General features: G+C 33.1%; 2 protein-coding genes, 1 non-coding gene and 1 pseudogene across 4 annotated transcripts; 2 read left to right on the top strand and 2 right to left on the bottom strand.

The window, feature by feature from the left end:
- The first annotated feature begins 27,579 nt into the window (after nucleotides 1-27,579).
- LOC139887218 (small nucleolar RNA R71) lies at nucleotides 27,580-27,686 on the top strand. The gene has a single exon (XR_011773057.1). It is a non-coding gene; the product is annotated as a small nucleolar RNA R71 (small nucleolar RNA).
- Nucleotides 27,687-72,502: 44,816 nt separating this feature from the next.
- LOC139871895 (probable UDP-arabinose 4-epimerase 2) lies at nucleotides 72,503-77,099 on the top strand. Of its 2 annotated transcripts, none has more exons than XM_071859650.1 (10): nucleotides 72,503-72,608; nucleotides 73,444-73,513; nucleotides 73,779-73,903; nucleotides 74,099-74,212; nucleotides 74,536-74,643; nucleotides 74,749-74,840; nucleotides 75,149-75,290; nucleotides 75,385-75,479; nucleotides 76,079-76,208; nucleotides 76,379-77,099. In XM_071859650.1, the coding sequence occupies exons 2-10, from the start codon at nucleotides 73,465-73,467 to the stop codon at nucleotides 76,760-76,762; spliced, it is 1,239 nt and encodes a 412-aa protein (XP_071715751.1). In that variant the 5' UTR covers nucleotides 72,503-72,608; nucleotides 73,444-73,464; the 3' UTR covers nucleotides 76,763-77,099. The 2 variants fall into 2 exon arrangements, with proteins under 2 accessions (XP_071715751.1, XP_071715759.1); XM_071859658.1 differs by lacking the exon at nucleotides 72,503-72,608 and adding an exon at nucleotides 72,643-72,752.
- Nucleotides 77,100-77,642: 543 nt separating this feature from the next.
- Nucleotides 77,643-82,873, bottom strand: LOC139871887 (coatomer subunit epsilon-1-like). The gene is made up of 7 exons (XM_071859639.1): nucleotides 82,628-82,873; nucleotides 82,444-82,533; nucleotides 81,582-81,733; nucleotides 80,230-80,365; nucleotides 79,992-80,147; nucleotides 79,354-79,433; nucleotides 77,643-77,956 (listed from the first exon to the last, which is right to left on the bottom strand). Exons 1-7 carry the CDS (start codon nucleotides 82,790-82,792, stop codon nucleotides 77,863-77,865), a joined length of 873 nt encoding a protein of 290 aa, XP_071715740.1. The 5' UTR covers nucleotides 82,793-82,873; the 3' UTR covers nucleotides 77,643-77,862.
- Nucleotides 82,874-83,282: 409 nt separating this feature from the next.
- Nucleotides 83,283-130,265, bottom strand: LOC139901812 (large ribosomal subunit protein uL16-like; annotated as a pseudogene).
- Nucleotides 130,266-144,179: the final 13,914 nt, after the last annotated feature.

Genomic DNA, 144,179 nt, shown 5'->3' with positions numbered 1-144,179 from the left:
CATGACTGAAATATAATTAACCCATTATTATGTTAGAAGCCCACATACAACTCATTTTAATAACAATTCGGTTTAGATTTGGAGCCCAATTAGTAACACATTCCATTTCACAACTTGATCAACCTAGGATTCGTATTTAAATCAATTTGAGTTGTTGTACATAAATCCAAGGAACACGTCCTTATCCAGTCCCCCTTTCCATTCTTCTTCTACTCTTATCAAGCAATTATCAATTATTTTATTTATTAACTTCTTCATTCACGCGTGTTAACAGAAATAGAAGTTGTAGGAGCTGGGATATATATACAAGATTAAAGAGGCAGTAGTTTGATTGGGTTATTATGGGTTTCGAATATCATATAAAAATAAAATCATAGATGTAGTAGCTGCAGCAGCGTAACAGTTTTATCATGGTTACGCAGTGGTGTTTGCATTGGTTTTATTTTAAGAGAGAGAGAAGAGAGAGATGGTGGAGATAGGGTTGTGGTGGCGATTTGCACAAGATAAAAGGGAAGATTGAAGGTGCAGGTGGTGTTTGGTTTGATGATAATCAACGACGTTTGTAATGAATGAACTATAAGCAAATATGAGTGATGTGTTTCACGGTTTCAAAAACAAAATATACGATCATGGCGGTTTTGAATGGTTTCCTGGCCGAACAGTGATATCACACGAAGGTGGTGGTAGTGGTTTGCTTGTGGGTATTTGGTTTGATATTATTATGAAGTAGAAACAGGAAACAATCTGTAATTGTTCGTTAGCTATATTGGTTTGAGTGTGGATGTTCATGATGGTGTGTGTTGAAATGTCCCGTTCTTATTGATTAAAAACGTTCCATATTAATTGATTTCATTGCGAGGTTTGACCTCTATATGAGACGTTTTTTAAAGACTGCATTCATTTTTAAAACAAACCATAACCTTTATTTCATAAATAAAGGTTTAAAAAGCTTTACGTAGATTATCAAATAATGATAATCTAAAATATCCTGTTTACACACGACCATTACATAATGGTTTACAATACAAATATGTTACATCGAAATCAGTTTCTTGAATGCAGTTTTTACACAATATCATACAAACATGGACTCCAAATCTTGTCCTTATTTTAGTATGCAACAGCGGAAGCTCTTAGTATTCACCTGAGAATAAACATGCTTTAAACGTCAACAAAAATGTTGGTGAGTTATAGGTTTAACCTATATATATCAAATCGTAACAATAGACCACAAGATTTCATATTTCAATACACATCCCATACATAGAGATAAAAATCATTCATATGGTGAACACCTGGTAACCGACATTAACAAGATGCATATATAAGAATATCCCCATCATTCCGGGACACCCTTCGGATATGATATAAATTTCGAAGTACTAAAGCATCCGGTACTTTGGATGGGGCTTGTTGAGCCCGATAGATCTATCTTTAGGATTCGCGTCAATTAGGGTGTCTGTTCCCTAATTCTTAGATTACCAGACTTAAAAAAAAGGGCATATTCGATTTCAATAATTCAACCATAAAATGTAGTTTCACGTACATATGTCTATTTTGTAAATCATTTATAAAACCTGCATGTATTCTCATCCCAAAAATATTAGATTTTAAAAGTGGGACTATAACTCACTTTCACAGATTTTTACTTCATCGGGAAGTAAGACTTGGCCACTGGTTGATTCACGAACCTATAACATATATATCAAAGTATGTTCAAAATATATTTACAACACTTTTAATACATTTTGATGTTTTAAGTTTATTAAGTCAGCTGTCCTCGTTAGTAACCTACAACTAGTTGTCCAAAGTTAGATGTACAGAAATAAATTGATAAATATTATCTTGAATCAATCCACGACCCAGTGTATACGTATCTCAGTATTGATCACAACTCAAACTATATATATTTTGAAATCAACCTCAACCCTGTATAGCTAACTCCAACATTCACATATAGAGTGTCTATGGTTGTTCCGAAATATATATAGATGTGCCGGCATGATAGGTCGAAACATTGTATACGTGTCTATGGTATCTCAAGATTACATAATATACAATACAAGTTGATTAAGTTATGGTTGGAATAGATTTGTTACCAATTTTCACGTAGCTAAAATGAGAAAAATTATCCAATCTTGTTTTACCCATAACTTCTTCATTTTAAATCCGTTTTGAGTGAATCAAATTGCTATGGTTTCATATTTAACTCTATTTTATGAATCTAAACAGAAAAAGTATAGTTTTATAGTCAGAAAATAAGTTACAAGTCGTTTTTGTAAAGGTAGTCATTTCAGTCGAAAGAACGACGTCTAGATGACCATTTTAGAAAACATACTTCCACTTTGAGTTTAACCATAATTTTTGGATATAGTTTCATGTTCATAATAAAAATCATTTTCCCAGAATAACAACTTTTAAATCAAAGTTTATCATAGTTTTTAATTAACTAACCCAAAACAGCCCGCGGTGTTACTACGACGGCGTAAATCCGGTTTTACGGTGTTTTTCGTGTTTCCAGATTTTAAATCATTAAGTTAGCATATCATATAGATATAGAACATGTGTTTAGTTGATTTTAAAAGTCAAGTTAGAAGGATTAAGTTTTATTTGCAAACAAGTTTAGAATTAACTAAACTATGTTCTAGTGATTACAAGTTTAAACTTTCGAATAAGATAGCTTTATATGTATGAATCGAATGATGTTATGAACATCATTACTACCTCAAGTTCCTTGGATAAACCTACTGGAAATGAGAAAAATAGATCTAGCTTCAAAGGATCCTTGGATGGCTTGAAAGTTCTTGAAGCAGAATCATGACACGAAAACAATTTCAAGTAAGATTTCCACTCGAAATAAGATTGTTATAGTTATAGAAATTGAATTAAAGTTTGAATATGATTATTACATTGTATTAGAAAGATAACCTACTGTAAGTAACAAAGGTTTCTTGATCTTGGATGATTACTTGGAATGGATTTAGAAAACTTGGAAGTAAACTTGCAATCTTGGAAGTATTCTTGATTTTATGAAACTAGAACTTTTGGAATTTATGAAGAACACTTAGAACTTGAAGATAGAACTTGAGAGAGATCAATTAGATGAAGAAAATTGAAGAATGAAAGTGTTTGTAGGTGTTTTTGGTCGTTGGTGTATGGATTAGATATAAAGGATATGTAATTTTGTTTTCATGTAAATAAGTCATGAATGATTACTCATATTTTTGTAATTTTATGAGATATTTCATGCTAGTTGCCAAATGATGGTTCCCACATGTGTTAGGTGACTCACATGGGCTGCTAAGATCTGATCATTGTAGTGTATATACCAATAGTACATACATCTAAAAGCTGTGTATTGTACGAGTACGAATACGGGTGCATACGAGTAGAATTGTTGATGAAACTGAACGAGGATGTAATTGTAAGCATTTTTGTTAAGTAGAAGTATTTTGATAAGTGTCTTGAAGTCTTTCAAAAGTGTATGAATACATATTAAAACACTACATGTATATACATTTTAACTGAGTCGTTAAGTCATCGTTAGTCGTTACATGTAAGTGTTGTTTTGAAACCTTTAGGTTAACGATCTTGTTAAATGTTGTTAACCCAATGTTTATAATATCAAAAGAGATTTTAAATTATTATATTATCATGATATTATGACGTACGAATATCTCTTAATATGATTTATATACATTAAATGTCGTTACAACGATAATCGTTACATATATGTCTCGTTTCAAAATCATTAAGTTAGTAGTCTTGTTTTTACATATGTAGTTCATTGTTAATATACTTAATGATATGTTTACTTATCATAATATCATGTTAACTATATATATAACCATATATATGTCATCATATAGTTTTTACAAGTTTTAACGTTCGTGAATCACCGGTCAACTTGGGTGGTCAATTGTCTATATGAAACCTATTTCAATTAATCAAGTATTAACAAGTTTGATTGCTTAACATGTTGGAAACACTTAATCATGTAAATAACAATTTCATTTAATATATATAAACATGGAAAAGTTCGGGTCACTACAGTACCTACCCGTTAAATAAATTTCGTCCCGAAATTTTAAGCAGTTGGAGGTGTTGACGTATCTTCTGGAAATAAGTGCGGGTATTTCTTCTTTATCTGATCTTCTAGTTCCCAGGTGAACTCGGGTCCTCTACGAGCATTCCATCGAACCTTAACAATTGGTATCTTGTTTTGCTTAAGTCTTTTAACCTCACGATCCATTATTTCGACGGGTTCTTCGATGAATTGAAGTTTTTCGTTGATTTGGATTTCATCTAAAGGAATAGTGAGATCTTCTTTAGCAAAACATTTCTTCAAATTCGAGACGTGGAAAGTGTTATGTACAGCCGCGAGTTGTTGAGGTAACTCAAGTCGGTAAGCTACTGGTCCGACACGATCAATAATCTTGAATGGTCCAATATACCTTGGATTTAATTTCCCTCATTTACCAAATTGAACAACGCCTTTCCAAGGTGCAACTTTAAGCATGACCATCTCTCCAATTTCAAATTCTATATCTTTTCTTTTAATGTCAGCGTAGCTCTTTTGTCGACTTTGGGCGGTTTTCAACCGTTGTTGAATTTGGATGATCTTCTCGGTAGTTTCTTGTATTATCTCCGGACCCGTAATCTGTCTATCCCCCACTTCACTCCAACAAATCGGAGACCTGCACTTTCTACCATAAAGTGCTTCAAACGGCGCCATCTCAATACTTGAATGGTAGCTGTTGTTGTAGGAAAATTCTGCTAACGGTAGATGTCGATCCCAACTGTTTTCGAAATCAATAACACATGCTCGTAGCATGTCTTCAAGCATTTGTATCGTCCTTTCGCTCTGCCCATCAGTTTGTGGATGATAGGCAGTACTCATGTCTAGACGAGTTCCTAATGCTTGCTGTAATGTCTGCCAGAATCTTGAAATAAATCTGCCATCCCTATCAGAGATAATAGAGATTGGTATTCCATGTCTGGGGACTACTTCCTTCAAATACAGTCGTGCTAACTTCTCCATCTTGTCATCTTCTCTTATTGGCAGGAATTGTGCTGATTTGGTGAGACGATCAACTATTACCCAAATAGTATCAAAACCACTTGCAGTTCTTGGCAATTTAGTGATGAAATCCATGGTAATGTTTTCCCATTTCTATTCTGGGATTTCGGATTGTTGAAGTAGACCTGATGGTTTTTGATGCTCAGCTTTGACCTTAGAACACGTCAAACATTCTCCTACGTATTTAGCAACATCGGCTTTCATACCCGACCACCAAAAATGTTTCTTGAGATCCTTGTACATCTTCCCCGTTCCAGGATGTATTGAGTATCTGGTTTTATGAGTTTCTAAGTACCATTTCTCTCATATCTCCAAATTTTGGTACCCAAATCCTTTTAGCCCTATACCGGGTTCCGTCTTCCCGAATATTAAGATGCTTCTCCGATCCTTTGGGTATTTCATCCTTTAAATTTCCCTCTTTTAAAACTCCTTGTTGCGCCTCCTTTATTTGAGTAGTAAGGTTATTGTGAATCATTATATTCATAGTTTTACTCGAATGGGTTCTCTGTCCTTTCTGCTCAAGGCGTCGGCTACCACATTTGCCTTCCCCGGGTGGTAACGAATCTCAAAGTCATAATCATTCAACAATTCAATCCACCTACGCTGCCTCATATTCAGTTGTTTCTGATTAAATATGTGGTGAAGACTTTTGTGGTCGGTATATATAATACTTTTGACCCCATATAAGTAGTGCCTCCAAGTCTTTAATGCAAAAACAACCGCGCCTAATTCCAAATCATGCGTCGTATAATTTTGCTCGTGAATCTTCAATTGTCTAGACGCATAAGCAATCACCTTCGTCCGTTGCATTAATACACAACCGAGACCTTGCTTTGATGCATCACAATAAATCACAAAATCATCATTCCCTTCAGGCAATGACAATATAGGTGTAGTAGTTAGCTTTTTCTTCAATAATTGAAACGCCTTCTCTTGTTCATCCTTCCATTCAAATTTTTTCCCTTTATGCGTTAATGCAGTCAAGGGTTTTGCTATTTTGGAGAAATCTTGGATGAATCTTCTGTAGTAACCAGCCAATCCTAAAAATTGACGTATATGCTTCGGAGTTTTTGGGGTTTCCCACTTTTCAACGGTTTCGATCATTGCCGGGTCCACCTGGATACCTTCTTTATTCACTATGTGACCGATGAATTGAACTTCTTCCAACCAAAATGCACACTTTGAAAACTTAGCGTACAGTTTTTCTTTCCTCAATACTTCTAGCACTTTTCTCAAATGTTCTTCGTGCTCTTGATCATTCTTTGAGTAAATAAGTATGTCATCGATGAAAACAATGACAAACTTGTCAAGATATGGCCCACACACTCGGTTCATAAGGTCCATGAACACAGCTGGTGTGTTAGTCAATCCAAACGGCATAACCATAAAACTCGTAATGACCATAACGCGTCCTAAAAGCAGTTTTTGGAATATCATCCTCCTTTACTCGCATTTGATGATATCCAGAACGTAAATCGATCTTCGAATAAACCGTCGAGCCTTGTAGTTGATCAAATAAGTCGTCAATTCTCGGCAGTGGATAACGGTTTTTGATGGTAAGTTTGTTCAACTCTCTGTAGTCAATACACAACCTAAATGTACCATCCTTCTTCTTGACAAACAAAACAGGAGCTCCCCATGGTGATGTGCTTGGTCGAATGAAATCACATTCTAATAGTTCTTGCAGTTGGCTTTGCAGTTCTTTCATCCCGCTGGGTGCGAGTCTATAAGGAGCACGAGCTATTGGTGCAGCTCCTGGTACAAGATCTATTTGAAATTCAATAGATCGATGTGGAGGTAGTCCCGGTAATTCTTTCGGAAATACATCGGGAAATTCTTTTGCGACGGGAACATCATTGATGCTCTTTTCTTCAGTTTGTACTTTCTCGACGTGTGCTAGAACAACATAGCAACCTTTTCTTATTAGTTTTTGTGCCTTCAAATTACTAATAAGATGTAGCTTCATGTTGCCCTTTTCTCCGTACACCATTAAGGGTTCTCCTTCTTCTCGTACAATGCGAATTGCATTTTTATAACATACGATCTCTGCTTTCACCTTCTTCAGCCAGTCCATGCCAACTATTACATCAAAACTCCCTAACTCTACTGGTATCAAATCAATCTTAAATATTTCGCTACCCAGTTTAATTTCTAGATTCCGGCATATATTATCTGCTGAAATTAATTTACCGTTTGCTAATTCGAGTAAAAATTTACTATCCAACGGTGTCAATGGACAATTTAATTTAGCACAAAAATCTCTACTCATATAGCTTCTATCCGTACCCGAATCAAATAAAACGTAAGCAGATTTATTGTCAATAAGAAACGTACCCGTAACAAGCTCCAGGTCTTCCTGTGCCTCTGCAGCATTAATATTGAAAAACTCTTCCGCGGCCTTGTCCATTCGTGTTCTCCTGGTTCGGGTAATTTCTAATAATGTGGCCCGGTTTTCCACATTTATAACAAACTACATTGGCATAAATTGCTCCGACACTACTTGCTCCGCCATTACTCGTTCCGACACCATTTGTTCCTTTCATTCTGTTAACCCCTGGTCCGTAGACCTCACACTTCACCGCGCTATGACCATTTCTTTTACACTTGTTGCAAAATTTGGTGCATAACCCCGAGTGATACTTTTCACACCTTTGGCATAGCTGCTTCTGATTGTTGTTGTTGTTGCGGTTGTTATTGTTGTTGGGATGATTGTTGTAGTTGCCGTTGTTGTTGGGCCGTTTGTTGTAGTTGCGATTGATGTTGCGATTGTTAGGATAATTGTTGCGATTATTATTGTAATTGTTGTTGTTGTTGTATTGGTGATTCTTATCACCGTTTTCCTCCCACTTTCTTTTGACTTGCTTCACATTGGCCTCTTCAGCCGTCTGTTCTTTAATTCTTTCCTCAATCTGGTTCACTAGTTTGTGAGCCATTCTACATGCCTGTTGTATGGAGGCGGGCTCGTGTGAACTTATATCTTCTTGGATTCTTTCCGGTAATCCTTTCATAAACGCGTCGATCTTCTCTTCCTCATCTTCGAACGCTCCCGGACACAATAGGCACAATTCTGTGAATCGTCTTTCGTACGTGGTAATATCAAATCCTTGGGTTCGTAACCCTCTAAGTTTTGTCTTGAGCTTATTGACCTCGGTTCTGGGATGGTACTTCTCGTTCATCAAGTGCTTGAATGCTGACCACGGTAGTGCGTACGCATCATCTTGTCCCACTTGCTCTAGATAGGTATTCCACCATGTTAACGCAGAACCTGTGAAGGTATGCGTAGCGTACTTCACTTTGTCCTCTTCAGTACACTTACTTATGGCAAACACCGATTCGACCTTCTCGGTCCACCGTTTCAATCCGATCGGTCCTTCGGTTCCATCAAATTCTAAAGGTTTGCAGGCAGTGAATTCTTTGTACGTGCATCCTACACGATTTCCTGTACTTCTAGATCCAAGGTTATTGTTGGTATGTAGCGCAGCCTGTACTGCGGCTATGTTTGAAGCTAGAAAAGTACGGAATTCCTCTTCATTCATATTCACGGTGTGTCGAGTAGTCGGTGCCATTTCCTTCAAAATAGTTAAATGGAACAAGTTAATCATATAGAATATTAAGAGTAGTTAATAGTATTTCGTAGCATAATATGAACTCATTTATAAAAGCTTTTTCTTCATATTAGCGTTTTATAAGTTTAAATTCGGGTAGTACCTACCCGTTAAGTTCATACTTAGTAGCTAATATACAATTCAACTACTACAATTCTATATGAAAAACTGATTATAATAATATTTCGCGTTCAAACTTTTATACAATATTTTACAAACTTACAATACCGCTTATTTTACATAAAGCATGAAATATAGCACACAATAACTTTGATACAAGATAGTTGTGAAGATAATTCTAGCTAGTACACAAGTCGTTCAGCAAAGGCAATAAAGACACGTAATTCATACGTCCAGAAACAAGTCATGCATTCTGGTTTTACCAGGACTACTTCCCATCCTTGGTCTTTTGGAACATAACCGTTATGGCCGTTGATAAGACAACGTGTTGTAACGTCGTCAAAGGGACGAGGGTTATGTAATGACCAACAGTCTCGTAATAACCTAAAAACCTCATTTCTTACCCCAATTACCGACTCCGTCACTTGTGGGAACGTTTTGTTTAATAGTTGTAGCCCGATGTTCTTTTTCTCACTTTGGTGAGAAGCGAACATTACTAACCCGTAAGCATAGCATGCTTCTTTATGTTGTATGTTAGCCGCTTTTTCTAAATCATGAAGTCCTATATTCGGATACATTGAGTCAAAATAATTTCTTAACCCGTTGTGTAAAATAGCATTTGGGTTCCCCGCAATATATGCGTCAAAGTAAACACATCGTAACTTATGGGTTTCCCAATGTGATATCCCCCATCTTTCAAACGAAAGTCTCTTATAAACCAAGACATTCTTGGAACGTTCTTCGAATGTCTTACAAACTGATTTCGCCGTAAATAGTTGTGCCGAAGAATTCTGACCGACTCTAGACAAGATTTCATCAATCATGTCTCCAGGTAGGTCTCTTAAAATATTGGGTTGTCTATCCATTTTGTGTTTTTATACTGTAAAATAGACAAGAGTTAGATTCATAAAAAAAAAATACTTATTAATACAAGCAATTTTTATATATATCATAAAGCATAAGCACACTATATTACATATATTACACCACACGAATACAACTATCTTATTCCGACTTGCTCGTTTCTTCTTCTTCGGTTTTGGTTCGTTTTGCCAAGTTTCTAGGGATATATGATGTTCCCCTAATACGAGCTGTCGTTTTCCACAACGGTTTAGAAAAACCTGGTGGTTTAGAGGTTTCTAGGTCATTGTTACAACTTAAGGGCTTCGGGGGTTGACGATACATATAAAGTTCATCGGGGTTGGAATTAGATTTCTCTATTTTTATGCCCTGTCTCTTATTATTTTCTTTTGCCTTTTTAAATTCAGTTGGGGTAATTTCTATAACATCATCGGAATTCTCGTCGGAATCCGATTCATCGGAGAATTGGTAATCCTCCCAATATTTTGCTTCCTTGGTGGAAACACCATTGACCATAATTAACCTTGGTCGGTTGGTTGAGGATTTTCTTTTACTTAACCGTTTTATTATTTCCCCCACCAGTTCTATTTCCTCCTCCGGTTCCTCCTCTTCCGGTTCTGATTCTTCTTCCGGTTCTGATTCTTCTTCCGGTTCTTCTTCGGGAACTTGTGAATCAGTCCAATATATATTCGACTCTTCGTTATTATTAGGTGAGTCAATGGGATTTGTGCTAGAGGTAGACATCTATCACACAATATCAAACATGTTAAGAGATTAATATATCACATAATATATACATGTTAATAATATATAGTTTCCAACAAAAATGTTAAGCAATCATTTTTAAAGAAAACACGGTCGAAGTCCAGACTCACTAATGCATCCTAACAAACTCGATAAGAAACACTAATGCAAATTTTCTGGTTCTCTAAGACCAATGCTCGGATACCAACTGAAATGTCCCGTTCTTATTGATTAAAAACGTTCTATATTAATTGATTTCGTTGCGAGGTTTGACCTCTATATGAGACGTTTTTTAAAGACTGCATTCATTTTTAAAACAAACCATAACCTTTATTTCATAAATAAAGGTTTAAAAAGCTTTACGTAGATTATCAAATAATGATAATCTAAAATATCCTGTTTACACACGACCATTACATAATGGTTTACAATACAAATATGTTACATCGAAATCAGTTTCTTGAATGCAGTTTTTACACAATATCATACAAACATGGACTCCAAATCTTGTCCTTATTTTAGTATGCAACAGCGGAAGCTCTTAGTATTCACCTGAGAATAAACATGCTTTAAATGTCAACAAAAATGTTGGTGAGTTATAGGTTTAACCTATATATATCAAATCGTAACAATAGACCACAAGATTTCATATTTCAATACACATCCCATACATAGAGATAAAAATCATTCATATGGTGAATACCTGGTAACCGACATTAACAAGATGCATATATAAGAATATCCCCATCATTCCGGGACACCCTTCGGATATGATATAAATTTCGAAGTACTAAAGCATCCGGTACTTTGGATGGGGCTTGTTGCGCCCGATAGATCTATCTTTAGGATTCGCGTCAATTAGGGTGTATGTTCCCTAATTCTTAGATTACCAGACTTAAAAAAAAGGGCATATTCGATTTCGATAATTCAACCATAGAATGTAGTTTCACGTACTTGTGTCTAATTTGTAAATCATTTATAAAACCTGCATGTATTCTCATCCCAAAAATATTAGATTTTAAAAGTGGGACTATAACTCACTTTCACAGATTTTTACTTCGTCGGGAAGTAAGACTTGTCCACTGGTTGATTCACGAACCTATAATAATATATACATATATATCAAAGTATGTTCAAAATATATTTACAACACTTTTAATACATTTTGATGTTTTAAGTTTATTAAGTCAGCTGTCCTCGTTAGTAACCTACAACTAGTTGTCCACAGTTAGATGTACAGAAATAAATCGATAAATATTATCTTGAATCAATCCACGACCCAGTGTATACGTATCTCAGTATTGATCACAACTCAAACTATATATATTTTGGAATCAACCTCAACCCTGTATAGCTAACTCCAACATTCACATATAGAGTGTCTATGGTTGTTCCGAAATATATATAGATGCGTCAACATGATAGGTCGAAACATTATATACGTGTCTATGGTATCTCAAGATTACATAATATACAATACAAGTTGATTAAGTTATGGTTGGAATAGATTTGTTACCAATTTTCACGTAGCTAAAATGAGAAAAATTATCCAATCTTGTTTTACCCATAACTTCTTCATTTTAAATCCGTTTTGAGTGAATCAAATTGCTATGGTTTCATATTGAACTCTATTTTATGAATCTAAACAGAAAAATTATAGGTTTATAGTCGGAAAAATAAGTTACAAGTCATTTTTGTAAAGGTAGTCATTTCAGTCGAAAGAACGACGTCTAGATGACCATTTTAGAAAACATACTTCCACTTTGAGTTTAACCATAATTTTTGGATATAGTTTCATGTTCATAATAAAAATCATTTTCCCAGAATAACAACTTTTAAATCAAAGTTTATCATAGTTTTTAACTAACTAACCCAAAACAGCCCGCGGTGTTACTACGACGGCGTAAATCCGGTTTTACGGTGTTTTTCGTGTTTCCAGATTTTAAATCATTAAGTTAGCATATCATATAGATATAGAACATGTGTTTAGTTGATTTTAAAAGTTAAGTTAGAAGGATTAACTGTTATTTGCGAACAAGTTTAGAATTAACTAAACTATGTTCTAGTGATTACAAGTTTAAACCTTCGAATAAGATAGCTTTATATGTATGAATCGAATGATGTTATGAACATCATTACTACCTCAAGTTCCTTGGATAAACCTACTGGAAATGAGAAAAATAGATCTAGCTTTAATGGATCCTTGGATGGCTTGAAAGTTCTTGAAGCAGAATCATGACACAAAAACAATTTCAAGTAAGATTTCCACTCGAAATAAGATTGTTATAGTTATAGAAATTGAATTAAAGTTTGAATATGATTATTACCTTGTATTAGAAAGATAACCTACTGTAAGTAACAAAGGTTTCTTGATCTTGGATGATTACTTGGAATGGATTTAGAAAACTTGGAAATAAACTTGCAATCTTGGAAGTATTCTTGATTTTATGAAACTAGAACTTTTGGAATTTATGAAGAACACTTAGAACTTGAAGATAGAACTTGAGAGAGATTAATTAGATGAAGAAAATTGAAGAATGAAAGTGTTTGTAGGTGTTTTTGGTCGTTGGTGTATGGATTAGATATAAAGGATATGTAATTTTGTTTTCATGTAAATAAGTGATGAATGATTACTCATATTTTTGAAATTTTATGAGATATTTCATGCTAGTTGCCAAATTATGATTCCCACATGTGTTAGGTGACTCACATGGGCTGCTAAGAGCTGATCATTGGAGTATATATACCAATAGTACATACATCTAAAAGCTGTGTATTGTACGAGTACGAATACGGGTGCATACGAGTAGAATTGTTGATGAAACTGAACGAGGATGTAATTGTAAGCATTTTTGTTAAGTAGAAGTATTTTGATAAGTGTCTTGAAGTCTTTCAAAAGTGTATGAATACATATTAAAACACTACATGTATATACATTTTAACTGAGTCGTTAAGTCATCGTTAGTCGTTACATGTAAGTGTTGTTTTGAAACCTTTAGGTTAACGATCTTGTTAAATGTTGTTAACCCAATGTTTATAATATCAAAAGATATTTTAAATTATTATATTATCATGATATTATGACGTACGAATATCTCTTAATATGATTTATATACATTAAATGTCGTTACAACGATAATCGTTACATATATGTCTCGTTTCAAAATCATTAAGTTAGTAGTCTTGTTTTTACATATGTAGTTCATTGTTAATATACTTAATGATATGTTTACTTATCATAATAGTATGTTAACTATATATATAACCATATATATGTCATCATATAGTTTTTACAAGTTTTAACGTTCGTAAATCACCGGTCAACTTGGGTGGTCAATTGTCTATATGAAACCTATTTCAATTAATCAAGTCTTAACAAGTTTGATTGATTAACATGTTGGAAACACTTAATCATGTAAATAACAATTTCATTTAATATATATAAACATGGAAAAGTTCGGGTCACTACATGTGTTAACCAAAATAGAAGAGGAAAGGAAAAAATAATAATAAAAATTAAAATATAGTTGATGGTGGCGTGTGAGAGGTGCTCCAGTGGTGGTTGGCAGAGGTTGGGGGTGGCGTAAAAGTGGTGGTGATGTTGTGTTTTATCAAGGTTATCAAAGAAGAAGGTGATTGTGAAGTTGAGGTGAGTGGAGGATGGTTGTGCAAGGTTTGTTTCCCAGCTGCAATGGTAGCAACAAGAGTGGCGTTTGAGGGTTTCGATGTGGTGATGGTTGTGAGGGTGTCATGGTGGTAACAGGAAGTAACCCGAAGCAAAAGTGGTGGCATCAATGGTGATGATCAATATAGAATAGAAACGAAAAAGTATCATGGTTCGGTTTGATGATGGAAGTGGCGGGTTTAGGGAGAGTGGTGAGTTTAGGGAGGATGATAGTTGTTATTGTTATGATTAGTGTGGCTCTTGGTGATGAAGTGTGGAGATGATCATATTAGTGTATGTGTGTATGTGTGATTATGCTTATGTATCTGTATGTAGTGCATATGTATATATATAAATGGATACATAGAAATGAATCAAACATTTAACACTTTATTAAACATGAAAGCAACCACTATCTTATAATTTTGTGCCGACACTATTAAGCTTTTTAAATTATGGACTGGTAGCTCGTACTCCGTTGTTAATCAGTGGCGAATAAAAGTCTTCGGAAAAATCCCATATTTTTAAATTAACTATATTTATTTATTTTGGTCATTATGGTATAAAATTCGGTCATTAACTATTAAATAAAAATTACATTAATTATTCACTCCCAACCCTAAGTAAAATTTAAAAAGTTTTAAAATTTATCAGATAACTTCTAAATATATTATTAATAAGCCTATAATTTATAAAACTCATTTTCGGATAACCGTTTATTTTAAAATCACAAAAGTTCCTTTTTAACTCGTTTACTATCAATCGAATGACAATTGAGCGTTACCTTTGTTTACTAAATAACTTCGAAGTTACAAAATATATATATTATATATACTTTATTTATATATAGATACTTTTTATATATTATTATTCTTTTTACAAACTTATTTATAACAATTATAATATATACTATTTCATATTATTATATACAAATATATATATATATATATATATATATATATATATATATATATATATATATATATATATATATATATATATATATATATATATATATATATATATATATTTAAGTAGATGCATATCCATTTACAAGTAATCGTATCATGAGTCGTCGGGAATAGTCAAAGGTTAAATGAATTCATGAAAACAGTTCAAAAATTTTGAGACTCAGTTTAACAGACTTTGCTTATCATATCGAAACCATATAGAGATTAAGTTTAAATTTGGTCGGAAATTTCCGGGTCATGACATGGCCGATCAACACTTTATAGCTGATTCACAATATGACCTTGCGAGTTGCGAACCATGTGAGTCTTTGCGAATCGACCAACAACTGGGATTTTATGTTTGTCTTTTGTTTTATATATCATATTTTTATTGAATTTACAAACAATGTTGGATTGATTTGAAAGGTTCGCTATTCGATTGTAAAATCAATATTATTTATATTTTTGATAAAAATGTGATATGTAAAACAGAAAACAAAACATAAAATTCAATAAGTTGTTGATTGATTCGCAAGACTTGAAAGGTTCACAAGGTCATCTTGTTAATTAGCTATCCAAGGTTGATCAGCCATCACAAAGTCACAAAGACAATTTGCGATCTTGCTAAACAACATTTATCAGTCATAATCTATAAATGATAGGTCGTGACCTTACATTTATCAATCATGACCATTAAATATTATTTTGCAAGATCGCTAACTGTCTTTGTGACTTGTGAGGACTTTTTTGTGAATTTTTTTATTTAAGGGTGAATCGTTATAGTTTGTTGAAACTTAGCGTTTTCATTATTGACCTTATTCTTGTGTTTAGATGTTTGTGATTTAAAGTGTGTATACAATAACTTAATTACCTATTTTCCGATCAACTTTAATGTGAAGAGTCCATGGTAAAAACATGCACCATCAAAGATGAAGGGTTATGATTTGCTTCATGCACTTTCACCCATTTGTTTTTGCTTCCCCATTGATCGTGTGCGTTGTGTGTGTATGTATATCTCTGTATGTGTTTGTGTTTGTGTGTGTGCGTACGCGCACATACGCGCATGGTATGTGTAAAATTTATTATTTCTTTTACGAAAAAATAAAAATAATTTGGTGCGCTCTTCCTAAGAGTCACTATCAAAACAATCTAAATGCGATACTTTAGAGTTTTATACCGTTGTTTTACAAATTACTTCCCGCACCTCCATAAACGTCATGTAACTGATGTTGAACTTAGACGCTCAACGCCAATAACGACTTGTAATAAATGGTCTTAGACCACTCACATGTATGACATAACTTTATTCTATAACTGATTGTCACCTCAGCGTCAAATCGGCACTTCCTTTGATAATAAAGAAATATTGATTAAATGTCATCAATGACACTTTTCATCCCTATTAAATATACTTTTAGATGGAGTAATTTAAAACATTTATTTTATTAGAACTAAAATGCTTTCATTACTAAAAAATAAAAAGTTAAATTTTATATTAAACTAAAAATTGAACAATACAATAATAATTAAAGTATGACTAAATTAAAAACACAGAATTAACTAAATAGTATAATTATTCTTCGTCGGATTCCTCGAGATCTTTGGCAAACTTTTTATTGAGTTTTGCCCTCTGCCTCATGACCATTATACGGTGAGGGGCAAGTCAATTAACACCGACTTAGATAGAAGTTTTAAACCCTCTAACATTGTAAGAGTAAAGGTTTCCTCGTATAGCTTATCCATTGTTTGCCTCGTAGCTTTCGCGGAATCAACAATTTTTTTGTTGGGTTTCGCCTGAAGACAACCGGGACGTCATAGTGGGTCTTGACTATATAGAGGCGTGAATTGACTCGCGGGTGGGATGCCTGTCGGGTTTGGATCAGCCTCTATCATATCGATATGATTCAAGTACTTTTTCCTCGATTGTCTTTCTTTTGTTAGCCGAGACACCTTCAACAACTAAAACTTAGGACGATCTTTTAAAATGGGCCACACATTCTCATATACAAATGGTCGCTTGATTTGTTGCTTGAAGTTCGTTTGTGCCGCAGTCATAATTACCGTGTTTGACATCCCGCTCGGCTAGTGTGTTTAAAGTTTGGAGTAATACCCAATAAATAATTTAATGTCTTTTCACAGTTTATTCCACCTCCCGTTTATTTGATCGGGTCGATGGGGCTCACTTACCAACGCATTGTACTCTTTTTGAACCAAGCCCAGAAGAGTCCCTCGACTGTCCGGTTCCCACAATCAGATTTTAGAAACATGTAACCAACATTCGGCCAAAATGCGACTCTTCACATCTATTATGACCCAACCCGTCATTATACCGACCAAATATTTTTTTATATATCAACGATAATATTAATAACAACGACACAACCATTATGTTTTCAAAACACTTCCAATACACTCACGTGATTAAACAACTTTAAAATGTTACGTACGATATGATACCGAATACTATTTAACTGATACCGAATCCTGTGTTACAGTAAACCAATCTATCTCAACTGACTTCTATAGTACCGAGTGACTAAGATCATCATCATCTCTCTCCAAAAACACGTGATCTAGTCTCTTCTCTCTCCTATAGACATACATACTGTACATTGACCAAAAACAAAAATACCGAATCATATTCATCACAAGAATACAGTGTCTTCATCAACAACAAAACATCATCGATCTTAATTTCTCTATTATATCATCATCACCGATCTATCATCACCTTCATATATACATCGATTATTTCTTCATCGATCATTATCTATAGATTATCGAGCATAATACTTCAATTATTTGATCTCTGGTTTGATTTAGCATGTTATAGATCAAATTGATTGCTTATTTGAGCTCGTGATCAAGCACTTGACCTTCGTTGATCATAAATTCAAGTGAAGATTCCTTAAACCGAATCAGATATTCAAAGTCAAACCTCAAAGAACAATAGTCAACATTTTGATTCACTCGAATTATGATGTTTCTAGTCTAATTGATACTTGTCGAGTGTTTGCTAGATAATTTCGAGCATGATTCGTGTTGAAAGTGTCATCTAAAACAGCCTAAATCTCAAATCTAGATTTGTTGTTCATCCTCACAAAAGCTACTGTTGATGGACGATTTTGCACCAATTTGTTATTGTTGGCCTTAATTATTTGATGATATATCTTAATCGCTACTTTTATGATATATTCTAATCGGTTTCAAGGTTCAATTTTAACTGATTGACGAATTGAATTTTGGTGTTCATCCTCTTGAAGAACACATTCGGTATTTACATTGAAACTGTTGGATACTCGGTATAACATTTAGTATTGCATCTAAATCTGCATCGGTAAAGAGAACTCGATATAAGCTTCGGACTTATTCGGTTACCGGATCTCACATTCGGGTCATTTAATCAGTTATTGGATTCTGTTCCTAATTCGGTTACCGGATCTCACATTCGGTAACAGTTGAATCAAAGGAGTGTAATATTGGGCCAATTAATTGATTCCTTGCTTAGTGGACTTACCGAATCTGAAAAGCCCAATTACCGATTTTACTTGAGCCCAAGGTTACTTCAGGAGACATTTTACACAATTAGTCCCTGAAAGTTTCAGGATCTTTACAACAGAAGTCCCTTACCAAATCTGAGGACTTATTTGACACTTTTAGTCCCTGACAGGATTCAGAATTTACAAGGACAGTCCATTACCGAATCTGAACTAACGAAGACTTAACGAAAGTTAACAAAACGTTCAAAAACAAAATTTGATTCACCAGAATCATATTTTGAGGGGGAGAAAAGGCGATAATACTTGATATTATTCAACGTTTCGTGATGATGACACCTGATTTCATTGTGAGATTCAATCATCGAGACAAGAGATGTTCTTGTTATTACAACACTCCCAAAAAATGTGCTTTTATCAGATTTGTGGAAGCGACAAAAGCTACAAACCATCATCTGTTGAAGTGACTGCACATTATGAATATGGTTGTTCATGCCACAACAGAAGTGAACCTTCCAATTGTATCTTTGTACAACACAAACTTCATCAACAACTTCAAACAGAACTTCAACATATGCGAGAACAAGAAGTTCAAACGACATCTTCAGAGATTTACAAGGTGCAAGCTCAAATCAATAAATTGGAATCTCAAGTTGCATACAGTAAATCAGAGTCTAAAATGCTTCAAAAGCAAGTGACTACTCTTCAGAGTAACTTAGAGAGTCAAGCAAAGACTTACAAAGAAAAAGATGAGAGTAATGCTCACATCATTCAGGATCTTCGTTCACAGGTTGTTGAAAAACTAATACTTTCCAAGGAACGTGAGCTTGATTCAAAGATCATCACTCAACTTCGCAATGATCTTTATCATTCTCGGATTCAAAATCAAACACTAACTCGTGACTTTGAGAAACGCATTTCTGAGTTACAAAAGGAGGTAGATGTTAAATCAATACCAATTCCGAAACCCAAAATGGTGTCACTAGGAGTTAATACTGATCCGATATCAGTAGCGGAGAAATCAACGACGACATTCTAGATTTTCCTCAAACGATTGACAAGAAGGTCATCAAGACGGAATCAACTACTCCTACAGTTTATAAACCCATGACAACATTTTTCTCAAGCAAAAAGATTTATTCCGGTTATGAAGCAAACGTGAATCATCCATTTCTGAAAACCACATACGGAGAGAATGGAGAAATTACGGGTTATCGCGATCAATATGGTTGGTTTCCACACAAAACCAAGAAGTCATCCATAGGTCCGAGAAAAACCCCTCGCACTAAAGTTGATCTTGTTTCTCAAACCTCAAAGCTTCAGTTTCCGAAACAAGTATCAATCAAAGTTGGCACCACACCCATTTTCGCAACAACTACAACCAAATACTCTTTTCAAGAGTTGCTCAAGTTTAAGCCAACATCCGTGAATATGGCTAAAACTTCATTCCCTTCAATTACACCGGAACTATTCTCAAAAGCTAAACCAAATGTCCCGACAAAGTAGAGTGAAGAATCTATAGATGCAATTGATAATACCTACCAGTGGTATTTCAAACAAAGATGATTTAACTTCACTACGGTTTCCATATACTTCTGTATGGGACCCGGTCTTCAAAGAGATGTTAAACATCATACCTTGACTGACGTAACTTGTCAAGGGGGAGAAAGTGTTCTTACTTCCAGGGAGCACCGGTTATTCTTTCCAGGGGAAGTAAACACATGCTTACCACGATTCCTGACTCTGATACCTTGATTAAGTTTCCGCATTAGTCAAGGGGGAGCTATGCATGAAGATTTAATACCGGTTATCTTTGCGTAGGCTCTGATACCCTTTCCCTCTCAGATCAAAATATGCTTAAGGGTTAATCACATTTTGAGGGGGATATATAAAGGAAAGTACGAGGTCTTCACCAAATTGCAAATTCAAAGAAGATTCTCAAGAAGTCCGTTGAAGTTCCAAGAATTCAAGAAATTCAAGTTCGTCAACAACGGCTACATACATGAATCGAAGACTAGACTTGTAGTTTTAGATTTTTTGTATGTAATTTGTAAGGTTGCTAAATTTTTGCACACAATCAATGCAAAGGGGGAGATTATTAGAACTCCGAGAATTGCATAGATTGTGTGCTAAGCCTTAGAATGGTGGGATATTGAAGAGGGCTATAATTATCCCACAAGGCAACCTTAGATGCGAGCCATCATACATAGCCAAAGCACCTAAGTGAGTTCAAGAGAGTTGTGGAATTAGTCAATATTGTATATTTGACTAATTCTCTCAATATTCATATCAATATACACGGTATTCATACGTAATCGGACCTAACAAATACCAAAAGACATTTTCGACCCAAAGCATTTGAATTCCAAACCAAAGACCGAGCATGGTGATTGGGAATGCACTGCTCAATCCTTAGTAAAATCCAAAAGCAAAGTCTTCTAAAGCATCACACGGTAGTCCACTAATACCCGTACTTACCCCTGCCGCCTCCACCTTGCGAATCTATAAAAAAAATATAAACAACGAGAGGGTAAGCTATAAAGCTTAGTGAATATAAATATACTATATCCATACATATGCATAAAATGATTACGTATCACCAACACACGTAATAAACACATACTGATGTTGAAGCGGTGGTATATGAAATACTATTAATTTTAATACGAAATACGGTACAAATTGCACAAGTTTTTATTATTTATAGATGGGATATACCTAAACTCTGCTACAATACTATAGGCAGTGTACCTAATCGTAGAGTAGTATAGTTTTTAGTAAGTCCGGTTCGTTCCACAGGGAGCTAGTTGATTACGTACTATATTTTTAAACAACTATATTTATGCAAATATATATATATATATATATATATATATATATATATATATATATATATACACACACACACACACATACATACATACATATAAGTGTTATTATAATTATTATAAAAGGGGGGTTTTACCGTTTAATGACCGGTTTGTTGATTTTAAGTCAAGCGTAAATATAAATGATGATAATTAAAAATAACAATATTTAAAATGCGTACAAATAAATAACAGTATTAAAATGACGTTAAATAAAATTGCGATAATTAAAATTGCGATAAATAAAATGACAATAAATAAAAGTGCTAGGAAATATGAAATTAAATAATTATGCTTATTTAAACTTTCGTAATCATGATGCTTGACGTTTTGATTTTAATTTATTACTCTGGGTTAATTGTCCTTTGTCCTGGATTGTTTGATACGTCTATCTGGTTTTTGTCCATAATAGGTCATCGGTCATAATTATAAAGTGCGAGTGTCCTCGTCAAATTAACCTTATACCCGAAGTCAAATATTCCAACTAACTAGGGATTTAAACTGTAACAAGGTTTTAATACTTTGTTAATAATTACACCAAGTTATCACTGTATGTAATCCAATGTTTTAATACTTTGTTAACAGTTACACCAATTACCATTGTATGTAATCCACCCCTATTTTAATTAGTCCATGATATATAAATTCATCCACTTGATCAGAATGAATAATCAATTACCCAACCCAATTGATTAATTAAGTGATTGTAAAAGATTCCGTATAAACGTCACTAAATAGGATAACTACAATCATTATTAATTATTAGATTAAATAATTTGAGAATAGGCTTAACAGACTCCAATGAGTTGTCACTCTATTAGACAATTACCCCCATCCATTAATAGTCAATAGTCCAATTTCCACAGGTGTCGGTCTTCTGTCCAAACCCTAATTATGGTCCAAAGTTCAATAACTCCGTCTTAATATTTAGTCTAACATCACGATTACTTCGACTTAAATAAGCATAATAATAACTTAGTTACGAGACATTAATTTAAAAAGGTTGAACATAACTTACAATGATTATTTATCGCGTAGCGTTACACGGACAGAGTTTCGACTTAAAAATCGTAAAACATTTCCTACAATAACCCAATTATTATTAATCCTAAATTAAACTTAATATTATAAATATAAATATAAATATTGTTCTTACAGAAGAAAGAAAAGAGGTGAAGGGTGTGTGAATTGGTGGTATTTGGTGTCTCCGTGAATTCCATTTTATAGGCAAAGTGAATTACTGTAGCAAGGTGGAAAATTAGCTAGAAAGGTAGCTAATGATAATTCAATTCACTGAATTGAATTATTGATTGAAATATTTTCACTTATGATCCTTAAACTATGCTTAATTATCAACTTTTTATTATTTATTATTATTCTTATTATGAATTATTTATATATTATATTATATTCTTGTGCATAGTTAACTTATAATTTTAGCTCCGTTGACTTGCGCGTTGATGCTCGGTTTATGTCTCGGTTCCGGATTTTCCAACATCTTTTCGTATCCTTTGCAATCTTGTACTTTACGTTCCGCGGCTTGTATTCTTGTCAATTTTTAGATGTTATTCATCAATAAATAGTACCACTTGGATTGTAACTTGTACGCTTGAGCGTTCTGGTTATTTGCGTCTTCAAATCGTCGTTTCTGTCTTCCGTCTTCACATTTTATTATTTAAACGATATCACTTGGAAATAGAACAATTGCAACTAAAAGCTTATCTTTCTGGAATGGTAATGCTATGAAATATGTGTTCGTTTTTAGCATTATCAAATATTCCCACACTTGAGCGTTGCTTGTCCTCAAGCAATATAGAACTTGAAATATAACATTACTCGAATCACTTCTTTATTCTTCACACTTTATACATAAGTGATTTTGATACAGTGGTATAAACAATGATAGTACATTGTGGTTTACAGTCCCACATGACTATGAAAATTTGGATCCTTAAAGAAATTTGATCTTTATGAAAACATTTGATCTTTTGAAAATTCATTCTTGCTTTTACCCTAGATAAGTTTTCCGGAATAACCCTTCATCAGTGTTTGCAAAATGTTTTTGTGGGTTGTGTGGGTTTCAGATTTTAAAATTCTAGCTCAAAACTTGCAATTTTGTGTCACCCACTTGCTAACCTTGTATTAGGAAAGCACACGTCCAGTTTACTTGCTCCGTATATTAGCTTTCAGTAAACTACCGTCTGATTGTAAAGGAAAGCGTTGAACAAGTAACTGTTGAGGCGATGTCTAATGACATGCAGATAATCATGGTCCATAATCATGTCGGATGCAATTACTATCCTTTGTAGGAGAAATAGTAAAGATCACCCTATAATTTTTCGGTCTGGCACAAGGTCCTATCTTCGACCATGCTATGCAACCACCATTCTTATGTTTGACACCTAATTTGGTTCAGATGACCTAATGAATTTCGGTGAGTTCTCAGGATTTTACGTTCAATGGTAATGAACGCATTGAAAATAGGTTTTCAGAAAACAAATCGGTTTTATTTTTGATCAAAATATTTTCTCGTTCATGCTCGAGTTTAGATATCATTGAATTCCATGAGTTTGTAAATCTCAATCTTTAAGGTCAATCTCAAGGATTGAGTAATATCAGTCATAAAAGCTGATTTTTAACCTTTAAGGAGATTATCCTTTCCGAGAGTCTGATACATTAGTCTTATCAAGATAATTTACACAGCGCCCTCCCCATTTTACGAGACATATCCTCTCATGGTTAGGATAAGTCTGACCACATGGCGACCATGTTTGATGCTGAGGTCCGTGGATTTCCAGCTGATTTTCGAGAAAACTTTTCATGGTTTTTCGTAGACTCTACAACTGGTCTGGATGACAACTTCTTGACCTAAATCAATAAGCGCATTTCTTTTTCGAAAGACTTTACATCCTTTTAATGATGGAATTGATTCATCGTGTAGATCTATCCTTTCTTTCAAATGTATTACAATAAACCGGGTAAAACTGATTAGGTTAGTCCAAAACAAAAGTACCTGCAATAATCTGTACAAAAATATGTGATATATATTTTAAATAACTTGGTAAATTCTTCCCACACTTAGCTTTTATTTATTTATTTCTTTGCCTTTTTATTCTCTTCTATTCTATTTTAAATGAATTCAAGCGTTTTGGGTTGTTTCTCAATTTATGTCCTTTCCGAGGTAACAATAATTTCGATATTAACACTTAGTTTTATCGTTCATAAATATGTATAAACATGATTTTGAATTCATTTAGTTGAAAATTTTTTAAATTTTCACAAAATTTTGCAATTAAACCAAGTGTATAAATTAAATGTTTAAACCGAAAGAATTTAATCCCTTCCCACACTTAAGATCTTGCAATGCCCTCATTTGCAAAAAATCAGTAAAAATTTAAATTCATGAGGGTGTTAGCGTAAGAAGATGATTAAAAATAACAAGTTTTCAAACATATTGTTTGTTTGAATGATAAATGGTGCACAACATTTGTTCATTCCTGCAGTTGTTATTTCACATTTGTTTTGCGTCTTGTCGTCAAAATCAGTATCTTTTGCTGAACTTAATGCCAGTCTTAAAAAATGCGCTGTTTTACCCTGTTTTATACATGAGATAAACTACAAACATATATACATATTTTTGAAGTTGGGTATATTACCCCACATTCATATAATATTTTTGGCATACTTTAGATCAATAATATTAAAATAATGATAACAAAATTTTTCGTCCCATCCTTGGGTAAAACAATTTCGGTTCCACGACCTAGTTTTTAACTCACGACGAATTTTAGAAATGATTTTTTAAACTTAATGAAATAAAGTAAATTTTGTTTTTAAAATCACACAAAACTTAATTTTAAAATGCATATTAATTTCATATAAAATTTAAATTTTAAAATTTAAAATAATATAATTATATATTAATTTAGAAAACAAGGTAGAAAAAAAACTTTTTGGTCTTTTCTGAGTTCTTTTCTCACTTGGTCATATTTGCCTCTTATCTCTGACACCAGTTCACTCGTAAAGGTGTTATTATTGCGTTTAGTAATCATAGCATGTACTAATAGACCATGGTTGAAATCAAAGGAATTCTTCATCTTGTAAAACCTAAAAAAAAATTCAGAATGGGAGGAGAAGACTTGTTCTTTAGTGTCTGCTAGGGAAAGACCAATCGGATTCCATTCTTGAAAACTACACAAGAACAGAATATCTAACTCTAGACAGCATTATTTCTTAAAACATTTGAATCTCCCCACACTCAGTCAGCTGTGGTGTCGAAATTGCGATTAACTTCATCGTCAATTTCTCTTGGACCATAATCAACTTACATATCTATGACTTTTGCTTCAAGCCATTGGTCGGCTTCCTTTGTAACATTCACAAATTCAACTAGTTTCGCCTTTTCTTTAGGCGACAGATTGGATACTAACCGGTTACATAACTTAAAGTTCCCCTTAATCCTAGCATCGTGAACCCGTTTATAAAGTTTCTTCATTGAACTGTTAATAACGGGGTCATTTAATTTCGTATCAATAATGAGGTTCTTTGTTATTATGTCATCATTAGGTGTTACTTCATATTCCCTACACTTAGACGTTTTATTATTGCTAAGCACTACCGTTAGAGTTGGTAAAACAATATGGTTCTCACCGATCGTTTTTATTGGTTCAACGGTTTTAGTTGGTGGAGATTTAGACTTTCGAATCACAAAGGTGATTGAATTGTCACCTTCACTAAGTGTCATTCTACCATCTTTTACATCAATTAACGCCCCTGTGGACGCTAAGAATGGTCGACCTAAAATTAGAGGAATATTTGAGTCTTCTTCTATGTCAATGACAATAAATTCGACTAAAAAGGTTAAATTACCCACTTGAACGGGTAGGTTGTCAGCAATTCCAAATGGCTGCCTAATGGTTTGGTCAAAGAGTCGAACACTCATTTTCGTTGGACTTAACTCACCTACACCTAATCTCTTATATAATGAAAGAGGCATAACACTCACACTTGCACCTAAATCTGCTAGTGCATCATACATGACACAATCACTAAGTAGACAAGGAACAATAAATTCACCCGGATCACCCAACTTGGGTGGAAGTTTCGATGGAACTGTCTTCACCGAGTTTATTTTTACGGTTTTTGTTTCTTGCACTTTCTTATTCTTCTTCCTCCTTCCAAAGGTATCACAAACTTTATTACCTATTACTTGCTCATACTCAACTCTTTTTATTGGAAACGGGATGGGTGGTCTGTATGGTGCAACCACGGGCTTTACATACTCGGGTGGTGGTGGTGGTGTAACTTCTTCGTCGTTACTCCCATCTAAAAGCTTCCCATCTTCTGATGCTAGTTTTTCAGAATTCGTTGAAACCATGTTAACATTCTCATTCCGAGGATTTACTTCAGTATTACTCGGTAGCTTTCCTTGTCTTCTCTCACTCATCATGCTTGCCAGAGTACCTATTTGTTTTTCTAAATTCAAAATGGAAGCTTGTTGAGTTCTAAATAACTGATCAAACCGCTCATTCATTTGGGTTTGAGATGCAATAAATTGTATTTGAGATTCAACTAGCTTTAATACCATTTCTTCTAGATTTAACTTTTTCTCTTCGGTTTGTTGTGGTGGTTTATATAGGCCAGATCTTTGTTGATTGAAAGTGTTGTTTTGAGTTGGTTGGTTATTCGGACCTTGTTGGTTATACGAGTTATTGTTGGGCCCATTTGGATTGTAAAGAATGTTTTGATTTCGATTGAAGTTTGGCCTTGGCGGTTGATAATTATTTTGATAATTATTTCCCGGCCTTTGATTCATGTAGGAAACATTTTCTCGTTGTTCCATGGTTTGTTCAATGTCACAATCTTTCGTTAAGTGTGGTCCACCGCATTGCTCATAATTGATTCGTATTGCATGAATATCTTTAGTCATCTTTTCCATTCGTCTCTCGAAAGCATCTATTTTTGCGGAAACAGAATCAAAGTCATGGCTATAATCGGCTCTAGCTGCTTTAGATGAATGAAAAATATCTTTTTCTTGGTGCCACTCATGCTAGTGAAGGCCGTATTATCAATTATATTTTGAGCTTCGGTTGCGGTATTTTCCATAATGGAACCACCAGCTGCTGTGTCGATGTCTTTTCCTGTGGTGACGTCGACACCTTTGTAAAAGATGCACTATTTGAAAAGTATCTAAACCGTGTTGAGGACATCCTCTCAACATCCTTTCGAATCTTGTCTACGCCTCATATAACATTTCATTTGGATTTTGCACGAACGTGGCAATTTCTCCTTGAAGTCTCACGGCTTTAGATGCCGGAAAGAATCTTTGAAGAAATTTTTCAACTAAAACATCCCATGTGTCAATCGCTCCTTCAGGTAACGATTCTAACCAATCTTTGGCTTCTCCCTTTAAAGTCCAGGGAAATAACATAAGATAAATTATTTCATCCTCAACTTCTCGGATTTTAAATAGATTACAAATCCTATTAAAAGTTCGAAGATGTTCGTTTGGATCTTCTTTTGTTGTACCACCAAATTGGCACTGATTAGTGACCATGTGTAGGATTTGTCCTTTGATTTCAAAATCTGGCGCATTAACATCTGGCTGATTAATGGCGTGACCTTGGCCCGTGCGTGTGGCTCTCATTCGGTCTTCCATACTTTGAGGTTCCGTTTCTTCCATATCGTAAATAGTTGAGTCCGAATCACTATATAGTTCTGGATGATGATTGGTGGTTCAGGGGGAATGATTAGTGGTTCAGGATCTTGGAATTGTCCTTGAATATCCTCCGGGTCCTGAATTGTGAAGTCGAGTTCAAAAAATGGATTATCGGAAATTTGAATTGAAGTACTTGTTCGACTTCATGATGATTCTAAAGAAAAATCAACGGCGACAATATTGGCTAGATGTCTTGATCAGGTTACAGGTGGTGAACGTTTCGCACGGTGCATTCACTAAGTAACTTATTAGTTATAAATACTAAAAATTATTATACAAGTTATATTAATAGATTTTTCTAATTTTGCCCACGTTTCGAATAGCCAAAAGATGTAGCAGGTAGCCAGGATCCTTTAAATCGTAAAATCCACAACTCGCTACTAACAAATCTAACTATTACTACGAACCAGAAAATTGGTGTCTATCAATTTAATCGCTTACAATAATTTTTATTCGATATCTAAAGTTTTTTTTTTTTTACAATTATTACAAAAACAATATATTTTTACAAAATTAGAAATAAAAATTATATATTTTTACACAAATATATATTACAAAAATATAGTGTTTTTCAAAAAGTGTCCCTGACAGCGGCGCCAAAAACTTGATGTTGAATCGGTGGTATATGAAATACTATTAATTTTAATACGAAATACGGTACAAATTACACAAGTTTTTATTATTTATAGATGGGATATACCTAAACTCTGCTACAATACTATAGGCGGTATACCTAATCGTAGAGTAGTATAGTTTTTAGTAGGTCCGGTTCGTTCCACAGGGAGCTAGTTGATTACGTACTATATTTTTAAACAACTATATTTATACAAATATATATATATACATACATACATATATATATATATATATATATATATATATATATATATATATATATATATATATATATATATATATATATATATATATATATATACACACACACATACATATAAGTGTTATTGTTATTATAAAAGGGGAGTTTTACCGTTTAATGACCGGTTTGTCGATTTTAAGTCAAGCGTAAATATAAATGATGATAATTAAAATAACAATATTTAAAATGCATAAAACTAAATAACAGTATTTAAATGACGTTAAATAAATTTGCAATAATTAAAATTGTGATAAATAAAATGACAATAAATAAAAGTGCTAGGAGATATGAAATAAAATAATTATGCTTATTAAACTTCCGTAATCATGATGTTTGACGTTTTGATTTTAATTTATTACCCTAGGTTAATTGTCCTTTGTCCTGGATTGTTTGATACGTCTATCTGGTTTTTGTCCATAATAGGTCATCGGTCATAATTATAAAGTGCGAGTGTCCTCGTCAAATTAACCTTATACCCGAAGTCAAATATTCCAACTAACTAGGGATTTAAACTGTAACAAGGTTTTAATACTTTGTTAATAATTACACCAAGTTATCACTGTATCTAATCCAAGGTTTTAATACTTTGTTAACAGTTACACCAATTACCATTGTATGTAATCCACCCCTATTTTAATTAGTCCATGATATATTAATTCATCCACTTGATCAGAATGAATAATCAATTACCCAACCCAATTGATTAATTAAATGATTGTAAAAGATTCCGTATAAACGTTACTAAATAGGACAACTATAATCATTATTAATTATTAGATTAAATAATTTGAGAATAGGCTTAACAGACTCCAATGATGTGAAGACCAGAAAATTTTTGATCAAATTTAAACTTAATCTTTATATGGTTTCGACACGATAAGCAAAGTCTGTTAAACTAAATCTCAAAAATTTTGAACTGTTTCAGATATCTATTTGACCTTCGACTAGTTCCGACGATTCACGAACAACAATTGGTAAATAAATATAAATATATATTTGTATATTTTAATTTGAAAACATTAATAAAAATATTATATGATTTAATTGTTTGAAATAATATATATATATATATATATATATATATATATATATATATATATATATATATATAAATATATATAATGAATTAAATAACAAGTTTAGGTAATATAAATTAATAGTTAATATGTATGAAATATCAATTGTTGTCGTTTACCGTAATTATTGTTAACATTGTTTGTAAGTTATTAGTTCTTTATTATGAATATATGAATAGTTAATAATTGACTTATGTAATGTAGTACATAAAGTTACATCAAAAATGTCATTTCGTCTGAAATTTGCAACGCATATAGTGTAAGTATTTGCTTGTGAATTTTGATATTATTGTTATGTGAAACTTATCAATTGTGATTAGTTAAAAGTATTAAGGTTGTGTCTTGCATAATTATAGAACGATATTTCGGTGAGGTATGCTAGTTATTTATATGATTTGTGATTTGTATTTAAGAAAGAGAAATCACAAAATTCAAACAACAACAAACCATGTGGTGATAGGGGATAAACAAGAGACGGTTAAATCACCCCTTTCCTTTTCGGTTTGCTTGTGCCATCACAGCTCGGCAAATCCCACTATCTTGTATCTTATATACAAATTCATTTCATGCAAAATAGAATATATCAATATAAAAACATACCCAATTACGTGGACAATTCCACTACTTTTGTCAATTGGTTTTTTTTAAGAAAGTGGTTAACACCTATTGCCATCACCATCGAACATCTACAATAATCTATTTTTTTTACACAGTTGTTTACTACTCAATATCACTACTCCGTATTATTTTATTTTACATCCATAACTCATATGTATGTCCCTTTGTTATGTTGACTATAACAAACCAATAATGTTTACTACTGTTATTGATATTATAGATGTGTGATATATTCATGTATCATCCAAAAACACTCAGTATCATCACCTTTCATATTCTCTCCTCAAACATTACTACTACTGTAGATTTTGATTCGATCAACACCTTTGTTTATCACTACTGCTTGAGATCTACTTCTGCTCACCATCAAACATTATCAACCATCAACCTTGATCACCTCGCCACCCCAATAATCACCATCACACGTTTTTTCTTTGGTCTCCTGTTTTCAGTCGTGGGTTACACAGACCATCACCACCAACGAGAGCTAACTGCTTCTCTTCTTTTTATTCTATCACCATCATCACACGAACCATTGAAAACCCACAGCTGCAATTATTCTGTTTCTACTTCGTGCTTCTCACCATCGTTGCTTATTCACTGTTGTTATCTTGGCTACTGTACCTGCAATGAAACCATCCAACCATCACTTGAAAACTGCCAAGAACTGCTGCTTTGCTGCTCGTTTATTACCTACTACTGCCCGCTTTTATTTTCTATTTCAGTCAAGCAAAAAGAAACTGGAACCCATTGTTGCTACCACCATGATCACCAACCCACCAAACTGAACCATAACAACTGCCTACTTCTATTTTCCTGTTTCATATACACACAAACCCATTTTAACACTTCTAAGATACGAACGGCTTACCTCTTTGAAGGAATGAATGCCGCTTTCTCAGGGTCAAGCATCACAACCACATCTCTGGCACTTCATATATCATCTCTACGATTATCACCTATACGGACTGCATCCTCAGGTCCTACTTCTGATAATTTGCACGCTTTTATAAAAATTGTAGGAATTGGTTTCTTAGCTGCAATCAAATCAACCCAGGTCATTGTAACTATGTATATATATACACACACTCACACCAACATCAAAATAATTCGTATATTATTGAAATCTGTTACTACTATCAATTTATTTTCTGCCCAACGAAGTAAGACATCAACCAAAAATTTGCAAAACCATCCTCACTATAACCGTAATACCAAAGACTAGTAAAACTTGCTATATATATATATATATATATATATATATATATATATATATATATATATATATATATATATATATATATTTTTATAACCATTCAAACCTAGGATCCATGAATACTGCTATTTGACTCTACTATATTTCGATCACACACAAACAAATTTGAATATGTCGAGTAATTTCCTTAATTTTTTTTTTTTTACTATCCTCTAGTACCCAAATCAAACCCCCCCCCCCCCCACCACCAAAAGAACACCATTTACTATTACAGATGTTTGATATAACAACCCTCACTTTTCCACTTCTAATTTGACTATCATACCCCTAGGGTTTCTTTGCATCTTTATGTGTATTAATGTCTAGTGTTGTTCTTCGAGCTTAATTAATACGATATAATTAAAGTCTATATTAATCGTAATATACTATAATTGATATTAACGTGTAATAATAATTGTGGCACAATTATAAAATATAAAACTATAATGTAAAACTATAAACTAATTAAATGATTAATTAATATAATTATTGAATTAAATGATATAATATTTATATATTTATTACTAATTGGATAAATAAATAAATAAATAAATAAGAGAGATAATAACAAATTTAAATAAAATCTAGAAACTTCTAAAATATTAGATAAGATTTTATTTTTATTTTATTATAACCAAAATATTTAAATTAAATATATTAAATTCAGATTTAATTAATTAATTAAGATAATGCTAAATTTAAATAGAATTCTAATACCTTTTTCTCCAAGAAACTTTTCCCCTATAAATACACATTAAAAACTCTCATTTTTTTTATAAAAATTTCTGAAAACTCTCCCAAGCCTTGAAAATATTTGAGGTACTTTTTCTCTCTTTTTCTTTTATTTTTTTTCTTTCGATATATGCATATATGTACAAAAATTTAATAAAATAGCTATAAACTATTAGAATTTGTAAAAACAATTTTCCCAGGTTCTATTAATGTTATAAAGATGGTATAAGACAAAAATATTATTTTTATGATGTATTACATATTTATTTTAATTATATCTATCGGCTACAGTTTATATAAACTAAAATTAATAAAAAATAGCAAACGAATTCAAAAAGTGAAACAAAAATTTTTGTAACTTCTTTTGAATGTATAAAGAGTTTTGGAATCAAAAACTTAATTTATTTGCTGTTCTAAATAATTATTACATATTTAGTATTGAAAACAATATACATATATGTAAAATATAGTAATAATTCGTATAAAAATAAAAGAACAGTAGGTTTTGCATTAAAAATACTTAGAACAGTTAAGGTATGTATAAAAATAAATTTTGGAAGTTTTGGTGTATTATTATTAATTATATTCGAATTATATGGTTAAACAATGCAAAATTCGTAATAAATATTTAAAACAGAAAATAAAATATATATATAATTTTCCTGAGTTTATAAAATATATAGAAACCTGTAAAAAAATATAAAAATTAATATATAGGTCGAATTAGTATTTATGCCATATTTAAACTCTTATTACATACTTACCAAAAATAAATACAAGATATATACTAAATAAATATAGGATAAGGATAAATAATTTTTATAAATTTTTATAAAGTTATACTAATTATATAAGGTCTATAAAATTTATATTTTAATTATTTAATAATTATTTGATTAATCGTGAATTTTGTGTAATATATATATATATATATATATATATATATATATATATATATATATATATATATATATATATATATATATATATATATATGTATATATGTATAAAAGATGTATGTATAAGTATTATATATAATAAATAATTAATATATCAAAGGTATATAATTAATAATAAACATTGTTATGATATATTAAACGATAATAACTTAATAAACCTAAAATTATATATACTTAATATAATATAACTATTAGTGTATGATAAGTAATACAAGTAATTAAATACTTAAGTTATTATTATACTATAATATTGTAAAAAAATAATATTATACTAATTTAAAAACTTATAGTATAATATAAAATAATTAAATTGTATTACATTAATGAATATAATATAACTTATATAATAACATATAATATAATCTAAATAAGGTTAATCAAGATAAGGTATGACTTATGCGAACTTCACCGCTACTCACGGTCGTAAGTGAATGATGTCTAGGTTGCCATTTATGGGGATAGCTTGTGGATCTCGAATGCCATGACTTAGATTATGGTCAAGAGTCCTGGGTCCTCGGTTACATCTGGTCATTCCTGACTTATTTGATAGCAACGAAGTTTGAGTAAAGTTGTACAACGTCTTGCTAAAGATTATAACCCGAACTTTCTATAATTGGAAAGTTACTATAAGTGGAAGTTTTTCATAAATAGTAACCTTCCGAAAATGGAAATTCTTTTATAAAACCAACACTATTACTATAGTTACTATATTAGTACACAAGTTGTCTGTTAGGCAATATCTGATCATACGTTCTATCTCTAGGTTGAGATCTCGATCACGTTCTTCCGTTCAGTTCATTCTTTTGTGGAATAACTCTTCTGTGCTAGCAAGGTGAACTTCATAGCCCCTCTTTTTACTATTTCTTAACTGTTTTTATAACTTTGGGGTGAGACACATGCTTGCTTTTAAACTATTTTACGCTTAGACACAAGTACTCAAACTTTATTTTGATTAGTTCAAACTGTGCTAACATGCTTTGATTCATGCTAAATCCCTACCATGATATCGTTAATTGCTACGTATAAAGGCAAGCTTAGTTATTGTGAATAGCGCTATGGAGAGTGACGTCTCTATTCGGATGACCATTGGTCAATGGATACATAATAATGATACACGATACGAACGTGATGTGTTTAGGGTAACTTATGGTTATTATCAATATCATATACACCAGCACTACTACCGAAATGATTAAACTTTATAATTAAATCTTGTGGTCTAAAACCTTGGTTATTATTGATAAACCTATGTTGTTCACTCAACCATTTTTGGTTGACACTTTAAGCATGTTTTGTCTCAGGTGAAGATTGCTAAAGATTAGTTGCTATTTGGACTTTGCTGCTTTTGGAGTCCGCATTTATACATTCATATTATTGCATTAAAACATTCATTGTAATGACATAATACTTTCCGCTGCTTTAATACATTGGTTATCAATTAAAACGTCTCATATAGAGTCGTTCTCGTTTATACATACTTGTGTTGTGATATTGTGAAGTCATATTTCCCCGGCCCTATTTGGGGGTATGACAGAGTGGTATCAGAGCTAGGTTGTTATAGAGAACCAGGATTTCATTTTATGTGTGCCTATTGTGTTAGTTAGGTGCCTTAGCAATCTTTAGGACTATAGCCTTTCCTGCCTTAGTTTTAAGAGCTTTCTTTATACTGCCATTTCATCTTACCTCCTGCCTTTTTCTCTTCTGATATTTTGTATCCTTTCCTAAGGATATCAAGCCAAACCCTATCATCTTTCCGGATCCCGACTCTAAAGGATCGGTTAGTATGTGATTGTTATCATATCCGTAAATACCTTATGACTTGACTTCGCCATTGTGATTCAAAGTATTCTTTGACTCACGCGAAGGGATGTCACTCATGACTCAACATTCCCACGTCAACTATCTAAGTTTGATCACATATCCTGACCTTATGGAGTGACCTTGGAATGGAAATATGAATTAGTGAAATATAATGACACCCGGCCAACGTGATTATATTACGGTAATTCATAAAGATATTCCAATATCATAACATATGGAATAGGAAGTGAATCAAAGAAAATTTTCAAACTATTATTCAAAAATCTCAATGTTATTACATGAAGGGTAATTATCATCTGATTTATAGATATACGAAGAGATCGTTATGATCAAACTATATATCTCATACCCATGAGTAGATTAACAAATTCTCCTATGTCATAAACGCTGTAAAGTTTTGCATTCTTTCTTTCTTTAAAAAAAAAAAAACTTATCTCTTTATCTTTGACGCTTAATTATCACATCCCCGCTGGAAGGAAGGATGCCTGTTCTTAAGTGACCTGAAGTGACACCCCCGTAATTCCTTCGAAGCATGCCTCCTGTTATCCGCAATTACGCTCCTAGTGTAGATATTCATAAACCCATTAGGAAACCCGTCGAAGATAAGCGACAACCACTCGCAAGATTTTCATTTGAATATTCAAACGAAGATATTATAAACACCACCTTCACTATCACGTTCTCATACTCTACCATTCATATCTCATTTGTCAGCAACAGCTTCACACATGAACATTTTGAATTCCAAGAACATATGCCCTAATAATAGTCAACAACCGCATTTAAATATAATAGATTTCATTACCACACAACATTTTTGCTTAAAAATAGCCCGAAATTTTCAAAATACCTTCACCCGATCTTCATTGATCTGTTTCCAACTCGTAACCTCCGAAATATGAAAAATTCTGTTACCAGAATTTTACACACACTATTTTACTGTTCGATCCTCTCAAAATATTTATGAAATTTACTACCATTCGTGCGAATTTTATAAATCGTATAAGTTTATATACTAAAGTAAATAAAATTTACCTTTACTTATTTTGACTAGTACATATAAAATTATACTCTCACTTTTTCAATCAATTCTTTTATTCAAAAGATATTTTACATGTTGTACATAACTCTAGTTTTACTAAGAACTTCGCTTCCTTTTTAAATTGTCGCCTTAAATGACTCGAACTTCTATAAAATCTTCATCACTTGTTTATATAAAAATTTTCGTATTATTCTACACCACATAGTAATCACAATTCCTCTTGCCATTCGAAACTTACCATTGAGTTCATCATTCAAAACTCTATGTTCTCAGTAACTTTTCCCTTTGTAAGGTTGACCGTTGAGAAATTTTACTTCTGATATCTCACGGCTAAACCACAACAACCTCGTAAAACATCAATTCTATGATTTAATATCTTTTTGACACAAGAAAGTATTTTTCGTAGATTTCCTCACCTGTTGGAAATAATTTTTATAGCCAATGATTCACATTGATTCTTATCCGCACTTAAACACATAAGTGAATGATAGATCGACTCGCCATCTGAGCGAGAACGTCTTTCTCATTAAGAAATCACACTTTTCGTGCGGTTTCCTTTCAGAAATATAGTTTATGATCCTCGCTATCCTCTCTAAAGGATTTACCTTAAACGATTATGGTGTTTATGTGTTTACACTAAACATTTCTTCCTCACTAGTTACAACTAGATGTGATTCTAAATAAATTTCGACCTCTGTTTCAACATATAGTTAAAATCATGATCATAAGGTGCTTTTCGCAAGGATAAGTTCGTATGTATTATAATATGTTGAACGATATCTTTCATTAATCAGTCGTACCATTCTGTGGGCATTATAAGTTTCTTGTCATGCCTTTTGTGTTAACCAATGCTCCTGCTGTATTCATGGATCTTATGAACCATGCATGCAAACCTTATCTTGATAAATTTGTGAGCGTCTTCATTGACGACATCTTAAACTATTCCAAGAGCATGAGCAACATCTGCGATTGATTCTAGAGCTCTTAAAGAAGGAACGACTGTATGCCAAGTTCTTCCAAGTGTAAACTTTGGCTGCAAACCGTACAATTTCTTGAACACGTAGTTGATAGTGAAGGAATACATGTCGATCCTATAAAAATCACCACTACTCAGAAATTTTTCAAGAACTAGTCATGGATGAAGTCCATAGGGCTAGATATTCTAATCACCTACCCTCTTTTAGCTGAAATTTCATACAATATCAGCTCTCACTCAAGTAGATCTCCACTTAATTAAGTGTAAACTTTGCTTTAACAAAACGTTGACCGAATGCTAATTTTTAGTCAACACTTCCTGTTAAACAAAAGTTCATACATTTCACATCTCGAATCTTAAAAAGTGTCTTGTTGACGACATACTCGTTATTCCCTTGAATGATCTTCGCATTAACTTCACTTCATCGAAAAACCTATAGAAGTTATGGATCGTGAGGTTAAACATTTGAAACAAAGCTCTATTCCTATTGTTAAGATCCGTTGGAATTCACGAAGAGGCCTCGGGTATACCTGGGAACGTGAAGACTAGATGAATCGGAAATATCCACATCTATTCTCAACCGTTGATGCATCCGAGAAGTCTTCCTGAAACTTCGGGACGAAGTTTAAATTAACGGGGAGATACTATAACAACCCTCACTTTTCCACTTCTAATTTGACTATCATACCCCTAGGGTTTCTTTGCATCTTTATGTGTATTAATGTCTAGTGTTGTTCTTCGAGCTTAATTAATACGATATAATTAAAGTCTATATTAATCGTAATATACTATAATTGATATTAACGTGTAATAAATAATTGTGGCACAATTATAAAATATAAAACTATAATGTAAAACTATAAACTAATTAAATGATTAATTAATATAATTATTGAATTAAATGATATAATATTTATATATTTATTAATAATTGAATAAATAAATAAATAAATAAGAGAGATAATAACATATTTAAATAAAATCTAGAAACTTCTAAAATATTAGATAAGATTTTATTTTTATTTTATTATAACCAAAATATTTAAATTAAATATATTAAATTCGGATTCAATTAATTAATTAAGATAATGCTAAATTTAAATAGAATTCTAATACCTTTTTCTCCAAGAAACTTTTCCCCTATAAATACACATTAAAAACCCTCATTTTTTTTATAAAAATTTCTGGAAACTCTCCCAAGCCTTGAAAATATTTGAGGTACTTTTTCTCTCTTTTTCTTTTATGTTTTTTCTTTCGATATATGCATATATGTACAAAAATTTAATAAAATAGCTATAAACTATTAGAATTTGTAAAAACAATTTTCCCAGGTTCTATTAATGTTATAAAGATGGTATAAGTCAAAAATATTATTTTTATGATGTATTACATATTTATTTTAATTATATCTATCGGCTACGGTTTATATAAACTAAAATTAATAAAAAATAGCAAACGAATTCAAAAAGTGAAACAAAAATTTTCATAACTTCTTTTGAATGTATAAAGAGTTTTGGAATCGAAAACTTAATTTATTTGCTGTTCTAAATAAATATTACATATTTAGTATTAAAAACAATATACATATATGTAAAATATAGTAATAATTTGTATAAAAATAAAAGAACAGTAGGTTTTGCATTAAAAATACTTAAAACAGTTAAGGTATGTATAAAAATAAATTTTGGAAGTTTTGGTGTATTATTATTAATTATATTCGAATTATATGGTTAAACAATGCAAAATTTGTAATAAATATTTAAAACAGAAAATAAAATATATATATAATTTTCCTGAGTTTATAAAATATATAGAAACCTGAAAAAAATATAAAAATTAATATATAGGTCGAATTAGTATTTATGCCATATTTAAACTCTTATTACATACTTACCAAAAATAAATACAAGATATATACTAAATAAATATAGGATAAGGATAAATAATTTTTATAAATTTTTATAAAGTTATACTAATTATATAAGGTCTATAAAATTTATATTTTAATTATTTAATAATTATTTGATTAATTGTGAATTTTGTGTAATATATATATATATATATATATATATATATATATATATATATATATATATATATATATATATATATATATATATATATATATATATATGTATAAAAGATGTATGTATAAGTATTATATATAATAAATAATTAATATATCAAAGGTATATAATTAATAATAAACATTGTTATGATATATTAAACGATAATAACTTAATAAACCTAAAATTATATATACTTAATATAATATAACTATTAGTGTATGATATGTAATACAAGTAATTAAATACTTAAGTTATTATTATACTATAATATTGTAAAAGAATAATATTATACTAATTTAAAAACTTATAGTATAATATAAAATAATTAAATTGTATTAAATTAATGAATATAATATAACTTATATAATAACATATAATATAATCTAAATAAGGTTAATCAAGATAAGGTATGACTTATGCGAACTTCACCGCTACTCACGGTCGTAAGTGAATGATGTCTAGGTTGCCATTTATGGGGATAGCTTATGGATCTCGAATGCCATGACTTAGATTATGGTCAAGAGTCCTGGGTCCTCGGTTACATCTGGTCATTCCTGACTTATTTGATAGCAACGAAGTTTGAGTAAAGTTGTACAACGTCTTGCTAAAGATTATAACCCGAACTTTCTATAATTGGAAAGTTACTATAAGTGGAAGTTTTTCATAAATAGTAACCTTCCGAAAATGGAAATTCTTTTATAAAACCAACACTATTACTATAGTTACTATATTAGTACACAAGTTGTCTGTTAGGCAATATCTGATCATACGTTCTATCTCTAGGTTGAGATCTCGATCATGTTCTTCCGTTCAGTTCATTCTTTTGTGGAGTAACTCTTCTGTGCTACCAAGGTGAACTTCATAGCCCCTCTTTTTACTATTTCTTAACTGTTTTTATAACTTTGGGGTGAGACACATGCTTGCTTTTAAACTGTTTTACGCTTAGACACGAGTACTCAAACTTTATTTTGATTAGTTCAAACTGTGCTAACAAGTTTTGATTCATGCTAAATCCCTACCATGATATTAATTGCTACATATAAAGGCAAGCTTAGTTATTGTGAATAGCGCTATGGAGAGTGACGTCTCTATCCGGATGACCGTTGGTCAATGGATACATAATAATGATACACGACACGAACGTGATGTGTTTAGGGTAACTTATGGTTAGTATCGGTATCATATACACCAGCACTACTATCGAAATGATTAAACTTTATAATTAAATCTTTTGGTCTAAAACCTTGGTTATTATTGATAAACCTATGCTGTTCACTCAACCATTTTTGGTTGACACTTTAAGCATGTTTTGTCTCAGGTGAAGATTGCTAAAGATTAGTTGCTATTTGGACTTTGCTGCTTTTAGAGTCCGCATTTATACATTCATATTATTGCATTAAAACATTCATTGTAATGACATAATACTTTCCGCTGCTTTAATACATTGGTTATCAATTAAAACGTCTCATATAGAGTCGTTCTCGTTTATACATACTTGTGTTGTGATATTGTGAAGTCATATTTCCCCGGCCCTATTTGGGGGTATGACAGAGTGGTATCAGAGCCAGGTTGTTATAGAGAACCAGGATTGCATTTTATGTGTGCCTATTGTGTTAGTTAGGTGCCTTAGCAATCTTTAGGACTATAGCCTTTCCTGCCTTAGTTTTAAGAGCTTTCTTTATACTGCCATTTCATCTTACCTCCTGCCTTTTTCTCTTCTGATATTTTGTATCCTTTTCTAAGGATATCAAGCCAAACCCTATCATCTTTCCGGATCCCGACTCTAAAGGATCGGTTAGTATGTGATTGTTATCATATCCATATATACCTTATGACCCGACTTCGCCATTGTGATTCAAATTATTCTTTGACTCACGCGAAGGGATGTCACTCATGACTCAACATTCCCACGTCAACTATCTAAGTTTGATCACATATCCTGACCTTATGGAGTGACCTTGGAATGGAAATATGAATTAGTGAAATATAATGACGCCCGGCCAACGTGATTATATTACGGTAATTCATAAAGATATTCCAATATCATAACATATGGAATAGGAAGTGAATCAAAGAAAATTTCCAAACTATTATTCAAAAATCTCAATGTTATTACATGAAGGGTAATTATCATCTGATTTATAGATATACGAAGAGATCGTTATGATCAAACTATATATCTCATACCCATGAGTAGATTAACAAATTCTCCTATGCCATAAACGCTGTAAAGTTTTGCATTCTTTCTTTATTAAAAAAAACAAAAAAAAAAACTTATCTCTTTATCTTTGACGCTTAATTATCACATCCCCGCTGGAAGGAAGGATGCCTGTTCTTAAGTGACCTAAAGTGACACCCCCGTAATTCCTTCGAAGCATGCCTCCTGTTATCCGCAATTACGCTCCTAGTGTAGATATTCATAAACCCATTAGGAAACCCGTCGAAGATATGCGACAACCACTCGCAAGATTTTCATTTGAATATTCAAACAAAGATATTATAAACACCACCTTCACTATCACGTTCTCATACTCTACCATTCATATCTCACTTGTCAGCAACAGCTTCACACATGAACATTTTGAATTCCAAGAACATATGCCCTAATAATAGTCAATAACCGTATTTAAATATAATAGATTTCATTACCACACAACATTTTTGCTTAAAAATATCCCGAAATTTTCAAAATACCTTCACCCGATCTTCATTGATCTGTTTCCAACTCGTAACCTCCGAAATATGAAAAATTCTGTTACCAGAATTTTACACACACTATTTTACTGTTCGATCCTCTCAAAAAATTTATGAAATTTACTACCATTCGTGCGAATTTTATAAATCGTATAAGTTTATATACTAAAGTAAATAAAATTTACCTTTACTTATTTTGACTAGTACATATAAAATTACTCTCACTTTTTCAATCAATTCTTTTATTCAAAAGATATTTTACATGTTGTACATAACTCTAGTTTTACTAAGAACTTCGCTTCCTTTTTAAATTGTCGCCTTAAATGACTCGAACTTCTATAAAATCTTCATCACTTGTTTATATAAAATTTTTCGTATTATTCTACACCACGTAGTAATCACAATTCCTCTTGCCCTTCGAAACTTACCATTGAGTTCATCATTCAAAACTCTATGTTCTCGGTAACTTTTCCCTTTGTAAGGTTGACCGTTGAGAAATTTTACTTCTGATATCTCACGGCTAAACCACAACAACCTCGTAAAACGTCAATTCTATGATTTAATATCTTTTTGACACACGAAAGTATTTTTCGTAGATTTCCTCACCTGTTGGAAATAATTTTTATAGCCAATGATTCACATTGATTCTTATCCGCACTTAAACACATAAGTGAATGATAGATCGACTCGCCATCTGAGCGAGAACGTCTTTCTCATTAAGAAATCACACTTTTCTTGCGGTTTCCTATCAGAAATATAATTTATGATCCTCGCTATCCTCTCTAAAGGATTTACCTTAAACGATTATGGTGTTTATGTGTTTACACTAAACATTTCTTCCTCACTAGTTACAACTAGATGTGATTCTAAATAAATTTCGACCTCTGTTTCAACATATAGTTAAAATCATGATCATCAGGTGCTTTCCGCAAGGATAAGTTCGTATGTATTATAATATGTTGAACGATATCTTTCATTAATCAGTCGTACCATTCTGTGGGCATTATGAGTTTCTTGTCATGCCTTTTGTGTTAACCAATGCTCCTGCTGTATTCATGGATCTTATGAACCATGCATGCAAACCTTATCTTGATAAATTCGTGAGCGTCTTCATTGACGACGTCTTAAACTATTCCAAGAGCATGAGCAACATCTGCGATTGATTCTAGAGCTCTTAAAGAAGGAATGACTGTATTCCAAGTTCTTCCAAGTGTAAACTTTGGCTGCAAACCGTACAATTTCTTGAACACGTAGTTGATAGTGAAGGAATACATGTCGATCCTGTAAAAATCACCACTACTCAGAAATTTTTCAAGAACTAGTCATGGATGAAGTCCATAGGGCTAGATATTCTAATCACCTAGGCTCTTTTAGCTGAAATTTCATACAATATCAGCTCTCACTCAAGTAGATCTCCACTTAATTAAGTGTAAACTTTGCTTTAACAAAACGTTGACCGAATGCTAATTTTTAGTCAACACTTCCTGTTAAACAAAAGTTCATACATTTCACATCTCGAATCTTAAAAAGTGTCTTGTTGACGACATACTCGTTATTCCCTTGAATGATCTTCGCATTAACTTCACTTCATCGAAAAACCTATAGAAGTTATGGATCGTGAGGTTAAACATTTGAAACAAAGCTCTATTCCTATTGTTAAGATCCGTTGGAATTCACGAAGAGGCCTCGGGTATACCTGGGAACGTGAAGACCAGATGAATCAGAAATATCCACATCTATTCTCAACCGTTGATGCATCCGAGAAGTCTTCCTGAAATTTCGGGACGAAGTTTAAATTAACGGGGAGATACTATAACAACCCTCACTTTTCCACTTCTAATTTGACTATCTTACCCCTAGGGTTTCTTTGCATCTTTATGTGTATTAATGTCTAGTGTTGTTCTTCGAGCTTAATTAATACGATATAATTAAAGTCTATATTAATCGTAATATACTATAATTGATATTAACGTGTAATAAATAATTGTGGCACAATTATAAAATATAAAACTATAATGTAAAACTATAAACTAATTAAATGATTAATTAATATAATTATTGAATTAAATGATATAATATTTATATATTTATTACTAATTGGATAAATAAATAAATAAATAAGAGAGATAATAACAAAATTAAATAAAATCTAGAAACTTCTAAAATATTAGATAAGATTTTATTTTTATTTTATTATAACCAAAATATTTAAATTAAATATATTAAATTCGGATTTAATTAATTAATTAAGATAATGCTAAATTTAAATAGAATTCTAATACCTTTTTCTCCAAGAAACTTTTCCCCTATAAATACACATTAAAAACCCTCATTTTTTTATAAAAATTTCTGGAAACTCTCCCAAGCCTTGAAAATATTTGAGGTACTTTTTCTCTCTTTTTATTTTATTTTTTTTATTTCGATCTATGCATATATGTACAAAAATTCAATAAAATAGCTATAAACTTTTAGAATTTGTAAAAACAATTTTCCCAGGTTCTATTAATGTTATAAAGATGGTATAAGTCAAAAATATTATTTTTATGATGTATTACATATTTATTTTAATTATATCTATCGACTACGGTTTATATAAACTAAAATTAATAAAAAATAGCAAACGAATTCAAAAAGTGAAACAAAAATTTTCGTAACTTCTTTTGAATGTATAAAGAGTTTTTGAATCGAAAACTTAATTTATTTGTGGTTCTAAATAATTATTACATATTTAGTATTGAAAACAATATACATATATGTAAAATATAGTAATAATTCGTATAAAAATAAAAGAACAGTAGGTTTTGCATTAAAAATACTTAGAACAGTTAAGGTATGTATAAAAATAAATTTTGGAAGTTTTGGTGTATTATTATTAATTATATTCGAATTATATGGTTAAACCATGCAAAATTCGTAATAAATATTTAAACAGAAAATAAAATATATATATAATTTTCCTAAGTTTATAAAATATATAGAAACCTGTAAAAAATATAAAAATTAATATATAGGTCAAATTAGTATTTATGCCATATTTAAACTCTTATTACATACTTACCAAAAATAAATACAAGATATATACTAAATAAATATAGGATAAGGATAAATAATTTTTATAAATTTTTGTAAAGTTATACTAATTATATAAGGTCTATAAAATTTATATTTTAATTATTTAATAATTATTTGATTAATCGTGAATTTTGTGTAATATATATATATATATATATATATATATATATATATATATATATATATATATATATATATATATATATATATGTATAAAAGATGTATGTATAAGTATTATATATAATAAATAAATATATAATAAATAATTAATATATCAAAGGTATATAATTAATAATAAACATTGTTATGATATATTAAACGATAATAACTTAATAAACCTAAACTTATATATACTTAATATAATATAACTATTAGTGTATGATATGTAATACAAGTAATTAAATACTTAAGTTATTATTATACTATAATATTGTAAAAGAATAATATTATACTAATTTAAAAACTTATAGTATAATATAAAATAATTAAATTGTATTACATTAATGAATATAATATAACTTATATAATAGCATATAATATAATCTAAATAAGGTTAATCAAGATAAGGTATGACTTATGCGAACTTCACCGCTACTCACGGTCGTAAGTGAATGATGTCTAGTTTGCCATTTATGGGGATAGCTTGTGGATCTTGAATGCCATGACTTAGATTCTGGTCAAGAGTCCTGGGTCCTCGGTTACATCTGGTCATTCCTGACTTATTAGATAGTAACGAAGTTTGAGTAAAGTTGTACAACGTCTTGCTAAAAATTATAACCCGAACTTTCTATAATTGGAAAGTTACTATAAGTGGAAGTTTTTCATAAATAGTAACCTTCCAAAAATGAAAATTCTTTTAGAAAACCAACACTATTACTATAGTTACTATATTAGTACACACGTTGTCTGTTAGGCAATATCTGATCATACGTTCTATCTCTAGGTTGATATCTCGATCACGTTCTTCCATTCAGTTCATTCTTTTGTGGAATAACTCTTTTGTGCTACCAAGGTGAACTTCATAGCCCCTATTTTTACTATTTCTTAACTGTTTTTATAACTTTGAGTTGAGACACATGCTTGCTTTTAAACTGTTTTACGCTTAGACACGAGTACTCAAAATTTATTTTGATTAGTTCAAACTGTGCTAACATGCTTTGATTCATGCTAAATCCCTACCATGATATTAATTGCTACGTATAAAGGCAAGCTTAGTTATTGTGAATAGCGCTATGGAGAGTGACGTCTCTATCCGGATGACCGTTGGTCAATGGATACATAATAATGATACACGACACGAACGTGATGTGTTTAGGGTAACTTATGGTTAGTATCGATATCATATACACCAGCACTACTACCGAAATGATTAAACTTTATAATTAAATCTTGTGGTCTAAAACCTTGGTTATTATTGATAAACCTATGTTGTTCACTCAACCATTTTTGGTTGACACTTTAAGCATGTTTTGTCTCAGGTGAAGATTGCTAAAGATTAGTTGCTATTTGGACTTTGCTGCTTTTAGAGTCCGCATTTATACATTCATATTATTGCATTAAAATATTCATTGTAATGACATAATACTTTTCGCTGCTTTAATACATTGGTTATCAATTAGAACGTCTCATATAGAGTCATTCTCGTTTATACATACTTGTGTTATGATATTGTGAAGTCATATTTCCCCGGCCCTATTTGGGGGTATGACATTTGATTCATCTAAAAAGAACAGAGTAATTACATATAGAGATAAAGAAAATTTAAGAAAATATAATGAACCAATTACCTATTTCAACAATTCAGGAACCGATTCCTTGATCGATTGATGATGGATGATGATCGATGATGGTGACGAAGACTGCTGATGATATTGAACGAGAATGATTATGATCGATTGTCTGCTATTCATCGATGATTGCTACTTGATTAATCTATAGATGATGGAGATAATTGATAATCGATTGAACGATGATGATAATTTTTTTTTCTTTCTCTGCGTGTGATGCTGAAATCTCGATCTAATTTAGGAACTGTCGAATGATGGGATTTCCTTTTATTTAGGTATAACTATAATATAATTATTATTATTATAATTCTTATTATTATTATTATTATTATTATTATTATTATTATTATTATTATTATTATTATTATTATTATATTATTATTATTATTAAGTATCATTATTATTAATATTATTCCTATTATTAATAATAAAACAAGCAAATATTATTTATATTAAAAATATATTTAATACATAACCTAACTATATTAATATTTTTACAAATAATAAAATTTCCATTTAAAATATATAAATAAATATGTATATTTAATTAAGTAATTAATAAGACATATAATTAATATAACAATTATATCACTAATAATGATATATAAATTTATTCGATTACCATTATATGTGTTAATATATATATAAATGATATAGGTTCGTGAATCCGAGGCCAACCCTGCATTGTTCAGTTGTTCAGTTTCGTCATATGTATTTTTACTACAAAATACAGTATTGTGAGTTTTATTTGCTCTCTTTTTAAATGCTTTTGCAATATGTATTTTTGGGACTGATAATACATGCGCTTTTATAACTGTTTTACGAAATAGACACAAGTAATTGAAACTACATTATATGGGTAAATGATCGAAGCCGAATATGCCCCTTTTGCTTGGTAGCCTAAGAATTAGTAAACCGATCTACTAATTGACGCGAATCCTAAAGATAGATCTATTGGGCCTAACGAACCCCATCCAAAGTACCGGATGCTTTAGTACTTCAAATTCGTTTTTATCATGTCCGAAGGATTTCCCGGAATGATAGGGGATATTCTTATATGCATCTTGTTAATGTCGGTTACCAGGTGTTCACCATATGAATGATTTTTGTCTCTATGCATGAGACGTATATTTATGAGAAATAAAAATGAAAATCTTGTGGTCTATTAAAAATGATGGAAATGAATATTTATGATAAACTAATGAACTCACCAACCTTTTAGTTGACACTTGAAAGCATGTTTATTCTCAGGTATTAAAGGAATCTTCCGCTGTGCATTTGCTCATTTTAGAGATATTACTTGGAGTCATTCATGACACATTTCAAAAGACGTTGCATTCGAGTCAGAGAGTTCATCAAGATTATTAATAAGTCAATTATAGTTGGATATATTCTGAAATGGTATGCATGCCTGTCAACTTTCGATGTGATGAAAGTTTGTCTTTTAAAAACGAATGCAATGTTTGTAAAATGTATCATATAGAGGTCAGAACCTCGCGATGTAACCAAATGTAATGTATTCATCCAGATAGATTAGGACGGGTCACGACAGTTGGTATCAGAGCGGTGGTCTTAGCGAACCAGGTCTTGCATTAGTGTGTCTAACTGATAGTTGTTTAGTTGCATTAGTGGGTCTGGACTTCGACCGTGTCTGCATGTCAAAAGTTTTGCTTGTCATTTCGTGTCGAAAATTATTTTCTTATCATCCTTAAAGTCTAGACACGTCTTACTGCCTCTATTGCATAGACAGTGTATAGATAAATTCATATCTTAGGGCGTATCTGTTATTATTACCTTTGCCTGACAGCTTCTGTAGATTCCTCCGTAACTTATGGGATTTTAGTATTATATATGCATATGTAAATTATGTATTGCAGGGTACTAATCTACATCCTATAATCTAATTCTTATCGAAAATCCTTCATCTGATCGTACGAGATGAATCCCTCAACCAGTTCGAATTCCTCGGATTCCGACAACTATTCTGATATGGAGTTTCGCTTAAGCTCCGAAAGCAGTGTCACCAGAATGAATCAACCAATTAATCTGATGGGTTCGTAGCCTACTTAATCATTGGAGACAAAAAGAAGGCGATCCCTTTCCACCAACCGAATTCACCTCTTGGCGAAGAACTTGAGCACTTACCGGCGAACCAGTTCGATACACTATAATCACTCTCATTTCCAGGATACCTCGCAATGATTATATGATATCCAAAAATTCTCAACCTTATTCATCCGCTCGTTTCGACCGACAATCATCCCGGAATAATAGGAGAAGTCAACGAACTTCGCACCTAAGTAATGATTTTTGGAGAATATGGTGCAAAACATACCAGCTTCAGCAACATCACTGGCACTAACAGTACCATCAGTAACAACACCTGTACCATCAACAACACACGCCTCAACATCTCATTCTATACCTCGATTATAATCATCATGCTACGTATCGTTCTACATCAATTATCTTCGTTAAACATGACAATTATGTAATCTCTAATGTTTTAGAGATTATATATCCTTGTTCTAACAATAAATCAAATGAGTCTAATATCATATTGATTCATTAAATCCATGATTACATCTGAAGAAAATATATATGTATATATATATTTTCATAAAGATCGTAATTAAAAATTCTTTCGTACAAACTGTTAATGGTGAAAATATTTTAACGGGTAGGTAATACCCGATGAATATTTAGATTTCACATTAATAAGTACACTATACATTCTTTCAAATCTAATTCAACAGTCATTTACTATCCTATTTACAACCACCGATATACGTATCCGTTCACCGCAAAATAACCATTTTCATTCAATTTCATATTTGGATTTTGATCTATCAGAATCTAACAAGTGGCATAATGAAGAAAATGTTGGACAAAATAAAATTTGTTAGAAACAAACAAATTAACTATGAGAAAATTTTTGTTAAGAATTCACGCTAATTGTTTCTAGCTAACTGTTCCTAGCTAACTGATTACATTTATTTATCGCAATTTTAATTCTCGCAATTTTATTTATCTTCATTTAATTTTTGTTATTTATTTTACGCACTTTAAATATCGGGATACGTATACAAGGTTTTGACATATCATATTGACACATCTATATATATTATTTGGAATAACCATAGACACTCTATATGCAGTAATGCTGGAGTTAGCTATACAGGGTTGAGGTTAATTCTCAAATAATATATATACTTTAAGTTGTGATCGAGTCTGAGACATGTATATAATGGGTCACGACACGTATTAATTAATTCGAATATTATATATTAAACTATATATGAATTGTTGAACTATAAATTGTGGACTGCTAACTATGGATTAATAACACTGGACAATTAAAATGAATTAAAATATTGATTATAACATATAAAACTAAACATTTCTTCAAGTTTTCCACTTGATTTCATCTTAAACCTCACTTGTATCTTGACGATTACAATCTGCGTTTAAACCTTTCATGATTCTTGAAAACACCTCAATCGAGAGGATGAACCAACTGCGCTTCATCTATGGAAGAAAAGATTGATGCATATAGCTATGCACCTGAAAACACTTGGAACTTGAGTAAACGTTAAACACGCAGCTGTGCTAACTCCTTTAGCATTATTATTACCGAAAAATAACTATGCAATCTCCTTCCAAATTAGCCAATTTTGTCACAGCTCCAACAAGTCAACTTCAATTTTTTTTTGTTCGAAATAACCTTATTATAACCTTGATATATATGCGTACTCTTTTATTGTTACCAGAGAACCTTTTATATCCCACCATATTACCAGTAGACGTACCAGCAACCTCGTTGCTTCTTGGCTTAAATCTCTCCAAAAAATTGCTATACTTATTTATGGAAACCCTATCATGTACTCATCGACATCTTGTAACGATAGTTGCCATACCAAATACCGAGAAACATTAATCATTAATTCTCGAATTTCGCAGCGTTCCTACGTCAACAGTTATATATATATATATATATATATATATATATATATATATATATATATATATATATATATATATATATATATATATATATATATATATATAACGTATACCTTCTGGACTGATGAATTTCAATTCGGAATCTCTAAATTCCTGAAAAGCACTCTAGCTTATGAAACAGATCTTTGAGTTCTGAAAAAGCTGATGAAGCAGCGAAAACTGAAGACTGTTTTGTAAGACCCGATTATTTATAGTGTACATAAGTGTATATAAGTGTAATGTACGGTACTTGAAACGGGGTTCTGTTGCGTGTATTTAAAATACAAAAGGAGCTGAACTGGCAGGGTTGCGCGCCGCGCGGCCTTGTGGCGCGCCGCGCCAACTGTCTGTGACAGATCCCTTTCTCTTTTTAAATTAGATATTTTGGGGGTATTTTGGTAAATTCACATCAAGGCCGAGTTTAATGCTTGGTTCAGTAGTTTGGGAGCTCATTTACTCCCTTGTTCACCAACCTTATCACCTCCCAATTTATTTTAGTGAGAGAGTGAGTTTTAGAGAGGGAAAGCTCACTTTGAAGAGGAAGAAGAGGGTTTCTTGCTAAAGCCCAAGTTCTAAAGTTGTTCATCTCGTCAATTGCTACATTTTGATAGTTGTGGTATGCCTTAACTTTCAATTCTTGTTTTGTTTTCGTGTATGGGTTAGGGTTTGTGTTGAAGATGAACACTAAGACCCATTTGTAGGTAAATTGGGTGTTCTTGGGTAAATTGGGTCATGTAGACTCAATTATGTGTAAGCTAGGGTTTTAAAGGTATTAATTGTTGTTATGAAACCCTAATTGGCTAATAATTTGCTAGAACACCTTAGGGAAGTGTAAATGGGTGTGATTTGGGTATAAATGACCCAAAATGGGTGTATTGACTTTTATTGAGTCAAACGGGTCAAAATGGACCAAGATTGGTTAACGTTAGTGTTTTGTGTTAAAATCTAGTGATTTAAAGTGTATGAAGGCCTTGAGTGCCAAGAGTTAGGGTTTTTGGTAAGAATGACCCAAATTAGGGTTAAGTGTCAAAATGGGTCAAGATGACCTAGGATGATGTGTGTTATGAGTTTAGGCCAAGTCGATTGATTGATTATATGCTTGTGAAATAGGTACGTTACCTCGGAATTCAAGCTTGGTTTAGTAATCACCGACGGCATAAGGTGAGTGGAATAATTATGCGTATGTGTATATAATGTATTTATTTGTGTTGCATGAATGTGGCATTGTCGCGTTGTTTAAGACACCACATTGTAAAGAAGTGGATGTCGCGTTGTTAAGACACCACATGGTATAGAAGTGGATGTCGCGTTGTTTAAGACACCACAATGTATTGGGGTGGATGTCGCGTTGTTTAAGACACCACCCATCGTATTGAATGGCATGTGGAATCGTCGCGTTGTTTAAGACGCCACATTGGAAAGGGTGAGTGAGTAGCGTTGTTTAAGACATCACCCGGGGGATTAGTGACTACGCGTTGGTTAAGTAGCACTAACGGATGTTATGAACTCCAACGGGCTCTTAAGCACCGTTTCCCTTGTTCGAATTGGTTAACCAAGGTTATGTGATTTATGTATTGAAAGTATTTAATCATGAAATATATGCTATTGTATTACTAGCTATTGTGGTATTGCGGTTATTGGTATATGCTTAGTATTGTAGCATGCTTGATGAATTGTTAAACTCGAATATGATGTTGTGTAAGTGATGCGAGTAAGTAGATTATATATGTATATGTATAATTATTTTGCTCACTAAGCTTTGCTTACCCTCTCGTTGTTTACCTTTTTATAGGTTCGTGTGTGGACAAGGGTAAGGGCATTACCTTGGATTGAGTTTCCCGCTTCGATGATTAGGAAGCACTTTTGGGTTATGGCTTGGAGTTTGACCGAGACTTGGGTAGTTTAACCCCAAACACCATGCTCGTTGTGTCGTTTGGCAATTAAACTTTTTGTGGTCGAAACTCTAATTTGTATTAAACATTGTATTTTAAACTTAGTGGCGTTTTGGGCACGTGTGGGCCCCACCTTGTAAAACTCGCTCAAACCTTAGTTATGTGCTAGTATTACATATATGAATGTATGGTTAAAAGCGTTTTGGCTAAAAATGTCGAGAACTAGTCAAACATTTTCGTTAAATAGACTTCCGGGGACAGCGGGCTGTCCAGGTGGTTTGGCGCGCCGCGCGGCCACCTGGAGCGCCGCGCAGATGGCCTGCACCACAAATTTTTTTTTGTTTGAAATTTCGTCGTGTTTGGTCGGTTACGGTTTGGGTTGTTACAAGTGGTATCAGAGCATGGTCTAAGGGATTTAGGTGACTTGAGATAGGCGCCTAGACTTAGACTTTTGTGTGTGCATTGTGCGGACTTGTAGGACTTTGGGTCGGACCGGGTCTTGGTTAGCGCATAGGTTTATATGAACTAATCATGCGTTATTGTTTGTGTTGTATAGCAATCATCGAGCGAAATGAACGTTGTACTAGCGAGTTAACGCGACGAGCTCGCGTAGTAATGATTAGCTACCCTTACTACGGGTGCAAATCGTGTCAAGCAAGCGATGTACGACGATTGTCAAGCGAGATGGAGTGGTATGGTGTATATGTATATATGTGTCATGTCTTTAGTTTCGTTGTTTAATCTTTTCCGTTTTATAGAATGAAGATGAGAAACGGACACGACACCGATATTGGGGGCACGAGCGAGGACCCCGAGTTCACGGCCAAGGTTGAGGCCATCTTTCAACGCCAAAAGGCGGAGTTTCGCGAAGATGTTAAGAAGATGTTTCTCGAGACGATTGACGAACAAGTCGTCACTTTGGATAAGGAGCAAATTAAGATTGCTCTTCAAGAAGAAAATGGGGGAAGGCGTGACTTTTTCTTCAAGAACTTTAGGGATGCTCAACCTCCTACTTTTGAGGGCGATCGGGACCCACTCAAGAGTGCCCGATTCATCTCCGATATGGAGGGGGCCTTCCGTACTTGTGAGTGTCCACCCGACAAGAAGACTAGGTATGGTTGTAGCATGTTAAGGGGTGACGCAAAATTGTGGTGGGATGCTAAGATCCAACTCTATGGTGAAGAACAATGTATGGACTTCACTTGGGAGGAATTTAAAGCGGAGTTCTTCGATGAGTACCGAACTTCGGCCGATCTTACAAGGCTTAAGGACGAGTTACGCACCTTAAGGCAAGGGTCGATGGACTTGAACACTCTCAAATCCGTGTTCTTGTCCAAGACGCAATTTTGCCCGGAGTATGTCGGGAATGATAAAATGTTGAAAGAAGATTTCTATAGAACCTTGAATGACAGTTATCAAGAAAAGATTAGCGTAAATGTGGTGAAGAGCTTCGATGAGTTGTTTAATATGGCGAAAGGGTTTGAAGCGATTGTGTTGAGGAAGAGAAAGTATGAAGGTTCGAGTCACTCAAATTTTTCAAGCAAGAAGTCAAACTTTTCAAAGAAGGGTGCAACCGAGAGTGTCGGAAGTGTCAAGAAGAGTGCGCCGGGAGAGTTTCGTTATACTTGCCATAATTGTGGGCGAAAGGGACATATGGCCCGTGATTGCACCAATCCCTCTACTACACCCAAGTTTACTTGTTTCAATTGCGGTAAAGAAGGGCACAAACGGCCCGAGTGTCCCGAGTTGCGTAATGATAATGCTAAGCGGATAGAGAAGGCGGCGGGTACGGCTAGGGGTCGTAACTACTTGATGTCTAATGAAGAAGCTAAACAATCCAATGAAGTCGTTTCAGGTACTTTCATGGTTAATTCTAATCCGGCTCGGATACTTTTTGATAGTGGTGCTAATTTGTCTTTCGTATCTCCAAGATTTGTGCCTAAGTTAAATAAACCGCTAGTAAAGTTGAGTCGTCCGGTAGAAGTTGAAATAGCGGATGGCAAGACGGCGCTAGTGGTTGATGTGTGTAAAAATTGCAATGTTGTGTTTGACACCGAAAGTTTCGAAATTGATCTTATTCCGATGACTTTGGGTGATTTTGATGTTGTCGTTGGTATGGATTGGCTCGATCGTTATAGAGCCGATATTGCATGCCACAACAAGTTTATTCGTGTAAAGACACCAAGTGGGGGAGAGATGATTATTCATGGTGACAAACGAATGAGATCGGTGCCGATATGCACTTTTGCTCGGGCACGACGTCACGTTGTTACCGGTGGTATGGCTTTCCTTGCTCATGTTGTCGACACTCGTAATGAGCCACCACCAATTCGTGAAATTCCGGTAGTTAATGAGTTTGAAGATGTCTTTCCGGATGAGTTACCGGGTGTCCCGGCGGAAAGACAAGTCGAATTTCGCATCGAGTTGGTTCCGGGGGCTACCCCCATTGCTAAAACTCCTTATCGTTTAGCACCAACGGAGATGCAAGAGTTATTGAATCAAATTCAAGAATTGCTCGAGAAGGGTTTTATCCGACCGAGTGCTTCGCCATGGGGCGCTCCGGTCTTATTTGTGAAGAAGAAAGACGGTAGTATGCGTATGTGCATTGATTACCGTGAGTTGAATAAAGTGACGATCAAGAATCGTTATCCACTACCTAGGATCGACGATTTGTTTGATCAACTTCAAGGCGCAACGTATTTCTCTAAGATCGACCTACGGTCCGGCTATCACCAAATGCGGGTCCGTGAGGAAGATATTGAGAAAACGGCTTTCCGAACGCGTTACGGGCATTATGAATTTGTAGTTATGCCCTTCGGTCTTACGAATGCACCGGCGGCATTCATGGATCTTATGAACCGGGTGTGCCAACCTATGTTGGACAAGTCGGTTATTGTATTCATTGACGACATACTAGTCTACTCGAAAAGTATGCACGAACATGAACGTCACTTACGTGAAGTTTTGAAGACGCTAAGAAAAGAGAAGTTGTATGCAAAGTTCTCTAAATGTGAATTTTGGCTAAGGGAGGTTCAATTCCTTGGTCACATTGTGAACGAAAGCGGTATCCAAGTGGATCCGGGGAAGATTGAGACGGTGAAGAGTTGGGGACGACCGACTACGCCCACGGAGATCCGAAGTTTTCTCGGATTGGCCGGTTATTATCGTCGGTTTATCCAAGACTTTTCTAAGATTGCTTCTCCATTAACAAAGTTGACGAGGAAGAGTGCTAAGTTCAATTGGGAAAACGAGCAAGAAATTGCTTTTCAATTATTGAAAGAGAAGTTGTGTCAAGCTCCGGTGTTAGTGTTACCGGAAGGCGTCGAAGACATGGTGGTTTATTGTGATGCTTCCTTAAATGGGCTCGGGTGCGTTCTTATGCAAAGGGGTAAAGTCATTGCTTATGCCTCTCGACAATTAAAGGAACACGAAACGAGGTACCCGACTCATGATCTTGAAATGGCGGCGGTTGTGCATGCGTTGAAAATTTGGCGCCACTACTTGTATGGTGTCAAGTGTACGATATATTCGGATCATAAGAATTTGAAACACCTTTTTACTCAAAGGGATTTGAATTATCGTCAACGTAGATGGATGGATGTGGTGAAAGATTATGATTGTGAGATACTTTACCATCCGGGTAAGGCGAATGTGGTCGCGGATGCGTTAAGTCGAAAGACTGAACATCCGGCGATACGTATAACATCGTTACGTTTGATTATCACTAACGACTTTCTTGAAAAGATGGGTGAAGACCAAATAGAGGCTTATGTTCACGATAAGCACACGGAACGAATTGTGGGCCAATCGGAGTTTATTACTATGGGTCCGCGGGGTTTGTTGTCCTTTCAAGGAAGGGTGTGGGTGCCTAAGACGGGTGATTACCGACGGGTGCTACTCGATGAAGCACATAAGTCGAAATATTCCATTCATCCGGGCGCGACGAAAATGTATCATGACTTGAAGAAAGATTATTGGTGGCCGGGCATGAAACGCGATGTTGTAAAATACGTTGAACGATGTGTTACTTGTTTGCAAGTTAAAGCCGAACATCAAAAGCCGTATGGTAAGTTGCAACCGTTAGAGATCCCGAAATGGAAATGGGAGCACATTACCATGGACTTCATCACTAAATTACCTAAGACGGCGAGAACTCAATATGATTCGATTTGGGTTATAGTGGATCGGTTGACGAAAAGTGCTTTGTTTCTTCCCATTAAAGAAGCAATATCGTCGGAGGCCTTGGCTAAGTTGTTTATCAAGGAAGTGGTCTCGCGACATGGCGTTCCTATATCTATTATTTCGGATCGAGATACCCGTTTTACATCTCGATTTTGGGAAAAGTTTCACGAAGATATGGGTACACAATTAAAGTTGAGCACGGCGTATCATCCTCAAACGGACGGTCAAACCGAACGTACGAACCAAACTTTGGAAGATATGTTACGGGCGTGCATTATCGATTTCGGTGGTAGTTGGGACGAGCATTTACCCTTGGTGGAATTCTCGTACAATAATAGTTTTCATACTAGTATCGGGATGCCACCTTACGAGATGCTTTATGGCCGAAGGTGTCGAACTCCCATTTGTTGGGGAGAAGTGGGTCAAAGAGAAATCGGAAGTACCGATTTGGTTTTAGAGACGAATAACAAGATTGATATTATTCGGGAGCATTTGAAGAGGGCTCAAGATAGGCAAAAGTCGTATGCCGATAAACGTAGACGAACGATCGAATTCCAAGAGGGCGACATGGTTATGCTTAAGGTCTCGCCATGGAAGGGTATTATTCGATTTCGAAAACGGGGAAAGTTAGGTCCTCGGTTTATTGGACCGTTTAAAGTCTTAGCTCGTGTTGGTGAAGTTGCATATCGATTGGAATTGCCCGAAGAGCTTGCGGGGATCCATAACACGTTTCATGTTTCTCACCTCCGTAAGTGCCTTGCGGATGATACTTCATGGATGCCTTTAGATGAAATTGAGCTAAACAATAAGTTGGAGTATGTTGAAGAGCCAATTGCAATACTTGATGAAAAGGTCAAGAGGTTGAGGCATAAGGAGGTTAGGACTTTTAAAGTTCAATGGCGGCGGAATAAGGGTTCCGAGTTCACTTGGGAACCTGAAGAGTTTGTGTTGGTTTATCTTCCCGCTTGTCATGCGGCATGGATTGCGAGGTCGCAATCCGAATAAGTGGGGAAGAGTTGTAAGACCCGATTATTTATAGTGTACATAAGTGTATATAAGTGTAATGTACGGTACTTGAAACGGGGTTCTGTTGCGTGTATTTAAAATACAAAAGGAGCTGAACTGGCAGGGTTGCGCGCCGCGCGGCCTTGTGGCGCGCCGCGCCAACTGTCTGTGACAGATCCCTTTCTCTTTTTAAATTAGATATTTTGGGGGTATTTTGGTAAATTCACATCAAGGCCGAGTTTAATGCTTGGTTCAGTAGTTTGGGAGCTCATTTACTCCCTTGTTCACCAACCTTATCACCTCCCAATTTATTTTAGTGAGAGAGTGAGTTTTAGAGAGGGAAAGCTCACTTTGAAGAGGAAGAAGAGGGTTTCTTGCTAAAGCCCAAGTTCTAAAGTTGTTCATCTCGTCAATTGCTACATTTTGATAGTTGTGGTATGCCTTAACTTTCAATTCTTGTTTTGTTTTCGTGTATGGGTTAGGGTTTGTGTTGAAGATGAACACTAAGACCCATTTGTAGGTAAATTGGGTGTTCTTGGGTAAATTGGGTCATGTAGACTCAATTATGTGTAAGCTAGGGTTTTAAAGGTATTAATTGTTGTTATGAAACCCTAATTGGCTAATAATTTGCTAGAACACCTTAGGGAAGTGTAAATGGGTGTGATTTGGGTATAAATGACCCAAAATGGGTGTATTGACTTTTATTGAGTCAAACGGGTCAAAATGGACCAAGATTGGTTAACGTTAGTGTTTTGTGTTAAAATCTAGTGATTTAAAGTGTATGAAGGCCTTGAGTGCCAAGAGTTAGGGTTTTTGGTAAGAATGACCCAAATTAGGGTTAAGTGTCAAAATGGGTCAAGATGACCTAGGATGATGTGTGTTATGAGTTTAGGCCAAGTCGATTGATTGATTATATGCTTGTGAAATAGGTACGTTACCTCGGAATTCAAGCTTGGTTTAGTAATCACCGACGGCATAAGGTGAGTGGAATAATTATGCGTATGTGTATATAATGTATTTATTTGTGTTGCATGAATGTGGCATTGTCGCGTTGTTTAAGACACCACATTGTAAAGAAGTGGATGTCGCGTTGTTAAGACACCACATGGTATAGAAGTGGATGTCGCGTTGTTTAAGACACCACAATGTATTGGGGTGGATGTCGCGTTGTTTAAGACACCACCCATCGTATTGAATGGCATGTGGAATCGTCGCGTTGTTTAAGACGCCACATTGGAAAGGGTGAGTGAGTCGCGTTGTTTAAGACATCACCCGGGGGATTAGTGACTACGCGTTGGTTAAGTAGCACTAACGGATGTTATGAACTCCAACGGGCTCTTAAGCACCGTTTCCCTTGTTCGAATTGGTTAACCAAGGTTATGTGATTTATGTATTGAAAGTATTTAATCATGAAATATATGCTATTGTATTACTAGCTATTGTGGTATTGCGGTTATTGGTATATGCTTAGTATTGTAGCATGCTTGATGAATTGTTAAACTCGAATATGATGTTGTGTAAGTGATGCGAGTAAGTAGATTATATATGTATATGTATAATTATTTTGCTCACTAAGCTTTGCTTACCCTCTCGTTGTTTACCTTTTTATAGGTTCGTGTGTGGACAAGGGTAAGGGCATTACCTTGGATTGAGTTTCCCGCTTCGATGATTAGGAAGCACTTTTGGGTTATGGCTTGGAGTTTGACCGAGACTTGGGTAGTTTAACCCCAAACACCATGCTCGTTGTGTCGTTTGGCAATTAAACTTTTTGTGGTCGAAACTCTAATTTGTATTAAACATTGTATTTTAAACTTAGTGGCGTTTTGGGCACGTGTGGGCCCCACCTTGTAAAACTCGCTCAAACCTTAGTTATGTGCTAGTATTACATATATGAATGTATGGTTAAAAGCGTTTTGGCTAAAAATGTCGAGAACTAGTCAAACATTTTCGTTAAATAGACTTCCGGGGACAGCGGGCTGTCCAGGTGGTTTGGCGCGCCGCGCGGCCACCTGGCGCGCCGCGCAGATGGCCTGCACCACAAATTTTTTTTTGTTTGAAATTTCGTCGTGTTTGGTCGGTTACGGTTTGGGTTGTTACATGTTTAAACAGTCAAAAGTTTGATAATAAAGAGCAACATACAAAAAAAGCTCAAAAGTTTGATACTGAAAAATGAGTTGAGCAAACCATGAAGGAGGCTATGGACAAACCACAAAGACTAAATCTGCCTTCAAAGAATCCAAATGATTCAGCATCTGCTGAAGTCATTATCGAATACCTTACTCCTGACTCTAAACTTTTACGTACAAATTTTTATCATCATCCATCGATACTAGAAATTCTAAGATATCATCGTATCTTTCATTACAAATATCCTCGATATTTCTGAAGATATTTTCATAACTATTCTTATCTGAAATCATTCATCTCTTTGCGATATAGGTGTTACATCATAAAAGAAACTGTTTTAGTTTCTAAATCCTGAAAATCCAAACTTAAAATATGAATGTTATTGAAGTAGTGTTGGGAACTGAAGCATGAGTTAGTAAAGTATAATGACACTTGATCAACGTGATTATATTACAGTAAGTCATGCTGAGTTTCTAATGGATCTTGATGATTCACAGACCATAACGTCATCAGGTGCCATATTACACGACTCTTACATTCCACCTAATCTCCAAACATATCAAGAATATATCTTCCTGATAGTTTTATCTTTTCTCTTGAATTCTGGTAATTTAACCAATCAAGATCGTGCTATTACAATCTCACTCTTAGAACATTAGTCATGATCATTTGAAACATCATACCTACGAACTATGGACCATTATTCGCTTGATTTAAAGGCGAGAAGAGAAAACAAGATGGATGGAACTCCAAAATATAAAGGAAACGAAGAGGGTGGATTTATAGTGAAATATTCGACAGAACTATCGAAACAGATTATTGTGTTTAACCAAAGAAGATCATAATTTCCTTAATTACCGAAAAACCAAATCTTAATACGAAGATTTTCTCCAAATCCCTTGAATTCCGAAAATCAGCCGTGACTACGTCACCGGTTAAGACAAAATTGTGTTTACTCATTTCACTCTTTTGTGATAACTTCATTCGTACTCTTCGAAAAATCGAATTATTTTATCCTTATTACTCAATGGTAATAAAACTCTATTTATCAGCTCATATGAGTCATGAAAACATACTTATTGTCAACCATGACCATCCCAATCAAATTTCGGGACGAAATTTCTTTAACGGGTAGGTATTGTGACGACCCGGAAATTTTCGATCAAATTTAAACTTAATCTTTATATGGTTTCGACACGATAAGCAAAGTCTGTTAAACTAAATCTCAAAAATTTTGAACTGTTTCAGATATCTATTTGACCTTCGACTAGTTCCGACGATTCACGAACAACAATTGGTAAATAAATATAAATATATATTTGTATATTTTAATTTGAAAAACATTAATAAAAATATTATATGATTTAATTGTTTGAAATAAAAAATATATATATAATGAATTAAATAACAAGTTTAGGTAATATAAATTAATAGTTAATATGTATGAAATATCAATTGTTGTCGTTTACCGTAATTATTGTTAACATTGTTTGTAAGTTATTAGTTATTTATTATGAATATATGAATAGTTAATAAATGACTTATGTAATGTAGTACATAAAGTTACATCAAAAATGTCATTTCGTCTGAAATTTGCAACGCATATAGTGTAAGTATTTGCTTGTGAATTTTGATATTATTGTTATGTGAAACTTATCAATTGTGATTAGTTAAAAGTATTAAGGTTGTGTCTTACTTAATTATAGAACGATATTTCGGTGAGGTATGCTAGTTATTTATATGATTTGTGATTTGTATTTAAGAAAGAGAAGTCACAAAATTCAAACAACAACAAATCATGTTGTGATAGGGGACAAACAAGAGACTGTTAAATCACCCCTTTCCTTTTCGGTTTGCTTGTGCCATCACAGCTCGGCAACACCCACTATCTTGTATCTTATATACAAATTCATTTCATGCAAAGTAGAATATATCAATATAAAAAACATACCCAATTACGTGGACAATTCCACTACTTTTGTCAATTGGTTTTTTTAAGAAAGTGGTTGACACCTATTGCCATCACCATCGAACATCTACAATAATCTATTTTGTTTTTTTACGCAGTTGTTTTCTACTCAATATCACTACTCCTTATTATTTTATTTTACATCCATAACTCATATGTATGTCCCTTTATTATGTTGACTATAACAAACCATTATTGTTTACGACTGTTATTGATATTATAGATGTGTGATATATTCAAGTATCATCCAAAAACACTCAGTATCATCACCTTTCAGATTCTCTCCTCAAACATTACTACTACTGTAGATTTTGATTCGATCAACACCTTTGTTTATCACTACTGCTTGGGATCTACTTCTGCTCACCATCAAACATTATCAACCATCGACCTTGATCACCTCGCCACCCCAATAATCACCATCACACGTTTTTTCTTTGGTCTCCTGTTTTCAGTCGTGGGCTACACAGAACATCACCACCAATGAGAGCTAACTGCTTCTCTTCTTTTTATTCGATCACCATTATCACACGAACCATTGAAAACCCACAGCTGCAATTATTCTGTTTCTACTTCGTGCTTCTCACCATCGTTGCTTATTCACTGTTGTTATCTTGGCTACTGTACCTGCAATGAAACCATCCAACCATCACTTGAAAACTGCCAAGAACTGCTACTTTGCTGCTCGTTTATTACCTGCTACTGCCCGCTTTTATTTATTATTTCAGTCAAGCAAAAAGAAACCGGAACCCATTGTTGCTACCACCATGATCACCAACCCACCAAACTGAACCATAACAACTGCCTACTTTTATTTTCCTGTTTCAAATACACACAAACCCATTTTAACACTTCTAAGATACGAACGGCTTACCTCTTTGAAGGAATGAATGCCGCTTTCTCAGGGTCAAGCATCACAACCACATCTCCGGCACTTCATATATCATCTCTACGATTATCACCTACACGGACTGCATCCTCAGGTCCTACTTCTGATAATTTGCACGCTTTTATAAAAATTATAGGAATTGGTTTCTTAGCTGCAATCAAATCAACCCAGGTCATTGTAACTATGTATATATATACACACACTCACACCAACATCAAAATAATTCGTTTATTATTGAAATCTGTTACTGCTATCAATTTATTTTCTGCCCAACGAAGTAAGACATCAACCAAAAATTAGCAAAACCATCCTCACTATAATCGTAATACCAAAGACTAGTAAAACTTGCTATATATATATTTTTTTTGATAACCATTCAAACCTAGAATCCATGAATACTGCTGTCTGACTCTACTATATTTCGATCACACACAAACAAATTTGAATATGTCGAGTAATTTCCTTAATTTTTTTTTTACTATCCTCAAGTACCCAAATCAAACCACCCCCACCCCCCCCCCCCCCCCCCCCCAAGAACACCATTTACTATTACAGATGTTTGATTCATCTGTGACGACCCGGCAATTTCCGACCAATTTTAAACTTAATCTTTATATAATTTCGACTTAATAAGCAATGAATTTTAATAAATCTTGAACCTCCGAAAAAAGTTTTACACAAGCTTTTGGTCACCCTTTTATTCCAACGATTCATGAACGTCATAACTTGATTTAATTGTTTAATTATTGTGTATATATATTGATTTATATATATTTAACTTGAAAATATGATAATTAAATATCTCATTAAGTATATTAACAAAGTATTATATATATATTTTCATACTACTAATTTAAAGAGTTTTCAAACAATATATATATATATATATATATATATATTATATATTACTATTTAAACGACGTAATTAACTTATGTTAAAATGTATTTACATATAATGTATTACGAGTGTAAATACATCCTTACATGTATTGAATACACTTTATAATATACCAATACATATAAAGGATAGCTATACTCATATTTTTGTTCAATTTCCTCAAAGAATTCTACTCGCATTCATACGGTATTTTTACCCGTATTATACACAGCTTCTAGAAGTATTTACTATTGGTATATACCAATAGAAATCTACAATTATTTGTGTAATATGTCATCCATGACCTATTCAATTTAATATGTCATGCATGATATAATACAATTTAACTTATCTTAGATATTTTCACTAAAAGCCAAAATTATAAGCTTATAAATAAGGATCATTTTAACTCATTTTTACTCCACATTTTCTTAAACTAAAAACACACACTTGAATGCTCTCATATCATACTTTAATCTCAGCAAATTTCCTCTTCATAATCAAGGTAAAATACTTCTCAAAATCCTTGTTCAATTCCTTGTATAGTTGCTATCTTATTATACTTATAAAACTTGTAAAAACTAGAACTTGTTTTGGTGAACACCAAGCTTGTTTGAAAAACTAATCTAATCGTTCTAAATTAACTCTAATAACACTTATTTATATGTATTATTATGTTATATTAAGTTAATATAAGAACTTATAACTTGTACATATGAAGAACACCTTGAAACTTAACATATATCCTTTAATCTCCATTCGGTAAAAAGCGGGCTGTTTTGGGTTGGGAATTAAAAACCTATCTAAGACTTTGAGTTCGAGGCTAAGACTTTATAAATATGTTAATATATGTAAATAAGACTTCCAGTATTTTTTTCATGATTTTAGACAAAGTGGAAGTATTTTATCAAAAATCATATATTGGGTGGATGCCGGGATTTTTCCAAATCTGTCCACCGACAGAAAAAGAGGGTAAAGCTCTAAAAATTACTACTTGAGATGAAATTTTTGAATTGGTTTTGTAAAATTACTTATTAATGAATCCATAGCAATTTTATTCACTTTAAACGGAGTTGTAATGAATATTTGGCGAGCAAAACAAAATATGCTAAAATTAACGTTGTATGGACGAAATTTATATTATGAAAACTATATTAACCATATCCTTGTTAACTTTTCCTATATCATATATATATTTGGACATGTTATTAGTAGTATAACAAAATATTATAATCTTGGTTAATTCTGTGATTGTATATATGTATAATAATATTCTTGGTACGTCCTAACACAATAAGTATATAATACGTTTTGATAAATCCTAAGACAATACGTACACAATACGTCTTAGTTAATTCTAAGACAATACGTATACAATACGTCTCTGGATTGATGCAAAGACAATACGTATACAATACGTCGTGGGGTAATTCTAAGATTATATATATATATATATATATATATATATATATATATATATATATATATATATATATATATATATATACCGATTATTGGACTGTTGGACTTTTCGGACTATTTTGGACTACTAACAAAGGACTACTAACAATGGACTACTAACATAAAATGTTAAAAATTATTATATAAGTATTCTATGAACTTGCTTTATTTTATTCATATGTCGTATTATTATCTGAATCGTTATTATTGTTATAGGTTCGTGAATCCAAGGACGACGGTCATATTTTTAATAAGCTGAAAACTTATTATTAATATACTTTTACTACTGTGAGTATATAGTCCCATTTTTAAACTCTAAAAATATTTTGGGATGAGAATACATGTAATTTATGTTTTACGCCATGGACACAAGTACTTAAAATATATTCTACGTTGAGTTGTACCACCTTGCATATCTTCCCTAATAGCTTGGTAACTAATATTTACATGTTGTAAGAACATGTAAGCGCGAATCCTATTGATAGATCTATCGGGTTTGACAACCCCAACCGGGCTAGTCGCTCTAGTATCGTAAACGGTTGCATAGTACTTCGTTTTTACTACACTTGGTACAGTGTAGGGAGATTTCATAATAAAGGGAATATGCCACATTAATGGTTAAGTATGGTTACCGAAGCGCTCAACAACTTATAGAATACTTTTATACACTTGCGAGTATACATATATTTATAACTATGAAATCTTGTGGTCTATATTTATATCAATGCTAAACCTATATATCTCACCAACCTTTGTGTTGACTGTTTAAGCATGTTTATTCTCAGGTCCTTAAGAAAGTCTTCAGCTGTTGTATTATCTGAGCAAGCTGTGCATGAAGTCTCATACTTTTATTTAAATAAAGTGTTGCATTCAATAAAACCTTTGTCATGTATTATATTCGACTGTTACGTCACGTGTGTAGTATTTGGAAACCGATGTATTTTAGGGATTATTTCTTAAATAATCGCCCACTTGTTTAAAACATGCATTGTGTATAATAATGGTGTGCTTTCTATGAAACAAATGCAATATTTTCTAAAACGTATCATATAGAGGTCAAATACCTCTCTATGGGACCAATGAGTAACGTACTGCTTTTATAGTAATATGGACGGGTCGTTTCATCATCTAAAAAGAACAGAGTAATTACATATAGAGATAAAGAAAATTTAAGAAAATATAATGAACCAATTACCTATTTCAACAATTCAGGAACCGATTCCTTGATCGATTGATGATGGATGATGATCGATGATGATGACAAAGACTGCTGATGATATTGAACGAGAATGATGATGATCGATTGTCTGCATCGATGATTTCTACTTGATTAATCTATAGATGATGGAGATAATTGATAATCGATTGAACGATGATGATAATTTTTTTTTCTCTGCGTGTGATGCTGAAATCTCGATCTAATTTGGGAACTGTCGAATGATGGGATTTCCTTTTATTTAGGTATAACTATAATATAATTATTATTATTCTAATTCTTATTATTATTATTATTATTATTATTATTATTATTATTATTATTATTATTATTATTATTATTATTATTATTATTCATTATTATTAATATTATTCCTATTATTAATAATAAAACAAGCAAATATTATTTATATTAAAAATATATTTAATACATAACCTAACTATATTAATATTTTTACAAATAATAAAATTTCCATTTAAAATATATAAATAAATATGTATATTTAATTAAGTTATTAATAAGACATATAATTAATTAATATAACAATTATATCACTAATAATGATATATAAATTTATTCGATTACCATTACATGTGTTAATATATATATATATATAAATGATATAGGTTCGTGAATCCGAGGCCAACCCTGCATTGTTCAGTTGTTCAGTTTCGTTATATGTATTTTTACTACAAAATACAGTATTGTGAGTTTCATTTGCTCCCTTTTTAAATACTTTTGCAATATATATTTTTAGGACTGAGAATACATGCGCTTTTATAACTGTTTTACGAAATAGACACAAGTAATTGAAACTACATTATATGGGTGAATGATCGAAGCCGAATATGCCCCTTTTGCTTGGTAGCCTAAGAATTAGTAAACCGATCTACTAATTGACGTGAATCTTAAAGATAGATTTATTGGGCCTAACGAACCCCATCCAAAGTACCGGATGCTTTAGTACTTCGAATTCGTTTTTATCATGTCCGAAGGATTTCCCGGAATGATAGGGGATATTCTTATATGCATCTTGTTAATGTCGGTTACCAAGTGTTCACCATATGAATGATTTTTGTCTCTATGCATGGGACGTATATTTATGAGAAATGAAAATGAAAATCTTGTGGTCTATTAAAAATGATGGAAATGAATATTTATGATAAACTAATGAATTCACCAACCTTTTGGTTGACACTTGAAAGCATGTTTATTATCAGGTATTAAAGGAATCTTCCGCTGTGCATTTGCTCATTTTAGAGATATTACTTGGAATCATTCATGACACATTTCAAAAGACGTTGCATTCGAGTCATTGAGTTCATCAAGATTATTATTAAGTCAATTATAGTTGGATATATTCTGAAATGGTATGCATGCCTGTCAACTTTCGATGTGATGAAAGTTTGTCTTTTAAAAACGAATGCAATGTTTGTAAAATGTATCATATAGAGGTCAGAACCTCGCGATGTAACCAAATGTAATGTGTTCGTCCAGATGGATTAGGACGGGTCACGACAAATGAGTTGTCACTCTATTAGACAATTACCCCCATCCATTAATAGTCAATAGTCCAATTTCCACAAGTGTCGGTCTTCTGTCCAAACCCTAATTATGGTCCAAAGTTCAATAACTCCGTCTTAATATTTAGTCCAACATCACGATTACTTCGACTTGAATAAGCATAATAATAACTTAGTTACGAGACATTAATTTAAAAAGGTTGAACATAACTTACAATGATTATTTATTGCGTAGCGTTACACGGACAGAGTTTTGACTTAAAAACCGTAAAACATTTCTTACAATAACCCAATTATTATTAATCTTAAATTAAACTTAATATTATAAATATAAATATAAATATTATTCTTACAGAAGAAAGAAAAGAGGTGAAGGGTGTGTGAATTGGTGATATTTGCTGTCTCCGTGAATTTCATTTTATAGGCAAAGTGAATTACTGTAGCAAGGTGAAAAGTTAGCTAGAAAGGTAGCTAACGATAATTCAATTCACTGAATTGAATTATTGATTGAAATATTTTCACTTTGATCCTTTAACTATGCTTAATTATCAACTTTTTGTTATTTATTATTATTCTTATTATATGAATTATTTATATATTATATTATATTCTTGTGCATAGTTGACTTGTAATTTTAGCTCCGTTGACTTGCGCGTTGATGCTCGGTTTATGTCTCGGTTCCGGATTTTCGAACGTCTTTTCGTATGCTTTGAAATCTTGTACTTTACGTTTCGCGGCTTGTACTCTTGTCAATTTTTAGACGTTATTCATCAATAAATAGTACCACTTGGATTGTAACTTGTACGCTTGAGCGTTCTGGTCATTTGCGTCTTCAAATCGTCGTTTCTGTCTTCCGTCTTCACATTTTATTATTTAAACGATTATCACTTGGAAATAGAACAATTGCAACTAAAAGCTTGTCTTTCTGGAATGGTAATGCTATGAAATATGTGTTCGCTTTTAGCATTATCACATACCATGACCATGTGTAACTGAGCAAGCTATACACTACGTACCACCATGTCAAATCCGCAAGATTAGCTACAAACACAACAATATATATATATATATATATATATATATATATATATATATATATATATATATATATATATATATATATATATATATATATATATATATATATATATATATATATATATATATATATATATATATATAAAAGTACCCCAAGGTTAACCCCTTAACCTTAACCACATGAAGGTTGGCCGAAAACACACGCTCCCTAGTGAATCCGAAAACACACGCGATTCACTACCTTCACCTCAACTACAACTGGGGTTGGTCAAAAACACACGCGCCCTAGTGAATCCGAAAACACACAAGATTCACTACCCTAAGCCAATACAACCACAATGGGAATGTCCGAAAACACACGCGACATTGTGAATCCGAAAACACACGTGATTCACTTCCCAAATCACCTCAACAACATCAACGGAGTTGGCTTACTCATGCCAAAATGAATCCGAAAACACACGTGATTCACTACCTCAAGGGTGGTAACCCAAAACGTACAAACGTGCCAAGTGGACCCGAAACTCACGGGGTCCATCATCCCATACACATGTAAAGTGAACCCGAACGCACAAGGATCACTCTACCCCACCCGCACCCATCCTACGGATACATATGCATATAATATATTTACACTCACCTTGTCACCTTGATGAATGCAATGCCAAATCCGCAATCCGTCAATGGAAAGTACCTATTCCATTTATCACATAAACAAACAACACAATTTGGATGAATTACAAACCAACCCAAATTGACACTTGGTGCAATTATGACCCAATTGCACCTCCAAGCACAACTCGTGCCCAAACTAACCAATAATCACTAATACTAGTGAAAATGGTCCTATAACAACAACAAGATCAAATCACAGGTGTTAAATACTTGTCTTCTCCAAATCAACTCACAAACTCTAATTTTGACCCATTTTCAAAATCAAGCTTCCAAACACACCCATTTGAGTTCCAACACCAACATAATCACCAATATTAGTGATTATACTCAAATTACAAGCCCTAACATGGACAAAACGTTCTCTAACACAAAACTCACCAACAAGGGTCAACAATACCCACAACTAGCTTCGAACACCCATTTGTGAGCTAGATGGGTTTCTCATGAACATGCAAGTTCAAACCCTAACTTGAATATCAATTTACACAAATGAAATTCGGATTTGAGACTTACCACAACACTAATTCGTAGCCTAGCAATGGATCTTCCGAAAAGTACAACCAATTTGAGTAGAAAACGCCACCTTTTTCCTTAATCTAAGCTTTCTCTCTCTAAAGCTAGGGTTTTTCACTTTAAAAGAGATGAGATAGTTTGAGTGGGTGAGAAATGAGATATGAATGAGTTTAGGATCAGATCACCAGCTATAAGCTCGTCCATAAGTGAAAAGACCTAAATGCCCCTCATTTAAAACCCCCAAAAACGAGTTTAAAAATCTGATCTGGCAATAGGAACGCCGCTCCAGGATAAGGAACGTCGTTCCACCAAACATTCAGGAACGTCGTTCCACATATAGGGACGTCGTTCCCCAAACTGCTCCAAACATGTTAGGTTCAACTTTTTACATTTTTCTTCGTTATACAACGTCATTCTTTGATTCTGGGACGTCGTTCTAGCTTTTATAACGTCGTTCCTTCTTTCAGGGACATCGTTCCTTCTCTGTTGGAAATTTGGGTTGTTACAGCATTGGACCAAGCTTGTTTTTGGTGTACTTTTTTCCTTTTGGATCTTCGGTTGTGGGTACATCTTGTGCTTCAGGTACGGGTTGGTTTTTGGGATCGGGGTTTTCAACTTCTTCTTCCGGTATATGAGGTATTTGAAAATTCGAGGGGTAAGTTTATAAAAAAAAGATAGAAATTAGTGTGAAAGTTTATAAAAAATGAGATGAGATGATACAATATTTATAGTATTAAACGGTGTGAGAATATATTAATTTTTTTTAAAGTACTTCCTCCGTCCCATAAACAGAGCCACATTACTACTTATATATGTTTCAAAATAAATGTCTTTTACCCAAAATAACAATAAAATATCACTAAAAGTCCAATGGCACCCTTTTATATATGTAAGTCACCAAAACAACAACAATAACAACAAAATTCAAAACCACATAAGTGATGTATGGGGGAGGTGAGATGTAGACAATCATTCCCCTATCCGAGAATAAAGACAAGTCATTTCTCCACTCAGAGTGAAAATACTCTCAAAAGTAGAGAAAGTCATCCCTCTCTATTCGATGGATAGACATATTGCTTCCGAGTGGACCTCCGGCCAATATGTAGGAAAAAAAAAAAAATTGAGATACCATGAAAATGGTAAAATCAAATTTTCATGGGTTTTAGATCCTGCCTGAAAATTTAATTTAGACTCTAAGAGTCGGTCAAGTCGTCAAATTTCCATGTTGTTGAAGTCACCAAAATATTTACTTATAATTTCTTCTTTCACTTATTTTGTTTAGGATGCTAATTAATTTCATATTTCAGGAGTTCGACTCATGTTGGCTACATATTAAAAACACAATTTTATCTCTGCCATGAAGTATCCACCCATGACACATTTCCCATATCGTTTGGGGGGTGGTGGTTTAAAGGGGAGGGGGTTTTACTTGGCCGTGCCCTTGGATCGGTTTCAAGGTTTTCTCCCGAGCAGTGATGGGCCGGAATTATTATCGTTGCATCGGCATAGTCGAAACGAGAGATGATCGCAACGGGTGATTTAGTCCTCAGGGTGATCCCATTCGCTGTCAAAAAACAAATAAAAATGAATGACAAAATAGATATTTTAACAACATATCTTAAATTGAATGGATGTGCTCCTATATGACATGGATAATGGATGACAACCGAGTGGAGATGCAATGTCGAAAGATCTGCTTCTATATGACATGGGAAACGGATGACAGTCGAATGGAGATGAAACGCCATCGACGGTCATGAATGGTGGTTTTTTGAATGACAATTAAAAAACATGCCGTTCGAAATGGTCTTGTAACTAAAACACTACCATGGAGGCGGCTAATTGAATTGCGACCCTTAGTTGATCTGAGTTATCAGATCTAACTTTGAAAACAACATCTTAGCGAACAAACATATTACAAACATAAAAAGTCAAACTGCCCCACCCATTTACCCACCCCACCCTACCCCACACAACGACTAACGTATGCATCTCAAAACATAATACAGATTTAATTACAGATTCATCCATTTATTATTTCCCTTTTCATTCATTAATTAAATTAAATTAAACGTATACGCACAAAACCCACACATAATAATAATCAAGAACCTTTGTCTCCTTCAACAACACCATCCTTATTCCGCAATTTTTGGTATTTTTCTTGTATTTTTTTATTTCTTGATTTATAATTAATAATTGTGTTGTAGTACTAATTACATAAATTACCTCGACCCTATTATGCAATTTCACTCAATCTTGAAGTGACATGTGTATTAAATTAAATGGCGATATAAAGGTACTGACTTTATAGATCTTAATTCACATGCTTTATGTTTTAAGGTACCCCATATGCACTAAATTCATCTTCTTGGGTGAATTTAATTTTTTCCTTTTATTGGTATTTGAAATCTGAATTTGAGTTTGATGTAAGTCTTGATTTAAAATGCAGTGATCTTACTGATTAATGTGATTGATGACTTATATTTTCAATTTGTGATTTATTCCACTTTGAGTTTGTTTTTAATTTTAAAGGTGTTAACTTTTTTTATAAATATAACCAGCTTTACCCTTTTCTGATATTTTACTCAATTGTGTGATATTATGAGTGTTGGTTTGAGTTTGAATGAACACTTTTTGCTCTCTTTATAATGTTATTTGTTCCTGCATTTTTTGTATACACTTAAGTTCATAGATCTTGTCTTTTTGAGGTACCCCATTTGCTCCATTATAATAAAAAGTTAGTATTTGACCTAATTCTTCTTGTATATACAACATTACAGCTTTTTTTTCTTCCCATTATCATCTTTATATGGTTGTTTAAAATTTATATAAAATAAATAAATGTTATGATCTTCAATAATTATGCTGATGTTTACTTAACTTGATTGACCTATTGTTATGCCTTGTGAATTATGATCTTCTTTTGAGTTTCTTTTCAATGTTATTGTTGTGATTATAACACAATTTATTACTAAACTTTGTTTCAGAGAAGTGGAGTTCATCTGTAAATGTTAAAACCAAGAACTCAGCGGCCAAACAGGCCGAATTCATTAGGAGGTAACATAATAATTTTAATTTCAATTACTAAATATCTTAATATTGATTGTTAATTTGTTATCCATCTAATCTAATCTTATCGTCCTTTTATTCTTGTAATTGGGTGTAGAATGTTTCTCTTTGACTTTTTCATCTTCGTTGCAAACCATTGACTTGATATAAACATAAACCATTGACTTGAAATAAATTATTATTTCTGGTCTACAATACTTAGTAACATAATTATTTTATAGTGTTTGAAATATTCATTTGCTCTGATTGTTAGGAATGGATTTTGTGGATCCAGTGAAGAAGAGTGGTGTTGTACGAAAAATTATTGTTGCTGCTTGTCTTATAGCAATATGCATCACGATAATCAAGATATCGCCAACGTTAAGCTCCCCGAGTCCAGTAAGTAAAGAGATACTGCACCTTTTTTTGGTTATCTGTTTTCAACTTTCTTTCTCCTCTAATTTTAAGTTTAAAGGGGTCTTATAAAGCATGAGTTTAATTAAATAGAACTTATATATTTATATTTGTATTTTGTAATGATAATTTGTCATAGTTTTGAGTACCTGACGATTTGTATTTTTTCTTTTTTTGAAGTTCTCTCGTCATGAATCGGGGATTACTCATGTCTTAGTAACTGGAGGTGCCGGCTATATCGGTTCTCATGCTTCATTACGCCTTCTAAAAGACTCTTACCGTGTCACTATAGTGGTATCTATCTAATCTAATTCTGATTTAAGTTTAATTAAATATACTTAATTTTATTGATGAGGTGCTAATAGTTGAGTTACAAAACTCCAAATTTATGAAAAAGAAAAAAATATATAGGTGGGCCTAATGTATTTCTTTGGCGGAATGGGTTCATCATGTCCATTTTAAAGCACTTGAAGTACTTGATTATGTGATTTTCATGTTTTAATAACTAAGTGTGCATCTATCTATATCTATATCCATATATATGCATAACTATGTGTGCATATATATTATGTGATTATTGGCTAATACATAATGTTTTTTTTTTTTTTGTATGATAGGATAATCTCTCTCGTGGAAACCTAGGTGCAGTTAAAGTTCTTCAATCTCTATTTCCAGAACCGGGAAGACTTCAATTCATTTACGCAGACTTGGGGGATCCGAAAGCGGTATCCTTTGAAACGTAGACTTAAAACATGATATGTATTGAAGTAATATTCATTGCACAAACAACCATATATGCATGTATTGTTTCCTTGATAAAAAAAATTCAGGTAAATAAAATCTTCTCGGAAAATGCATTTGATGCGGTGATGCACTTTGCAGCGGTCGCATATGTTGGGGAAAGTACTCTTGATCCCCTAAAGTAAGTATGGCCTTGAATTTAGGTGGGCCCCATTTTTATTTACAGTATAGTTGAATCAGTGAAAGGGGGCAAATTGGATGTGTTGGCTGATCGGTATTTATCCGGTGCATGACAAATTGGGTTCGGGTTGGATTCGTCTGATACACGAACATTTTCTTTTCTATCCTATTATTTTATTGTATTCAAATCAAACTAAATATTATAATAACTATACTGTAAATGAATATGGGTCCATCTGCAATTTTTTTCGTAATGCACTTTAGGTGATTGTTGATGCGTGCCTAATTTGCATTTTTGTCATAATGCAGATATTACCACAACATCACCTCGAATACGTTGGTAGTATTAGAGGCTATGGCAGCACATAATGTGAATACTTTAATCTACTCGAGTACATGTGCGACTTACGGGGAGCCAGATAAAATGCCTATTACCGAAGAAACCCCTCAGGTACTCTTGGGTATAAATTAGGCTTGTTTACGATACAATGTGTATCATCTATTCATCATAATTAACAGATTGTGTTCTTTATTGTGTATACCAGAACCCAATTAACCCATATGGAAAAGCCAAGAAGATGTCAGAAGATATTATCTTGGATTTCCATAAAAACTCAGACATGGCGGTCATGATCTTAAGGTTAGCATGTCTGTATCTATATACGTAGTTGCTAAACGTGGTGCAATATTTGGGTCCTTGTATTGGGTAACAGGTTAATTGATAAAAGCGTTGTATAATAAACCATTCCGAGTGGTTGGAGTCTTAATATTCATGAGGTCTCAGGTTCAACCTCACTAGCAACACATATCTTGGGGGTGGTCAAGGAAAAGGTTAGAAATGGATACGGGATAATTCAATTAGACCGTGTACATCTTGAGTCCCAGGGTACTCTGAGACAGGGAAAACCTTCCGTTGACCTTGAAAAATATTGGGTTTGGGTGTTCTATAATGTATCTGAATTTATATGATACAACGTTAGAAGTTCGATAGCGTGTATCAAACTCTTAAATATTGATAATGTGTATCGATGACTTCAACCGGTGCCACCATTTATGGTTTACAAGTCATTAGATGTCAGATACATACAATATTGATAAAGTTAGTCCACATGATTGAAAGTTGTACATACAATAGAGTGTTAGGTAAACTTTGATAAATATTGAATGCTTGAAAACTTTTGATTAATAACTCAATAGAAAACGTATGGAGTTCTTATTTCATCTTTCTTCGATTTGCAGATACTTTAATGTGATAGGATCAGATCCAGATGGAAGGTTAGGAGAGGCACCAAGACCAGAATTACGTGAACATGGAAGAATATCCGGTGCATGCTTCGATGCAGCTCGCGGAATTACCAGCGGACTAAAGGTTAGTTTCTTCCGATCTTACCTCATTGGACATTTGACGTGACACAGTTTATAGTCGAATATATTGATTTGGATTTTTGTCATTTAAAATCATAATAACCATCCTGAACCTGTTTCGCCTGCACAAGTTTTGAGACGTTGACTCATATCACGGTTGCTTATATGATACAGGTTCGAGGAACAGACTATAAAACAACAGATGGAACATGCGTACGTGACTACATCGACGTTACCGATCTAGTGGATGCTCACGTAAAAGCTCTCGAGAAAGCCCAACCCGGAGAAGTTGGAATCTACAATGTTGGTACAGGACGAGGTAGATCAGTTAAGGAGTTTGTAGAAGCTTGTAAAAAGGCAACCGGGGTGGCTATAAAAGTTGATTATTTGCCACGTCGTCCTGGTGATTATGCTGAAGTGTTCAGTGATCCATCAAAAATACTTCGTGAACTTAACTGGTCAGCACAATACACAGATCTTGAAAAGAGTTTAAAAGTTGCATGGAGGTGGCAGAAGTTGCATCTTAATGGATACGGGCCCGCAAAGGCTTTGCTTTAAAAGTTATCCATTAGATTCGTTATGATTTTTTTACTTATAGGAAATGAGGAGTTAATGCACATTCTGTCTTGTGATTAACATGGTGTCGTCGAAGCTGGTTATGGTTACCCTCGATTTTGGCCAGGAGCAAGGTTATCGTTATAATGACTAGTATGTTATGCATTAAAAGTTGTAAAAATTGGTTTCTTATTCGGGAAGGGCTATTGATCTTTTATTATTTGTTGGGTTAGGGTTGAAGGTGTATGAGAGCAACCCATGAGAGATCTGAATAATGTTGGTTGTAGTTTCATTATTATATGCTGCTATTATATGTAAGAAGATTCAACTTTATGGATTATATAGTTAGTAGAGTTTTAGATCTTCAATTTTTAAAATGGTGTTTACAGTTTATTATGTCTTAGGTTTGCGCGTCCGTGGATTTTTGAACTGCTTGTTTTTCTGAAGAAATAAGATAAAATAATGTCTTATTCTGTTTGCAGACTCGTAGACCTAGAAATATGAGTACTGCAGATAGAATTAAGTTATTCTGCAAACATAAAAACAAATATAATCAAGTTATTTTGCACATTTAAAAAACAATCATCATTATTATTCAGCATAGATCTTTACGCTACATCTTCTTTTCAGATATGATCTAGATATGATCTAGAGATCATCAGATAAAAATATCTTAAAAAACAAACACCACCTTAATTTTATGGCATATAATTTGTATGTAATGATCATTTGCATTCACCTTAAAACCTTTTTAAATTTTTTTACAACAGAAACACTCCTGCAATTGTATAGACATTGATGTATTGTCTAAACTTTGTGCAGGATTATGGAAACATGTCTTGCTTAATATATATATTGCATTCACATTAAAAAGGCAAGAAGAAAAAAGAAGCATCCCTTTTTATCACATTAATCATCAACTAGAGAAATTAAACTTCATGAAATTGTTATGAGAGCAAAAGATGCAATTCGCAATCTAACACAAAATCTGTTACATGGATTATATCTCAACAAAAATACTGTGGGTTTAATGTTGTTTACAGAAACATGATCTATAAGACATCAAAAAACTTTAAAACAGTACCAATGATCACGACCATTGATCAACCAACAGTTTGTATTGCCCTGTCGAAACTCTCTTCTGCCGTTGATCCCCGTTTAAGTAGCATGTGTTCAGGATCTGCCAGTTTCAATTGGCTGCAAGAGCAAACATAAGAAGGTCAGCTTCAGTAAGATTAATGCTAATCCTGTTACTATTTACAGGTGGCCAAAAGTGACAGATTGGGGCACAGATTAGGTAACAGGTGTAAACTGACTCGAAATACGTTTTGTCCAAAACTTTATAACTTATCATTAGTTTGTGAACACCTCAATACAATTTGATTTTTATAGAAGAATGATTTAGATAGAAGGTTTAATGCCTTTAGAAGCACGCTTGGGACAACTATAGCCCTAGTTCCTCTTTAGCTGGTTTATTATTTTACCCCGCTGACCCGTTTGAGATACAAACATAGCCTAATTGACCCCATTCAAAAGTAACAGGTATAAATAGCTACCTCTACAATTCATCTTCCTAATTACAAGATGATGACAAATGATGAATGAGTAACAGAACCACATAACAAGAGTAGCGGTTTCTGTATTTTCCTAAATTACCCGCACTCGAGGAAAGTAAATCAAAGATAAATTTGAAAAGGCTAGACATTATATCTTCATCATGATACATGTTCCATCAATGATCTATCAGATAGTTTCTTGTGACTTTTGCATCTTAATGGTACATATAGAAAAAATGAAACATATTTTGTTTTGAACAAGCGGAGACAACATACCAAAGAAAATAAAGCAAAAGGCAAGGAACAACGTTATTTTATTGGGGGTAAATCAAGGAACATAATGATGTTAGACAGAAGACACTATCATAAACATCCAAAACTATGATGATGATCTAGTTCGGTTGAAGTGATAATTGCTTTACCAGATAATTTTTTCAAGAACTTCTTGGTTGATATTAGGTTATGTTTGTTTTTTAAGATGTTTTTGTCTTTAAACCACATATGTAGAGAAGAGATGATGTTGTCTAAAGACATCAAAGACTATTTGTTTTTGTGCCTGGATCACTGAGAAGCATATTTCTAAGTCCAGAACAAAACATACATTATTTTATCTTATATCTTAACAAAAACAAACGGTTTACAGTAAAAACATCTACGAGCGCACAGACATATAAGTTTTGCACAATGAAAAACAAACGAAACCTTAGTCTTAGTGTGTATAAAGATACCTTTGTGGCTAAGATGAAATATACTTTTAAGCATGTCCCATGTTTTATAATTGTTACATTTATACTCAATGACATTTTTACCCAGAAGTAGCGTAGGTAAGTAGCTAGTTTTCAATACTAAACCCCTAAAATTAGTTTTAACAAATGTGAAAATGCAAATGTAGGGTTCATCAATTTAGATTCATAGCTACATTCAAATACATGGAAAGGATTGTACTCAAACTTCACTAATACCGACTTGTAACGAGATTCTAGTCACAAATCAGAGAGTTTATTACAATCAGATAATAGAAAGATGTGATCTCCATACCTTAAAAGCCGTGAAGCCGATTTACCAAGATGAAGACTGCATACAACAAGATTAGCCAGTGTTTCTCGATCCTTTGCATCCTGTATCAGTGCATCAAAAGATATATTTAGAAAGTATAACGTGCAAACTAATTAGATGCAGTAGGTGTTATATATAGGTACGAAACAAGTGTGAATCAAGAAAAGCAAATTAGATAAGACAAGTGAACTCAACAAACGAGCAGATCTGAAAGAACATAACATGTGACATAATGACATATCTTATTATAATTTCGAAAGAAAACATAATGTATATATAGCCAAAGAAATAGAAAAATGTATTCAGTTTTAGTTATTTGATTGAGTGACACACGAAACTATAGGTAGCAAGATGTGTGGGTTAGATGACAAGCCAACTAGGTGGGATGGAAGTCATGGAACAAGTCACTTTCAGAGTTTCAGTGTGGGTCAAAATGGGCTGGTATGTATTCAAAATAGACTTTGGGCGACTTTCAACTCGACCCATTTGATACATTCATCTTTTGGCTAAAAAGGGACTAATGACCCGTTCAAGAGAAAGCAGAACCTAAATCAACCCACTTATAAATACAATGTGTCAAATTAGCCACATCTGGTATATCAAGTTAGTTGGAGATTTACCTTATTCAATGCTTCAAGCAATAATGATTCAGCTTCATCAAAATTTCCCATGTGCATGCAGCATACAGCCTTCCCATTGAGTATCAGATTAGTAATTTGGTACTTCTCAGAAAAGTCCTGTAATATGAGATAAGCTTCCTGTATCTTTGAACCACCCTAATTTACACAAAATGGTACAAGTAACTGAGTAAGAAAATGGTAATTATGGTATAAATGACCTGAACAGAAGAATATGTACCACAGCCAAATTAACCCATGCAGTAGCAAGTTGAGTCAGCGTGTGGTCCTCATCAATCTGTTGCATAACTCTCAATTGCTTCTCAGCATAATCTGCTCTATGCATCTTGAGAAAAATTTGGACATTCAAGGCATAACTGAAAAGAATATAAAGCATTAGGACAAGGATTCTTAATCTTTAAGGAAAATTTGTCTAACATGAATCAATAGCGAAAGATATTGATAGTATCTAATAGGCATACCAAAACCTGCAGAAAGCTTCATAAATTCAGTTTGCAATACCAGCATTTCAGCCGTTTTACTAACTCCACAATGATGCATATTTATATTTTCATCACATTATACATATTGCCAGAGGAACCCAACTTGTTCACGTTATTTTTACAAGAATATAACACAATAACAGCTATCACCTCACATCCTATAGCGATATATGATATTGAAACCTAGAATCACAACACACCTAATCTGAATGAGGATAATAAGAGCCTACGATTCCTAACAGTTCGTGGGCGCCTGGTTTGAGCTTACCAGACTGTTCAACTACCACTATACGGAAGGGCTGTACTTTTTAAAAGTCACGAGGCCAAAGAAACCTTAAACTAGAAATAACTGAATTCAATTTTCTTTTCTTCTTTATAAGAGTAAGAATGTTCTTAAAAGATGCACCTACAACCTTGTTTAGCAGTCACATTTGTCCATAAGATTGTTAGTTTAAATACTTACATATTTATTATCGTGTATGGTTATTTGGTTCCACTTTCAATTCTATTTTCTTCCAGGAAAAATGTAATTAACGGCATGCTTAGAAATTAAGATTGCTCAATGCCAGTACATAAATCTAGATAGTATACCTTAGTACAGTGGTGATGGTCAATCTCATTATGCTTTTAAATTTTTTTGTCTTTCATCAAAAGGGTTGTCTAATAAACTCTTTCAACTTACATACTCATAGAGTCATAGGGTTTATACAAATTAGTGTCAAGTAGCGTGCTACATATGCATTACAATTCCAATTCCTAATTGGCATCATTCTTATGCCAAATGCCCAGACAAGTAAATAGAGGACGGATAAGATATGGCATGAAGAACTTCTCCAAAAGTTGCTGTTATAATCTTGTTTGACATTATCTTAGTTTAGTAGAGACAAATGCTAATTGATAATTAATAATATTGATAATACAAATATATATATAATTATATATATGCCAATTGAATCAATTAGGGGCTTCTTGCAACTCAGTTAGAAAGGTTAATTGTAAAGTATTAACAGAACACCTCATTATATGGTTGGCATGTATACAAATATAACTATGTAAGCAAATTTAGTGAAGAGATAGAGTAACACTCAACAGTTCCATACTCCCCCCAGCATTTGTGTATTTGAGTGCCTCGTTGTAGTCTTGCTCGTGCATGAATATGGTTCCAGCAATAAGCCTGAGTATCGGATTGTTCCCAATGGCAGCATCACCCAACCACTCCCGTATACTAGAGATAGCAAATTCCTATCAAAAACAAAAACCACATAATAATTATGAATAAGATAAATCGTCCATAACTTCATATGATATATGAAATAACAGCACAAATACATGCACTAATATACATTAGCATCATTCATGCTCCTTTCCACTATACACACATCTGATATCTTCAATTGTGTAACCATCTCCCAGTGTCCTGTTTCTATATCCTCCATTTTTCATTTCATAAAAAGATACCTTACTCGACAGACATAACTATCTACAGTCAGTGTTGTAAATTTCGTTATTTCTCCCCGAGATCTCATTTTTGGAAGGCAGCCGAGACGAGATGTCCAATCCCCGAAATTTCTCGGTCAACGGGGTCAAACTTAGTCAAAGGCACGTTTTCTCGGATTTTCTCGCTCATTTTTCGAATTTTCTTGTAAAATCTCAAATTTTCTTGCTCATTTCAAGGATTTTCTTGTAAAATATCCTAAATATGTATATAAACATACATATATTAATTTATTTTTATCAATACTTATATTAGAAAAACTAAAAAGTCAACGTAAGTCAACTTCCGAGATCTCCCGAGATTTTTCCGAGATGCCGAAATCTCCCAAAAAATGTCCAAACGAGATCTCCCAAGATCTAAATTCTCCAACCTGGTCTACAGTAAAACTGCAACTTCGCGTTTACACAGACATTTATCAATCAAAACATCTAACTAAATCGATCTACACAAATTTCACCTTGTTATCAGGACTTGACAGATACAACGCGAGCAATTTTACAGCCTGGAGAGATGTCGCCGCAGATGAATTAACTTCGTTAATCACAAGCTATAAAAGATCAAATCAATTATCACACATCAATTAAGAAAAAATTAAACAAAAATGAGTAAGTGTATAGATACAAAACGATGAAATTGAAAACCTGATAGCTTCCGAGCGCGATGTAAGATCTATACACAAGGCAATCTCGTTCGATTGAATCATCTTCTGTTAAGCCTGCGATATCGCTATTGTTGATTGCAGCTTGAAATGCACCTAAGTAGAAATTGTTTCGTAGGTTAAATAAGACATCGGGTGCCATCGCCATTGTTGATAGAAGATCGGAATCCGAGATCAGTGATATTAACAGATCGAAGAGGAAGAACGGATGTTAGGGCTTGTTTAGCAGTTCATGAAATACGGTTATACATTTTACTATTTTAGTGTGTAAAAATTCGAAAGGTGTATCGGTCCTTGAGGCCCCTCGTGTTTTGAATTTTTGTCATTTTGGACCCTTGTTTAGATTAAATCGATATGAATGATCTGTGGGTGAATCTACGATTCTTAGGTGATACCACTTTCAAAAATTGTTTTTCAAAAATCAATTAAAAATGTAGATAGCTTTATTTACAAAATAAAAAATATATATATATATATAAGTGTTGGTGTAAACAAGATTAATGGGGTCGCGCTACGCTGCTGAAAATTGTTCGTTTGATTACATACATAATAATTTACATACAACATTTAAAAGTTACAAAGTTCCTAAGTGATAGATTACTATCAAAACTGTACAAACGTTTTTTGGTTACTTCCGTTTAACTACTATCAAGAAGTGTTTCCTGTGCGGCATCAATTCCATCAACAAAATTCCAAACAACACCTAAAAATCAATGAATTATATACATTAAGTCTCAAATGAAATTCAATGCCAACAACTCAAAAGCCAAGTCGGTAAAGACGGTCTGACGAGGTGAAAATTTGTTCAAAACATTAAGATTATATGAGAAAAATCAAAACGTGTATTACCTATTCGAAAGCTTTTGAGCACTACAAATCCCTTTAAGCCATAGGAATTGTTAATATCTCCTGTAACGAAAACAAATCCACACATTAAATCTCTTATACGGGTCCTCCAAGATCATAAGCTTATAGATGATAAAATAAAATAAAAAAACCACATAATTCATATAATAAACACTAAATACTACGGAGATATTTAATCACATTAATATCAAATTAATCAAATTACCCATAAATAAATATAAAAATGACGATAAACGTAAAACATACCTGAGCCACTTGATACACCCTGAAACATAGTTTCAGAACTATCTTCAAGGAAAAATTAATAGCGCCTAGATGAGACATGGAAATAAAATGTTATGACATACAGTCACCAAAACTGGTATGTGAGGTGCTTTTGGTAAACCGCATGGCATTTCATGTTTCATTATGACGATAAAAAAAAAATACCTTAGCATTGACACCGTCATTCATGATACGGTTCTCAGACTTCCACTGGAGATAGTCAGTAAGACTAAACTTGGTAAATCCCTTAAAATAACCAAAATTTTATAACCTTCTAATTAATCCACAAACAACAATATAAATCAATATGCATTGATTAAATAAATTAGATGTCATAGCATTTCCTGCTAACAATAATCTTTTGACGACCATGAAACTTAAACTTGGCACGGCCAAGTGCCTTTTGAGCATGCTGACTGTTACCATCTATACACCTAACGGATAAAAGAACCTGAACAATACTAACACGAGCACACACACCTTGTGGTGTACCAAACGCACCTCGCATACCAGTTTGAAGCCTATCGGGTCCAGCACAGGACAACATCTTGTTAATACGAAGCACTTCTTAATGACACAATGAAGTACAGAGGCAGCTGTTGAACAAAACGATTGATAAAGATGGTTAAAGAAGAACATAATGCCTCAAAACATTACATTAGAATACAGAATATATATCAAACTGCATATAATCAGTCGTATATGAAGAAACTCACCAACCATGTATGACTCTTTAGAATCATTGCGGTTCGAAGTTAGCTAATCCATATGGCGGTTATCGCCACCAAAAATGTCATAATCTTCACAATATGTTTCATTTTTTATTCACAGAAATATCAAACCTAACAATTGCAGATAATCTAGTTAATCCGTAACATCATAACATAACACCAATCAACTTTTAAACAATAAGAGAAGGAACTGATTATTTGTATTAAAGTATCTAAACTTCAACTCAAAATACAACCTTGAAAACCATTATACAAAAACACACTAACTGAATCCATGCCAATGCAGTATCTATTCATGTTACAAATTCATAGCAAATAGTACCAAACTACCCAATAAAATCAATAAAGATATATTTATCATTAAAAAATTCAATGAATGAGTAAACTGAAAATGCCATCAGGTGGGAGGTATATGTAGTGACCCGAACTTTTCCATGTTTATATATATTAAATGAAATTGATAATTACATGATTAAGTGTTTCCAACATGTTAAGCAATCAAACTTGTTAAGACTTGATTAATTGAAATAGGTTTCATATAGACAATTGACCACCCAAGTTGACTGGCGATTCACGAACGTTAAAACTTGTAAAAACTATATGATGACTTATATATGGATATATATATAGTTAACATGATATTATGATAAGTATGTATCTCATTAAGTATATTAACAATGAACTACATATGTAAAAACAAGACTACTAACTTAAGGGTTTCGAAACGAGACATATATGTAACGATTATCATTGTAACGACATTTAAATATATATATATATATATATATATATATATATATATATATATATATATATATATATATATATATATATATATATATATATATATATATATATATATATATATATCATATTAAGATATATTAATACATCATATTATCATGATAATATAATAATTTAACATCCCATTAGATATAATAAACAATGGGTTAACAACATTAAACAAGATCGTTAACTTAAAGGTTTGAAAACAACACTTACATGTAACGACTAACGACGACTTAACGACTCAGTTAAAATGTATATACATGTAGTGTTTTAATATGTATTTATACACTTTTGAAAGACTTCAAGACACTTATCAAAGTACTTCTACTTAACAAAAATGCTTACAATTACATCCTCATTCATTTTCATCAACAATTCTACTCGTATGCACCCGTATTCGTACTCGTACAATACCCAGCTTCTAAATGTATTTACTATTGGTATATACACTCCAATGATCAGCTCTTAGCAGCCCTTGTGAGTGTAGTGACCCGAACTTTTCCATGTTTATATATATTAATTGAGATTGATATTTACATGACTAAATATTTCCAACGTGTTAAGCAATCAAACTTGTTAAGACTTGATTAAATGAAATAAGTTTCATATAGACAATTGATCACCCAAGTTGACCGGCGATTCACGAACGTTACAAATTTGTAAAAACTACATGTTGTGGTATATATAGACATATATATATGGTTGACATGATATTATGATGAGTAAGTATCTCACTAAGTATATTAACAATGTGTGATATACATAAGAAATGAGATTACTAAGTTAAGAAACTCGAAATGATATATATAACGATTATCGTTATGATAACGTCTACTAAATACATATGTATCATATTAAGATATTGATACACTATATTTAAAATGATAAAATGATATTTAAATATATCATTAAGTGTGTTAACAATGAACTACATATGTAAAAACAAGACTACTAACTTAATGATTTCGAAACGAGACATATATGTAACGATTATCGTTGTAACGACATTTAAATGTATATATATCATATTAAGATATATTAATATATCGTAATATCATGATAATATAATAATTTAACATCTCATTAGATATAATAAACATTGGGTTAACAACATTTAACAAGATCGTTAACTTAAAGGTTTCAAATCAACATTTACATGTAACGACTAACGATGACTTAACGACTCAGTTAAAATGTATATACATGTAGTGTTTTAATATGTATTCATACACTTTTGAAAGACTTCAAGACACTTATCAAAATACTTCTACTTAACAAAAATGCTTACAATTACATCCTCGTTCAGTTTCATCAACAATTCTACTCGTATGCACCCGTATTCGTACTCGTACAATACACAGCTTTTAGATGTATGTACTATTGATATATACACTCCAATGATCAGCTCTTAGCAGCCCATGTGAGTCACCTAACACATGTGGGAACCATCATTTGGAAACTAGCATGAAATATCTCATAAAATTACAAAAATATGAGTAATCATTCATGACTTATTTACATGAAAACAAAATTACATATCCTTTATATCTAATCCATATACCAACGACCAAAAACACCTACAAACACTTTCATTCTTCAATTTTCTTCATCTAATTGATCTCTCTCAAGTTCCATCTTCAAGTTCTAAGTGTTCTTCATAAATTCCATAAGTATAGTTTCATAAAAATCAAGAATACTTCCAAGTTTGCAATACTACTTCCAAGGTTTCTAATCTATTCCAAGTAATCATCTAAGATCAAGGAACCTTTGTTTTTTACAGTAGGTTATCTTTCTAATTTAAGGTAATATTCATATTCAAACTTTGATTCAATTTCTACAACTATAACAATCTTATTTCGAGTGAAAATCTTACTTGAACTGTTTTCGTGTCATGATTCTGCTTCAAGAACTTTCAAGCCATCCAAGGATCCTTTGAAGCTAGATCCATTTTTCTCATTTCCAGTAGTTTTATCCAGAAAACTTGAGGTAGTAATGATGTTCATAACATCATTCGATTCATATATATAAAGCTATCTTATTCGAAGGTTTAAACTTGTAATCACTAGAACATAGTTTAGTTAATTCTAAACTTGTTCGCAAACAAAAGTTAATCCTTCTAACTTGACTTTTAAAATCAACTAAACACATGTTCTATATCTATATGATATGCTAACTGAATGATTTAAAACCTGGAAACACGATGAACACCATAAAATCGGATATACGCCGTCGTAGTGAAATCGAGGGCTGTTTTGGTTTGGATAATTAAAAACTATGATAAACTTTGATTTAAAAGTTGTTATTCTGGGAAAATGATTTTTCATATGAACATGAAACTATATCCAAAAATCTTGGTTAAACTCAAAGTGAAAGTATGTTTTTCAAAATGGTCATCAAGATGTCGTTCTTTCGACGGAAATGACTACCTCTTTAGTAATTGACATGTAACTTAAATTTCTGACTATAAACCTATAATTTTTCTGTTTGGATTCTTAAATTAGAGTTCAATATAAAACCATAGCAATTTGATTCACTCAAAACGGATTTAAAATGAAGAATATATGGGTAAAACAAGATTGGATATTTTTGATATTTTTAGCTACGGAAAATGTTTAACAAATCTATACAAATCATATCCTAGCTAACTTATATTGTATTTTACATGTATTCTAATATATTATGTAATCTTGGGATACCATAGACACGTATGCAAATGTTTTAACATATCATATCGACCCATGTATATATATTATTTGGAATAACCATAGACACTCTATATGAAGTAATGTTGGAGTTAGCTATACAGGGTTGAGGTTGATTCTAAAAATATATATAATTTGAGTTGTGATTTAGCCTGAGACGTGTATACACTGGGTCGTGGATTGATTCAAGATAATATATATATCGATTTATTTCTGTACATCTAACTGTGGACAACTAGTTGTAGGTTACTAACGAGGACAGATGACTTAATACACTCAAATCTTTAAAACATAATAAAAATGGTTGTAATTATATTTTGATCATACTTTGATATACATGTACATATTTGTATAGGTTCGTGAATCGATCCGTGGCCAAGTCTTATTTCCGAGGAAGGAAATATCTGTGAAAGTGAGTTATAGTCCCACTTTTAAAATCTAATATATTTGGGATGAGAATACATGCAGGTTTTATAAATGAGATTGATATTTACATGATTAAATGTTTCCAACATGTTAAGCAATCAAACTTGTTAAGACTTGATTAATTGAAATATGTTTCATATAGACAATTGACCACCCAAGTTGACCGGTGATTCACGAACGTTAAAACTTGTAAAAACTATATGATGACATACATATGGATATATATATATATATAGTTAACATGATACTATGATAAGTAAACATATTATTAAGTATATTAACAATGAACTACATATGTAAAAACAAGACTACTAACTTAATGATTTTTAAACGAGACATATATGTAACGATTATCGTTGTAAAGACATTTAATGTATATATATCATATTAAGAGATATTCATACATGATAATATCATGATAATATAATAATTTAAAATCTCATTTGATATTATAAACATTGGGTTAACAACATTTATGTAACATCCCGCGTTTTTCCGTTAAATTTATTTTAACGCCGTCTTTTTTTTTTAAAATAATATCTTTCGTATTTAAATTCGTCGACTCCGTTGACGAACGTTCATAATATTCTTGTTATTTAATTTTAACATCTCTCGTTAACTTGCGTTTTAAAAATATTCGATCGGTTAAATCCCGCACCCGCTTTGAAACTCGAGGGACCGGAGTTGCCAAATGGGCAAACTAGTTGACTAGGTCAACTAGTCAACCCATTTTTCATTCCATCATCTCCCTCACCTCTTTTCTCTCCATCTCAAGAACACACACACAAACCCATTCCATTCATTCATCATCTAAATTCAATCTTGGAAGCTCACAACAAATCCGACTACATATTCTTAATCCTCTCTTCATTCTCTACGATTTGATACTAACTTCATCGATTTTGGGTAACATTTCTAAAACTCTAAATTTCTCTAAATTCGTTTTATATACTTGAAATGGTGTTAGTTAGTGTCTATGGCTCGTGTCTAGCATGAATATATGATTTACTTGCTCGATTTGTTGTTTTGAGTAACTAGTTTGAGTTTTTGGAATGGGTTTGCTTAATCCTTGATTTTGGATGAGTTAATGTTGTAGATTGTTAAAGTTCATGTTTTAATTGTGTTACTAGTATCACTAGCTTCGTTTTGATGTGTAGGTTGATTAAGAAAACTTCAAAAACCCGATTAATGATTTTGTGATGTTTGACTAGGGTTTGATAGTTCTTGACATGAACTTTTGATGCTTGAATGCCATGAAATGTTAATTGTTAGTGTTTAGTTGTAATGTATGTTTCATTACCTTCAAAACGGCATATCGTATGTGTAAATTGGATTCCCGGATCATAAAATACGTTTTACGAACTTGAAACTTGAAAATAAACCTCTATTGATCACTTGACGGGATTTCGGTTATAGTATATGATGTTTTTGCTTGATGAAAAGTGCTTAGTTGCGTTCCTTGTCGAAAGAGCTTTCCGATGATATAAAATACATGTTCTAATTGTTTGCGGATCATAAAATGTGATTGTTTGTGTTTTGGTTCGTCCATTTGAGGAATACAGCAAACAGGGCCTGGGAAAAGATCAGGACGCCGTCCAGATACTTGGGACGCCGTCCCACCTTTTGAACTGGGACGCCGTCTATCTTCTCGGGACGCCGTCCCACCTTTTGAACTGGGACGCCGTCTAGCCATTTGGGACGCCGTCCCATTTGGCTAAAACTGGCTGTTTGCTTTGGTCATTTGACATGAAAATGTTTGCTATGCTACGGATCTCCGATTAACATGAAACTTGGCCAACATGCTCATATATGATTATATAACTTAGAAAAATTGTCGGATATCCAACCCGACCCCGTTGACTTTTCTGTTGACTTTGACCCGACCAAGTTGACTTTTAATCAAACTTAACCAAATAATTGTGCAATCGTTCTAACATGTTTTTATACTTGTACCTTGCATGAAACATGACAATTTGATTCACATGCTATTAGGATCGAGTCTTAACGAGCCATAGGACTAATTGAACATCTTTGACCTATCGTGTTTACCGTTATTGATACAACCTATTTGTTTAGGTCAAGACTAGCATTGTTCTTGCACACATTTACTTGTTGAAGTACTTTACTACTCGTGCATTCAAGGTGAGATCATAGTCCCACTTTTAATCACTTTTATTCTTTACATCGTGGGCTGAGAAACACATACATTTCATACCTATTTACTTTTCATGCTTTTACATTGTGAACAAATACGAATACAAAGATGCATACGAGTTTGAACAAAAGTCCTCAATCCAATTATCATTAGTTCCACTTGCAGGGTGTAAGTGTAAGCGTGTAATTATGTTGTGTGGCCATACGGGTTTAACAAACCCTCATTCAGACGGTTCGCTACCGTTAGTGAATGAAATATAATTTCAACAATGTATAGTGTAAGTTCTAACACTAAATTCAAAATTCAGAGGGAAGATTCGGTTAAGCCTTGATAATTGGGTGCTCGTGATACAAATACTATTTTGGAATGTGAACGATTCTGGTTGAGCAATTCTTAAAGAACCTTGTGGTTCAATACAATTTACTTACTAAACCTATGATTTCACCAACGTTTTCATTGACAGATTCTTCTATGTTTTCTCAGGTTTTGAATGCTTAGTGATACATGCTTCCGCACTCTTTTGATACTTGCTTGGATGTCGAGTATACATGCATACATGGAGCGTCTTTTGGATACTTTTAAATTGTGTCGCATAAGTTTCATTTGTACTTAAAACTTGGTATCGTAACTTGTGGTGGAACTATTCTTGTAAAACTTGAACAACCTTTACATTTGAAATGAATGCGACATATCTTTTGGTCAAACGTTGTTTTAAAGACTTATGACCACGTAACGGGACCTAAGTAGACGGCGCCGTCAATGACGATTTGGTCGGGTCGCTACAGATGGTATCAGAGCCTTGGTTGTAGGGATTTAGAGTTCATTTGTGTCCACCCCGAGTCATAGGGTACATAGGTGAATCTAGACTACAACCGGCATATAGACTGCAGTAGGAATTACTTGACTATTTGTGCATTTATACTCGAACTCTTCTATCATATCTAACTCGTATTCGATCTTGATCTTATGTTGATAAATTTTGTTGACGCGCCACCTTGACTTTATGAAGTAATGTTAAATGCACATGAGAATCAGGGTAATATAATTTCCGGGATTATATTACGGTGATTCACATGGACGTTCCGACATTATGACATAAAGAATTTAGGGCGAGTCAAGGAAAATTTTCTCTCTATCCTTATTCCATACTCCGGTTAGTATTGTTGAAAATACTAACCAACGATATTCTTGTGTCTTGAAGGAACAATGGCTCCTCGTCGTGTACGCCGCAATGAAACTCCCGAACAAGCTCTCGAACGGATGATAGCTACCGCCGTAGATGCGGCCATGGCCGGTCACTCATCCAACAACAATAATAATAACAACCACAACAACAACAACAACAACAATGGAGCCGGAAACTCAAACGAGGGATGCTCCTATAAAGCTTTCATGGGGTGCAAACCTCACACTTTTGATGGAACCGGGGGACCGGTCGTGCTCACCCGATGGTTTGAGCAAACGGAAGCCGTCTTTAGCATAAGCGGTTGTCGGGACCAAGACAAGGTCAAATACTCCACTCACACTTTCTCCGGAATTGCTCTAACATGGTGGAATACCTATGTTCAATCGGTGGGTACCGATGAAGCTCATGCCCTCTCTTGGGCCGATCTAAAGGAAAAGATGATTGTTGAATATTTTCCGCGCGAAGAAACCCGAAAGCTTGAGGAAGAACTAAGAGCTTTGAAAGCGGTCGGAAACGATCTTAAAGCTTATAATCAACGCTTCGCCGAACTATCCTTGATGTGTCCTAATCTTGTTAACCCCGAATCTCAAAGGATTGAGCTCTACATGCTCGGTCTTCCAAAAAGCATCAAACAAGGGGTGATGTCATCCAAACCCACTACTCATCAAGCCGCTATGAACATGGCTCGCCAACTAATTGAAACGGTTGACGAAATCGTAGTTCCGGCACCTAAGGCCGAGGATAAATCGGGCGGCAACAAAAGAAAGTGGGAACCCTCCCAATCAAGCAACAACAACTTTACTAAGAAGCTTTACACCTCCGATGGCAAGAGGGGTTATACCGGACACCTACCGTATTGTAACGAGTGCTACAAACATCATTTAGGCGAATGTGGCAAACCATTTTGCTTGAAGTGTCAAAGAAGTGGCCATGTAGCCCACGAGTGTAGGAATACCGCTCCCGTCGCTCAAAAGGAGCACAATGCACCCAAGACGGGTGTTTGTTTTGAATGTGGCCAACCGGGTCATTTTAGGAGTGCGTGCCCAAATAAGAAAATCAACCCCAACGCACGCCGTTAAACTTTCAACATCAACGCCTAGGATGCCCGAGACGACGATGGACTAGTCACGGGTATGTTTCTTCTCGAAATTCTCACGTTTCATGTTTATTCGATTCGGTTACCGTTAGACGTTTTATAAACAAGTCTTTGACTCGTGCTCTTTACATTCCACTTTTTCCTCTAGATACTACTTAGACGATTTAAGTGACCAACGGAAAAAAATATTGTGTGCCTATAAATTTTATTGGAGGATATACATTAAGACTTTTGACTTGACACCTATAGAACTAGGGAGCTCGGAACTTATTCGTTAAAAAAAAAAAAAAAAAAAAAAAAAAAAATGTTTCCCCATCGTCTTGTATAGATTATTGTGAACTGAGTAATTTTCGGTTGGAAACCGATACCCTCTCCCTCGCATCCATGACCTCATGATTTCTTGCATGAATCCCGTGTGTATTCCAAAACGACCTCCGTTCCGGTTATCATCAATTGGGGGTTAAGGGAGACAATGTCTCCTGAGTCTTTTCCGAACTCGCAACGTTAGTTGTAAATCTCTCTTAGTACCATTCGATTTATCCAAGGCTCGTCCGTATCCATAAACCTCTTGAACCGCGTATGCAAATTCATATAGACTAATCTGTTATCTTATTTATAGATGACATCTTAACTTATTTAAGTAAAGAAGGAAAACGAACAACATCACCATCTTACGCTCGAACTTTTGAGAAAAGAGCAACTTTATACCAAATTCTCCAAGTGAGAATTTCTGTTGAACGAAGTCCAATTTTCTAGACCATAATGTTAATGATCAAGGCATTTCAATCAATCTCAAAATCAAGCCACATGTAATCAGGAAACTCTCCCCACACAGACTTGTATTCGTAAAATCTTAGACCTCGTCTGTTATTACCGAAAATTCATTTCTGACTTTTCTCGTGTTACACGACTTTAATCTCTCCGCGATCGAACCTTGAGCGTGATTCTTCACACCAACATTTCTAGTTAAATTCGTTATCTTGCACGGAGAAGTCGAATACTAAATTGTGGATCCGATCAATTTTCTCGTCATCACGTACCACACTACACACCCCTGATATTTCACCATTACCGTCTGATATTACTGGAATTTAAGATAACACACAATCCAACGATACTTCACTCTTCTTTGACTTAACGCCCTTGTGTTTCTGATAATCGGCCAACTATTATGCAACCCCGAACCATACAACTACGTGTACTATCTCGTTTCTCTTTCAGACTTCAACTTTTGACAACTAGAGGCACGTTATGGCAACCTCGAGATGTAAGCTCATCCTATTCAAAGTCCTCATTTCACTCCTATCCTCATCGCTCGCATTTCCGTTTAAGGAAACTCCTTGTAACATTTCTCCATGGACAGATAAACTCCTCATATTACATTAGTATTCGCCACGAGGGTGAATAGTCCTAACGAACATTTTTCGAACCCTAACTGACTTGTTCAAACATATCTTAAGAGATTCTATTCCAACACGGTGTATCTTCGTCATTCATCCTGTATCGAAATACTCGTTTCACTTCTAGTTTTACAAGGAACCTTGGGAACCCGCTTAGACATGAGTACCGCGTACCACCCACAAACTGACGAACCGAGCAAACGAACGATTTACGTCTTGGAAAGACATGTCACAAACTCGTATTGTCACCTTTAGTAGATCACTCTTACAACAGTAGTTACCACTCGTGTGTTCACGCGCACTTTCCGAAACCCTATATGACCGCTAATGTCATACCCCTGTTCATTTAACCAAAGCATCAACCACCGAAATCTGAACTCCATCAAGAAACAACAATTGAAATCATTCAAATCCGAGGAGGGCTCGAGACGATCCGTAGTCGCCAGAAGAGTTATACCAAACTTAGATGAAAACCTCACAAATCCCAGTGTGTAACCGCGTAATATTGAGAAACCGCACCTTGGAAAGGTGTAATCCGTTTCGGGAAATCGAGGAAATTTATATCCGCAATATTGATCCTTTTGAAATCTTGGGGCGTATTGGAACCGCTTCCTACCGTTTAGAACCTCCGACTCAATTAAGTTTCCGTTTACCCTACTTTCCATGTAACAAACTTAGATACGTGTCCTGCGGAACAGGAACGTGCTATCCTTCTAGATAAACTTACTATCGATAACAACTCCTCTTCGTAGAAAGACCGGTTGAAACTGTGGATCGTAAAACCAAACCTTAATACAACGTAAAACCCCGACTGTCCAAATTCGTGGGAATGCCCAAGGACGTATTTTCGCTTATTCATAGCATTGACAATGCAAGGTCTCAAGGAAGAGACATCGACTACTACTTCCAACTAAATTTCGGGACGAAATTTCTTTTGAGGTGTGGATAATGTAACATCCCGCGTTTTTCCGTTAAATTTATTTTAACGCCGTCTTTTTTTTTTTAAAATAATATCTTTCGTATTTAAATTCGTCGACTCCGTTGACGAACGTTCATAATATTCTTGTTATTTAATTATAACATCTCTCGTTAACTTGCGTTTTAAAAATATTCGATCGGTTAAATCCCGCACCCGCTTTGAAACTCGAGGGACCGGAGTTGCCAAATGGGCAAACTAGTTGACTAGGTCAACTAGTCAACCCATTTTTCATTCCATCATCTCCCTCACCTCTTTTCTCTCCATCTCAAGAACACACACACAAACCCATTCCATTCATTCATCATCTAAATTCAATCTTGGAAGCTCACAACAAATCCGACTACATATTCTTAATCCTCTCTTCATTCTCTACGATTTGATACTAACTTCATCGATTTTGGGTAACATTTCTAAAACTCTAAATTTCTCTAAATTCGTTTTATATACTTGAAATGGTGTTAGTTAGTGTCTATGGCTCGTGTCTAGCATGAATATATGATTTACTTGCTCGATTTGTTGTTTTGAGTAACTAGTTTGAGTTTTTGGAATGGGTTTGCTTAATCCTTGATTTTGGATGAGTTAATGTTGTAGATTGTTAAATTTCATGTTTTAATTGTGTTACTAGTATCACTAGCTTCGTTTTGATGTGTAGGTTGATTAAGAAAACTTCAAAAACCCGATTAATGATTTTGTGATGTTTGACTAGGGTTTGATAGTTCTTGACATGAACTTTTGATGCTTGAATGCCATGAAATGTTAATTGTTAGTGTTTAGTTGTAATGTATGTTTCATTACCTTCAAAACGGCATATCGTATGTGTAAATTGGATTCCCGGATCATAAAATACGTTTTACGAACTTGAAACTTGAAAATAAACCTCTATTGATCACTTGACGGGATTTCGGTTATAGTATATGATGTTTTTGCTTGATGAAAAGTGCTTAGTTGCGTTCCTTGTCGAAAGAGCTTTCCGATGATATAAAATACATGTTCTAATTGTTTGCGGATCATAAAATGTGATTGTTTGTGTTTTGGTTCGTCCATTTGAGGAATACAGCAAACAGGGCCTGGGAAAAGATCAGGACGCCGTCCAGATACTTGGGACGCCGTCCCACCTTTTGAACTGGGACGCCGTCTATCTTCTCGGGACGCCGTCCCACCTTTTGAACTGGGACGCCGTCTAGCCATTTGGGACGCCGTCCCATTTGGCTAAAACTGGCTGTTTGCTTTGGTCATTTGACATGAAAATGTTTGCTATGCTACGGATCTCCGATTAACATGAAACTTGGCCAACATGCTCATATATGATTATATAACTTAGAAAAATTGTCGGATATCCAACCCGACCCCGTTGACTTTTCTGTTGACTTTGACCCGACCAAGTTGACTTTTAATCAAACTTAACCAAATAATTGTGCAATCGTTCTAACATGTTTTTATACTTGTACCTTGCATGAAACATGACAATTTGATTCACATGCTATTAGGATCGAGTCTTAACGAGCCATAGGACTAATTGAACATCTTTGACCTATCGTGTTTACCGTTATTGATACAACCTATTTGTTTAGGTCAAGACTAGCATTGTTCTTGCACACATTTACTTGTTGAAGTACTTTACTACTCGTGCATTCAAGGTGAGATCATAGTCCCACTTTTAATCACTTTTATTCTTTACATCGTGGGCTGAGAAACACATACATTTCATACCTATTTACTTTTCATGCTTTTACATTGTGAACAAATACGAATACAAAGATGCATACGAGTTTGAACAAAAGTCCTCAATCCAATTATCATTAGTTCCACTTGCAGGGTGTAAGTGTAAGCGTGTAATTATGTTGTGTGGCCATACGGGTTTAACAAACCCTCATTCAGACGGTTCGCTACCGTTAGTGAATGAAATATAATTTCAACAATGTATAGTGTAAGTTCTAACACTAAATTCAAAATTCAGAGGGAAGATTCGGTTAAGCCTTGATAATTGGGTGCTCGTGATACAAATACTATTTTGGAATGTGAACGATTCTGGTTGAGCAATTCTTAAAGAACCTTGTGGTTCAATACAATTTACTTACTAAACCTATGATTTCACCAACGTTTTCGTTGACAGATTCTTCTATGTTTTCTCAGGTTTTGAATGCTTAGTGATACATGCTTCCGCACTCTTTTGATACTTGCTTGGATGTCGAGTATACATGCATACATGGAGCGTCTTTTGGATACTTTTAAATTGTGTCGCATAAGTTTCATTTGTACTTAAAACTTGGTATCGTAACTTGTGGTGGAACTATTCTTGTAAAACTTGAACAACCTTTACATTTGAAATGAATGCGACATATCTTTTGGTCAAACGTTGTTTTAAAGACTTATGACCACGTAACGGGACCTAAGTAGACGGCGCCGTCAATGACGATTTGGTCGGGTCGCTACAATTTAACAAGATCGTTAACCTAAAGGTTTCAAAACAACACTTACATGTAACGACTAACGATGACTTAACGACTCAGGTAAAATGTATATACATGTAGTGTTTTAATATGTATTTATACACTTTTGAAAGACTTCAATACACTTATCAAAATACTTCTACTTAACAAAAATGCTTACAATTACATCCTCGTTCAGTTTCATCAACAATTCTACTCGTATGCACCCGTATTCATACTCGTACAATACACAGCTTTTAGATTTATGTACTATTGGTATATACACTCCAATGATCAGCTCTTAGCAGCCCATGTGAGTCACCTAACACATGTGGGAACCATTATTTGGCAACTAGCATGAAATATCTCATAAAATTACAAAAATATGAGTAATCATTCATGACTTATTTACATGAAAACAAAATTACATATCCTTTATATCTAATCCATATACCAACGACCAAAAACACCTACAAACACTTTCATTCTTCAATTTTCTTCATCTAATTGATCTCTCTAAAGTTCCATCTTCAAGTTCTAAGTGTTCTTCATAAATTCCATAAGTATAGTTTCATAAAAATCAAGAATACTTCCAAGTTTGCTAGCTCACTTCCAATCTTTTAAGGTGATCATCCAACCTCAAGAAATCTTTGTTTCTTACAGTAGGTTATCATTCTAATACAAGGTAATAATCATATTCAAACTTTGGTTCAATTTCTATAACTATAACAATCTTATTTCAAGTGATGATCTTACTTGAACTTGTTTTCGTGTCATGATTCTGCTTCAAGAACTTCGAGCCATCCAAGGATCCGTTGAAGCTAGATCCATTTTTCTCTTTTCCAGTAGGTTTATCCAAGGAACTTAAGGTAGTAATGATGTTCATAACATCATTCGATTCATACATATAAAGCTATCTTATTCGAAGGTTTAAACTTGTAATCACTAGAACATAGTTTAGTTAATTCTAAACTTGTTCGCAAACAAAAGTTAATCCTTCTAACTTGACTTTTAAAATCAACTAAACACATATTCTATATCTATATGATATGCTAACTTAATGATTTAAAACCTGGAAACACTAAAAACACCGTAAAACCGGATTTACGCCGTCGTAGTAACACCGCGGGCTGTTTTGGGTTAGTTAATTAAAAACTATGATAAACTTTGAATTAAAAGTTGTTATTCTGGGAAAATGATTTTTATTATGAACATGAAACTATATCCAAAAATTATGGTTAAACTCAAAGTGGAAGTATGTTTTCTAAAATGGTCATCTAGACGTCGTTCTTTCGACTGAAATGACTACCTTTACAAAAACGACTTGTAACTTATTTTTCCGACTATAAACCTATACTTTTTCTGTTTAGATTCATAAAATAGAGTTCAATATGAAACCATAGCAATTTGATTCACTCAAAACGGATTTAAAATGAAGAAGTTATGGGTAAAACAAGATTGGATAATTTTTCTCATTTTAGCTACGTGAAAATTGGTAACAAATCTATTCCAACCATAACTTAATCATCTTGTATTGTATATTATGTAATCTTGAGATACCATAGACACGTATACAATGTTTCGACCTATCATGTCGACACATCTATATATATTTCGGAACAACCATAGACACTCTATATGTGAATGTTGGAGTTAGCTATACAGGGTTGAGGTTGATTCCAAAATATATATAGTTTGAGTTATGATCAATACTGAGATACGTATACACTGGGTCGTGGATTGATTCAAGATAATATTTATCGATTTATTTCTGTACATCTAACTGTGGACAACTAGTTGTAGGTTACTAACGAGGACAGCTGACTTAATAAACTTAAAACATCAAAATATATTAAAAGTGTTGTAAATATATTTTGAACATACTTTGATATATATGTATATATTGTTATAGGTTCGTGAATCAACCAGTGGCCAAGTCTTACTTCCCGACGAAGTAAAAATCTGTGAAAGTGAGTTATAGTCCCACTTTTAAAATCTAATATTTTTGGGATGAGAATACATGCAGGTTTTATAAATGATTTACAAAATAGACACAAGTACGTGAAACTACATTCTATGGTTGAATTATCGAAATCGAATATGCCCTTTTTTAGTAAGTCTGGTAATCTAAGAATTAGGGAACAGACACCCTAATTGACGCGAATCCTAAAGATAGATCTATTGGGCCTAACAAACCCCATCCAAAGTACCGGATGCTTTAGTACTTCGAAATTTATATCATATCCGAAGGGTGTCCCGGAATGATGGGGATATTCTTATATATGCATCTTGTTAATGTCGGTTACCAGGTGTTCACCATATGAATGATTTTTATCTCTATGTATGGGATGTGTATTGAAATATGAAATCTTGTGGTCTATTATTATGATTTGATATATATAGGTTAAACCTATAACTCACCAACATTTTTGTTGACGTTTTAAGCATGTTTATTCTCAGGTGATTATTAAGAGCTTCCGCTGTTGCATACTTAAATAAGGACGAGATTTGGAGTCCATGCTTGTATGATATTGTGTAAAAACTGCATTCAAGAAACTTATTTTGTTGTAACATATTTGTATTGTAAACCATTATGTAATGGTCGTGTGTAAACAGGATATTTTAGATTATCATTATTTGATAATCTACGTAAAGCTTTTTAAACCTTTATTGATGAAATAAAGGTTATGGTTTGTTTTAAAATGAATGCAGTCTTCGAAAAACGTCTCATATAGAGGTCAAAACCTCGCAACGAAATCAATTAATATGGAACGTTTTTAATCAATAAGAACGGGACATTTCAGTTGGTATCAGAGCGTTGGTCTTAGAGAACCAGAATTTTGCATTAGTGTGTCTTATCGAGTTTGTTAGGATGCATTAGTGAGTCTGGACTTCGACCGTGTTTACTTGAAAAATGATTGCTTAACAAATTTTGTTGGAAACTATATATTTTTAACATGTGAATATTATGTGATATATTAATCTCTTAACGCGTTTGATATTATGTGATAGATGTCTACCTCTAGAACAAGTCCCATTGACTCACCTAATAATAATAAAGAGTCAAATGTAAATTGGAATGATTCGTGGACTGATTCACAAGTTCCCGAAGAGGAACCGGAAGAAGAGTCGGAACCGGAAGAAGAATCGGAACCGGAAGAAGAATCGGAACCGGATGAAGAAATAGAACCGGTGGGGGAAATAATAAAACGGTTAAGTAAAAGAAAATCCTCAACCAACCGACCAAGGTTAATTATGGTCAATGGTGTTTCCGCCAAGGAAGCAAAATATTGGGAGGATTACCAATTCTCCGATGAATCGGATTCCGACGAGAATTCCGATGATGTTATAGAAATTACCCCAACTGAATTTAAAAAGCCAAAAGAAAATAATAAGGGAAAGGGCATAAAAATAGAGAAATCTAATTCCAACCCCGATGAACTTTATATGTATCGTCAACCCCCGAAGTCCTTAAGTTGTAACAATGACCCGGGAACCTCTAAACCACCAGGTTTTTCTAAACCAATGTGGAAAACGACGGCTCGTATTAGGGGAACATCATATATCCCTAGAAACTTGGCAAAATGAACCAAAACCGAAGAAGAAGAAACAAGCGAGTCGGAATAAGATAGTTGTATTCGTGTGGTGTAATATATGTAATATAGTGTGCTTATGCTTTATGATATATGTAAAAATTGCTTGTATTAATAAGTATTTTTTTTATGAATCTAACTCTTGTCTATTTTACAGTATAAAAACACAAAATGGATAGACAACCCAATATTTTAAGAGACCTACCCGGAGACATGATTGATGAAATCTTGTCTAGAGTCGGTCAGAATTCTTCGGCACAACTATTTAAGGCGAGATCAGTTTGTAAGACATTCGAAGAACGTTCCAAGAATGCCTTGGTTTATAAAAGGCTTTCGTTCGAAAGATGGGGGATATCACATTGGGAAATCCATAAGTTACGATGTGTTTACTTTGACGCATATATTGCGGGGAACCCAAATGCTATTTTACGCAATGGGTTAAGAAATTATTTTGACTCAATATATCCGAATATTGGACTTCGTGATTTAGAAAAAGCGGCTAACATGTAACATAAAGAAGCATGTTATGCTTACGGATTAGTAATGTTCGCTTCTCACCAAAGTGAGAACAAGAACATCGGGCTATAACTATTAAACAAAACGTTCCCACAAGTGACGGAGTCGGTAATTGGGGTAAGAAATGAGGTTTTTAGATTGTTACGGGACTGTTGGACATTACGTAACCCTCGTCCCTTTGACGACGTTACAACACGCTGTCTTATCAACGACCATAACAGTTATGTTCCACAAGACCAAGGATGGGAAGTAATCCTAGTAAAACCAGAATGCATGACTTGTTTCTGGACGTATGAATTACGTGTCTTTATTACCTTTACTGAACGACTTGTGTACTAGCTAGAATTATCTTCACAACCATCTTGTATCAAATTTATTGTGTGCTATATTTCATGCTATATGTAAAATAAGCGGTATTGTAAGTTTGTAAAATATTGTGTAAAAGTTTGAACGCGAAATATTATTATAATCAGTTTTTCATATAGAATTGTAGTAGTTGAATTGTATATTAGCTACTAAGTATGAACTTAACGGGTAGGTACTACCCGAATTTAAACTTATAAAATGCTAATATGAAGAAAAAGCTTTTATAAATGAGTTCATATTATGCTACGAAATACTATTAACTACTCTTAATATTCTGTATGATTAACTTGTTCCATTTGACTATTTTGAAGGAAATGGCACCGACTACTCGACACACCGTGAATATGAATGAAGAGGAATTCCGTACTTTTCTAGCTTCAAACATAGCCGCAGTACAGGCTGCGCTACATACCAACAATAACCTTGGATCTAGCAGTACAGGAAATCGTGTAGGATGTACCTACAAGGAATTCACTGCCTGCAAACCTTTGAAATTTGATGGAACCGAAGGACCGATCGGATTGAAACGGTGGACCGAGAAGGTCGAATCGGTGTTTGCCATAAGTAAGTGTACTGAAGAGGGCAAAGTGAAGTACGCTACGCATACCTTCACAGGTTCTACGTTAACATGGTGGAATACCTATCTAGAGCAAGTGGGACAAGACGATGCGTACGCACTACCGTGGTCAGCATTCAAGCACTTGATGAAAGAGAAGTACCATCCCAGAACCGAGGTCAATAAGCTCAAGACAGAACTTAGAGGGTTACGAACCCAAGGATTTGATATTACCACGTACGAAAGATGATTCACAGAATTGTGCCTATTGTGTCCGGGAGCATTCGAAGATGAGGAAGAGAAGATCGACGCGTTTGTGAAAGGATTACCGGAAAGAATCCAAGAAGATATAAGTTCACACGAGCCCGCCTCCATACAACAGGCATGTAGAATGGCTCACAAACTAGTGAACCAGATTGAAGAAAGAATTAAAGAACAGACTGCTGAAGAGGCCAATGTGAAGCAAGTCAAAAGAAAGTGGGAGGAAAATGGTGATAAGAATCACCAATACAACAACAACAGCAATTACAACAATAATCGCAACAATTATCCCAACAATCGCAACATCAATCGCAACTACAACAAACGGTCCAACAACAACAACAACAGCAACTACAACAATCATCCCAACAACAATAATAACCGCAACAACAACAACAATCAGAAGCAGCTATGCCAAAGGTGTGAAAAGTATCACTCGGGGTTCTGCACCAAATTTTGCAACAAGTGTAAAAGAAATGGTCATTGCGCGGCGAAGTGTGAGGTCTACGGACCAGGGGTTAATAGAACGAAAGGAACAAATGGTGTCGGAACGAGTAATGGCGGAGCAAGTAGTGTCGGAGCAAGTTATGCCAATGTAGTTTGTTATAAATGTGGAAAACCGGGCCACATTATTAGAAATTGCCCCGAATGGACAAGGCCGCGGAAGAGTTTTCAATATTAATGCGGCAGAGGCACAGGAAGACCCGGAGCTTGTTACGGGTACGTTTCTTATTGACAATAAATCTGCTTACGTTTTATTTGATTCGGGTGCGGATAGAAGCTATATGAGTAGAGATTTTTGTGCTAAATTAAGTTGTCCATTGACGCCTTTGGATAGTAAATTTTTACTCGAATTAGCAAATGGTAAATTAATTTCAGCAGATAATATATGTCGGAATCGAGAAATTAAACTGGTTAGCGAAACATTTAAGATTGATTTGATACCAGTAGAGTTAGGGAGTTTTGATGTGATAATCGGTATGGACTGGTTGAAAGAAGTGAAAGCAGAGATCGTTTGTTACAAAAATGCAATTCGCATTATACGAGAAAAAGGAAAACCCTTAATGGTGTACAGAGAAAAGGGCAACACGAAGCTACATCTTATTAGTAATTTGAAGGCACAAAAACTAATAAGAAAAGGTTGCTACACTGTTCTAGCACACGTTGAGAAAGTACAAACTGAAGAAAAGAGCATCAATGATGTTTCCATTGCAAAAGAATTTCCCGATGTATTTCCGAAAGAATTACCGGGATTACCCCCACATCGATCCGTTGAATTTCAAATAGATCTTGTACCAGGAGCTGCATCAATAGCTCGTGCTCCTTACAGACTCGCACCCAGCGAGATGAAAGAACTGCAAAGCCAATTACAAGAACTTTTAGAGTGTGGTTTCATTCGACCAAGCACATCACTGTGGGGAGCTCCTGTTTTGTTTGTCAAGAAGAAAGATGGTACATTCAGGTTGTGTATCGACTACCGAGAGTTGAACAAACTTACCATCAAGAACCGCTACCCACTACCGAGAATCGACGACTTATTTGATCAACTACAAGGCTCGTCTGTTTATTCAAAGATTGACTTACGTTCCGGGTATCATCAAATGCGGGTGAAAGAAGATGATATTCCAAAGACTGCTTTCAGAACACGTTACGGTCATTACGAGTTTATGGTCATGCCGTTTGGTTTAACTAATGCACCAGCTGTGTTCATGGACCTTATGAACCGAGTGTGTGGACCATACCTTGACAAGTTTGTCATTGTTTTCATTGATGACATACTTATTTACTCAAAGAATGACCAAGAACACGGTGAACATTTGAGAAAGGTGTTAGAAGTATTGAGGAAGGAAGAATTGTACGCTAAGTTTTCAAAGTGTGCATTTTGGTTGGAAGAAGTTCAATTCCTCGGTCATATAGTGAACAAAGAAGGTATTAAGGTGGATCCGGCAAAGATAAAAACTGTTGAAAAGTGGGAAACCCCAAAAACTCCGAAACACATACGCCAGTTTTTAGGACTAGCTGGTTACTACAGAAGGTTCATCCAAGACTTTTCCAGAATAGCAAAACCCTTGACTGCATTAACGCATAATGGGAAGAAATTTGAATGGAATGATGAACAAGAGAAAGCGTTTCAGTTATTGAAGAAAAAGCTAACTACGGCACCTATATTGTCATTGCCTGAAGGGAATGATGATTTGGTGATTTATTATGACGCATCAAAGCAAGGTCTCGGTTGTGTATTAATGCAACGAACGAAGGTGATTGCTTATGCGTCTAGACAATTGAAGATTCACGAACAAAATTATACGACGCATGATTTGGAATTAGGCGCGGTTGTTTTTGTATTAAAGACTTGGAGGCACTACTTATATGTGGTCAAAAGTATTATATATACCGACCACAAAAGTCTTCAACACATATTTAATCAGAAACAACTGAATATGAGGTAGCGTAGGTGGATTGAATTGTTGAATAATTACGACTTTGAGATTCATTACCACCCGGGGAAGGCAAATGTGGTAGCCGATGCCTTGAGCAGGAAGGACAGAGAACCCATTCGAGTAAAATCTATGAATATAATGATTCATAATAACCTTACTACTCAAATAAAGGAGGCGCAACAAGGAGTTTTAAAAGAGGGAAATTTAAAGGATGAAATACCCAAAGGATCGGAGAAGCATCTTAATATTCGAAAAGACGAAACCCGGTATAGGACTGAAAGGATTTGGGTACCAAAATTTGGAGATATGAGAGAAATTGTACTTAGAGAAGCTCATAAACCAGATACTCAATACATCCTGGAACGGGGAAGATGTACAAGGATCTCAAGAAACATTTTTGGTGGCCGGGTATGAAAGCCGATGTTGCTAAATACGTAGGAGAATGTTTGACGTGTTCTAAGGTCAAAGCTGAGCATCAGAAACCATCAGGTCTACTTCAACAACCCAAAATCCCGGAATGGAAATGGGAAAACATTACCATGGATTTCATCACTAAATTGCCAAGGACTGCAAGTGGTTTTGATACTATTTGGGTAATAGTTGATCGTCTCACCAAATCAGCACACTTCCTGCTAATAAGAGAAGATGACAAGATGGAGAAGTTAGCACGACTGTATTTGAAGGAAGTCGTCTCCAGACATGGAATACCAATCTCTATTATCTCTGATAGGGATGGCAGATTTATTTCAAGATTCTGGCAGACATTACAGCAAGCATTAGGAACTCGTCTAGACATGAGTACTGCATATCATCCACAAACTGATGGGCAGAGCGAAAGGACGATACAAACGCTTGAAGATATGCTACGAGCATGTGTTATTGATTTCGGAAACAGTTGGGATCGACATCTACCGTTAGCAGAATTCTCCTACAACAACAGCTACCATTCAAGCATTGAGATGGCGCCGTTTGAAGCACTTTATGGTAGAAAGTGCAGGTCTCCAATTTGTTGGAGTGAAGTGGGGGATAGACAGATTACGGGTCCGGAGATTATACAAGAAACTACCGAGAAGATCATCCAAATTCAACAACGGTTGAAAACCGCCCAAAGTCAACAAAAGAGCTACGCTGACATTAAAAGAAAAGATATAGAATTTGAAATTGGAGAGATGGTCATGCTTAAATTTGCACCTTGGAAAGGCGTTGTTCGATTTGGTAAACGAGGGAAATTAAATCCAAGGTATATTGGACCATTCAAGAGTATTGATCGTGTCAAACCAGTAGCTTACCGACTTGAGTTACCTTAACAACTCGTGGCTGTACATAACACTTTCCACGTCTTGAACTTGAAGAAATGTTTTGCTAAAGAAGATCTCACTATTCCATTAGATGAAATCCAAATCAACGAAAAACTTCAATTCATCGAAGAACCCGTCGAAATAATGGATCGTGAGGTTAAAAGACTTAAGCAAAACAAGATACCAATTGTTAAGGTTCGATGGAATGCTCGTAGAGGACCCGAGTTCACCTGGGAGCGTGAAGATCAGATGAAGAAGAAATACCCGCATCTATTTCCAGAAGATTCGTCAACACCTTCAACAGCTTAAAATTTCGGGACGAAATTTATTTAACGGGTAGGTACTGTAGTGACCCGAACTTTTCCATGTTTATATATATTAATTGAGATTGATATTTACATGATTAAATGTTTCCAACATGTTAAGCAATCAAACTTGTTAAGACTTGATTAATTGAAATATGTTTCATATAGACAATTGACCACCCAAGTTGACCGGTGATTCACGAACGTTAAAACTTGTAAAAACTATATGATGACATACATATGGATATATATATATATATATATAGTTAACATGATACTATGATAAGTAAACATATTATTAAGTATATTAACAATGAACTACATATGTAAAAACAAGACTACTAACTTAATGATTTTTAAACGAGACATATATGTAACGATTATCGTTGTAAAGACATTTAATGTATATATATCATATTAAGAGATATTCATACATGATAATATCATGATAATATAATAATTTAAAATCTCATTTGATATTATAAACATTGGGTTAACAACATTTAACAAGATCGTTAACCTAAAGGTTTCAAAACAACACTTACATGTAACGACTAACGATGACTTAACGACCCAGGTAAAATGTATATACATGTAGTGTTTTAATATGTATTTATACACTTTTGAAAGACTTCAATACACTTATCAAAATACTTCTACTTAACAAAAATGCTTACAATTACATCATCGTTCAGTTTCATCAACAATTCTACTCGTATGCACCTGTATTCGTACTCGTACAATACACAGCTTTTAGATGTATGTACTATTGGTATATACACTCCAATGATCAGCTCTTAGCAGCCCATGTGAGTCACCTAACACATGTGGGAACCATCATTTGGCAACTAGCATGAAATATCTCATAAAATTACAAAAATATGAGTAATCATTCATGACTTATTTACATGAAAACAAAATTACATATCCTTTATATCTAATCCATACACCAACGACCAAAAACACCTAAAAACACTTTCATTCTTCAATTTTCTTCATCTAATTAATCTCTCTCAAGTTCTATCTTCAAGTTCTAAGTGTTCTTCATAAATTCTACAAGTTCTAGTTACATAAAATCAAGAATACTTCCAAGTTTGCTAGCTCACTTCCAATCTTGTAAGGTAATCATCCAACCTCAAGAAATCTTTGTTTCTTACAGTAGGTTATCATTCTAATACAAGGTAATAATCATATTCAAACTTTGGTTCAATTTCTATAACTATAACAATCTTATTTCTAGTGATGATCTTACTTGAACTTGTTTTCGTGTCATGATTCTGCTTCAAGAACTTCGAGCCATCCAAGGATCCGTTGAAGCTAGATCCATTTTTCTCTTTTCCAGTAGGTTTATCCAAGGAACTTAAGGTAGTAATGATGTTCATAACATCATTCGATTTCATACATATAAAGCTATCTTATTCGAAGGTTTAAACTTGTAATCACTAGAACATAGTTTAGTTAATTCTAAACTTGTTCGCAAACAAAAGTTAATCCTTCTAACTTGACTTTTAAAATCAACTAAACACATATTCTATATCTATATTATATGCTAACTTAATGATTTAAAACCTGGAAACACGAAAAACACCGTAAAACCGGATTTACGCCGTCGTAGTAACACCGCGGGCTGTTTTGGGTTAGTTAATTAAAAACTATGATAAAATTTGATTTAAAAGTTGTTATTCTGGGAAAATGATTTTTATTATGAACATGAAACTATATCCAAAAATTATGGTTAAACTCAAAGTGGAAGTATGTTTTCTAAAATGGTCATCTAGACGTCGTTCTTTCGACTGAAATGACTACCTTTACAAAAATGACTAGTAACTTATTTTTCCGACTATAAACCTATACTTTCTGTTTAGATTCATAAAATAGAGTTCAATATGAAACCATAGCAATTTGATTCACTCAAAACGGATTTAAAATGAAGAAGTTATGGGTAAAACAAGATTGGATAATTTTTCTCATTTTAGCTACGTGAAAATTGGTAACAAATCTATTCCAACCATAACTTAATCAGCTTGTATTGTATATTATGTAATCTTGAGATACCATAGACACGTATACAATGTTTCGACCTATCATGTCGACACATCTATATATATTTCGGAACAACCATAGACACTCTATATGTGAATGTTGGAGTTAGCTATACAGGGTTGAGGTTGATTCCAAAATATATATAGTTTGAGTTGTGATCAATATTGAGATACGTATACACTGGGTCGTAGATTGATTCAAGATAATATTTATCGATTTATTTCTGTACATCTAACTGTGGACAACTAGTTGTAGGTTACTAACGAGGACAGCTGACTTAATAAACTTAAAACATCAAAATATATTAAAAGTGTTGTAAATATATTTTGAACATACTTTGATATATATGTATATATTGTTATAGGTTCGTGAATCAACCAGTGGCCAAGTCTTACTTCCCGACGAAGTAAAAATATGTGAAAGTGAGTTATAGTCCCACTTTTAAAATCTAATATTTTTGGGATGAGAATACATGCAGGTTTTATAAATGATTTACAAAATAGACACAAGTACGTGAAACTACATTCTATGGTTGAATTATCGAAATCGAATATGCCCTTTTTATTAAGTCTGGTAATCTAAGAATCAGGGAACAGACACCCTAATTGACGCGAATCATAAAGATAGATCTATTGGGCCTAACAAACCCCATCCAAAGTACCGGATGCTTTAGTACTTCGAAATTTATATCATATCCGAAGGGTGTCCCGGAATGATGGGGATATTCTTATATATGCATCTTGTTAATGTCGGTTACCAGGTGTTCACCATATGAATGATTTTTATCTCTATGTATGGGATGTGTATTGAAATATGAAATCTTGTGGTCTATTATTATGATTTGATATATATAGGTTAAACCTATAACTCACCAACATTTTTGTTGACGTTTTAAGCATGTTTATTCTCAGGTGATTATTAAGAGCTTCCGCTATTGCATACTTAAATAAGGACGAGATTTGGAGTCCATGCTTGTATGATATTGTGTAAAAACTGCATTCAAGAAACTTATTTTGTTGTAACATATTTGTATTGTAAACCATTATGTAATGGTCGTGTGTAAACAGGATATTTTAGATTATCATTATTTGATAATCTACGTAAAGCTTTTTAAACCTTTATTGATGAAATAAAGGTTATGGTTTGTTTTAAAATGAATGCAGTCTTTGAAAAACGTCTCATATAGAGGTCAAAACCTCACAACGAAATCAATTAATATGGAACATTTTTAATCAATAAGAACGGGACATTTCAATATGAACGGGACATTTCAGTTAGTATCCGAGCATTGGTCTTAGAGAACCAGAAAATTTGCATTAGTGTGTCTCATCGAGTTTGTTAGGATGCATTAGTGAGTCTGGACTTCGACCCTGTTTTCTTTAAAAATGATTGCTTAACATTTTTGTTGGAAACTATATATTATTAACATGTAAATATTATGTGATATATTAATCTCTTAACATGTTTGATATTGTGTGATAGATGTCTACCTCTAGCACAAATCCCATTGACTCACCTAATAATAACGAAGAGTCGAATATATATTGGCAAGATTCACAAGTTCCCGAAGAACCGAAAGAAGAGGAAACGGAACCGAAAGAAGAAGAACCGGAAGAAGAGGAACCAGAAGAAGAGGAACCAGAAGAAGAGGAACCAGAAGAAGAAGAGGTTCCGGAGGAGGGAATAGTAGGAACCACAGAAAACTGGTCAAATAAAAGAAAATCCTCAACCAATGGACCAAAGTTAATAATGGTCAATGGTGTTTCCGCTAAGGAAGTAAAATATTGGGAAAATTATCAATTTTCCAATGAATCGGATCCTGATGAGGATTCCGATGATGTTATAGAAATTACCCCAACCCAATTTAATGAGGCAAAAGAAAGTAATAAGGGAAAGAGCATCAAAATAGAGAAATCTGATTCCGACCCCGATGAACTTTATATGTATCGTCAACACCCGTATTTTCAATATCGTGACAATAACCCGGAAACCTCTAAACCACCAGGTTTTTCTAAACCAATGTGGAAAACGACGGCTCGTATTAGAGGAACATCATATATCCCTAGAAAATTAGGGAAAAGAATCAAGTCCGAAGAAGAAGAAACCAGTGATTCAGATTAGAGGGTTGTAATCATGTTGCGTATTATATGTATTGTAGTGTGCTTGTACTTTTATGTTCTATGTAAAAATTGCTTGTATTGTTTGTTAATTATCTTTTACGAATCTAATCCTTGTCTATTTTACAGTATAAAAACAAAATGGACGTTAAGGGTAGACAACCGAATATTTTAGAAGACCTACCAGATGATATGATTAAGGAAATCTTGTCTAGAGTCGGTCAGAATTCATCAGCACATTTAGTTATGGCGAAATTAACTTGTCAAATATTTGAAAGACTTTCCAGAAATGCCTTAGTTTATAAAATGTTTTTCTTTGATAGGTGGGGTATATCACATTGGGGAGACCGTAAGTTACGCCGTGTTTTCTTTAAAGCGTTAAATGCGGGGAACCCAAATGCAATTTTACGCTACGGATTAAGAACCTATTTTGACTCAACATATCCCAACATAGGATTTCATGAATTAGAAAGAGCTTCTAACATGCAACATAAAGAAGCATGTTATGCTTACGGGTTAGTGATGTTCGCTTCTTACCAAAGTGAGAAAAAGAACATCGGATTGCAGCTTTTAAATAAAACTTTCCCACAAGTGACGGATTCAGTAGTTGGGGTGAGAAACAAGGTTTTTAGATTATTACGGGGCTGTTGGACATTACGAAACCCTCGTCCTTTTGACGACATTACAACATGCTGCCTAGCTAATGGTCATAACGGTTATTTTCCATAAGACCAAGGATGGGAAGTCGTCTTAGTAAAACCAGAATGCATGACTTGTTTCTGGACTTATGAATTACGTGTCTTTATTTCCTTTGCTGAACAACTTGCGTATTAACTAGATTTATCTTCAAAACTGTCATGTATCATAGTGTACTATATTTCATGTTATATGTAATATAGCGAAGTTGTAAGTTTGAAGAATATTTGTATGTGATATATTATTATAATCAAGTTTTTCATATGGAATTGTAGTAGTTAAATTGTATATTAGCTACTAAGTATGAACTTAACGGGTAGGTAGTACCCGAATTTAAACTTATAAAACGCTAATATGAAGAAAAAGCTTTTATAAATGAGTTTATATTATGCTACGAGATACTATTGATTACTCTTAATATTCTGTATGATTAACTTGTTTCATTTGACTATTTTGAAGGAAATGGCACCGACTACTCGACACACCTTGAATATGAGCGAAGAGGAATTTCGTGCCTTTCTTGCTTCAAACATAGCCGCAGTACAGGCCGCGCTACATACCAACAATAACTCTGAATCTAGCAATATAGCTAATGGCGCAAGAAATCGTGTAGGATGCTCCTACAAGGAATTCACTGCCTGCAAACCTTTAGAATTTGATGGGACCGAAGGACCAATCGGATTGAAACGGTGGACCGAGAAAGTTGAATCGGTGTTTGCCATAAGTAAGTGTGCTGAAGGAGACAAAGTGAAGTACGCTACACATACCTTCACAGGTATTGCGTTAACATGGTGGAATACCTATCTAGAGCAAGTGGAACAAGATGCTGCTTACGCGCTACCGTGGTCAGCATTCAAGCACTTGATGAAAGAGAAGTACCGTCCCAGAACCGAGGTCAATAAGCTCAAGTCAGAACTTAGAGGGTTACGAACACAGGGATTCAATATTACTTCTTACGAAAGACGATTCACAGAATTGTGCCTATTATGTCCGAGAGCGTTCGAAGATGAGGAAGAGAAGATCGACGCGTTTGTGAAAGGGTTACCGGAGAGAATCCAAGAAGATATAAGTTCACACGAGCCTGCCTCCATATAAAAGGCATGTAGAATGGCTCACAAACTACCAGATTGAGGGAAGAATTAAAGAACAGGCAGCCGAAGAGGCCAATGTGAAGTTAGTCAAAAGAAAGTGGGAGGAAAACGGTGATAAGAGTCACCAAAACAACAACAAATATCCCAACAATCGCAACATCAATCGCAACTACAACAAATGGAACAACAAAAACAACAACAACAACAACAACAACTACAACAATCATCCAAACAATAATAACAACCGCAACAATAACAACAACAATCAGAAGCAGCTATGCCAAAGGTGTGAAAAGTATCACTCGGGGTTCTGCACCAAATTTTGCAATAAGTGTAAAAGAAATGGTCATAGCGCGGCGAAGTGTGAGGTCTACGGACCAGGGGTTAACAGAACTAAAGGAACAAATGGTGTCGGAACGAGTAATGGCGGAGCAAGTAGTATCGGAGCAAGTTATGCCAATGTAGTTTGTTATAAATGTGGAAAACCGGGCAACATTATTAGAAATTACCCGAACCAGGAGAACACGAATGGACAAGGCCGCGTAAGAGTTTTCAATATTAATGCGGCAGAGGCACAGGAAGACCCAGAGCTTGTTACGGGTACGTTTCTTATTGACAATAAATCTGCTTACGTTTTATTTGATTCGAGTGCGGATAGAAGCTATATGAGTAGAGATTTTTGTGCTAAATTAAGTTGTCCATTGACGCCATTATATAGTAAATTTTTACTCGAATTAGCAAACGGTAAATTAATTTCAGCAGATTATATATGCCAGAATCGAGAAATTAAACTGGGTAGCGAAATATTTAAGATTGATTTGATACCAGTAGAGTTAGGGAGTTTTGATGTAATAGTTGGCATGGACTGGCTGAAGGAGATGAAAGCAGAGATCGTATGTTACAAAAATGCAATTCGCATTGTACGAGAAGAAGGAGAACCCTTAATGGTGTATGGAGAAAAGGGCAACACGAAGCTACATCTTATTAGTAATTTGAAGGCACAAAAACTAATAAGAAAAGGTTGCTATGCTGTTCTAGCACACGTCGAGAAAGTACAAACTGAAGAGAAGAGCATCAATGATGTTCCCGTCGCAAAAGAATTTCCCGATGTATTTCCGAAAGAATTACCGGGACTACCTCCACATCGATCTGTTGAATTTCAAATAGATCTTGTACCAGGAGCTGCACCAGTATCTCGTACTCCTTACAGACTCGCACCCAGCGAGATGAAAGAACTGCAAAGCCAACTGCAAGAACTATTAGAACGTGGTTTCATTCGACCAAGCACATCACCATGGGGAGCTCCTGTTTTGTTTGTCAAGAAGAAGGATGGTACATTTAGGTTGTGTATTGACTACAGAGAGGTGAATAAACTTACCAACAAAAACCGTTATCCACTGCCGAGAATTGACGACTTATTTGATCAACTACAAGGCTCATCAGTTCATTCAAAAATCGATTTACGTTCTGGATATCATCAAATGCGAGTAAAGGAGGATGATATTCCAAAAACTGCTTTTAGGACGCGTTATGGTCATTACGAGTTTATGGTTATGCCGTTTGGATTGACTAACACACCAGCTGTGTTCATGGACCTTATGAACCGAGTGTGTGGGCCATATCTTGACAAGTTTGTCATTGTTTTCATCAATGACATACTTATTTACTCAAAGAATGATCAAGAGCACGAAGAACATTTGAGAAAAGTGATAGAAGTATTGAGGAAAGAAAAACTGTACGCTAAGTTTTCAAAGTGTGCATTTTGGTTGGAAGAAGTTCAATTCCTCGGTCACATAGTGAACAAAGAAGGTATCCAGGTGGACCCGGCAAAGATCAAAACCGTTGAAAAGTGGGAAACCCCAAAAACTCCGAAGCATATACGTCAATTTTTAGGATTGGCTGGTTACTACAGAAGATTCATCCAAGATTTCTCCAAAATAGCAAAACCCTTGACTGCATTAACGCATAAAGGGAAGAAATTTGAATGGAAGGATGAACAAGAGAAGGCGTTTCAGTTATTGAAGAAAAAGCTAACTACGGCAACTATATTGTCATTGCCTGAAGGGAATGATGATTTTGTGATTTATTGTGACGCATCAAAGAAAGGTCTCGGTTGTGTATTAAAGTAACGAAAGAAGGTGATTGCTTATGCGTCTAGACAATTGAAGATTCACGAGCAAAATTATACGACTCAGGATTTGGAATTGGGTGCTGTTGTTTTTGCATTAAAGACTTGGAGGCATTATTTATATGGGGTCAAAAGTATTATATATACTGACCACAAAAGTCTCCAACATATATTTAATCAGAAGCAACTGAATATGAGACAACGCAGGTGGATTGAATTGTTGAATGATTATGATTTTGAGATTCGATACCACCCGGGGAAGGCGAATGTGGTAGCTGACGCTTTGAGTAGAAAGGACAGAGAACCTATACGGGTAAAAGCTATGAATATAATTATTCGTACTGACCTTACTACTCAAATAAAGGAGGCGCAACAGGGGGTTGTAAATGAAGGAAAGTTGAAGAATGAGATACCCAAAGGATCAGAGAAACATCTTAATATTCGGGAAGACGGAACCCGATATAGGGCTGATAGAATTTGGGTACCAAGGTTTGGAGATGTGAGGGAAATGGTACTTAAAGAAACACATAAAACCAGATATTCAATACATCCCGGAGCGGGGAAGATGTATAAAGATCTCAAGAAACACTTTTGGTGGCCGGGTATGAAAGCCGATATTGCTAAATATGTAGGAGAATGTTTGACGTGTTCTAAGGTCAAAGCTAAACATCAGAAACCATCAGGTCTACTACAACAACCTGAAATCCCGGAATGGAAGGAAAACATTACTATGGATTTCATTACTAAATAGCCAAGGAATGCAAGTGGTTATGATACTATTTGGGTAATAGTTGATCGTCTCACCAAGTCAGCACACTTCCTGCCAATGAGAGAAGATGACAAAATGGAGAAGTTAGCGCGATTGTATTTGAAGGAGGTTGTCTCCAGACATGGAATACCCGTCTCTATTATCTCTGATAGGGATGGTAGATTTGTTTCAAGGTTCTGGCAGACGTTGCAACAAGCATTGGGGACTCGTCTAGACATGAGTACTGCCTATCATCCACAAACTGATGGGTAGAGCAAAAGGACGATACAAACGCTTGAAGACATGCTACGAGCATGTGTTATTAATTTCGGAAACAGTTGGGATCGACACCTACCGTTAGCAGAATTTTCCTACAACAACAGTTATCATTCTAATATTGAGATGGCGCCGTTTGAGGCACTTTATGGTAGAAAGTACAGGTCTCCGATTTGTTGGAATGAAGTGGGGGATAAACAGATAACGGGTCCGGACATAATATAAGAAACTACCGAGAAAATCATCCAAATTCAACAACGATTGAAAACCACCCAGAGTCGACAAAAGAGCTACGTGGACAGTAAAAGAAAAGATATAGAGTTTGAAATTGGAGAAATGGTCATGCTTAAGGTTTCACCTTAGAAAGGTGTTGTTCGATTTGGTAAACGGGGGAAACTAAATCCAAGGTACATTGGACCATTCAAGATTATAGATCGTGTCGGACCAATAGCTTACCAACTGAAGCTACCTCAACAACTCGCGGTTGTACATAACACTTTCCACATCTCGAATTTGAAGAAATATTTTTCTAAAGAAGATCTCACTATTTCGTTGGACGAAATCCAAATCAATGAAAAACTTCAATTCATTGAAGAACCCATCGAAATAATGGATCGTGAGGTTAAGAGACTTAAGCAAAACAAGATACCGATTGTTAAGGTTCGATGGATCGTGAGGTTAAGACTTGATTAAATGAAATAAGTTTCATATAGACAATTGATCACCCAAGTTGACCGGCGATTCACGAACGTTACAAATTTGTAAAAACTACATGTTGTGGTATATATAGACATATATATATGGTTGACATGAGATTATGATGAGTAAGTATCTCACTAAGTATATTAACAATGTGTGATATACATTAGAAATGAGATTACTAAGTTAAGAAACTCGAAATGATATATATAACGATTATCGTTATGATAACGTCTACTAAATACATATGTATCATATTAAGATATTGATACACTATATTTAACATAATAAAATGATATTTAAATATATCATTAAGTGGGTTAATAATGAACTACATATGTAAAAACAAGGCTACTAACTTAATGATTTCGAAACGAGACATATATGTAACGATTATCGTTGTAACGACATTTAAATGTATATATATCATATTAAGATATATTAATATATCATAATATCATGATAATATAATAATTTAACATTTCATTAGATATAATAAACATTGGGTTAACAACATTTAACAAGATCGTTAACTTAAAGGTTTCAAATCAACATTTACATGTAACGACTAACGATGACTTAACGACTCAGTTAAAATGTATATACATGTAGTGTTTTAATATGTATTCATACACTTTTGAAAGACTTCAAGACACTTATCAAAATACTTCTACTTAACAAAAATGCTTACAATTACATCCTCGTTCAGTTTTATCAACAATTCTACTCGTATGCACCCGTATTCGTACTCGTACAATACACAGCCTTTAGATGTATGTACTATTGGTATATACACTCCAATGATCAGCTCTTATCAGCCCATGTGAGTCATCTAACACATATGAGAACCATCATTTGGAAACTAGCATGAAATATCTCATAAAATTACAAAAATATGAGTAATCATTCATGACTTATTTACATGAAAACAAAATTACATATCCTTTATATCTAATCCATATACCAACGACCAAAAACACCTACAAACACTTTCATTCTTAAATTTTCTTCATCTAATTGATCTCTCTCAAGTTCCATCTTCAAGTTCTAAGTGTTCGTCATAAATTCCATAAGTATAGTTTCATAAAAATCAAGAATACTTCCAAGTTTGCAAGTCTACTTCCAAGCTTTCTAATCTATTCTAAGTAATCATCTAAGATCAAGGAACCTTTGTTATTTACAATAGGTTATATTTCTAATTCAAGGTAATATTCATATTCAAACTTTGATTCAATTTCTACAACTATAACAATCTTATTTCGAGTGAAAATCTTACTTGAACTGTTTTCGTGTCATGATTCTGCTTCAAGAACTTTCAAGCCATCCAAGGATCCTTTGAAGCTAGATCCATTTTTCTCATTTCCAGTAGTTTTATTCAGAAAACTTGAGGTAGTAATGATGTTCATAACATCATTCGATTCATACATATAAAGCTATCTTATTCGAAGGTTTAAACTTGTAATCACTAGAACATAGTTTAGTTAATTCTAAACTTGTTCGCAAACAAAAGTTAATCCTTCTAACTTGACTTTTAAAATCAACTAAACACATGTTCTATATCTATATGATATGCTAACTTAATGATTTAAAACCTGGAAACACGATGAACACCATAAAATCGGATATACGCCGTCGTAGTGAAACCGGGGGCTGTTTTGGTTTGGATAATTAAAAACTATGATAAACTTTGATTTAAAAGTTGTTCTTCTGGGAAAATAATTTTTCATATGAACATGAAACTATATCCAAAAATCTTGTTAAACTCAAAGTGAAAGTATGTTTTTCAAAATGGTCATCAAGATGTCGTTCTTTCGACGAAAATGACTACCTCTTTAGTAATAGACATGTAACTTAAATTTCTGACTATAAACCTATACTTTTTCTGTTTGGATTCTTAAATTAGAGTTCAATATGAAACCATAGCAATTTGATTCACTCAAAACGGATTTAAAATGAAGAAGTTATGGGTAAAACAAGATTGGATATTTTTGATATTTTTAGCTACGGGAAATGTTTAACAAATCTATACAAATCATATCCTAGCTAACTTATATTGTATTATACATGTATTCTAATATATTATGTAATCTTAGGATACCATAGACACGTATACAAATGTTTTGACATATCATATCGACCCATATGTATATATTATTTGGAACAACCATAGACACCCTAATTGTCGCGAATCCTAAAGATAGATCTATTGGGCCTAACAAACCCCATCCAAAGTACCGGATGCTTTAGTACATCGAAATTTATATCATATCCGAAGGGTGTCATGGAATGATGGGGATATTCTTATATATGCATCTTGTTAATGTCGGTTACCAGGTGTTCACCATATGAATGATTTTTATCTCTATGTATGGGATGTGTATTGAAATATGAAATCTTGTGGTCTATTGTTACGATTTGATATATATATATAGGTTAAACCTATAACTCACCAACATTTTTGTTGACGTTTAAAGCATGTTTATTCTCAAGTGAATACTAAGAGCTTCCGCTGTTGCATACTAAAATAAGGACAAGATTTGGAGTCCATGTTTGTATGATATTGTGTAAAACCTGCATTCAAGAAACATATGTCGATGTAATATATTTCTATTGTAAACCATTATGTAATGGTCGTGTGTAAACAGTATATTTTAGATTATCATTATTTGATAATCTACGTAATGTTTTTTAAAACCTTTATTGATAAAATAAAGGTTATGGTTGTTTTAAAAATGAATGCAGTCTTTGAAAAACGTCTCATATAGAGGTCAAAACCTCGCAACGAAATCAATTAATATGGAACGTTTATAATCAATATGAACGGGACATTTCAGTGAGTGACGTAACACATGTGGGAACCATCATTTAACATCTAGCATGAAATATCTAACAAAACAACAAACTAATGGAGGCTATATGGAACCCCCATATTCACGTGAATGATCAATCTCACAAACACATTCTCATTCAATTTTTATGCATCAAATTACTCTCTCTCAAACTCTCTCTTCATGTTCTAAGTGTTCTTCATCACCTTCATCAAAATCTACATCAATCTATTTCATAAATCCATACATAAACCAACTTACAAAACAACAACTCAAGAATACATCAAGAACACTTCCAAGTTTGCTAGCTTACTTCTAATCTTGCAAATCCACTTTGAGTGATCATCCAACCTCAAGAAATATTTCTTATTTACAGTAAGATATCTTTCTAATACAAGGTAATACTCATATTCAAACTTTTATTCAATTTCTGTAACTATAACAATCTTATTTCGAGTGGAAATCTTACTTGAACTTGTTTTCGTGTCATGATTCTACTTCAAGAACTTTCAAGCCTTCCAAGGATTCTTTGAAGCTAGATCTATTTTTCTCATTTCCAGTAGGTTTATCCACAAAACATGAGGTAGTAATGATGTTCATAACATCATTCAATTCATATATATGAAACTATCTTATTCGAAGGTTTAAACTTGTAATCACTAGAACATAGTTTAGTTAATTCTAAACTTGTTCGCAAACAAAAGTTAATCCTTCTAACTTGACTTTTAAAATCAACTAAACACATTTTCTATATCTATATGATATGCTAACTTAATGATTTAAAACCTGAAAACACGAAAAACACCGTAAAACCGGATATACGCCGTCGTAGTAACACCGCGGGCTGTTTTGGGTTAGTTAATTAAAAACTATGATAAACTTTGATTTAAAAGTTGTTCTTCTGGAAAAATGATTTTTCTTATGAACATGAAACTATATCCAAAAATCATGGTTAAACTCAAAGTAGAAGTATGTTTTCCAAAATGGTCATCTAGACGTCGTTCTTTCGACTGAAATGACTACCTTTACAAAAACGACTTGTAATTTGTATTTCCGACTATAAACTTATACATTTTCTATTTAGATTCATAAACTTAAGTTCAATATGAAACCATAGTAACTTGAATCACTCAAAATGGATTTAAAACGAAGAAGTTATGGGTAAAACAAGATTGGATAATTTTGCTTGTTGTAGCTACGTGAAATTTGTAACAAATCTATACAAATCATATCCTAGCTAACTTATATTGTATTATACATGTATCATAATATATTATGTAATCTTGGGATACCATAGACACGTATGCAAATGTTTTGACATATCATATCGACCCATGTATATATATTATTTGGAACAACCATAGACACTCTATATGCAGTAATGATTGAGTTAGCTATACAGGGTTGAGGTTGATTCCTAAAGTATATATACTTTGAGTTGTGATCTAGCCTGAGATGTGTTGAAAGGACCCGTTTATATACATTATAAACGATTCACAATAGTTGATTTCATCGCGAGGTATTTGACCTCTATATGATACATTTTACAAACATTGCATTCGTTTCTAAAAGACAAACTTTCTTTACAACGAAAGTTGACGGCATGCATACCATTTCATAATACATCAAACTATAATTGACTTAATAATAATCTTGATGAATTTCAACAACTCGAATGCAACGTCTTTCAAAATATGCCATGAATGACTCCAAGTAATATCTCTAAAATGAGCAAATGCACAGTGGAAGATTTCTTTAACACCCGAGAATAAACATGCTTTAAAGTGTCAACTAAAAGGTTGATGAGTTCATAGGTTTAATTTCTATATAATAATCATAATATTTAATAAGCTACAAGATTTCATTTAATTAAATGTGCAGGATCATTACAACTGCAAAAATCATTCATACGATGAATCGCCTGGTAACCGACCTTAACATAGAGCGCTTAAGATATCTGGCATCATACATTCCACTATTCAAATGTATGACAAGAACCCTTTGAAGTACTAAAGCATTTCCACTATTCGAAAATGGGGGTGGTTGGTGCCCGTAGATCTACATTTAGGATTCACGTCAATTAGTGTTTTTCACTAATTCTTAGGTTACCAAGCATAATAATAATAAGTACAGATATCCGGTATAACAAAACAATCGTAGAATGTAGTTTCATGAACTTGTGCTTATTTTGTAAAACATTTATAAAAGCAGTGCATGTATTCTCAGTCCCAAAAATATATATTGCAAAAGCATTTAAAAAGGGAGCAAATGAAACTCACCATACTGTATTTCGTAGTAAAAATACATATAACGTCATTGATCAAGTGCAAGGTTGGCCTCAGATTCACGAACCTAAATTAATTATATATATTTATGTGTTGGTCAATATTTGTCTAACAAATTAGGTCAAGTCATAGTGTATCACAATCCTAAGGCTCGAGAATAATATGTAAAGGTCAACAAAAGTCAATTTGACTCAAAATAATTTCCAAAATCTATACATGATTAATATATAGTTTAAATATCGTCGTTTATATTTTTAAATATTTTTAAAAGATTTATTAGAGTAAATAATATAATTCATTTATTAATAAATAAAATTTTATATTAAAATTTATATAATAAAATATACTTTTATATATATTAAGTAATAAAATTTATAGAGTTCATTTAATATCATAAGGATAATATGATAGGTATTATTAAAGTAATTTTATTACACGTAGTAAAATATGTTTGTATCACATATTTATTTGATAAAATAATATCTATAATAATAGTAAGTAAAAGTTATATTATTTTGTAATAATAATAATTATTATTCTATTAATAAAAATATCAATATTTATAATTACTAAAAATGACATTATGATAAAATGATAATTCTAATTATGATAACTTTAATATTTACGATACTTTTTAATAGTAACTTTAAAATAATAATTCTATTTAAAATGATAATAATAATCATATTTTATAATAACAATGACATTTCTATTAAAATGATAATTTTTGTTAAAATGATAGTTTTTAATACTAACGATACTTTTAATAATAATAGTAATGATAAAAATTATAAGAACGATAATTTTATCTAAATCAATATCTTATAATATTTTAATTTCATCATGATACTCATACTCATTATTTCCTAATCGTTTCGTTTAATAGCTTTTAATCGTCTTTTATATCGTGTTCATAATAATGATAATAATAGTAATCAAAATAATTAGGTGTTACTAATATTAGTTTTAATTACAATAATACTAATAATGATATTTACTATGATATTATTAACGATAATACTAATAACTATTTTAATGATAATAATTAATAATAATAATAATAACAATAACAATAACCATTTTTTAAAAATGATATATATATATTAATAATGATAATAATAATAATAATAATAATAATAATAATAATAATAATAATAATAATAATAATAATAATTAGATAATAATAATAATAATACTAATTATAACTTTAACGATAATAACGATAGTAATAATAATAAAAATAATAATTTTTAATGATAATTCCTTTTATTGATAATGATAATAGTAATAATAATATAAAACTAGAACGGTGATAATAACGACGATAATAATAATCATTTTTAATAATAATACAAAAATTCAATTGACTATAACTTCAAATCCGTTCATCGAAACCATTCGATATCTAAATGAAAAGTTCTTAATTTTTCGCTAGCTTTCCAACGACATGCATATCTTATACCTTATCTCAACCACATACGTAACTAATTCATGATTCAACATATCCTATCTAATGGCAATATCAAAAGTACAAGCATGCATAATCCTATATTTTCGAGCACTAGTCAGGGATACACTATTAATATATAAAAATTAAATTATGAGTACTCACGTATCAATATTGAGATTCATTATTGCAGGAAAAGTACGTAGACGCAACGAAGATGATAAACACTAGTTTGACTTACGAGTAATACTCTCGAACCATACCCATAACCTCTATAGCTATAACCCATAATTTCCTTAGCTCTATCCCGCTCGAAAAACAATTTCGAAATCACTCGGACAGCACTCCGTCATAATATTTTATGTATACTAATAATATCTTGAAATAATACGGAGTAAATACATTTATTTAAATCGATTGAGTGAGGTTAGATAAAATATTTTCAAGTTTCTATAAAATAATGAAACCTATTGAATTCTATTTATAATAGATTTTTGAATTATTAAAGTGAATTATTAAAGTATGAATTATTAAAGTGAATTATTAAAGGATGAATTATTAAAGTGAATTATTAAAGGATGAATTATTAAAGTGAATTTTTAAAGTATGAATTATTAAAGTGAATTATTAAAGTATGAATTATTAAAGTTAAAGTAAAGTAAAAATAAAGTAAAGGTAAAGTTTAAGTATAGTAAAAGTATAAAACTATGTATGTATAATACGCGTATAAATATATATAATATTAATTTAAATCGTTATATATACTTAATAAAATAAAATATAAATATCGTTATCTTTATCATACTGGTTAAGTAATGAGTTGTCAAAAGTGGTTCTAGATATTTATAAAAGTTATATACGTTTTAATAATAAAGCTCTTTTTAAACTGAAAATGTTTTTGTACGTTTGAAACTAAATCAAATAAATATGATAATTTTGTTTTCCAAAACTAAATATATTTAAGAATTATTTTGGTTAAAGTTAAAATAATGGAAATCGTTATATCATAAAACGTTTTAGAAAAGTAGAATCATATATATTCATAATAGGTTTCAAGTTTTTAAATTACAGTCTGTTGGTGAAGCATGAGATAAAGTCCAAAGGTTAAATAAACGTATGAAATCATCTTAATGAAAAATGTCGAGTTACTTAACTTATCGATATCCAACATCTAAGTTATCTGGCATCATACATTCCACTATTCAAATGTATGACAAGAACCCTTTGAAGTACTAAAGCATTTCCACTATTCGAAAATGGGGGTGGTTGGTGCCCGTAGATCTACATTTAGGATTCGCGTCAATTAGTGTTTTTCACTAATTCTTAGGTTACCAAGCATAATAATAATAAGTACAGATATCCGGTATAACAAAACAATCGTAGAATGTAGTTTCATGAACTTGTGCTTATTTTGTAAAACATTTATAAAAGCAGTGCATGTATTCTCAGTCCCAAAAATATATATTGCAAAAGCATTTAAAAAGGGAGCAAATGAAACTCACCATACTGTATTTCGTAGTAAAAATACATATAACGTCATTGATCAAGTGCAAGGTTGGCCTCAGATTCACGAACCTAAATTAATTATATATATTTATGTGTTGGTCAATATTTGTCTAACAAATTAGGTCAAGTCATAGTGTATCACAATCCTAAGGCTCGAGAATAATATGTAAAGGTCAACAAAAGTCAATTTGACTCAAAATAATTTCCAAAATCTATACATGATTAATATATAGTTTAAATATCGTCGTTTATATTTTTAAATATTTTTAAAAGATTTATTAGAGTAAATAATATAATTCATTTATTAATAAATAAAATTTTATATTAAAATTTATATAATAAAATATACTTTTATATATATTAAGTAATAAAATTTATAGAGTTCATTTAATATCATAAGGATAATATGATAGGTATTATTAAAGTAATTTTATTACACGTAGTAAAATATGTTTGTATCACATATTTATTTGATAAAATAATATCTATAATAATAGTAAGTAAAAGTTATATTATTTTGTAATAATAATAATTATTATTCTATTAATAAAAATATCAATATTTATAATTACTAAAAATGACATTATGATAAAATGATAATTCTAATTATGATAACTTTAATATTTACGATACTTTTTAATATTAACTTTAAAATAATAATTCTATTTAAAATGACAATAATAATCATATTTTATAATAACAATGACATTTCTATTAAAATGATAATTTTTGTTAAAATGATAGTTTTTAATACTAACGATACTTTTAATAATAATAGTAATGATAAAAATTATAAGAACGATAATTTTATCTAAATCAATATCTTATAATATTTTAATTTCATCATGATACTCATACTCATTATTTTCTAATCGTTTCGTTTAATAGCTTTTAATCGTCTTTTATATCGTGTTCATAATAATGATAATAATAGTAATCAAAATAATTAGGTGTTACTAATATTAGTTTTAATTACAATAATACTAATAATGACATTTACTATGATATTATTAACCATAATACTAATAACTATTTTAATGATAATAATTAATAATAATAATAATAACAATAACAATAACCATTTTTTAAAAATGATATATATATATATATATATATATTAATAATGATAATAATAATAATAATAATAATAATAATAATAATAATAATAATTAGATAATAATAATAATAATACTAATTATAACTTTAACGATAATAACGATAGTAATAATAATAAAAATAACAATTTTTAATGATAATTCCTTTTATTGATAATGATAATAGTAATAATAATATAAAACTAGAACGATGATAATAACGACGATAATAATAATCATTTTTAATAATAATACAAAAATTCAATTGACCATAACTTCAAATCCGTTCATCGAAACCATTCGATATCTAAATGAAAAGTTCTTAATTTTTCGCTAGCTTTCCAACGACATGCATATCTTATACCTTATTTCAACCACATACGTAACTAATTCATGATTCAACATATCCTATCTAATGGCAATATCAAAAGTACAAGCATGCATAATCCTATATTTTCGAGCACTAGTCAGGGATACACTATTAATATATAAAAATTAAATTATGAGTACTCACGTATCAATATTGAGATTCAATATTGCAGGAAAAGTACGTAGACGCAACGAAGATGATAAACACTAGTTCGACTTACGAGCAATACTCCCGAACCATACCCATAACCTCTATAGCTATAACCCATAATTTCCTTAGCTCTATCCCGCTCGAAAAACAATTTCGAAATCACTCGGACAGCACTCCGTCGTAATATTTTATGTATACTAATAATATCTTGAAATAATACGGAGTAAATACATTTATGTAAATCGATTGAGTGAGTTTAGAGAAAATATTTTCAAGTTTCTATAAAATAATGAAACCTATTGAATTCTATTTATAATAGATTTTTGAATTATTAAAGTGAATTATTAAAGTATGAATTATTAAAGTGAATTATTAAAGGATGAATTATTAAAGTGAATTATTAAAGGATGAATTATTAAAGTGAATTTTTAAAGTATGAATTATTAAAGTGAATTATTAAAGTATGAATTATTAAAGTTAAAGTAAAGTAAAAATAAAGTAAAGGTAAAGTTTAAGTATAGTAAAAGTATAAAACTATGTACGTATAATACGCGTATAAATATATATAATATTAATTTAAATCGTTATATATACTTAATAAAATAAAATATAAATATCGTTATCTTTATCATACTGGTTAAGTAATGAGTTGTCAAAAGTAGTTCTAGATATTTATAAAAGTTATATACGTTTTAATAATAAAGTTTTTTTTAAACTGAAAATGTTTTTGTACGTTTGAAACTAAATCAAATAAATATGATAATTTTGTTTTCCAAAACTAAATATATTTAAGAATTATTTTGGTTAAAGTTAAAATAATGGAAATCGTTATATCATAAAACGTTTTAGAAAAGTAGAATCATATATATTCATAATAGGTTTCAAGTTTTTAAATTACAGTCTGTTGGTGAAGCATGAGATAAAGTCCAAAGGTTAAATAAACGTATGAAATCATCTTAATGAAAAATGTCGAGTTACTTAACTTATCGATATCCAACATCTAAGTTATTTACACTCCACGTTCTTACTTATAAATCACTTTACCATTTTCTGAATGTTTCAAAAAGAATAGATTTCTTAAATCACAGTGGACCTCATAACATAGACCCGTAATCATATCACAATGTATCTGATAAATCAGTCATTTGATATTATCTTCTAATTCCGTTGATAACTATTAGAATATATTTTGAAACAAATATGTTTTTATAAAGTATTATACGCCTAATACTTTGTTAATGTTTTCAAGTTATAATATATACACATATCTATATATATAATCATGTTCGTTCAATTTAATGGTTCGTGAATCGCTGAAACTTGGTCGAGGTTTAAATGAATGTATGGACACAGTTTAAAATTCTTGAGATTCAACTTAACAAACTTTGCTTATCGTGTCAGAATAATATAAAGATAAAGTTTAAATTTGGTTGGAAACTTCTGGGTTGTCACACGTGTATACACTGGGTCGTGGATTGATTCAAGATAATATATATTGCTTTATTTCTGTACATCTAACTGTGGACAACTAGTTGTAGGTTACTAACGAGGACAGCTGACTTAATAAACTCAAATCATTAAAACATAATAAAAAATGTTGTAAATATATTTTGAACATACTTTGATATATATGTACATATTTGTTATAGGTTCATGAATCGACCAGTGGCCAAGTCTTACTTCCCGACGAAGTAAAAATCTATGAAAGTGAGTTATAGTCCCACTTTTAAAATCTAACATTTTGGGATGAGAATACATGCAATTTTATAAATGTTTTTACGAAATAGACACAAGTAAATGAAACTACATTATATGGGTGAATGATCGAAGCCGAATATGCCCCTTTTTGCTTGGTAACCTAAGAATTAGTAAACCGATCTACTAATTGACGCGAATCCTAAAGATAGATCTACTGGGCCTAATGAACCCCATCCAAAGTACCGGATGCTTTAGTACTTCGATGTTGTTTTTATCATGTCCGAAGGATTTCCCAGAATGATAGGGGATATTCTTATATGCATCTTGTTAATGTCAGTTACCAGGTGTTCACCATATGAATGATTTTTATCTCTATGTATGGGATGTATATTGAAATATGAAATCTTGTGGTCTATTATTACGATTTGATAAATATATAGGTTAAACCTATAACTCACCAACATTTTTGTTGACGTTTAAAGCATGTTTATTCTCAGGTGATTATTAAGAGCTTCTACTGTTGCATGCTAATATATGGACAAGATTTGGTGTCAACATGCTTGTATAATATTGTTTAAAACTGCATTCGGGATTTATTTTGTTGTAACATATTAATATTGTAAACCAATATGTATTGGTAGTGTGTAAGTGTGATATTTTTAGATTATTATTTTTGGATAATCTAGGTGGTGTCTTTTTAACCTTGTCGATAAAATAAAGGTTATGGTTTGTTTTAAAAACGAATGCAGTCTTTGAAAAACGTCTCATATAGAGGTCAAAACCTCGCAACGAAATCAATTAATATGGAACGTTTATAATCAATATGAACGGGACATTTCAGTATATATACCATTAAATGTTTTTTCACGGTCGCTTTAATACGATACACAAAATGGGACTCGAAGCCCTTGCGCAACTTCCCAAACATCATATGGCAATTAAATCATTGAAATGATCTGACGGATAACAAATTGCAATTAAATTAAATAGCAAAAACAATGATTTTGATTACCTTCGATACGAGCTAAAATTAGGGTTTCTAGTGCAGACCGAGACGGTGACGATAAAGTTACATCTTTTGCGTTGGAAAATCTATATAGAGAGTAGTGCTTCAGTAGTTACATTTTCTTTTTCCCACTTGACTAAATGCACATAGAATGGGAACTCGTCAACTCTTGTTTTCTTCATACCGACATCATAAATTCTGATCTTGAGATCCGGTACACCACGACAGTATAGGGACTTTGGATATGGCTTATTCTTGATCTGAGGATAACACCGAGATGGTCCTGCACCATAAAATGCAACCATCATCAATACTTCTTAACGAATGTGATGAGGACTGCGGTTATACATTATTAAAATCGAATATAACTAAAATACGTCCAGACTTAAAAGAGCAGTTCAATGAAGACGAACAATAAATTATAGATATTACAAATAATACAGAAAACTCACAAAGGGGTTGAATCATCCTTAATCGAAATCGCAACCGATTTGCTACTTACTGCATTCGAACTGACTTCCATTATTAGCAAGAACACGCACCAATAAGACCAAAATAAAATACAAAAACACATGAATCAAAAGGGAAAACCAACTTTCAAAATACCGCAAAATGGAGGATACGATAACAGCGGCAGGCGGTGATGGAGGATACAATAAAATGCGATGATAAATCCTCAGATGACCGTAAGGTAGAGTGAAGGTCGAATACACTAAACACCATGCACAAAAAGCTAGAAACAGTAGTATCAGATCAAAGTTTATGTAATCTGTTAACATAAAACAAATTTAAAGAAACACAAAAAACAATGGTAATTCATAAAATACAATTATCATATAATTCCATGATAATCTCAAAATCAAAATATACCCACATTAATTAAAAGCTTTGAGAGTTCCTTATACCTTTGATCAATTTCATAAAAGCTTAAATATGAAGATTCTTGAACATCAAAACCTAAACTCCAGCTGCCCACAAAGCATGGAATAAGCAACAAATATATATACTTGTATTATACATAGATTAGATAAATAACAATAAAATACAATACAATTAACTAAATACAAAGGTTCTGCCATGATCTAATCTAAATAAAAAATCACATCTAGAAGCAGTCATGATTCATGATTGATATAAAGATAGAGAAATTATTTGCACATAAAAAAAAATAGGAATTGAAATCATTAAATCAAAAACTTACTAAAAGGGTGTTTATCCCTAACGAACGTCTTGAAGTAGTGTAAAAATAGACTTTTTTCCATACTTCCTGTTAATTCATTATATACGTGTTACTTATGAAAGGTCTGTTTATACCAACAACTTAGAGATAACTTGAGCTCCATTCAGACAATTTTAGAGCATAGTAATATTGGATCATGATTATCAGGTATTAAAACTCACAAGTAAATTTATATACTCTTCTAAAACATTTTCAAGGAGTAATATCATAGTTATCAGTAAAAATAAGGAACCAAAGTTGGGTGAACTCACCTTTTCAGTATAAAACTCAAAAGTTTTTTTCTTCAGCCCTGCTTCATAAATGTTGCATTAAGAGTATATCTGAAGCAAAATCAGCAAAAAAGAAATATAGTATATAGAGTTATCTAATGAAACTTGAACTTGAATATACGATGACAATTTTGAATTAAATAGTTACTTGTTGGAGAAAGAGCCTAACCTGAACCGTCAATTAGTCTATAAATTTGTAAATCTAACTTAGTAAGATATTTGCTACAATTAAAGAATTCATATATCTGTATCCTTTTATCTTTTGTATCCAACTACAGTAAAATAAACGTATGTTCTTAAAACTCTTGGACAGATGCTGAAATTGAACATAAAATAAGTAACAAATTAAATAAATTTATAAAAACATTAGCACACAAAACTCAAAACAAATATAAGAACTTTAGATATAAATAACAACAGATGAATCGAAAGTATCATACGAAACAAATGGAAACCCCAACCTTTTACACTCATCCGTTGCTTGAAATGCCCACAATTGCAGCATCATCGATCAAAGAAGAACGGTAATAAAACCCTAAATTTCTAAACTCATCGAAAGCTTGAAGACCACAACAAAAGATGTGGGTCTTGGAGGTGGTAGGTGCGGCTGTTGCTGCTTCGATGTTTGCAATTAATGATATTAGGTGTGATAATGAAAAGAAAAATGTAGGGAAGAATATATCAGGGTCGTGATTGAATAAAGGAGGTGAGGTTCAAGGTAAGGCAGTAAGGGAGAAGGTATGTGAAAGGACCCGTCCTAATCTACCTGGACGAAGTCATCAACATTTGGTCCCATTGCGATGATCGGCTCCAAGTAATGTCCTTATATTGAGCAAATGCACAGCGGAAGACTTAATTCGTACCTGAGAATAAACATGCTTTAAAGTGTCAACCAAAAGGTTGGTGAGTTCATAGGTTTATCATAACAATTATTTCAATAGGTTAATAGACCACAAGATTTCATAATCATAAACATAATACACTCGCAAGTGTATGTAAAGCATTCTAAGTGGTTGAGCACTTGGTAACCATACTTAACATTTAATCAACGTCGCATATTCCCTTTATTATGAAATCTCACTACACCGTACCAAGTGTAGTCACCAAAACGAAGTACTGTGCAACCGTTGAATACTGGTCGTCCAGTCCGGTTGGGGTTATCAGGCCCGATAGATCTATCAACAGGATTCGCGTTTACAATACCCATGTAAATAGTAGTTACCAAGCTACAGGGAAGTATGCCAGTGGTACAACTCAACGTAGAATATATTTTTAAGTGCTTGTGTCTATTTCGTAAACATTTATAAAAGTAGCGCATGTATTCTCAGCCCAAAAATATATATTGCAAAAGCAATTAAAAAGGGAGCAAATGAAACTCACTTTTGCCTTGAAGGTATTTAACTCGACTTGGTCTCTGATAGATATCACGAACCTAACCATATATATAATATATCAACATATTTTCTTTTCAAGTAATCGTTACATATATATATATACTTATAATACTTTTAATATTTTCTTAGTCCGTAGTTAGCAGTCCGATGTTAGTGGTCCATAATTAGTTGCTCAATAAAATAAATAAAGACCCCATCATATTCGTATTGATCAGAATTAATCTCAACCCATGGTACCATGTTGTCAAATGACGTGTTGCGTACATAAAGTACCGTGTTGTCAAATGACGTGTTGCTTACAATCATGAGGTCTTATGATTAATCTTCTCATATTGTTTACGGGTGGTCCTGAAATATATAAAATCAAATCATAAGTAATTATATATAAAATATCATATTAATTAGAAAAGATATGATTAATTTACTTTTTCTTCAAATATTTTCGTAGCTAAACTAGCTTCAGATACCCAATCTTGTTTTAGTCGTAGTTTCTTCATTACAACTTGCCACTTCCTTGGATCGAGTCAAATTTTAAGAATATGAACTGAAAATACCTTAGTTTGTATTCGAAATCACAGGTTATAGGTCAAACTTTGGTGAAACTTATGAAAGTGATCATTTTCCATCATAAAAACAACATTTAATGATCATTTTTCTAAAAATACTTACACTTTGAGTTAAACCATGAAATTTTTATGTGTTAACATATTCATAAGAAATATCATTTTTCCAGAACATGAACTTCTAATTCAAAGTTCAAGATGGTTTTTAATTATCCAACCCAAAATAGCCACCGGTTGCATTCCAACGATGTAGATTCAGTTTTAAGGTGTTCTTTGTAAAATCAAGTTGTATCTTGTTAAGTTAGCATATCATTATGATATATTACAGGTCTTGAAGTTTTTTAAAAGTTAAGTTAGAAGGATCTATTTAGTTTGCGAACAAGTTTGAAATCATTCAAACTATGTTCTTGTTGTTAAAATTTTACAACACAAAATAAGATAGCTATATGAATATGAATTGAATAAAATTATGAACAAGGTTACTATCTCAAGTTACTTGGACAAAGTTACTGCAAAAGATAAGAAAAATCTTGGAATCAAAAGAGGGGTGGAGTGGGATTGAAAGGTTGGAAGTAAACTTGTATACTTGGAAGGATTATTGAAGTGTTCTTGAAAGGTTTTTCTTATGATGATTATAGATTGGTTTTTGATCTAGTTTTTGATTTAAGTGTTGAAGGTTTGCTGAATGGTTTGAGTATATAATTAGAGAGTGTTTTAGAGATATAAAATTTGAGTTAGAAATCAAAAACATGGAATGATATATAAATAAATATGGAATGTGATATATGTATGTAAAAACAAAATCCTAATTTGTAATTTTGTATAATTATTGTATGCTAGACGTCAAAAAGTGATTCCCTCTCATTTAGGGCAGTACTTTTGGTGATTAATATTTTGATTTGATGTGTATATACTAATAGTAAATACGTATAGAAGCTGGGTATGATACAGGTGCATATACCCTAGATATACGTATAAAAATCTTGAGAAAACGGAACGAGGATTTAAATATAGATATCTTTTGTAAATATACATATATTGTTTCATGTATATAAGCCCTTTAAAAGTGATTAAATACATATCTATACGATATATGTATAAGCATTATAAGTTTTAAGTATTTATGTCAATGAACGTTACGTATAGTTATCGTTTTGAAAACTTAAGTTAGTAGTTTCAAAATATACTTATAACTCATTGCTATTAGTACACAATGAGATGTTAAACCATCCTTAGATCATGTTAAATATATATAAATACATATATATACACAAACATATAATTATCATATGTTATATAGTTCGTGATATCATCGGTCAAATTGGACGGTCAACCGTTGTGTAAAACTCTTTTCAAAAACATAAGTCTCAACAATTTAGATTGCTTATCATGTTGGTAAGGTTTAATTTATGTAAATATTAATCTCATAGGTATAAAATGATCGGAAAAATCTGGGTCGTTACAGTACCTACCCGTTAAAGAAATTTCGTCCCCGAAATTTGATCGAGATCGTCATGACTAACAATAAAATGTTTTTATGACGAATATGAATTGATAACTAGAGTTTTATCACCATTTAGTAATAGTGGTAAAACAATTCGATTATGTGAAGCGTACGAGTGAAGCTGTCACAAGAGATTGAGATAGAGATTTAACTTTTGACGTAGTCACAGTGAACTTCCGGAATTTAAGGGATTTAAAAGAAAATTTTGGAAATCTAAAAGATTTGATTCTTTGGCGAATAAGGAAATTATGATCTTCTTTGATTTAATGCGCCAATCTGTTTCGATTTCTCTGTCGAATATTTCACTATAAATCCACTCCCTTTGTTTCTTTATTTCCACAGCTCACAACTTCTATTCTTTCCCCCTCACTTCATACTTTAAAACATTCGTCAGTATGCTCCATCCCGTTCTGATTCTTGTTATACTTCTAACTTTCATATCTTTTATTCTTCTCTTTCATCTCCCGCCAGAAGAATCTATTCACTTCTATTATTTCCTTGGAATTATAATGTTTTTAATTCTCCCGTGTCTTTGCATTGCAATACGTATTGATATACACGGTTTGTAATTTCTGGGAGGTTGTTAGGTTTTATATCTTCCCTTATACTTCGATGTCCCTGCTTCTGTCTTCTATAATCATTGTCATCCACAGTTAATGCTCCCTCCTATTTGCTGCGATTTATACTCCAATTTCAATTTTAGAGCTTCATTCTTTCGTTTCTTCTTCTTGCGATTAAGCATCTCTTGTAATGGTTTGGAATTTGTAGCTACGGATTCCAAAATGAACACAGTAAATGTTCTAAGAAGGAAATCGTAATGGCGCGATTTTTATTTGTTAAATTACCAGAATACCCTGGAGAAGACCGAGTCATCAAGAAGAATATTTTCTTGATATGTTTGGAGATTAGATAGAATGTAAGAGTCGTGTAAATAATATATGATGACAGTACTGTGAATCATCACATTCCATTAGAAACTCAACATGACTTACTGTAATATAATGACGTTGATCAAGTGTCATTATATTATACTAATTCATGCTTCAGTTCGCAACACTACTTCAAAACATTCATACTTCAATTTCGAAGGTTTCAGATTTTAGAAACTGACATAGTTTCTTTTATGTTGTAACACAGATATTACGGAGAGAGAATTGATTTTAGGTAAGAAAGTTTATGAAAATATCTTCAGAAATATCGAGGATATTTATAATGAAAGATACGATAATATCTTTGAATATCTAAGATCAAAGGATGATAGAGACTATTGTCCGCAAGGGTTTAGAGTAAGGAGCAAGATATTCGCTAAAGACTTCAATAGGCATTGAATTATTTGAATTCTTTGAAGTCAAACTTATTCTTTGTGTTGTCCACGGCTTCCTTCATAGTTTCGCATAATCCGCTTTTCAGTACTAAATTTTTCTATTGAGTGTTTCCAATACTCCATTCTTTATCATCAACTTTTGGCCATTAAGACCATCTACAACATGCTGCTTCGTCAGCATTTTCAGAGTTAACGGATCTGGGTCATCGGTTATCAAACCGAGGTGGTTTCAGGAGAATTGTGTTTTTAGATGATTAAACGCTGATGGTAATATGGTGGAATATAAAAGGTTCTCCAGTAACAATAAAAGAGCACACATATATATCAAAGTTATAATAAGGCTGTTCCGAACGAAAAGTCGAAGTTGACTTGCTGGAGCTGTGACAAAATTGGCTAATTTGGAAAGAGATTGTAAGGTTGTTTTTGCTAATAAATGATAAGGGATTCACGCGGTTACGTGTTAAGCTATGATTTTGGGTTCGAGAGTTTTTCAGGTACAAGACTTCGGGTAATGTGTGGTTGGTTCACTCTCTCGATTGAGTTGTTTTCAAGAATCATGAAAGGTTTGAATGCGGATTGTAATTGTCGAGGTACAAATGATGTTTAAGATGAAATCAAGTGGCAAACTTGAAGAATTGTTTAGTTTCATATGTTATAATCAATATTTTAATCCCTTTTAATTGTCCAATAGTCCAATAGTCCAATAGTTCATATATAGTTTAATATATAATATTCGAATTAATTAATACGTATCGTGACCCGTGTACCGGTCTCAGTATTGATCACAACTCAAACTATATATATATTTTGGAATCAACCTCAACCCTGTATAGCTAACTCCAACATTCACATATAGAGTGTCTATGGTTGTTCCAAGATATATATATGGATGGGTCAATATGATATGTCGAAACCTTATATACGTGTCCCGTTATTTATAGTGCGTAAAATAAATACAAAAATTAAATGACGATAAATAAAATTGCGAGAATGTAAATTGCGATAATTAAATTGCAATAAATTAAATGTAACCAGTTAGCTAGGAACAGTTAGCGTGGATTCTTAACAGAATTTCTCATAGTTAATTTGTTTGTTTCTAACAAATTTTATTTTGTCCAATGTTTCTTCATTATGCCACTTGTTGGATTCTGATAGATCAAAATCCAAATATAAAATTTGAATGGAAATGGCTATTCTGTGGTGAACAGATACGTATATCAGTGAATGTAAACAGGGTAATAGTTGATCATTGAATCAGATTTAAAAAATGTACAGTGTAACTTATTAATGTGAAATCTCAATATTCCTCGAGTACTACCTACCCGTTAAAATATTTTCATCATTAACTGTTTGTACGGAAGAATTTTTAATTACAATCTTTATGAAAACATATATACATATATATATATATATATATATATATTTTCTTCAGATGTAATCATGGATTTAATGAGTCAATAGGATATTAAACTCATCTGTTTTATCGTTAATACTAGATTACATGACCTCTAAAACATTAGAGATTATATAATCGTCATGACGAACGAAGATAAATGAGGTAGAACGATATGTAAAGTGAAGATAATCGATGTAGAATGATATGTAGAACAAAGATCATACTCGAAGTACAGATGGGGTTATTGAGGTGTGTGATGTTGATATCCGAGATACAGATTATGATGTTGAGGTTTACGACGTGGTTGTGGTTGGGGGTAATAAGGGTACTATTGGCGTTGATGATGGTGGTGCTGATTATGCTGCTGGTGCTGCTGCTGGTGTTTGTAACCTTCGCACCATATTCTCTAAAGCCACTACCCGAGCGCGAAGTTCGTTGACTTTTATTATACCAGGATGATTGGCAATTGGAGCGAGCGGATGAATAAGATTCAAAATATGGGATAGTATATAATCATGATGAGATACTCTAGAAATGAGAGAGAAAATGGTGTTTCGAATAGGTTCGCCGGTAAGTGCTTCAGGTTCATCACCAAGAGGGCAATTCGGTGGATGGAAGGGATCACCTTCTTCTTGTCTCCAATGATTGAGGAGGCTACGAACCCAACCCCAATTCATCCAGAATAGATGGTGACTGATTGGTTAATCCATTCCGGTCACACTGCTTTAGGAGCTTGAGTGGTATTCCATATCGGAATCTGAGGAACTTGAACTGGTGGCGAGTTCCATTTCGCACGTTTGAATAAAGGATTTTTCGATATGAAATGATTTTCGAATATAAAGTGATATTCTAACTTCATAGAATATCTATATATATAGTACTAAAGATTCCGTAGACTACGGAGGAATTTACGGCATATGTCAGGCAAGCCTACAGTAATAGATACGCTAGGATATGAATTTGTCTATACACTATTCATGCAATCAATGCAGCAAGATGTGTCTAGACTAAGAATGATAAGCAGGTAATTTCCTAAGGATGATAAGCAGATGATTTCCGACTAGAAATGATAAGCAAAACTTTTGACATGTAGACACGGTCGAAGTCCAGACTCATTAATGCATCCTGACAGCTACTAGTTAGACACACTAATGCAAGACCTGGTTCACTAAGACCACTGCTCTGATACCAACTGAAAGGACCCGTCCTAATCCACCTGGACGAAGTCATCAACATTTGGTCCCATTGCGATGATCGGCTCCAAGTAATGTCCTTATATTGAGCAAATGCACAGCGGAAGACTTAATTCGTACCTGAGAATAAACATGCTTTAAAGTGTCAACCAAAAGGTTGGTGAGTTCATAGGTTTATCATAACAATCATTTCAATAGGTTAATAGACCACAAGATTTCATAATCATAAACATAATACACTCGCAAGTGTATGTAAAGCATTCTAAGTGGTTGAGCACTTGGTAACCATACTTAACATTTAATCAACGTCGCATATTCCCTTTATTATGAAATCTCACTACACCGTACCAAGTGTAGTCACCAAAACGAAGTACTGTGCAACCGTTGAATACTGGTCATCTAGTCCGGTTGGGGTTATCAGGCCTGATAGATCTATCAACAGGATTCGCGTTTACAATACCCATGTAAATAGTAGTTACCAAGCTACAGGGAAGTATGCCAGTGGTACAACTCAACGTAGAATATATTTTTAAGTGCTTGTGTCTATTTCGTAAACATTTATAAAAGTAGCGCATGTATTCTCAGCCCAAAAATATATATTGCAAAAGCAATTAAAAAGGGAGCAAATGAAACTCACTTTTGCCTTGAAGGTATTTAACTCGACTTGGTCTCTGATAGATATCACGAACCTAACCATATATATAATATATCAACATATTTTCTTTTCAAGTAATCGTTACATATATATATATATACTTATAATACTTTTAATATTTTCTTAGTCCGTAGTTAGCAGTCCGATGTTAGTGGTCCATAATTAGTTGCTCAATAAAATAAATAAAGACCCCATCGTATTCGTATTGATCAGAATTAATCTCGACCCATGGTACCATGTTGTCAAATGACGTGTTGCGTACATAAAGTACCGTGTTGTCAAATGACTTGTTGCTTACAATCATGAGGTCTTATGATTAATCTTCTCATATTGTTTACGGGTGGTCCTGAAATATATAAAATCAAATCATAAGTAATTATATATAAAATATCATATTAATTAGAAAAGATATGATTAATTTACTTTTTCTTCAAATATTTTCGTAGCTAAACTAGCTTCAGATACCCAATCTTGTTTTAGTCGCAGTTTCTTCATTACAACTCCGTTTTTGTTGGTTCAACTTGCCACTTCCTTGGATCGAGTCAAATTTTAAGAATATGAACTGAAAATACCTTAGTTTGTATTCAAAATCACAGGTTATAGGTCAAACTTTGGTGAAACTTAGGAAAGTGATCATTTTCCATCATAAAAACAACATTTAATGATCATTTTTCTAAAAATACTTACACTTTGAGTTAAACCATGAAATTTTTATGTGTTAACATATTCATAAGAAATATCATTTTTCCAAAACATGAACTTCTAATTCAAAGTTCAAGATGGTTTTTAATTATCCAACCCAAAATAGCCCCCGGTTGCATTCCAACGATGTAGATTCAGTTTTAAGGTGTTCTTTGTAAAATCAAGTTGTATCTTGTTAAGTTAGCATATCCTTATGATATATTACAGGTCTTGAAGTGTTTTAAAAGTTAAGTTAGAAGGATCTATTTAGTTTGCGAACAAGTTTGAAATCATTCAAACTATGTTCTTGTTGTTAAAATTTTACAACACAAAATAAGATAGCTATATGAATATGAATTGAATAAAATTATGAACAAGGTTACTACCTCAAGTTACTTGGACAAAGTTACTGCAAAAGATAAGAAAAATCTTGGAATCAAAAGAGGGGTGGAGTGGGATTGAAAGGTTGGAAGTAAACTTGTATACTTGGAAGGATTATTGAAGTGTTCTTGAAAGGTTTTTCTTATGATGATTATAGATTGGTTTTTGATCTAGTTTTTGATTTAAGTGTTGAAGGTTTGCTGAATGGTTTGAGTATATAATTAGAGAGTGTTTTAGAGATATAAAATTTGAGTTAGAAATCAAAAACATGGAATGATATATAAATAAATATGGAATGTGATATATGTATGTAAAAACAAAATCCTAATTTGTAATTTTGTATAATTATTGTATGCTAGAGGTCAAAAAGTGATTCCCTCTCATTTAGGGCAGTACTTTTGGTGATTAATATTTTGATTTGATTTGTATATACTAATAGTAAATACGTATAGAAGCTGGGTATGATACGGGTGCATATACCCTAGATATACGTATAAAAATCTTGAGAAAACGGAACGAGGATTTAAATATAGATATCTTTTGTAAATATACATATATTATTTCATGTATATAAGCCCTTTAAAAGTGATTAAATACATATCTATACGATATATGTATAAGCATTATAAGTTTTAAGTATTTATGTCAATGAACGTTACGTATAGTTATCGTTTTGAAAACTTAAGTTAGTAGTTTCAAAATATACTTATAACTCATTGCTATTAGTACACAATGAGATGTTAAACCATCCTTAGATCATGTTAAATATATATAAATACATATATATACACAAACATATAATTATCATATGTTATATAGTTCGTGATATCATCGGTCAAATTGGACGGTCAACCGTTGTGTAAACTCTTTTCAAAAACATAAGTCTCAACAATTTAGATTGCTTATCATGTTGGTAAGGTTTAATTTATGTAAATATTAATCTCATAGGTATAAAATGATCGGAAAAATCCGGGTCGTTACAGTACCTACCCGTTAAAGAAATTTCGTCCCCGAAATTTGATCGAGATCGTCATGACTAACAATAAAATGTTTTTATGACGAATATGAATTGATAACTAGAGTTTTATCACCATTTAGTAATAGTGGTAAAACAATTCGATTATGTGAAGCGTACGAGTGAAGCTGTCACAAGAGATTGAGATAGAGATTTAACTTTTGACGTAGTCACAGTGAACTTCCGGAATTTAAGGGATTTAAAAGAAAATTTTGGAAATCTAAAAGATTTGATTCTTCGGCGAATAAGGAAATTATGATCTTCTTTGATTTAATGCGCCAATCTGTTTCGATTTCTCTGTCGGATATTTCACTATAAATCCACTCCCTTTGTTTCTTTATTTCCACAGCTCACACCTTCTATTCTTTCCCCCTCACTTCATACTTTAAAACATTCGTCAGTATGCTCCATCCCGTTCTGATTCTTGTTATACTTCTAACTTTCATATCTTTTATTCTTCTCTTTCATCTCCCGCCAGAAGAATCTATTCACTTCTATTATTTCCTTGGAATTATAATGTTTTTAATTCTCCCGTGTCTTTGCATTGCAATACGTATTGATATACACGGTTTGTAATTTCTGGGAGGTTGTTAGGTTTTATATCTTCCCTTATACTTCGATGTCCCTGCTTCTGTCTTCTATAATCATTGTCATCCACAGTTAATGCTCCCTCCTATTTGCTGCGATTTATACTCCAATTTCAATTTTAGAGCTTCATTCTTTCGTTTCTTCTTCTTGCGATTAAGCATCTCTTGTAATGGTTTGGAATTTGTAGCTACGGATTCCAAAATGAACACAGTAAATGTTCTAAGAAGGAAATCGTAATGGCGCGATTTTTATTTGTTAAATTACCAGAATACCCTGGAGAAGACCGAGTCATCAAGAAGAATATTTTCTTGATATGTTTGGAGATTAGATAGAATGTAAGAGTCGTGTAAATAATATATGATGACGGTACTGTGAATCATCACATTCCATTAGAAACTCAACATGACTTACTGTAATATAATGACGTTGATCAAGTGTCATTATATTATACTAATTCATGCTTCAGTTCGCAACACTACTTCAAAACATTCATACTTCAATTTCGAAGGTTTCAGATTTTAGAAACTGACATAGTTTCTTTTATGTTGTAACACAGATATTACGGAGAGAGAATTGATTTTAGGTAAGAACGTTTATGAAAATATCTTCAGAAATATCGAGGATATTTATAATGAAAGATATGATAATATCTTTGAATATCTAAGATCAAAGGATGATAGAGACTATTGTCCGCAAGGGTTTAGAGTAAGGAGCAAGATATTCGCTAAAGACTTCAATAGGCATTGAATTATTTGAATTCTTTGAAGTCAAACTTATTCTTTGTGATTTGTCCACGGCTTCCTTCATAGTTTCGCATAATCCGCTTTTCAGTACTAAATTTTTCTATTGAGTGTTTCCAATACTCCATTCTTTATCATCAACTTTTGGCCATTAAGACCATCTACAACATGCTGCTTCGTCAGCATTTTCAGAGTTAACGGATCTGGGTCATCGGTTATCAAACCGAGGTGGTTTCAGGAGAATTGTGTTTTTAGATGATTAAACGCTGATGGTAATATGGTGGAATATAAAAGGTTCTCCAGTAACAATAAAAGAGCACACATATATATCAAAGTTATAATAAGGCTGTTCCGAATGAAAAGTCGAAGTTGACTTGCTGGAGCTGTGACAAAATTGGCTAATTTGGAAAGAGATTGTAAGGTTGTTTTTGCTAATAAATGATAAGGGATTCACGCGGTTACGTGTTAAGCTATGATTTTGGGTTCGAGAGTTTTTCAGGTACAAGACTTCGGGTAATGTGTGGTTGGTTCACTCTCTCGATTGAGTTATTTTCAAGAATCATGAAAGGTTTGAATGCGGATTGTAATTGTCGAGGTACAAATGATGTTTAAGATGAAATCAAGTGGCAAACTTGAAGAATTGTTTAGTTTCATATGTTATAATCAATATTTTAATCCCTTTTAATTGTCCAATAGTCCAATAGTCCAATAGTTCATATATAGTTTAATATATAATATTCGAATTAATTAATACGTATCGTGACCCGTGTACCGGTCTCAGTATTGATCACAACTCAAACTATATATATATTTTGGAATCAACCTCAACCCTGTATAGCTAACTCCAACATTCACATATAGAGTGTCTATGGTTGTTCCAAGATATATATATGGATGGGTCAATATGATATGTCGAAACCTTATATACGTGTCCCGTTATTTATAGTGCGTAAAATAAATACAGAAATTAAATGACGATAAATAAAATTGCGAGAATGTAAATTGCGATAATTAAATTGCAATAAATTAAATGTAACCAGTTAGCTAGGAACAGTTAGCTAGGAACAGTTAGCGTGGATTCTTAACAGAATTTCTCATAGTTAATTTGTTTGTTTCTAACAAATTTTATTTTGTCCAATGTTTCTTCATTATGCCACTTGTTGGATTCTGATAGATCAAAATCCAAATATAAAATTTGAATGGAAATGGCTATTCTGTGGTGAACAGATACGTATATCAGTGAATGTAAACAGGGTAATAGTTGATCATTGAATCAGATTTAAAAAATGTACAGTGTAACTTATTAATGTGAAATCTCAATATTCCTCGAGTACTACCTACCCGTTAAAATATTTTCATCATTAACTGTTTGTACGGAAGAATTTTTAATTACAATCTTTATGAAAACATATATACATATATATATATATATATATTTTCTTCAGATGTAATCATGGATTTAATGAGTCAATAGGATATTAAACTCATCTGTTTTATCGTTAATACTAGATTACATGACCTCTAAAACATTAGAGATTATATAATCGTCATGACGAATGAAGATAAATGAGGTAGAACGATATGTAAAGCGAAGATAATCGATGTAGAACGATATGTAGAACGAAGATCATACTCGAAGTACAGATGGGGTTATTGAGGTGTGTGATGTTGATATCCGAGATACATATTATGATGTTGAGGTTTATGACGTGGTTGTGGTTGGGGGTAATAAGGGTACTATTGGCGTTGATGATGGTGGTGCTGATTATGCTGCTGGTGCTGCTGCTGGTGTTTGTAACCTTCGCACCATATTCTCTAAAGCCACTACCCGAGCGCGAAGTTCGTTGACTTCTTCTATTATACCAGGATGATTGGCAATTGGAGCGAGCGGATGAATAAGATTCAAAATATGGGATAGTATATAATCGTGATGAGATACTCTAGAAATGAGAGAGAAAATGGTGTTTCGAATAGGTTCGCCGGTAAGTGCTTCAGGTTCATCACCAAGAGGGCAATTCGGTGGATGGAAGGGATCACCTTCTTCTTGTCT

This window comes from Rutidosis leptorrhynchoides, chromosome 1 (genome assembly GCF_046630445.1).
Source record: "Rutidosis leptorrhynchoides isolate AG116_Rl617_1_P2 chromosome 1, CSIRO_AGI_Rlap_v1, whole genome shotgun sequence".
In the NCBI taxonomy this organism is placed as follows: domain Eukaryota; kingdom Viridiplantae; phylum Streptophyta; class Magnoliopsida; order Asterales; family Asteraceae; genus Rutidosis; species Rutidosis leptorrhynchoides.
The sequence above is the reverse complement of the archived record's forward strand: the minus strand, read 5'-3'. Positions and strand labels throughout refer to the sequence as shown.

What these genes read in the sequence shown, in the direction of transcription:
- LOC139871895 (XM_071859650.1), top strand. Translation starts at nt 73,465, where the DNA reads ATGTTAAAACCAAGAACTCAGCGGCCAAACAGGCCGAATTCATTAGGA. An exon ending in CAGGCCGAATTCATTAGGAG is followed by an intron (nt 73,514 to 73,778) that starts GTAACATAATAA and finishes TCTGATTGTTAG; the next exon opens with GAATGGATTTTGTGGATCCA. An exon ending in ACTTGGGGGATCCGAAAGCG is followed by an intron (nt 74,644 to 74,748) that starts GTATCCTTTGAA and finishes AAAAAAATTCAG; the next exon opens with GTAAATAAAATCTTCTCGGA.
- LOC139871887 (XM_071859639.1), bottom strand. Translation starts at nt 82,792, where the DNA reads ATGGCGATGGCACCCGATGTCTTATTTAACCTACGAAACAATTTCTAC. An exon ending in CATGGGTTAATTTGGCTGTG is followed by an intron (nt 80,148 to 80,229) that starts GTACATATTCTT and finishes TGTGTAAATTAG; the next exon opens with GGTGGTTCAAAGATACAGGA. An exon ending in TGCTTGAAGCATTGAATAAG is followed by an intron (nt 79,434 to 79,991) that starts GTAAATCTCCAA and finishes GCACTGATACAG; the next exon opens with GATGCAAAGGATCGAGAAAC.